At 36.0% G+C, this 144,179-nt stretch overlaps 7 protein-coding genes and 1 long non-coding RNA gene across 12 annotated transcripts; 4 read left to right on the plus strand and 4 right to left on the minus strand.

Moving 5' to 3' along the window:
- Positions 1 to 25,155: 25,155 nt before the first annotated feature.
- LOC145101637 (uncharacterized) lies at positions 25,156 to 29,561 on the plus strand. Its single transcript, XM_079038882.1, has 6 exons — positions 25,156 to 25,323; positions 26,956 to 27,488; positions 27,847 to 28,045; positions 28,170 to 28,234; positions 28,383 to 28,593; positions 28,960 to 29,561. Exons 1-6 carry the CDS (start codon positions 25,165 to 25,167, stop codon positions 29,320 to 29,322), a joined length of 1,530 nt encoding a protein of 509 aa, XP_078895008.1. The 5' UTR covers positions 25,156 to 25,164; the 3' UTR covers positions 29,323 to 29,561.
- A 134-nt stretch (positions 29,562 to 29,695) lies between these two features.
- LOC145100136 (LIM domain-containing protein PLIM2b-like) lies at positions 29,696 to 31,389 on the minus strand. The gene is made up of 4 exons (XM_079037523.1): positions 31,073 to 31,389; positions 30,693 to 30,792; positions 30,499 to 30,602; positions 29,696 to 30,299 (listed from the first exon to the last, which is right to left on the minus strand). The coding sequence occupies exons 1-4, from the start codon at positions 31,205 to 31,207 to the stop codon at positions 29,991 to 29,993; spliced, it is 648 nt and encodes a 215-aa protein (XP_078893649.1). The 5' UTR covers positions 31,208 to 31,389; the 3' UTR covers positions 29,696 to 29,990.
- Positions 31,390 to 32,248: 859 nt separating this feature from the next.
- Positions 32,249 to 35,197, plus strand: LOC145101638 (N-terminal nucleophile aminohydrolases (Ntn hydrolases) superfamily protein). The gene is made up of 11 exons (XM_079038883.1): positions 32,249 to 32,456; positions 32,993 to 33,043; positions 33,219 to 33,339; positions 33,478 to 33,562; positions 33,648 to 33,729; positions 33,850 to 33,973; positions 34,250 to 34,350; positions 34,429 to 34,568; positions 34,645 to 34,753; positions 34,821 to 34,925; positions 34,989 to 35,197. The coding sequence occupies exons 1-11, from the start codon at positions 32,310 to 32,312 to the stop codon at positions 35,085 to 35,087; spliced, it is 1,164 nt and encodes a 387-aa protein (XP_078895009.1). The 5' UTR covers positions 32,249 to 32,309; the 3' UTR covers positions 35,088 to 35,197.
- A 1,642-nt stretch (positions 35,198 to 36,839) lies between these two features.
- On the minus strand, positions 36,840 to 42,888 carry LOC145101639 (uncharacterized). 5 transcript variants are annotated; one of them, XR_013705730.1, is made up of 7 exons: positions 42,660 to 42,887; positions 41,709 to 42,084; positions 41,006 to 41,171; positions 40,788 to 40,915; positions 40,196 to 40,256; positions 37,764 to 38,405; positions 36,840 to 37,029 (listed from the first exon to the last, which is right to left on the minus strand). It is a non-coding gene; the product is annotated as an uncharacterized LOC145101639 (long non-coding RNA). The 5 variants fall into 5 exon arrangements; XR_013705728.1 differs by having other exon boundaries at positions 41,006 to 42,084; positions 42,660 to 42,888; XR_013705732.1 differs by lacking the exons at positions 36,840 to 37,029; positions 37,764 to 38,405 and adding exons at positions 39,189 to 39,591; positions 39,659 to 39,758 and having other exon boundaries at positions 41,006 to 42,084.
- A 16,668-nt stretch (positions 42,889 to 59,556) lies between these two features.
- On the minus strand, positions 59,557 to 61,766 carry LOC145101641 ((+)-neomenthol dehydrogenase-like). The gene is made up of 5 exons (XM_079038886.1): positions 61,614 to 61,766; positions 60,838 to 61,084; positions 60,695 to 60,760; positions 60,381 to 60,560; positions 59,557 to 60,304 (listed from the first exon to the last, which is right to left on the minus strand). The coding sequence occupies exons 1-5, from the start codon at positions 61,634 to 61,636 to the stop codon at positions 59,927 to 59,929; spliced, it is 894 nt and encodes a 297-aa protein (XP_078895012.1). The 5' UTR covers positions 61,637 to 61,766; the 3' UTR covers positions 59,557 to 59,926.
- Positions 61,767 to 73,089: 11,323 nt separating this feature from the next.
- Positions 73,090 to 73,716, plus strand: LOC145098395 (uncharacterized). The gene has a single exon (XM_079036027.1). The coding sequence runs from the start codon at positions 73,090 to 73,092 to the stop codon at positions 73,714 to 73,716; it is 627 nt and encodes a 208-aa protein (XP_078892153.1).
- Positions 73,717 to 92,077: 18,361 nt separating this feature from the next.
- On the minus strand, positions 92,078 to 93,941 carry LOC145101640 ((+)-neomenthol dehydrogenase-like). Its single transcript, XM_079038885.1, has 5 exons — positions 93,795 to 93,941; positions 93,358 to 93,610; positions 93,208 to 93,276; positions 92,844 to 93,020; positions 92,078 to 92,595 (listed from the first exon to the last, which is right to left on the minus strand). The coding sequence occupies exons 1-5, from the start codon at positions 93,836 to 93,838 to the stop codon at positions 92,218 to 92,220; spliced, it is 921 nt and encodes a 306-aa protein (XP_078895011.1). The 5' UTR covers positions 93,839 to 93,941; the 3' UTR covers positions 92,078 to 92,217.
- A 10,124-nt stretch (positions 93,942 to 104,065) lies between these two features.
- On the plus strand, positions 104,066 to 104,836 carry LOC145098396 (uncharacterized). The gene has a single exon (XM_079036028.1). It carries the CDS (start codon positions 104,066 to 104,068, stop codon positions 104,834 to 104,836), a length of 771 nt encoding a protein of 256 aa, XP_078892154.1.
- Positions 104,837 to 144,179: the final 39,343 nt, after the last annotated feature.

Raw genomic sequence — 144,179 nt, forward strand, 5'->3', positions numbered from 1 at the left:
GCTTGAAGTGGTTTTGGCGATGAAGGAGAAATTGAAAAACCGTTACATCAATCGTGACTAATTTATAGTTTTTTTTTCAAGTTTTTAATGGTTTCGTGTGTGTGTGTGTGTGTTTTTAAGTTGTAGGTTTTATGTTTCTGCTTTATTTTTCTAAATTTTTAGTTTTTTTTTTTTAAATTAACTAATGTATGGTATTTGTATTTTTAATTAATGAAATATTATGTTTTTAAAATTATGTTTTTTTTTTATTAAAAAAATAAGCTTTATTAAATTAAAATAATTAACAAAAAAACAAACAAAAAAAACTAAAACTAAAACTGTGGCACCACACCCTTGGTGTGGCAAGAAACCACACTTGAGTGGTAAAAAGTGACATGACGCTTATGTGGCGGATGAGAGAATGCGGTTTCGGTGACACCACTCCCTCCAGCCTAATATGCAACTTCGTATTTTTAATTCTAACATAATTACAAAATGCTTTTTTATCAACGATTAAATAAATGAAAATTGAACATATTATATCCAAATAATCCAAAAATTAGTTACTTACGGATTGAAAAGGTGGGCCATAAGACAACTTTTGAAAATCTCAACATTTGCAAAAACAAACTTTTATAAGAGTATTTATTGGAAACCTTGACGTATGAATTTAATTTTGACCATATTTTCTCTAGTTGTATACGTCTTTTGGTGAAGCATGGGAAAAGAGTCGTCAAAAACATATGTTGATAACCCTTTTTTATGTTCGACAACCGCCTTCATCGCAATCATCTTCATTGAAGATTTGATAAAGAAATATCAAAGAGATTGTTCGCCTTCATCACATCTTCGATCGTCGCTTTTGGTTCGCATTGTATACGATGATTATGGTTGTGGCGCAAAATGATGATGATGATGAACAGATTTTAATGGTGTTCAAAGATGGCTATGGCGTGAGATGATGGGGAGGATAAATGTCGGTTGATGTCCTCGAGCGCCACAAAATCCTAGGTATATACACTTCGATCTAGTGAGCTTATGAGACGTGAGATGATGAGGAGGATGTGGGGTTTTTCTTAGGTGAGAGAATAAGAAATTTTATTGATAAAACCTTAGGTATATACACTTCGATCTAGTGGGTTTATGTAGTTTTTTTTTTTTTTCTTAATTAAAACTTTTTTGTATACATCTTTTTTATTAGAATCTTTTTGTGGTGTTTAAGGACATCAATTGGTATTTCATCTAATAAGGTTTTTTGGTTCCATATGTATATCACCGGAAAAAGAATAAAGAATGTCTAACGTAGCATTTCTTGAGCTTTCATATATCTTATTAATTTTTTTAGTTTAACCAAATGAGTAATCGGTGCAACATGATATAATCACATATACTTTTATTAACATTTTTTTGTTTAGTTAATGGCAAAATATATTGAACATATCAGATTTATCCTTACATGTAAGTTATTTTGTTTGTCACTTAAACTAATTACGTGAGAATGACATGTGTTCATCATCATCGGGTTCTCATATAAAATTCTTTGGTTATGACCATGTAGTATGCATTATGTCAGATCACTAAAGTTTGTAAGATTATTTTATCATAGGATTTGATAATGTGTATTTTTTAGCAAAGACATGAGCATTGTGTATATCAGAAGATGAAGATAAATGTGTTCTCACGGAATGATATTCTTATAGAATGTAATTCTCATCTGATGTTATTCTCACAGAATGTCATTCTCGTAAGAATGACTGGAATCAAGTCGACTCTGGACCATTGAAGAAGATCAAACGTATTTGTTCAAGAATTGTATGTTTAAGCATGCAATGTTTTTTAAGAATTTATTTCATTTTTATGACATTCTGTTAGAATATGTATAGCGGTATTAAAATGTATAGGACTATTATTTTGTAAAAATATGTATGAATCTACATTCTGATGTCCATGAATATAGAATGATCTTTTTATTTTTCAACTAATGGCTCAAGAATGTCAGTTTTCTTCAAGAAATTCATTTAATCAAAATATGTATTCTATCATAAATATGTATCCTGACATTCTTATAAAATATCATGCTTCTAGAATATCATTATGAAAGAATAAAATCGGGTATAATTAAAATTTATGTTAGAATTAAAATTGAATTAATTAAAAAATCAGAATTTTTAAATCAAGAGAGTTAATTATCCCAAAAAATCTGCAATTTTCCTTTTTTAACTTTATCTCAATGGACTAAAATACCCTTATAGTGAAATTGTATGGTATGCTTTAATTATCTTTAATTCCATAATATTTATTAATTACTTTCTTAAAATAACTAAAATGATTGGTCCACAATCAAACCTGCACCCACACAATAGATAGTTAAATACTATATATATATATATATATATATATATATATATATATATATATATATATATATCCCTATTCTAATAAAAGAATAATTTTAATTTCCTTTTGACATGTGTCATCCTATTAAGCCTTCTAATTAATGCATATTTTATTCTACATTTGCCATGTGTCACCTATTAGTCTTCATCATTAATGCATGCCACTTATCAACCTATTAATTCTCAATTTTAAATTTTAAATTTTAAATTTCTCACTTTAATTACATTAATTTAATTACATTAGAATAAAAATTAAATTAAAATTAATACAAATTATAAAGTGATATAATTTCACATATTTATTTAAATTAATAATTATAATTTTATATAACTAAAAAAATATCTCTCAATTAATAATTTATTTGAAATAATTGATTGATAATTTTGAATTCTCACTATAATAGTTTAATTAGTTTTGTAACCGTGGTTCCCACGGGTTATAATCTAGTATATATATATATTTATTTATATCGACGTTAGCTAGCTTGAGGTTAAGAGAAATTGTCTAGGCAAGGTTTAATCGAGGACCATAAATTGCTTATTATTTGAATTTTAAAAAAATTAAATATAACTAATACCATAAAAAAGTTTGTAAATACCACTAATATCATAATATAAATGTTTAATATAATTAATACAACACTAATAATTCCTTACATAGTTTGTAGTGAGATGTAATTTTTTTTTCCAACTGTTAAATTTTTCATGTTTGCTACTGCTTTACTTACTGTGTAGATATGGATTAATCGCTAGACGTCTTCTAGTCAGTCGGGTTGTATATAGGGACTAATTAGAGATTAATCGGGATGTAGTCAGGATTTTTACTATATATATATATATATATATATATATATATATATATATATATATATATATATAATCGAGAACATTTGAGAACACATTTGACCACACAATCTTTTAAATTAAAATCATCAAATAATATTAATATAAATAAAAAAATAAGTAAAAGATAATTAAAAAACCAGTAACCAACACCACTCACCACCCAAACAACACCATCCACTACCACCGATCATCGCCATCCACCTCCACCACCCATCACCACCACCCCCACCTACCACCCACAGAAACCACCACCCGCCAACGCCAACTGTTGGAGCATAGAAATGCTCTACAAATTATGAGTGATAAGTTAGGTTATTTTATTTTTCCCTTAGTGTACTGTAAGTTATCTCTCTATAAATAGATATAGTGGTCATTTTATTTAAAGTGCACCAAAATGTAGTTCTCTAGTTAGAGAGAGTGTGGTGGGATCTCTCCCACCAAGTGTTCTTGATTGTCATTTTTATTACTCTTTCTTTCTATTAAAATTATCGAATTACTCATCTCATTATGTTCTTCATATTTTTATCGTTAAATCTCAAGATGTTCTTATTATTCTACACAAGCCGATCATCAAATTTAGCTCCTATAATTGATATCAGAGCTATACATTGAAGATGCGATTATTTCAATGGAACAACTCCTGATCGGTTATCTTATCTTGTTGATTTTTCAATTTTTCTACCAAGAATTTCTGGGTTCGCAACCGGATGTTCTTATGATGAGTTTTTCTGATTTTTGAGTGTTGATTCAAGCTATCTCGAAATAAAAATGTTGCTTTTGTTTGTTTATATTTTTTCTGCTGAAAATCCAGGTATTACAAGCTTTTATCTTGCTGTTGGAGAAGAAGAAGAAAAAGGAAGAAGATTTTTTGTTGTCTAAAATATTTGAAAATCTTGAAGAATTTGTTCTAGGAAGTTTTTATCTTCTGGAAATAGACACAAAAATCTTGGGCATTTTATGAAAAAAATGGTTCTTGAGGAAGATTTCAAATAATTTTCGAGTTCTTGTAGCTTGGAAATTGTTATCTTGCAAAAGTTTGGAGAAAATTTTCATTGAAGATGCTATCAACAACTTTTTGTTCATCTCAAGAGGTATGATGTTCTTTAAATTGAAGCTGGTAGATCTTTATAAAAGTCTATGGACGTAATAAATGTGTTTGAAAAAACATTTGTCCTTATTACTCTTTTTAGAAAGAGTACTCCACCATTAATTCTCCTTATATCCTTGTGACTTATTACCCACCTTTACCCCCTGCACAGTCAACCTTTTTCCTTTAATTTATACCTTGCCCCCTCATTTAAACCTTTCTCTATCCTACTTTGTAACATCCATAAAATTCGAGCCAATTTAAAACTTTTTAAATCATTTAAAACCATTCAGTTTGTAACACCGTAAATTTTCAAATAAAATTTTCATTTAAATCATTTAAATCATTTTCTCCATTACTCATGATTGACCCAACCCTAAAGTCAACAGAAGTCAAACTCGAGTCAACAGTCCATGTTTGACCCGACTCGCCGAGTGCACCTATGTGACTTGTCGAGTCCACTCGTTTCCTCAGAGGTCTCATGAAGGTCCAGCTCAACTCGTCGAGTTGACCCCTAACTCGCCGAGTTATCGCACGACCAAGCTCATCGGGACAAACCCTCACCGACTCGTTGAGTCAGGCCATGGACTCGGCGAGTCCCTTCGATCTGATTTCTCATTCAGACGATTCTAAGCGGATCTACAACCCCACACTCCAGATCTATCCTCCCAAGGCTCGAATAACACGTAAAGCTATAAGTTTTACGTTCATACATGGCATATAAGGCTCATAATGCCAGCACATGCACCAACAAGGGCTAGATGCACAAGAGCTTGCCTCCAGCTCAATAAAGCTCGAGTCTTTAGACTCACAAGGCCACTTATAGTCCAGATCTGAGGTTCCAACCTCAAGCCATGCACCAATCACTCTATGACACAAGATAGATGGAAGAAAACCCTAAAGATTCCCTAAACAAGATTTCATAAGGAAATGATCAAGCTAGCATCTTTTTACCTCTAACTGAAGCAAAACTACGAAGAACCTATGGATCCAAAAGCCTCCTCTTGATCTAAGCCTTGATTCTCTCAACTTCTTCCTCCAAAAGGTCACAACATGCCCAAAATTATGTCTCTTCTCTCTTTTAGCTGCCTCTAAGCGATTAGGGTTTCTCTCTAGAGGTAAGGAGGCTGATGAGGCGGCTTAAGGTCCTTTAAATAGGAGCCAACCTCGAGAAATTAGGGTTTCTCTGCCTAGCACATACTCGATGAGTCGACTCTCTGACTCATCGAGTCCATTCATTAATGTCACACAGACAACTCGACTCTACTCGACGAGTTGGACTCACAACTCGCCGAGTCACTCCACGAATCTCAAAGTTAAACACCTTAATGCACCTGAAAGTATGAATGTTACAATTCTCCCCCACTTGAATTAGATTTCGTCCTCGAAATCGCTCCTCAACAACACATAGATCGATCCCCATAATCCGAAAAGCACCACTAAAAGGATCTTATACCACGCAGATATCTTTCTCCATGTACACCTGAACCCAAATAGGAACTCTCAAAATCGGAATAAGACAGACCCTTCCGCCGCTACGATACCCCTTCTGACTCTCCAGAATCTGGAAACTCTAGTGGCCTTTCTCACTGCCAGACCAACCTTTCAAGATATCACCATGTTATTCGCTCTTTGAATAACAAACCCCGATAACTCACTGCCCCTCTGATTCTCTCGTTGCGACTGGATAGAAAAAGTCAAAGCCCAAAAATTGGCTACCGATCACTCATACTAGACATACAAAACGATCCATATCATACTCCAAGGAAAAAAAGGTTCACATTACACCAGAGACCCATTTAGTGTACTATAATTGAAACCCATATGAACAAAGAACTCTCAACACCCTATCCTCAAACACAAGAAAAATGATCATGCTTGCTCAGAAGTATCCTCTGACATCTAACAATCATAATCCTCTCAGATATCCCTCTCAACACTGAGCACCAGGTCAACCCCTGACCCCATAGGTGGACCTCCAAAGGTTACCCTTCGCATTTTGTCACACCCCCGAACCAGACGGCGAAAACGTCCGAGGGCTCGCATGACTTAAATTGAAATATCATCACAATGAATATACATGAAAAATAACATAACATCACCATGCATTAATACATTACAACTGACATTGTTCACATCAAGTACATTGTCTAAATATTACATATCCATAGCATAAATTGTTTGAGGGTTTTCAAAACATAACATCCTAACACACTTGGTATTGTTCTTCAGTTTATCTGTTACCTGAGAATACAAGTTATTTTGAAAACGTCAACATATGGAATGTTGGTGAGTTCATAAGCATGTTTGATATGAAAATGTTTTGTGTAGTTTATAAAACCCAGAAAATCCGATATTTTCTGAAACGACAATTGTTTATACAAAAAGTGTGAAGATCCATAGGTATGCACATGAATGATTTCAAAACGTGTATAAATGAGAAGTTTGCATTATAGTTATTGAAAGTACAAGTGAATAATGTTGATTTCCCCGAAAAACCCGATGTTTTCTGATAAAATAGTATGATCGTTTCATATTATTATATCGTCACAATGAATGAATATGATTTCCCTTGATTACTTAGATGGTATTGGATCTTTATGTGAGTCGTTATAAACATGCATGATAATGACTAGTTCGTCTGGCTTGGCATTCTAGTGAACGCCGAAATTGATCTTAAGATTTTGTTACCCTAGACTGGCCGAGTCTAACTGTAGCGAATAATTTAGGTGTGGTGGAGTCACCCCCGTATAGATCTATACACAAACTCTCGCTCTCCCTCCAGGAGACTTTGATTATAACTACAGACTACGATCGACACTTATTGGTGTCGCCCGTTATTACTCACTTAATCCAAATGAATTTGATTAACCTTGATTAACGACCTGATTTTTGTTTACTTGAATAGAAGGTAAGCCTAACAAACGAGGAGAAGAGGACCACGCGGTCCTACTAATCATGCATGATATTTAAGGCTGTCGAGTATACGAAGGACGCGTTGTCCTATTTCGCATATGATTTATTTGGACCTTACTAGCAATGCTAATGAGCCACTGAGGCCCAATAGCACGTAAAAGCTATTGAGGGTCCCTTAAGCATGTAATACAGGAGGCCCAATAAACATGTTTTATTTATGTTAGGCCCAAAATTCATGCTAATGGGTCACGAAGGCCCAATAAGCATGATTAGAATCTTTCAAGCCTAACAATTTGAATGTTTACTTGTTTTTTTTTGTATAGTATAAATGTCGGGAATTCTGTTTGAACAATTGTTGAATCGCAAAGACACGAAGTTTGTCGATTGTTATATAACGATATTTAAATTTATGAAAATATATGTATAATTTTCATTCTCAATTCATAAGTTATAATTTGGTATTTTTGACCCAATATCTTAATAATAAAATAATTGACTCAAAATATTGGTTTGACCTTTTCAGCCCTTCTTTAATAAAAATGACAATTTTAGTCCATTTTTTTATTAAAAAAAAGACATTTTAGGTCCTTAAACTATATTTCTTGACATTTTGGCCCAAAGAATTATTTAAATAATGTTTTCAGCCCATTGTTTTCTTTTTGGCTGTTTCAGCCCCTTTAGTAAAAAGATTTTCATTTATAACCCAAACTTTTCTCAACTTTTACAAATTTGACCCAAAATCCAAAAACTTTACATTTTTAATCCTTTTTGGCAAATAAGGTTATTTTAACCCCTGAAATAGATTTATTTTCCTTGATGCCCACTGTTTTGAGAAATTTACCATTTCAGCCCCTTAAAACCATATTTTTTCGCAAGTTTGGGCCTATGGGCCGAAAAGCCCAAAATTTTAGCCCAATAGGCTACAATTTACATTTTTAGTCCTTTGAAAACTTTTATATATGAATTTTGAATTGTATGTGCTAGATATAGGGTTATTGCTTTGGTGTTCATATTTGTATGTTCAATATAGAAAAACTTAGATCCAAAGCAATTTGGGTTGCATGATCACATAGAAATGTAGATATGCTCAAAACCCATCAATTTTCATGGAACTAGATTGTCATATTTCGAGTTTGGGCCCATTTGGGGCATGAAAAGCCACTAAGATGTCGACTTTATGGGTTAATAGGTTGTATTTGATTCAGATCTGTGTTTGGGACTCCTAGACTTAAGTGGTTAAGGACTTAATGGAGAAAAGGCTTAATGGGTGAGTACGTTGGGCGTACAAGCTCGTACGCCAAGTTGTTTGGGCCTCGGGTTGGGCCATTTTCTTGGACTTCGTTGCTTTGGGCCATAGCGGGCCATCTGAAATCAGGTTTGGACTATGGATGTGATTGGGATTTAGGGTAACGCCCATTAGAGGGGTTTGGGCCTAATTTGGAAAATTGGGCCATAATTGGGCCGCTAGTGGGCTTTGGAAGATTATTTAGTTTTGGGACTTAGTGGTTTGTGGTTTTGGGCCTTAGTTGTGGATCAAGCTAGGTCGGGGGTAAAATGGTCATTTTACCCCAAGTATGGATTATTAGTTATAGTTTGGAACCCAAGTATTAATTGGGTGTTATTATTCTCTGATAGCTCGAGGAGTCGTTAAGGCAACAACTAGGTATTTCTTTATGTGAGATTTAGCATTTGAGGTGAGTTTCCTCACTGGGCTTTAATGAGTATAAGGCACCAATATCGGCCCTTATTGGTTATGCTAGGATTCTAGGAGTCTGCGTGATCATTGCATGTGTTATGTGTTGCTATGTATACCAGGCGAGGATCGATGTCAGGCGAGGCATGAAGACTGGAACATATGCTAGAGTTATGATCATTATGTGTGTTATCATGATTATGTGGTATTGGTTGTCTGTGTATAGCGGGCAAGGCCCTAATACATGCGAGGCCTGAGTATAACAGATTTGTAAACCGAGCGGGGCTCTATGCCGGGCAAGGCCCGATGTCGGGCAGGGGCCCAATATGTGATTTATTATGTATGGTATGAGGTAGTTTGGGGAACTCACTAAGCTTTATGCTTATTGTTTTTAGTTTATGTTTCAGGTACTTCTAGTAGCAAAGGGAAGAGCTCGGGTTGACTGCATCGCACACACTATTGGGATTTCCGCATATGATATTTTACCCAGATTTATGACATTTGATACATTGGATATTTCGAAATGTATGGATGATATTTGGAAATACTATTTTATCGATTTAAAAAAATGAAATTTTTGGGACCATATTTTGGGATGTTACACGATTCCTAGTAAAGGAAACTTGTTCTTGATGGTGACTTGGTTCAGCTCTCGATAATCAATGCACATACGGTGGGACCCATCATTCTTACGAACAAAAAGACTTGAGCCTCATAGAGAACTGTTAGGAAGGATAAATCCCAAATCCAATAACTCCTGCAATTGAGTAGATAGCTCCTAACTTTCAGGAGACGCCAACCGATAAGGTGCCCTAGCAATTAGTGTTGCACCTGGAATAATACCAAAGTGGCCACTTGCTTCTACTGCAACGACAAATGGAATTGGAAATGAAGCTACCCAAAGTATCTGCAAGACATCAAAGACAACAAGGTGAAGCCGACTTCTACAGGTATATACACTATCTTATCTAAAAACTTATCTTGTTCTCGTTCTTGGGTCCTTGATATAGGATGTGGATTTCACATTTGTTCTGATTTGCAAGGGTTAAGAAGAAGTGGGGACGTGGAGCATGGTAGAATAAACTTGATCATGGGGAATAGGCGATCTTCACATGTCACCAAGATTGGAGTTTATAGTCTAGTGCTTAGTGATGGAGTCACTTTAGATTTATTGAATTGTTGCTACTCATAAAAAATGACACGAAACATTATTTCCTTTCATGCATTATTTAAACAAGGTTTTGGATATTCTTTTAATGATGACAATGGTTATATTTATGCTTATAAAAATGGTATTTTTATTTTGAAGCTTTACCTTGTGATGGTAAGTATGAAATTGTGATGTGTGTAGACAATTTAGGTAATAGTGTATTTCATATTGATTCGTCTAATGGTATAGACAAAGTGTGTTTGTGGCATTGTCGTCTTGGACACATTAACAAGAAATGCATCAGCCAACTCCAAAAGGATGGAGTGTTGGAATCATTTGACATAAGTTCGGATGATGAATGCGAATCTTATCTTTTAGGTAAGATGACAAAATCACATTTCACTGGCTCTTGTGAAAGAGGTGAATGTTTGTTGGATCTCATACACACAGACGTATGCACGACTTTCAGATCTACCACAAGAGATGTTAATCGATTCTATGTCTTTTACTGATGATTATAGCAGATATGGCTATATCTACTTAATCAAGAATAAGTTAGAAACCTTTGAAAAGTTCAAGGAATTTAAACAAGAAGTCGAGAATCAATTGGGAAGAAAGATAAAGATGCTTAGATCTGATAGAGGTGGTGAGTATCTTAGTATCGAGTTCCACGACTACCTCAAGGAATGTGGAATAGTTTCACAATTGAAACCTCCTAGGACACCAAAACATAATGGTGTGATTAAGAGGCGCAATCGAACCCTGTTGGACATGGTTCGTTACATGACGAGTCGAGCTTCTCTTCCAATTTCGTTCCGGGGGTATGCCTTAGAGATTGCTGCCCACATTGTTAATCTTGTGCCAACTAACAAGGTTGCCAAAACACCTCACGAGATGTGGACGGGGAAGGCTTCCTCGTTAGCACATATCAAGGTTTAGGGTTGTGAAGCTTCCGTTAGACGAGAGACTCACGACAAGCTCGAACCTCAAAGTGAGAGATTTATTTTCACCGGCTACCCATAGAAGTCCTTTGGATATTTATTCTACTGTAACATCCCGATTTCAGGAGTGCAAGTTCAGGGTTCAAAGTGAAAATATGGATGGTCAACTCGGCAAGTCCATGGGTAGACTCGGCGAGTAGGGCCGCGATTCTGGTCGCGTGTTAAGTGGACAACTCGGCGAGTCGGTGAGTAGCCCCGAATCAGGATTTGAGGATTTGCTATCACTGCCATGGGTAGACTCGACGATTAGCCTCGGTTCAAGATTTAAGGATTTGCTATCACTGCCATCAGGTTGGACACTTGAGGGTCAACTATCCACAGCTTGCTGCAGGACCGGTGCATGCTCCAGCACCGGCCACTTTGAGGATTACGGGTGGAGGTCAGGGTGGAGCGGATCCCCTGAGGGCTCAGGGTCGTGCTTTTCAGCTGACAGCAGAGGAGGTCAGGGCAGTGCCGGATGCAGCTGCAGGTATGTTTCCTTCTTGATATTTTGTTATCTTGTGATTATTATGGAGTATTGTATATCTGCTAGTCTCGTTGTGTGAGTTTTGGGTATTGTATTCGTTTGTTCCTTGAGGGTTATGGTATAGTTAAGGGTTTTGGTATTGGGAGTTTCGTTGGTTATCATCCATGGGGATTGTTAGTGGGAAATCAGGCTTTTGGTCTGAATGTCGGGTAGCATCTGCAGTCTGAGGAGTGGTTAGCTGAAGGTCGGGCTTCTTTCAAGTTTGAGATGATCAGTGTTGATATGTGATTTTGTGAAGGTTGCTCATTCTGGTGGGAATCAGTTCGCATGTAAGGGAATGTGTTGTGTAGGGTTGTTAAGGGAGGTCGGTTATGGCAACCGGTGGTTGATAGTCAGTGCTCTAAGTGGAGAGAATTGGAAAATTCTCTGGAAGATCGACAAGCATGAGAGGTTGATTAGCTGTTTGGGATTTAGCAGCGGTTCTGTCAGCCAAGAGCATAGGCTGGTATGAGCAAGTGACAGGCAAACGGGGCGGGATACAGACCAAGGGTTTCATAAAAAGGGCGATTGATTGTGGAAGGCCTAGGATCAGGCTGGGATTGAGTATGTAGGATGGAGTTAGAGTTCGGAACTCCTAGAGGGCTAGAACAGTATGCCTGGGAGAGTTTTCCAGGAGGGATAATTCGAGATGATGAATGCTAGTTGAGCGGTTCGGATATACTGAAGGCCGGTGGGCGTACCAGTCAGGCCGAAGGCTTGGAGGACGGTCCAGATAGGCTGAAGGTCCTGGAGGGCTGTCAAGACATGCTAAAGGTTCTAAGAGTGGTCCAGATTGGCTAAAGGCCTGGTAAGGCGGTCCGGTCATGCTGAAGACTTTGCATGTGTTGATAGATATGTATGAGGAGATGGAATGAGTATGTTGCGATGTGATAACATCAAAAGGTCTGTCCCCGGGTATTGATCATGATTAGTGGAAGGTAGTGCATGGACTCGAGAGTCCTTGCGAGAAGATTCAGAGCATGTGTGGTGCATGGGATATCGATTATACTATAAGGGAATGGTGTAGCGTTGGGCGAGCACCGTGGCACTTGTTGTAGTGACAAGGCGGCTAAGTAGATTTCCTTGGATAAGGAAAGGGAAAGGTATGTAGCTCCGAGAGGGAGTTTAAGTTCACGGAAGTGAAAGCCGTAGCGCGGAGGTATGATTGAGGTGTTCTAATTATGGTTATTGAGCAATGTGTTTGCATCGGTGGTATGGAATCACATCCGAGTTAGATGTCTGCTGAGGTCACGGTAGGAGTTCCGAGGGTGTAGAGCCGAAGAGGCTCGGAAGGGATGCAAGGATGGAGCCTTGGATTCCCAGTTTGGTGTGAAGAAGAAACTATGCATGTAGTGGTAAATCATCCTAGGGGATGTTTGGAGGTGTCGTCAGTGTATCGGGTTTTCCCAACCCAAGGATGCTAGAGCCAGTTCAGCATGTGTATGTGATTGCGGAGGAGAACTCATGGGAGTTGCTCTGAAGCTGAAGGATGTGTCATCCTGTCAGCATGGAAGGGATAGAGTTGGACTCAGAAAGGGAGCAGGTTAAGTCTCAGCAGTGAATTCGGTGAAGGATATGTCTGACGAGGAAAATGATAGCAGTGTGGTACCGGGTCGGGATCCCGGTGGTTCAGGGTTATATCTAGCTCGTAAGAGTCAAGTGATTGTTATGATCTGGAACGAGTGAAGTATCATGGAGTGGTACTCGGTTGATAAGTGTGGTTATCAGAGGATGAAGCCGGTGGCCGGCTTGAGGCGGTGGTCAGGACACCGCAGGGGAAGAATTGGGTTTTAGGTTTCGGTAGTAGTGTTTTGAGGAACCTGGTTTGGTTAATGACAGGTGGTGCATTGCGAGAGTAGTTTCTGGAGTTATGTTGCCGTAGGCTTCGAGGGCGAAGCCTAATTTAAGTGGGGGATAATTGTAACATCCCGAGTTCAGGAGTGCAAGTTCAGGGTTCAAAGTGAAAATGTGGATGGTCAACTCGGCGAGTCCATGGGTAGACTCGGCGAGTAGGGTTGCGATTCTGGTCGCATGTTAAGTGGCCAACTCAACGAGTCGGTGGCTAGACTCGACGAGTTGGTGCTGTGTGGAGAAAACCCTAATTCCGGGGGTTGAGCCCTATATAAAGGACATAATACCCTCTCCCCAGCCTCTTTACCCTCCCTTGAAGTCCAGAAACCCTAATATTCGTTTGTGAGAGAATTAGAGAGCATTTGGATCTTGAAGGAGTGTTGTTGAAGGGATCTTTGAAGATTAAGAGGCTTGGAGCAAGGGGATTTGCAAGGCTTTGGCTTATTCTTCTGTTGGAGTCTTCTCTTGAGGTAATGATTCGTTGTTTGAGCTGTTATCCATCTAGATCTATCATTTGTAAGATTTTTGGGAATATATCTAGTGCTATCTTGAGTTTGGAGGTTGGATCTGAGGTTGCTACCTCAGATCTAGTGTAATGATGATCCAAAAGAGCATAAAGTCCTTGTTCAAGAGTTGTTGATGAAGCCTTTTTGTCCTAAACCCTAGCCCTAGAGTGTATTATGCTTAGATCTCCTTGGATTCACGTAAATTTTGCCACTTTACATGATGGATGGCCTGTATAAGATTAGATCTATGGATTGGAGACTCTGCATGGCTTGGAAAGCCTCTGTATGGGTTTAGAGCTAGTGGTACTCGGCGAGTCACATGGGTGTACTCGGCGAGTTGCTTGAAGATAGGCAGCAACTCGGCGAGTTGGTTGAAGATAGCCTTGGACTCGGCGAGTCTGTTCTTGGACTCGGCGAGTTTGGTCGTAAGGTCCTAACCTTTCCTGGTTGAGCTGTGAATCGGTGAGTCAAGGGATGACTCAGTGAGTTGAGTGCGATTAGACTCAGAGTTGTGGGACTCGACGAGTCTTGGGGCGACTCGGCGAGTTGAGTTGTGTTATGGGAGTTTTAGAGCATAGGGACTCGACGAGTCAGTGGGGTGACTCAGTGAGTAGAGATAGTCTTGTGTTGACTAGTTGTCTTCCAGGGGTATTTTGGTATTTATTGAGTTCAGTGTTTTGGTTATTGATTAGTGGTGAAGTTCACGTCAGAGGTTGGAGCAGCGTGATCTTATCTCTTCAGTCGGCAGTTGCGAGGTAAGTTATCCTCACTATATCAACAGGGTCTAAGGCACCAAGGCCGGCCCTTTATTGGATTGTAATCCGGGTATCGTTGTTATGTTATCGCTTTGCTATGTTTGCATCCTGGTAGTTAAGATGGTATATGTTAGAGACCTGGTTAAGGTCGGTATCCTGGTATTTAGGATGATGTTATGCTAGTGACCGGTTAGGTCGGTATCCTGGTTAGGATGATGTTATGTTATGTGATCTTCTAGATCGGTTTGATTGGATGTGTACTGTTATATGATTTTATGTTTATGTGCACATGGTTGTTGGACTGGGGTTGGGTTGAGTCGGGTCCTGCTTTGTGTTGTAGGCCAACATACCTAGGGCAGACTGGTTATCCCGAAGGCTCAACGAGCGGTCCGGATAGGCTGAAGGCCCCACGAGGGCGGACCAGACGTGCCGAGGCTCGGAGAGTGGACCAGGCCGATTGAAGGCCCGGTGCGGGCGGACCAGTCATACTGTAGACTCAAAGAGTGGACCAGGTGGGTTGAAGGCCCAGTGCGGGCGGACCAACCACACTGCAGACTCGATGGATATGGCTAGACTCGGAGGGTGGACCAGGTGGACTGAAGGCCCGGTGCGGTGGACCAGTCACACAGTAGACCCGAAGTGTATGGCTGTTCTGTTCGGTTATGATATGTTATGTGTGGTATATGTGGTTGGTATTTTGGGGGTATCTCACTAAGCTTTCGGGCTTATAGTTGTGGTTTAAATGTTTCAGGTACTTCAGCAGACCGTGGCAAGGCAAAGCCGTGATCGTACCGCTCCTCATGATTATGTTTTATAATATGGTTCTGGGAAGACTCTGATAATAATTGTATTGAAAACCTTTTTGTAATAACTTAATGAAACTGGGTTGTTTTTGAAAAGTTTAAATTGGTTGGAATTTTTAGATCGTTGCATCTACATACCTAGTGAGAATGTGGTATTTGTAGCACGAAGGGGAGTCTTTCACGAGAGAGAGAGAGAGAGAGAGAGAGAAAGAGAGAGAGAGAGAGAGAGAGAGAGAGAGAGAGATCATATGCAAAGAGGACAATAGGAGTACCATTGATCTTGAATAGATTGAAGAATCAAACGATGAAGGAACCTCTGAAGACACTAGGGTTCAACCAGATGAAGAAATTCCAGTTGAACTAATTGACGAGTCATTACCTCTTAGGCTTTTCACTAGAGTTAGAATGCAACCCGATTTATTTGGTTTCCATATTAATGCAGAAGGTGATACGTTTATCAGTGATAGTATATTGGTAAATTTGGATGAACCAGCTAACTACAAGGAAGCAATGGCAGGCCTTGAGGCAGCCAAATGGCAAGAGGAAATGGAAAGTGAGATCAAGTCCTTGTATGACAACCAAGTTTGGAATTTGGTCGATAATGTACCAAGTCGTAAGACAGTTGGGTGTAAATGGATCTTTAAGAAGAATACCAACATGGATGGATAGTTGCACACTTTCAAGTCTCGACTGGTTGCGAATGGCTTTACTCAAACCCTAGGGGTTGACTATGATGGAACCTTCTTACCAGTGGCTAAGATAAAATGTACCAGGATAATGCTTTCCATAGCTGCATTTCATGACTATGAAATTTGGCAGATGGATGTCAAAACCGCTTTCCTTAATGGGAAGTTGGCTGAGGATGTTTACATGAGTCAGCCAGAGGGTTTTGTTCATGCAAAGTTTCCCAATAAAGTGTGTAAGCTTGAGAAATCAATCTATGGATTAAAACAAGCTTCTCGCAGATGGAATCTTTGCCTTGATGAGAAGGTCAAAGAGTTTGGCTTCTCTAAAAGTGAAGATGAATCTTGTGTATATGTCAAAGCTAGTGAGACTATAGTAACCTTCCTGGTGTTGTATGTTGATGACATACTTCTTATAGGAAACAACATTCCAACTTTTCAAGAGGTTAAGTCTTGGCTTGGAAAGTGTTTCGCTATGAAGGATCTGGGAGAGGCTGCTTGTATTCTAGGGATAAGAATTATGAGAGACAGGAGTAAAAGACTAATTAGACTTAGACAGGAGTAAAAGACTAATTAGACTTAGTCCGAGTACATACACGGAAAATGTGCTAAAACATTTTAGTATGGAAAATTCCAAGAAATGAGAACTGCCTATACAGAGTAATTCCAAACTAAGTAAGACTCAGAGTCCGAGTTCGACATTGGCTTTTGGAAGCTACAATTTGCTGATCGGTTTAGAAGTTATATTGAAAATTATAGTTATTAGAATTATACAAGTGGGAGACTGTTGGCTTAGGTGTCTAAGCCCATAACTATAATTGATATATATTTGAATTGATAGTAGCACAGTCCTTTTGGGTTGCCCTCAAACCAAGCAACTAGACATGATAATTTTGGAGAAAGAGAGGTTGATTTATTATTTGAGTAATAAATTGAAATAATTGATTTATTAATATATTATGAAAATAATATATTAATTAGCAATCATATTATTTAATTAAGACAAAACTGCAAAAATGGTCCCTATGGTATACATTTTTTTGGGGTTTTAGTCCAAACCACGACTTTTTTGGATTGGTGGTCCTTTTGAGCTAGTTCTGTTGCGTTTTTGGTCCCTCGGTAAACTGAAATGGCTTTAATACCCTTGGGTATTTATTTTCTATTTTTAAATTCATTTTTTTAAAATTTAATTATTATTTATTCATTTTAATTATTAAAAAATTAGAGTGCCTCTCTCTCTCTCTCTCTCTCTCTCTCTCTCTCTCTCTTTCTCGTCTCTTAACCTCTGGCCAAAGAAGAAGAAAAACCGGTGACCTTCACCAACGATGACAACCCTCCTCCCCTTCCCTTCAATTTCATCAACTCCGGCTACCAAATACATCCTGTCCGGCGTAACTACTGCTGCTCTGCTTCCCTGCGTTTGTGATTACCGAAGAAGAGAAAAAGGACCAACAAGGGTCATCGAAACAGGGCAATAATCTTCTGCCGGATAAGCCCTCCTCACAACTGATTAAACACCACCGCAATCACCCCGTATGATAGTTGCACCATCGAAGGTTGGAGTACCGAGAGAAGGAGCTCACCGGAAGAACCGAATGCTCTTCCTTCTTCCACCGATTGCAGTCACCCTCTCACTGTTTGTTGTCATTTTGTTCTGCTTCCCCTTAATTGGACCATCGATGACGAACAAATAGACCAAGGAGGAGCTTGTCGGAGCTCCTTATCCCTTTTCTCCTCTATTTGCTCACTATTTACTGTTGTCTCACTTTCTGAAAACCTAATTTTGACAATTAAGATGCACAGGGCTTGATATAAACATATCTGAGACTTGCTGAATCCATCGATTGTGAGTCTTACAGAGTTGATTTCTTCACCTAGGGCTTGAAATGAACATATCTGAGATGGGTTTCAGATGACGACAAAGATGGATATGTTTAATCAGATTCTTCGAAGACTTGATTTCATCATTGAAGAATGGCAAAACAAAAATTGACATCGAGAATCAGAGTGGGTTTTGGGGGTGAAGACACCATTGAAGCATTACCTGTTAGTGAGGTGAATTGTGGGGGATGGTGAGACGAAGGTGATGATTAAGAGAGAGAGAGAGAGAGAGAGAGAGAAAGAGAGACCCTTTTTATTTTTTTAATTATTAAAATAAATAAATCAGTATTAGATTTAAAATAAATGAAAGAAAAATGGAAAATAAATATACCAAGGGTATTAAAGTCATTTCACAATTCAGAGGGACCAAAACGCAACATAACTAGCTCAAAAGGACCACCAATCCAAAAAAGTCGTGGTTTAGACTAAAACCCCAAAAAAATGCATACCACAGGGACCATTTTTGAAATTTTGTCTTTAATTAATAATTAATCAGAAATTAATTGGAATCAATTTTGGGATTAATTGGATTAATTAAAAGTGCAGGGACTGCTTGGTAACTTATTGAAATTTGAGGAAAGAAGCCTAAGGACCTCATTGGCTGAGGTGGACGAAGATAACTTGGGCAAGCCCAAGGAGTTTTCGTCCAATCCCCTTGAATGAGGGGAATGGGCTGATTGGTCACCAAGCAAAGGGATTTAGGGTTTCCTCCTTAAACCCTAACTTTGGCACCAAGCTACCTCATCTATATAAAGCACCTATTCCTTCATTTTTTCGGCTAACACTCCTTCTCTTGAGAAGCTTTGGACGAAATCTTCTCCCTTCTCTTCTCATCCTCTTGCTTGTGTTAGGTGTGATTCCATTAGAGGCATGACAATTGTGGTGTTTGCTTCCAAAGGATCAATAAGAATGTGTTCTTTGTTATTTGCTACAATAACAACAAAGGTATGTTATCTTAAACCATTCTATAGGAAATTTCGATTATACCTTGTGTTAGTGCGTTTTGTTGCTCAATTGAATGTTACATCAATAGTGTTATGACATAGATCTTTAGGTTACATGCACCCTTAAGAGTTAAGGATTTATCTACGTCAATACATGTAAAACCCATCAGAAATGCCCACCCACGGACACTTGAGTCTTCAAGATCTTTATTCCCGCTATCAGTGATCCTCAGGTTGGTAAGAGTAAAAGCCATGACTCGCTAACCGGTCCAATTCAAAAATTATGACCTGATGTGCCCAAACTGGTTGCATCTGAAGCATAGCTTCGAGGGTCCCTTGTAATCCTTGCTGAAATGTGCAGGTTTCCCACACTTGTAACATACTGTTTGCCCAACCTTACACCTGCCAACATGACTCTTTCCACACTTGCTGCACTTTGGATAAGTCCTCTTATCACCCCTTTCCCCCTAAACATCTTGAACTTCTTCTATGGCTGGCTGGTCATTTGATTAGGGGTTGACCTCTTTAGCTTCGTATGCATCTCCAACTCAATCTCACGAAGACGAGCTACCCGAATCATCTCATAGTGAGTTTGGCACCTGGAAATGGACATACACTCTCGGATCTCATCCCTCAAAATAGAACAATACTTAGACATCTTCATGGCCTCAATAGCCACATAATCTAGATAGGAAACCGACTTCTCATAAAACGGTGTGGTGATCTCATTTGCAGATTTTGTAGTTTGTCTCACGACGATGAACTCCTCAGTGAGTTGTTAGACCCCCACAATTGGAACAAACTCCTCCACGAACAATGTCGAGAACTCATGCCAGATCATAACCACAATCTCAACAGGAAAATTAACGAGTGTTACCGATAACTTCACCCAATCCTTGGTCGTATCTCTCAGAAGGCTTGTAGCATAGCGAACCTTGGCCTCCTCAAGGAAGTAACTGGTATGGAAAGTAACCTCAATATCCGTAATCCACCTCATAATAGCAGCGAGATCCTTCTCTCCCTCAAACTTTTGTGGATGGCATGAAAAGAAGTCTCGATAGCTTTCTCCTCGAGATTGTCCTGCACTTGATCCCTGAGTAGCCGCAACAATCCTTTGTGTCACACTCTCCAACAATTCGGTCCTGATTTGAGTGAACAATCCATGGAGTAGTTGTTGAAGTTCCTCCCTGACCTCGCTAGCAATCGCATCCCTGAAGTCTGAAGCCTCATTCACTACAGGGTCCCCTGGTTTGCCTACCGACCTACCCCTAGTGGTAACCATAACTGAACACAAAAATGTATGATTAACATCAAGAAAGATCACATGCTAGTATATCAATTAAGATGGTATTCCATCCTATATCACATCCCACTAGTACTTTGGGCTCATTCACAATTCCTCTAGATCTAACTATCCATCTTGTGCTTCAGATGGTATGGTCCCATACCATCATTCATACCTATGAGTAATTGCCCCTAAAGATCACTCGAAGTTTCCCTACTTAACTAAGTGTTTGGTAATTATTACTTACATGCATATTCATAAACTATGCCACCCTTTCCCTACCGAAATCTACCATCCAACATGACAACATATAATTTGTAGACTAGATATGAATTCGAAAGATTGATTCTACCCTAAGTCTACAACCAAACATGGAACAAGAAGTAAAGCCAAATCAAGAGTTCTAAGCCTATATAATTCTAATCATGCGTAATCGTGACATACAAATCACTAATTATCTATATGGACAATTAGATCATAACATATAAGCATATATTGATTGCATATAATCATCACATAAGCAAGTAAGTCAATTTCATCATATATCGTATCACTGAAACATATTGACTAACCGTGGAGCTCGGATGATTGGACGATATGCACTCTTATTCGAGGCATATGGCATTTCCCTTCACTTATATTTTTAAAATTGGTCCGTTTACTTAATTTTACTTATAAAAACATTAATTTTGTGAAAATCCGTAGTGTTTCGAGTCTAAACACACTAGGAAGTATGTTTAATTCTCTCAAACCATTGCTTTGATACCAACTTGTAACATCCCAAAAACCCACTTTAAAAATTTTCAAACTCGAAGTATGACATTTCCAAAAATCAAGGTTCCATCCAAAACAACATAAATCATAGTATCAAAAAAGCATCGTCAAATGTGGAAGCTAGGTTCTTGTTTTGAAAACAAAACACAAAAGATAAACATAAATGGATGTCATTCCCCTGAGAGTGTCCAAATATCCTAAACAAGTCAGCTCCTTGCCCTTCAAATCTGAAGGATCTGCAGCTAAAACACAAAGTAGCAACTGTAAGCCTAGGGCTTAGTGAGTAATCATAACACTCAACCATATATAGATCATATACATTTCACATAAACATCAAATAGTAAACACATATAACTGCACACATACAATAACATGCTAGCATAACTAACCCCTACAGGCTAGATGCCTTCCAAGATGTATATCTCTAGTTGACCTAATATTGACCACTTCCCTCTTAGAGGTCTATCATGCTCGTACATCCTTCTAATAAAACACAATGTTTATATGATAAATAAGTTCATAAGGACTCACCCGAATGACTAAGACTCATCGGAGTGGTATGCGGTTCTAGACCGCGGCCGCGCCACGTGGGACAGAAACACCGCCCCTAGGGTGCGGTCTTGGGCGGTCGAGACCGCAGTGCGGCCCTTGAGGACCGCGTTCGCTGATTGGCTGCCACTTTTTTGACCGTTCAAGATTCTTGCGACCGGATTTTTTCTTTTTTTTTTTTTTTTTTTTTGTTTTTTTTTTATTAACCTTTTACTCCATCTATATATACATATCTTTACTTTTACATTTACACAACCTTTAAACACATATAAATACAACCATTTCCTCAAACCCTTTGAAAAATGTCATCTTTCAAACGACCTAACAAAGAAAAAACACCAGTCAGAAATACCAACACCCCAGTACCTTCGTTTGATCAACCGATATTCTCACCTCCGTATTACCACTACGGCGGTATGTATCCGTATTTTCCACAACGGCCAGGGCAACCACAACCACAAACACCACCATTACCACAACCCGACCCGGATTTTAATCCATTTGATTTTTTGTCCCAACCCGAGTTTGTGCAACAAACACAAACACAACCAGAAACGGTTGTTTCTGATTCTGAACCGGAATTCGTTACAGAAACTCAACCCACTCGAGCAGCGCCTAAAAGAAAAGAGAAGGCGGAGGCTAAATGTTGGGAACCTTTGGAAGCGTTGGTGTTGGCACAATCTTGGATCGATATTTCAGAAGACGCGACGGTTGGAAAAGACCAAAAGCATGACCGCTTTTGGATTCGAGTTTTACACAGGTTCCATAAAGGAATGAACCGTGGAGAATACCGTTCAAAACATCAAGTGTACTCCAAATGGGGGAAGATGAACAAGGAAGTCATGTTGTTTAATGACTTGTGGAACAACATGAAACGTCAATGGAAAAGTGGAGAAAGTGATGAAGTCATTTTGAAGAAAGCCTTGAAAGTGTATCAAAAAGAAAATCTGAAGACTTTCAAGTTTCTTGAAGTTTGGAATTTTTTGAAAGATAACAGGAAATGGCTGAGTAGCAAAACATCTGACCAACATATCGACAGTGGGTCAAAACGCAGCAGAACATCTGAGTCCGACCACACTACATCAGATGCTCGTGTTCAGTTTGATCTGAACGAAGATGAACCTGTTCCAGTTTCACCACCTTCCCGACCATTGGGAAGAGACAAATCAAAAAGCAAAGGCAAAGGCAAAGCGTCGGATTCAGATAATTTGAAAGAAATGGGAACCGACATGAAGGATATAAAAGAGAGAATGGACAAGATTTTGAAAATTGCTTCTGAAAGAGAGCTTCGGAAACAAAGGGAGAGCGACATGTGAATACTAGCAATGGACACGTCGAATATGACCGGGGCCGAGCTTGAAGTGGTTTTGGCGATGAAGGAGGAAGTGAAAAACCGTTACATGACTCGTGGCTAATTTCTAGTTTTTTTTTCAAGGTTTCTAGTGTGTTTTTTTTTTTAGTTGTTGGTTTTTTGTTTCTACGTTGTTTTTCTAAATTTTTAGGTTTTTTTTTTTTAAATTAAGTAATGTATGATATTTGTATTTTTAATTAATGAACTATTATGTTTTTAAAATTATGTTTTTTTTTATTAAAAAACAAGTTTTATTAAATTAAAATAGTTAACAAAAAAAAAAGAAAAAAAAAATAAAACTAAAACTGTGGCACCACACCCTTGGTGTGGCAAGAAACCACACTTAAGTGGTAAAATCCGACGTGGCGCTTACGTGGCGAGGGAGGGAGTGCGGTTTCGGTGGCACCACTCCCTCCAGCCTAATAAGGTAATCCACATGGTGAGTTAAGCGGTACCGATACTGCCTTGAACCACTACATAATATTTAACCCTAATTCAATAATTAAGGTATAATATCTAACTTTCCTCCCTAACGAGTCTTTCCCTTTCTAATCTTCTTCTTAGGGGGAAAAAGACCATTTTGCCCTTAATCAATGATCTAAACATACTTTTACTAACATTTGACAAAAAGTCAAACTGATCAAAAAGTTAACGGTTCATTGTGTGGTAGCAAACTCTTGTCCCCGCCGTGGTCTAGTCCCGAAAAAATAGTCTTCAGACTCCCTTTTCCACCGTGTCATGGTCAGCCCTTGACCGCGTCACGGTTTGTCTAGCAGAACAACTTTTTCTTTAAGTCCTTAATCCCTTAAGTCCAAGCCTGAAACTTTCTAGAAGGTTTCAAGGCTCACTAATGGATTTATAGGGTTTACACAATGCGTTAAGTCCAAGCTTGAAACTTTCTGAAATAGAAGGTTTTATGCACAATGAGGTGTTGTGTCGCAACCATTAAATGACCACCGAGTCGTGTACACGTGCAATACCATGCCATGGTATTCCAACCACCGTGTCGCGGGAAAGAAAAATTCTCAAAGTCCAAATTAAAACTTTAACCATACAAAACATTAACTCATACCTAAATTGAGTGTTACATCTAGATACACATAACAATAAAATAATCCAAATAAAGATAAGGACAAAAGACTATAGAAAGATAGCTAAATGGAAGAGGAGATAAATGCGTGCAGATAAATCAATATCAACAAATACTAAAACACAATCTACAATTTAAACCTAGATTTTGCAAGATATATTAAACTCGTAGAAATATCAATTTTGGGATGCTATCTTTGTATATAGTATACTAGTTTATAATCCGTGGAAACCACGGTTAGAAAATTAATTAAACTTTTTAAGTAAAAACTCAAAACTATTAATTAATAATTTTGAATAACTTATTAATTAAAAGATATCTTTTTAGTGATATATAAAATTATAATCGTTGATTCAAATAAATAAGTAAAATATATCATCTTATAATTTGTATAAATTTTATTTTATTATAATTGGTATAAATTTTATTTTATTTTTATTCTAATATTATTAATTTAATGTAATTAAAATGTTATTTAAATTTTGAAATTTTAAATTTGAAATGGATAATTAATAAATTGACAATTGTCATGATATTAATTACAAGTATCAATAGATTGACAAGTGTTATGATATTAATTACAATGTCTAACATGGTGACACATGACAAAAGAACTACTCTTTTATTAGTATAGGGAGATAACCTTAGCAAACCTAAACGAAAGACAGGGAACAAATTGCATCGTTTGCAATCATTTTCCAAGAAACTTTCTCTATAAAAAAACAATAGAAATAAGGGACATAGGCAAAAAAAAAAAAAAAAAAAAAAGTAATATTAGCTTTGCAATTTATCAAAAAGACAAATGAATATGATTTCTATGGTATTAGTTGGACTGCATGAGGTACAAGTGTAAGAAGGTCTCACGATATTTCAATGTCTTGGCCACGTTTTTTTATCCTTGTGGAAATCATTATAAACTTAATCTTTTTCCACATGATTAAACTTACTTAGATCACAAAGTCCTCACAATTAGATTCATGGCCAATGCGTGTTTTCACATGTAACTTCATGGTCTCAAACATGGATCATCTCCCACCCCGGCTCCACTGAAATGTAATATATTGTGCATACTCCATATAAGATAGAATGAGTGAAACCATTTTCAAGAACTTAAAAAATATGGAGAACTTGTATAAAGAGAAGTGTAAGAAGATATATTGGTTAAGGCCAGCATTCATTCATCACAACCATGTTAAAGCAACGCATAAACATTGGCTTATGGTCGTGGCATTTGCTTTTATTTTTGTCCTCTTCATAGCTGCATTTTGGTTGGACCTTGTAAGTATCCATTAAACTCGACTACCTTCAATAAGAAGATATATATTTGTATTTTTGCTTGTAAGATAATGAACATGCATACAATAGTTTTTTTTTTTTTTTTAAATAGAAGTTCATCCCAGGGTTGAATTAATCCAATTTTGGAATGTTTAAATCACTAATGATCATCATTAGACCGCCTTAATACTGGTTGTAGTTACCTTTTAGATATTTGGCAAGGAAAGGGTCAATAGAAATATATAGAAACAAAAATACTTTGAGATATCTATTTTTTTTTTAACTTTAGAAATATTAAAATCTCATATATATCTATATATTGGCTGAAAAAAATGATTTTTTTAAGGCTGAAAAAATGATTTTTTTTTTTAATTTTATTTTCAGTGAGTATATAGATATTTAAGTGATCTTTATGTTTCCAAATAAAAAAAAAGATATATCAACATTTATCGTTCGGTTGGTTTCCACTTTTACATTTCACATAGGGATGAGCATATGGACCGGGGAACCGGCCGGAACCGGAACCGGAACCCGATGGAACCGGTCAGGCCGGGACCGAGATGTTATTTATGTGGATTTTTGGAACCGGGAACCGGTAGGAACCGGAACCGATATAACCGGCAAAAACCGGTAGAACCGGCAAAAACCGGAACCGTATGATGCTATTTTTCAAGGACCGGTTCAAACATTTGAAGACACGACAAGAACCGGTAGAACCGTCGGGCCGGTTCGGTTCTTGATTTTGGCCGAAGCCGGTTCCCAGGCCGGTTCCGACCAGTTCGATCCTTTTGCTCATCCCTAGTTTCACATGCTTCTTCCTACATTGACGTGTATCTCACGTGATTTTTAAAATACTTTGTAAATATTAAAAACTAAACAATGTCTCGTGATATGTTTTGGTTACATTTTCATCCAAATTTTCACTTAATTATAATTATTGCTTATTTCCACATTTGACTCCATATGGCTACAAACATCCCCCCACCCCACACACACACACCCAAAAAAAAAAAGGAAAAAGAAAAACACTCTATCTAAAAACGTGATACATTGCGCATATATATATATATATATATATATATATATATATATATATATATATATATATATATATATATATATATATATATAGACAAATAACATATTCAACAACTTAATTAGCAATATGAAGAGCTTATATACAGGCTAAGACCAAAACCTGGTCGTTGTCGGAATCATGTTGTATCAGTTTGTATTTTGTGGCTCATTATTCTGACCTTTGTTTGCTTTATTATATACTTGTTGATTGTGTCGTGGTCACACATATAGGTCTCTTAATTAACTTTTTAATGAAAATAAAATTATTTTTAAACCTATATAGTAAAATTGACTGCTCTGTAAATGCAAAAGTAGTCATCATCCCCTACACTAAGATATATTAAATGGAAAATTAAACCATAGTTAAAATTTTGCCAGTCAACACAACGAACACATGGTAACAACCAAACTTTAAACCCCTTAAACATATCATTTATATAAGTCCTTTTTGGCAGCTAATTGTTGATCACATATCACATATAGTGATATCTTTTATGCAAATAATGTATTTGGACTTTGGTAGTTTAATGTGTTGATCTAACTTGTACATGTATATAGTCTATGTTTTCAGGTCGATCAATCCTGCAAACTAAAATAACGAAAGAAGAACATGACTTCCCTCTTGATTGTCGTACATGGAATCAAACACCAACATGTCCAAAAAACTATCCAACAACCCATAAAAATCTAGACCGTTCATCGAACAAGACATGTCCGGATTACTTTCGTTGGATCCACGAAGATCTACGACATTGGAGAGGGACAGGGATCACAAGAGACATGGTGGAGAGAGCAAAGTGGAATGCACATTTCAGAATAGTAATCCTTGATGGAAAAGCATATGTAGAAAGATTTAGAAAATCAATTCAAACTCGAGATTTGTTCACGCTATGGGGGTTTCAACAATTGTTAAGAAGGTACCCTGGCAGGGTTCCTGACCTTGAACTTATATTTGATTGTGATGATCGGCCGGTGTTTAATGCAAAACAATATTTTAGGAGGCCCAATCTTGGGCCTCCTCCATTGTTCAAGTATTGTTCTGATCCGTGGAGCTTGGATATCGTTTCACCCGATTGGTCCTTTTGGGGATGGTAATTATTCTCTCCATTAACTCGTCTCTCTTTTTTTGTTTTTTATTTGGATGATATTTTAACATGAAGGTGTTCATAGTTAAATCTCATATGATTTTAAGGTATATAATTATTATTTTTTTTCTTATATATAACAAAACCATCAAAATATATAAATTGTTTTCTCTATCTAATAAGTCATAACCACTCCTTCCATTTTGCCAACTTTAGTTGAAATGTTTACATTTTTCTCATCTTATAACAAAAAGAATTAAATCATCAATCTAAATGAAACAAACTAATGGATCTAATTCAAATTTTAAATCCAAAAAACAAATGAATAAATGAATAATTTGATTTTACATTTGTATTGTAATAGGCCTGAGACAAACCAAAAGCCATGGGAAATTACATTGAAGGACATTAAAGAAGGAAACAAGAGGGTCAAATGGAAGGAAAGGGTACCCTACGCGTATTGGAAGGGTAACCCTGGGGTGTCCCCTATTAGGAGTGATCTTGTCAAGTGCAATGTCAACCAAACTTCCCATGTTGACTGGAATACCCGTTTATTTTTTCAGGTACATTAACATTCAGTTTTGAACTTATAATATATTTTTAAATGTTAAGATGTGAGTAAGTTTTCCGATAACTCTTTGGATGATAAACTTATATAATTTTATTGGTGGTTTAACACTTGGATAGAATTGGACCAATGAATCTGCAAATGGATACAAGCAGTCGAATATTGAAGATCAATGTACTTACAGGTAGAGAATAATTGTGAATATAAGATAGGATTAAATGTAGAAAAACATAAAAATACATTTTCATTTAATTGTGTATTATAACATCATATTTTATTACACTCCCTTGAAATTATTGACAAAATATTATTCAACACGATTTCATGAATAGGTATAAGATATATGTTGAAGGATGGGCATGGTCGGTTAGCGAGAAATACATATTGGCGTGTGACTCGCCAACATTATACATAAACCCGCATTACTACACATTCTTTTCAAGAGGGATGACACCCCTAGAGCATTTTTGGCCTATTCGGGAAACTAATAAATGTAGATCTCTCAAATTTGGTGTCGAATGGGGCAACCATCACACTTCCAAGGTAAGTTCACATTTCACAAATATTTTTTTTATTGAAGTCTTGTTTGTTGTGTAGGACAACACATGACATGACCCTGACGTGACATGACAATCTTGTATTTGTATTGTGTTTCATTTGCATTGAACTAAAAATGAGAATAACATGAATACATCATCAATGAGATGAAAGTTACATTTGTCCCACACAAAATGGAGGAACAAGGACTAACTACTACTCTATTGTTTTTGCAAAAGACGTAAATATCATTTCATTCTTAACTTTGAAAGTAATCCAATTGAGCTTGTCCAATTTCGTTCAATCATATCCTATGTAACAAACATAACCTAAGGGTATGTGCTATGTGTTTTAATTGTACGACCCTGCTAGGCACAAGAGATAGGTAAGGCATCGAGCCAGTTCATTCAAGAGGATGTGAAGATGGAATATGTTTATGACTATATGTTACATTTATTGACGGAATACGCTAAGCTCTTGAAGTTCAAACCTATTATCCCTCCAAATGCAATGGAGCTATGTTCAGAATCGATGGCATGCTTTGCAGATGGAAAGTGGAGGGAGTTCATGGAAGAATCCCTCGTGCGCTACCCTTCAGATACAACTCCATGTACTATGCCTCCACCCTATGATCCCTCCACCATTAAATCTATCATTGACAACAACACAAGAGCAATAAAACAAGTTGAAATGTGGGAAGATGAATTTTGGAAGACTCACAACTTCAACAAATGACCAAACCTTGTTGTACTCGGTCGTAAAATTGCTTTAGGTTCTAGTAGTATCATTACTATACAAGTATTAAGCATGTAGAGACGATATTTGAATATGTAAGTAAAAATGAATTATATTATGTTGTGAAATAAGTAAAATTCAAAAAACAATTAACATAGAAGGGAGTCCAACAGGTCAAAAATGATCTAAAAGTCGTCCACAGTCTCCTACCTTCATGTTTACACATAAGTAAATTGTCTTATTTAAAAAGCTGGATCATTAGAAGAAATTTTTTTATAACACATTTATATATTATTAAATAATTTATGAAATAATAAAAATAGTTGAAAACATGCTAGACTGATTAACGTAATCCAACCCGCTACTCATTTTAACGTGTTGCTCAATGTGCCACTAACATATTTTATTACAGAAGATTTACGTAACAACTACTTATGACATACCCTCAAGAGAGTTACTTGATTTATATTTGAATTGTAAAAGGTTATACATTATAGTCACCAACTGAAAATAAAATATAGAGGATAATTTCAAAAGTCAAACCACTGAATATTCAATGGTCCAACAAAATGAAATAGAAAAAAGGGGTCTTCAAAAGATTACATTAACAAAGAAACCAAGATATGTATGTATGTATATATAAAGTATTTGAATATATATGTTTAGGATTAGTCCTCTTCCGGTGGTTTCTCCTCCTCAGCTGGTGGTTCCGCTTGGCCATCCTCATCATCCCCTCCTCCTCCTTCACCTTCCTCCTCCCCGGCTGGCTCAACTACATCCTCCGGCTTTGCATTGCTCCTTCTATTTGCAGCCTCGAGGACATGAGTGTAATTTCCTTTCTCCATGAAGAGTTGAGCAAAATGATGTTTGCAATAAAGAATACCATCAAGGGCAGCATATGATGAGTGTGTAAGAGGACACCCTCCATGAGCACATTTGAAGCATGATTTGTGGTATGGTTCTCCTTCCATTGTGATCTATAATGCTCGTAAAAAAATCGAATATGATTAGAAATAAGTGCATCCAATCTTGTGCTTAAACAAAAAAAGTATATTGTATTGCATCATGTCAGCTTTTGTAATTATCAATGTAATTACATACATTATTTTTCGAAAGTAGTTTCTACATCATATCAACAACTAATTTATAGTAATTTATAAGAAGCAGTGTACGAACCTTTTCGAGAGGATACACAGTCTTGCTACATTGTCTACATTTATCTTGCGTACCGGTGAATATAGACGAGACTTTGCTCGGAGGCGCTTTTTCTTTTTCTTTTGCTGTAGAATTTGGATACGAAATTGATAACAAAAATTCTCATAGTAAATGGGAAAACAATTAACACGAAATTATATTACATTAAATCTTACTTGCATGAAAATTCTTGCTGAAATTTCCAGATTCCTTGAAGAGTTGTTCGAAATGATGCCTGCAGTAAAGAACTCCATCCATTGAGGAGTAGTTGCTCATCTGCAATAAAATTTATATCAAAGATGATTGTAAATAATACTATATAAAACAACTTGATGAATTCTTGGAATATGTCTGTAATGATGAATTCTAACACTAAATTTTATCAGAAACCTACCAAAATCAAACGTTTCCTTGAGGTTAAAAAGAAAAACCAAAATAGTCAATCGTTTGTGCAATTAAATGGGCAAAAAACAAGCGATTCTTATCACATTGAGGCAAAGAAAAGCAACAAAACCAGAAAGAAAGAAAGAAAGAAAAGAAGATTTAGGAAACAAACCGAGAGAGTGCCTTTGCAATGGGTGCATCTAAAGCACGCTTTATGATAAGTAACTCCATCGGCAGTCAATAAATCAACAAAATAAACAGTCTTATCGCAAGTTTTGCATTTATCCAAAGTTCCTGTGAAAGACATCTTTTTTCCTTCTTATTTTCTTCTCAATTTTTTTCTGAAAAAAAATAAAAAAAATCCCAACAAGAGGAAAGGCACCCAACAAAATTGGGTTGTCAAATATTTAATTAATTGAAGATCAAAGGAAAAAGAATTCCTTGTTTGTATTTGACAATATATTTCATCTTAATTTTCTGTTTTTTGTGATGGATTAGAGGCCGAGTTAGGATTGATTTAGTGAAATAATGACACCTGAGTGGAGATCCTAATAATTTTGAGGCAATAATCCGATACTCATGGAGAGAAACAAGGTGGTTTTTTCTCAAGTTTTGACCTATTCCTTCAATAAAACGATAATCACATACTTTGTTTTGATGTATAAATATTTGTATGCATGTTGGAATGGTAGTCGACATATAATTAATGAACAAGGTGTATAATTAATTTTTCATTGGTAGAAAACAAAAACTAATTAAAGACAATTAACATCAGTGCAAAAAATAATCGAGATTTCATTTTTTTAACTTTACCTCACACCCCCTAGATTAAGGTTTAGATTAATACATACAATAATAAGATGCAAACAAAAACTAAGAAGATATAAATTTACGTATCACTAGTTTATAACCCGTGGCAACCACGGTTAAAAAATAGTTATATTTTTATAATAAAAATTTATAATTCTTAATCAATTAATTTAAATAAGTCATTTAATAAATTATTAATTAAAAGATATATCAAAATTTTAAAGTTATTATAACTTCAAATTTAAAATATAATTAGAAAATGTAAATTTAAATTTTGAAATGAGTTGCGTAATATATTTACATGACATATGACATAATATTAATGAAAAATTGTACTAGAGTGACATTTGATAAAAAAAAGATTAAAACTGTTGATTTATTAAAATAAGAATTGACAATTTACACAAGTTAAAAGTATAATCCTAAAAAAAATCGATAGTTATATTTGGGGGTAGGAATTAACAAAGTTGTAAACATTGAGGTGCAAAGTGAACACTTCTCATTCATGTAGTTTTGCACCACGGCTGACTACGGCCCACTAACCTCCTTTTCACAGTCCCATTTGACGTTAACGGACGTATTTCGAAACCGGTAAAGTGATGGCCGGCGAAGTTTCTGATCATATCAACCAGAGATTCTTCGTCGCCGTCCACGTCGGCGCTGGTTACCACTCACCGGTTAACGAAAAGGCTCTCCGATCTGCAATGAAAACTGCCTGTCTCGCCGCCGCATCTGTTCTACGAACGGTCTCTCCTCTGTCTCTATATACATATCTCGATAAACGTTTGTAGCTTTGCATATGTTTAATTTTGTTATTAGTATATCGGCTTTTGAGTTTTCAATGATGTTTATTCCCTCGTTCACGAATAGGAGCTTCAGAGTTTTGAATCTATAGTTACTTTTCACCTTTAAAGTTCATATGGTTTTAAAGTTTCCGAGAATGATTTTTCACTTTATTGAACTTTATGCATAGGCGAATAATATGTGTTAAATTACAACGAATTTGAATCCATTTGTTTCTCAAACGTATTAGGTTTCCATATCATTCAAAATCAACAGGAAGTCTAATTTCCATGGAAGGGAGGGAATGTATGTGATTATGAAGCTTGTTAACTTACTGTTACTGTTGATAATGTTGGCTACTAAATAGGAAAGAGAATTTGGCTTGATGATTTGAAGCTTAACTTAGAATCGTTGAAACAGCTGCAGATATCTATTTAAAAGATAATTCATTAGTTGATTGGTTTTTGTATAGTTTTCATGCTCATTTGCTTTGTTATAGGGCTCTGGAGGATGTGCAGATGCTGTGTCAGCAGCCATTGAGACCTTGGAGGTATGATTAGACTACTTTTGCTGTGTATACATATGATCAGCCTTCTCCTTTTCCAACTCTACTTTTGCTCATAGTATGATTAGACTCTCTGTCAGAGCATAAAATTCCTTTTGCTTTGTGTTACAACAATCTTAAAAAATTGTGTAAACCTCATTTCTTGAATGATGAAGTGCAGAATGATCCATGCACAAATGCTGGAAGAGGGTCAAATTTGACAGAAGATGGTGATGTTGAATGTGATGCAAGTATCATGGATGGTAGCTCTGGAGCATTTGGTGCTGTTGGAGCAGTGCCAGGTATATCCATATAATATATATTTCATTATCTCTAAAGACTTTCATTTCATCTATTTCTTGGGTTTGCTTATATTATTTGAGGCTTTTTATTCTAATATATTATATATTCTACCTTTCTTTGAAGCAAATGATTACCAGGTGTAAGAAATCCCATTAAGATTGCAGCTTTGCTGGTGAAGGAGCAAATCTTGGGTTCATCACTGTTGGGTCGAATTCCTCCCATGTAATCAAACTTCTTTTGCATCCAATTTATCACTGGAACTTTACATGTTACATAAAACCTTATTATTAATATTTAATTTACTCAGGTTTTTGGTTGGTGAGGGTGCCCGTGTTTGGGCAAATTCCAAGGGGATTAATATTTTTGAAACCATTGAAAAGGCCAATGAGGTAATATATTAAATTTTACTAGGATTAAGTTATTATCACAGTTTTTCCTAATTTAATACCTAAATATCATCGTGACCACATATTTTCTGCTTAACTGGCCTTTGTTATATCCTTTTATAGTGGCTTATAACAAGAAAGGCAAAAGAACAGTGGAAGAAATATAAAGCAATGCTTGATGATGCCAAAGCTGAAATTACTTTGGTGAAATCATCATCTAGTCATCAACAGATTGACAATTCATCGGGTATGACTGATAAACAATTTTTTTTTCCAAGAATATTAATTCATTTAAACTCGAGTGAACTAAGTAGTGTTTGGCAAGCAGTAATCAAAGAGGGAATGGAATGAAGCACTACAATAAAATGAAAAAATCATGAGCATTTTCTAATTATATCTAAAGTTTATCTTAATAAAAAAATATTTGTTTTAAAAACCACATTTGAATGACTCATTCCATTCCTTTGTTTACCATTCTATCAAATTCAAAAATTAATGAATTCTGTATTTATTCCACAATCAGATAAAGGAGAAGACAACATCATGGATACAGTAGGAGTTATATGTATTGATAAACAAGGAAACATAGCTTCCGGAGCTTCTAGTGGTGGCATTGCACTAAAAGTAATATTTATTTACATCTTCATTAATAACCATATTTTACCATTTTTTTTAATATTTAAAAAAAAAATTCAAAATTAGGTGAGTGGGCGTGTAGGATTAGCAGCGACATACGGTTGTGGCTGTTGGGCATCTTCAAATGTTGGTTGTTGTGTTAGTGGTGCTGGTGAATGCCTAATGAAACTTTTTGCTGCTCACCAATGCTGCATATCTCCATTACTGTATGATTTACTCATTTATATTTTTATATTTTTTAAAAAATATTAAAATAGTGATTATGTATATTATTTATTGAAGATCACATGCTGGACCAGTAGCCGCATGCTCAAAGGTTTTAGAGTCTGTAATTGAAGACAATAGGGATACAAGTGCTGGATTTTTGCTTGTGCAAGCTGAGGCTCCTTTGGTAGGGAGTATAAATTTGTTATTAATTTATTTATTAAATGTTGATAATTTTGAATTAATTTTGTTAGGGTCCTGGATCATCACGAGAGCTGAAAGCTGTTGAAATAGCTGCTGGGTTTACTAGTTTGTCTTTTGGAATAGGGTATTTTGGTAATTCCATGGACCACCCAAAGGTATGGAACTCTTTTGATGAAACTTTTAATAAAAAATCTTTAAAAAAAATGAAACTTTTGCAGGTTTCCATTTTGAGGAGTACAAAACAAGAGAATGCAAGAGATATATGCCAATTTGCAGCTTTAGTTAACCTCTCCTCTTCTCCCATTAGATATCATTGATTGGGTCTCAGGTATTTTGTGTACAATTTTATAAATCTTGCAAAAATTATTACCTAACCTCTTTTAGATTTAAATTACTCATATTTATATAAATTTTGGATGTTTGATTATTTAGAGTGTTTATTTGGTTATTAATTTCTTTTAAATAATTCTTTTTTATTTCCTTTTATGGATTAATTCTTTTTTATTGGATTATTATATATTAATAAATATTATTTATAAATATATAACATTTATATACTAATAAATATTACTTTATTGGATTATTAAATTTTTTTAGTTAAATTTTATAATTCATTTTTATTGGATTAATTCATTTTTTTTGGACAACACCATCAACCTAATATATTTTAAAAAATTCCATCCATCCAACCACTATCGGACAAACTGGGTCAAGAAACACATGTTGAGTTATAAAAAAAATGGCTAGAAAGAATAACAACGTAACATCAACTTGAAAAACAATAAACTAAAAACAACTTAATCAATATTCTATTTGAATTTTTAAATGATTATTGTGTAATTTTGATTTGGATGACAATTTGTATGTTTTTATAATTATTCAGCAACTTCATCCACCACAGTATAGAACAACAAGATAGTATTGTTATTTTTCATCATTTAGCACAGTCAATCAGATATACAATCAAACAACATAGTTTCTTTCCCAGTTAGAAAAGTTGACTCCATACAACACTTTCCCAGACAACACTTTTTCGAACAGAAACTATCAAACGAGACCTAAGTTGTGAGACACATTTTATAGATATAGCAAATGTAAACAATATATCATATGTAAAAAAAACCTTCTAAATATTTAATAAAAACTAGTTTATGACTTATTTAAGCTAGTTTTAGGATTGAAACTAGTTTAGTGAAGACTAATTTCGTATTACTTTTCTTCATCAGAATCAAAGTCCTTTTCTTTAACTTTTGTCGACACTTTTTCCAAACAAATCTGTTCTTCAGAAGGCATCATCTGAGACCGAATCAGACAAACCATCATAATCTTTAGAGGTGGGTATGTGGAGGTTTGGTTTTGTTATTGCTCAAAACCAAACCATAACCATTACACTTGGTTAATGTATTTCGATAGCCATTGAATAGTGGTTAATATAGGTTTTTGGTTAACAGTTTAGTCGATTAATGGTTATGGTTAATGTTAAATATCGGTTAACCATAATGATCCAAAATGAACAAAACATAAAATATTTTTCTATAAAATTTGAAAAACATAAAGTGCATTGCTATAAAAAGTGAATGATTATGTATATTAATTGTATTGATAGAATATTACTTATCATATCTAATTCCAAATAATTATCTATTAAAATTTCAATTCTTAATATAAATACATTCCATATATTTGATATTATATTATATTAAAAAACATTTATTAATATTATTGGTTCGGTTCAGTTTTATAAAAAAAAAACCATAAACAATCCATATGTATTCAGTTAATCAAAATTAAAAAATTGCATCACTATTTTAATGATAGTTTTGTTAAAATGGTTCGGTTATATCGGTTAATTTGGTTTTGGTTCGGTTTTTGAGTTTATATGGTAATATATTTCTGAATAAACTACTTCACAAGCATCATCTGTTATTTCTTCATCAACCTAGTCATTCAGATTTTTGGAATAACGATCAAGATATATAGCAATTCTATTACCATTTTCATAACCTTTCTTAATAGAAGACACATAATCTTCTTCAGAATTTAACATGAGTTAAAAGGTAACTTCGGTATTAAAAAAATAAACGTTTTTGCATTTACTAGGAGTCAACTTTCTAAGAATAACAAGAAATTCAGTAAACTCCATAGATGCAAAATCAATATCAGTTAGAGTTTTAATAACTCCAACACTATAGGTTAGGGGTTTGGCACAAACGCTCCATCATAGTTAATGTCAATTGTGAGGAACCCATTTGATACATTCTGCAAATTTTGAAAACAAAAACCTCATAAGAAACTAATAATATGAACCCAGTGACTAACATTAATGAAGAAAATTCCGAACTTTAAACGTGATCAATCCTAAAATAAGTGAAGAAAAATGAGCTCAAAACTTGATAAATTCTAAAATTAGTGAAGAAAATGAACTCAGAAACCCATCCAATTTTTCTCTTCAACGAAGTCAACAACCCTAAATTACATACATGTAAAATCTCACTTTGTACTACCAGAAATCACACCACTTGGAATCGCACCACTTGAAGGATGGCAGGAATTTATTTAGAAGGGCAATAATACATAGTAAGCCCCCAACATTTATTTAGAACAAGAATAATACATAATACACCCTTGAAAGTATATATGTCGGCAATATAGAAAGCCATCCTTTGGATTCCAACAATCCCTCTTTCAAATCATTCAGATACTCATTAAGCACTTCATCTATTTTCTCTTATGTTGGGTCCATAACCTCCCAGTTGGATTACCCTGACCCACAACCTCCCGGTTGGATTTCCCTAGGTTTGTTGACCGACCGCACAAAGCAGTACAGTCTTAACCCAACCACACTAATGCCGACATATAACATATAATCATATATTCAGCAAACAGATAATCATATAGCCAGTCATCAGACTAACATGCAGGTCGATATATCACTATCGCATAACAACATCCTATATACCATGATACATAAACTAGTGGGCCGACATTGGTACCTTCGACTCACGAGCATAGAACATCATGACGATCACGAAGAGCGATAGAGTCATCAAGAACGATGGAGGTCCAGCACATCAGAACATCGTAGCAAGAGCTGCTCATCTCCCAGTGGATGAAGTTCGATTGATGTTGCATAACATGTTGGACCAGCAAAGGCGCAAGTTTATAGATCTCCTAACTCAAGGGCTGGCAAATGCTAGAGGCGAAGCTCCAGTGATCAACGAACTAATAGTCATTGAACGAGTCAATAATGGACTAGTTCCCTCTCGTCCAACAACAGTTCATTAAGGGAACGATGACTCGAAAAGTCATCAAGGACCACTCCCTCCTCCGGAAGAATCAGATATTCGAAGGAATAATGAACCAAGAGGCTACTGCAAGTATAAGAACTTCATAACTTGTAATCCGTCATCATTTAGTGGGAAATAGGATCTAGTAGGAGTCATGGATTGGATTTCAAAAATGGAGTGGGCCTTCATAACCAGCAGTTACATGGGAAAACTGTAGACCACCAACGATGTAAGGCAATTCAAGGGTGCATCGATCCGTTGGTGGAATACGTTGGGAAAGACATTAAGTCCTAACAAGCCGCTACAACTCACATGGGAAGAATTCTTGATCCACTTAAAGCACATGTTCTGCTCAGCAAAAAATATGTTGGAGTTAGAGCATCAACCCTTAACATTAAAGAAGGGAAGCATGTCCGTTGATAAATATACCAAAGACTTGACCATCATATCATTGTGCTTTTTACATGCTAGTGCCATACCAAAATCAACAGCCCAAGACATACATGATATAATTTGTCTTAATACTAGAGTTTCTTGTATGTATGTAAACTTATATTCTCTTTACTTGATTATCATACACCTTTAGTTGTAAAATTTTGTTGTATTGTCGTATTTATCACTATTTGGCATGTTCACTAGTGTGGGTTTGTGATGTGTATCTACAGAAAATTCAGGTATTCAATGTCATTACCTTAAATTTTTTATTCTAGGAAAGACAATCTGTGGTTTCAAAAGTGATACATAAACTCAAGATGCGTACAAAAATGGCAAATCACATTAGAGATTTTCTTGAAAAACGTGAATTCATAGAGATAAAATAAAGCCGTTTTTTATTTTCTTTTTTCTCTATGGCTAATTATTATTTGCTACTGAAGTTTAAAATTCCGATGATTGAATTGATTACTACTGGGAATCTAAACAAACTTGTTGATGGTTAAGTGAAGTTGGTAAAAAACATTAGGACCAAGATTGATTTGAGAAATACTACATATGAATTTTAAATGGTTGATGCTGACTATGGTAAGTGCATGGAGATGATATACAACTGAAGAATTGTTAAGTAGTAAGTTATATATATATATATATATATATATATATATATATATATATATATATATATATATATTATTAGTACACAGATGATTTGTTATGTGTTTAGTCCAAAATAAACAGATATAGTCACAAACAAATTCAAGAATCAAAACTCAATAGGTTTCACCAAAACATGGTAAAAATCCATAAGAAACCTTGATTCAAGAATCAAAACTCAAATAAGTTTTAGTTTGGACTAAGCACATAATAAATCATCCTTGTACTAATAAAGATATATAACTTATCACTTAACAATTTTTCAGTCTATCTCCATAAAGTTACCATAGTCAGCATCAACCATATAAAATCCACAGGTAATATTTGTCCAATCAATTCCTTCGGTCGTAATCACTTTTACAAACTCAAATGCACACTTCACTCTACCATCAACAGGCTTCTTTAAATCCCCAACGGTTATCAACTCCATCATCGAAATTTCAAACTTCAATAACAAATAATAATTAGCCATAAAAAAGAAAAAAGAAAATAACAAAATGGTTTTACTTTACCTCCATGAAGTCATTTTTGTCAAGAAAATCTTTAATGTCATTTACCATTTTTGCACGCATCTTGAGTTTACGTATCGCTTCTGCAACCAGCTTGTCTTTCCTAGATTTTGGCATGGCAACAACTTGTAAAACACACAATAGACAATGACATGATGATGGTTAGTTAGGTCTTTGAGTGACTAACAATCATAATATCTGGATTTGGAGTTTGACTCACTAATGTGTTGATTACTTGATTAGTTATTATAGTACCGTAAAAGACCTATAGCTCCATTTTTTTAGGCAAACTACACCACCATCGATTAGTTCCAAAAGTAGAGTCTATTGGGGGTGTCTTTTCTTTTGGATGTTAGATCCAGGTGAGGATGAAATATCAAATGTGAAGTTGTTTGGCGTGAGACCGAGGATGATGATGATGTGGTGTCGAAGTCTATGAGGTTTAACGGTGAAATTCTTGGGGATCATAGATATTAATATTTAATATAAATTAGAGAATGAGTGTAAAGAGTAGTTTGAGAAGGGAAAAAGAGGAATTACCGCCAAATACCGGTTCAGTTCTTTGACAGAATGTAACGCAACAATCAGAACCCGAAACAACCTTAAAAAAAAATATAGTAAGGACATTTGATGAATTAGGCAAGAAATAGCAATGTACTTTCGTTTATTTGTTTATTATAGCATGATGTCATTTCTTTCTATTATGGCATTGTACTCTTATTTTTTTTTCTTATTAGAACATTACAATTCGGAAAAATCCACCCAACTATAACATTGTACTTATTTTTTCTTATTTTTACTAGGACAATTCAACTTCTAAAAATTCTACCCAACTATAACATTGTGGTTCGAAAAAATTTCTTATTGGGGCATTGTAATTCAAAAAATCAACCTATTTATAACATTGTACTTTTAGTTTTTTTTTCTTATTATGATATTATACTTTCAAAAATCTACCCAATTATAGCAACGATGACATTGCTATAATTAGGTAGATTTTTCTAAGTACAACGCTCTAATAGGAAGAAGTGAAAGTATGATCATCTAATAAAGAAATCAATGGAAGCACATTGTTATTCCTTGCAATAATGACTAAACCCTAATAAATATTTAGTATTCATAACGGGCTCACCTCTGGAAAATGTCCTATGGCCAACAAAGCCTAACGTCCACAATCAGACCTAGAAAGACAACAAAGCTCCCATAAACCCAAATACAAGTTCTTCAGAATGAGGTAGTCAGACGATCTATCACATTCAACTGAAGAAAAAAAAAATTAAAAAAAAAAGTGGAAAGAGAAAAAATAGTAATTAGGACATGTCAAGCAAAAAGAACACATTTTCAACTTACATATTATGCCAACCACTCTCAAATGTGTCTTCAAAACTACTTCAATTTCACGTGGACTACAAAAATAAAGCCTTTGGAGATGCATAACGAAGAGGAATTGACTCTTGTACCCTCGAAGCAGATCGCAAGAATAACCGTAGTTGAGAGCTCACAACAAACATTAACCCTGGTTAATAAACAAAATAAAGAGGTCATAACAGTGTGTAGAAGATGATAGAAGGAAGAAAACCTCTTTCCTGTATGGCAAAATAACTAAAATCTTGAAATATTACGATAAAAAACATTAATAAAAACATGCCTCAAGAAGAAAAAGGAAGTGTGAGTATATCCCAATTTAGAAACCAACAATTTGATGAACTAATTAGTAACTTTGTATGACAACAAACCATCTGTTTCACCAAGAACAAGCAATATTCAACTATTGGACTGAAATTAATTCATCAATTTCTGCAGAATCTATAACTCCAAGAAGCTTTGAGAAAATGTCACACAGTTGATTCATGCATACACCATTAACAAAGTTGAAGCAACTCTCTTTACAAGAACATAACAGAAGTGAACCACAGTAACTTGCTCTGAGAGAACAAAGTCAACTGGTCAAACTACAAAGACCTGATCAACATACTAACCAAGATTCTCCAGTTTATTACAAGTTGTCATCACCATTATCAAATCCAACTAACAAATAGAAAAAGGAAACAACCTGTGAGACTTTCAGAATTACTGAAAACGAGATAATGTGGTCTTAAAGTATCCACCACTTGTTTGAAAGTGACGAAATCGCCCTTGGACTCGAGAAAAGCATTCTATCTCTTGAAGTTGTCAGAAGGGTAGTAAATATAAATATATCAAGGAGATCTTTTCTGGCTTGACTAAAGTCAAAGCAACCAATCTACTCTCCAAATGTTGACTTGTAGATGCACATTGCAAGCCTTGAGTTGAATATGTTACTGCTGCAGACACTATTCAATGAATTGAAATCTCTAAAATCTTGAAAGATAGATTTAAAACTGCTTCATGTCAACTGATATATATCTGATGAAATAGGTTTGAAATTCAATGACTTCAGAAAATATAACCTGCAAAAAACATAACAACATATGATTGAAACTTTGATAAAACTCTATTTTAAAAAGAAAAAAAAATGTTGAATATATATATATATATATATATATATATATATATATATGAAGTTAGAAAAAAAACTACAGATTAAAAGACGAGTGACAAACATGTAAGATAACCCATGTCATTTTTTTTAAAATGAAAGGTGTCAACCTTGCGTTATGAAGGTCTAAAAGCAAAATAAAGCATTCCATTGATGTTCACTTGCTACATCAACCAACCAAAATCATGTGCAAATTCGATTTGACATAAAAAAACTGGGAAAATGACAAAACCTTTGAATAGAATAGGCAAGATTAAATGTCTGGAAATTATGGCTTTGCTAATTGTGATTCAACACGTAATTGTCCAATATAGATAGACAATCCAAACCATATCCAACAAAAAGTAGCCATATTCAAGTCACGTACACAGAAACATTCCTAAAAAACGAAATAGTTTTTACATTGTAATCCAAAGAAACCCAAAAAAAATTCTACTCGGTTTGTTATTCCTTCCCGATTGGAACCCCAAAAAACGCAAAACTTACACAATTAATGGAGGTCTGAGTTGTTCTTCGTCGGCTGTTCCACTCGTTCATGTCGATTCCTTTGATTTTGACGATTATTTCGATTATAGTCGTTCTCTCCGTCACTTCGCCTTTCCCGTAACGAAGAAAAAAAAAAGGGCACAAGGGTTTGAGTTTTTACCCTTTCCTACAGAAGTACAGAAGAACAGAAGAACGACTAATGTGTTACTCCTTTTTTAACAAGCCAATAGACAATCAGCATCCAATGTGCTCAAATTAAAGAGATAACGAAATTAATAAAAAATTGGACAAATTACACGAATGGTCACTATGGTTTGGTGTTTGTTACGCGCCTAGTCCCTAACTCCATTTTTTAACCTTGTCAATCCTTAATAGTTTGGTTTAGTGCACGCGTGGTCCCTCATCTAACCTTCCGTTTGATTTTGGAGTTAAAACCCCCACGTGTCTTGCACGTTGAGGGTTATTTCCGTCATTTTACTTATTCATCCCCCTTTTCTTCCTCTACGTTTGTTCTCTCATTTCATCTCTCGTTTCTTTAATGGACAAAAAATCAACAATGATGAAATGTAATTGTGGGCAACCAAGTGTTATACTGACATCATGGACCGACGACAACCCCAGAAGAAAGTTTTATGGCTGCACAAAGAAGGTAAGGTCGTTTTGATTCTAACTCAAGCTTTTGTGTGACAATGACCGCAAATCTGTTGGATTTGAACTTGACAGGGACCTAAATGTAAGTTTATTGGATGGGTTGATGAGGAAGGATGTGGATGATGTACTAGGATAATTCCAGGGCTGTTGAAGGCTAAGAACAAAGTTGAAGCTGAGAATCGGTTGCTGAAGATAATCATTATTTTAAGTTGGGTGTTCATAGGAATCATTATTTACAAGTTGTAGTGCTTAAGAAGATCCAACTAGTATGCTATGTATGATGTTTGTCTTTTTTGAACTTATTTTGACTTCTATGATCCATCTAGTTGGTTGTTGTATGTGAATTTGAAGTGTTTTGAAGTGTTTCTGGAATGTATTTTGATTAAGTGTTTGTGAATTTGATAATATTTTGGTTAAGTGTTTGATTAAGTGTTTTTGGAGCTTATTTTGACTTCTATGAGCCATGTATTTTCATCAAGTGTTTCTGGAACTTATTTGGAAAAGTAAACACTAACAATTGACAAAAACAACCAATAACATATGCTAACAATCAACATTAACAACCAATAGCACAAGTGGGATTTAATAAAGGGTAATTTAGTTTCCATACTTTCCATAACATAGTTTCATACATCAACAAAATGGTTAATAGTTTCATACATCAACAAAATGGTTAACCAAAAGAAACATAATTTACCCAAAAGTATTAACCATAAGGACACAGTTTTACCAAAAAGACACAGTTTAACCAAAAGAACTGATTAACCAACAAAACAAACTTTCACTAATAGATCAAGTCCCTTTCCCTCAACCAGCTTTTCCTTTTCCCTTACCAGAACCACCAGGACCACCAGGAGCACTAGCTTTTTGTCCTTACAACTCCTTGCATTATGACCAATGTTGTTGCACTTTGAACAAGTAACCGACTGAAGGATTCTTGATGCACTATTACCCTTCACCATGTCATCAATTTCATAAGCTGATTTTATGCGTTTCTTCTTTGGTCTACCTATTGTGACACGATGTTTAGGAGGAACCAAAGTTGTTGGACACACAGACTTTTCCCACATGCTTCTCCCATTAATGGGCTCAATTTTGAATGAGTACATCTGTTTCCAAGTTTTTAGCCAATATACCTCATGCACCCAAGTTTATGGTATTCCAACATCCTTACTATTCTTCCTCATCTCCCATATAGTAGCAACAACATGTTTGCATGGCATCCCAGTGAGTTCCCATTTCCTGCAGGAGCATGTTTGTTGAACCACATCCACCGCGCATTGGTCCATCCAAGGGCCACTTACCTGATACTTACCATTTCCACAAAATACAGATCTATAATCTTCTGCCTTTTTTATATATTTTCCAAAGTCTGCATAGCTGTAGGTGTCAAAGGACCGGTACATTTCCCAATGGCCTTTTCTACATTCACAATCTTCTTCATTAGATATTCCCTAATGAACTCTAGGCAAGTAATAATTGGTTTATCACGACCCTCATTCAATTTTCCATTGAATGTTTCACACAAGTTATTAAGAATCACATCAGAATGTGCTCTCCCTGTCCAATCACATCACTTAAAGTCAATTCTAAAAAACTACACAAACCAGGAAAACATAAAGAATGTTATTAGAGTGAAATGTTATACCAGTGAAATGGGACCTAGACCAGTGCTGAGGTGGTATCTTCTTAAGCCACTCATAACAATCCTTGTTTAATTTCTTTAGCTCTTCCATGCCTTTGTTAAACTGTTGTACATGTGTTGCAGTTGCACATGTCCATAAGAGGTATTCGAAAGGTTTACCCCTCCATTGCTTCCTCATGTTATCCCGAATGTGACGAACACAATAACGATTTTCAACACAAGGAAACAAGGTTGCAATTGCATTTAGAATACCCTAACAATCATACATAGATTTTGTTAGTAAACAATTTAGAAATAAAGTAAAAAATCTATGATTTTAGTACCTTTTGTCTGTCTGTTATAAAAGTGAAATTAGAATTAGTATTCAAGCCAAGATCCTCCCCAAGACAACTCAAAAACCAAGTCCATGAACTGATGTTCTCTGTTTCAACCACCGCATATGCCAATGGATATGTGCCATTATTACCATCTAGTCCCTGCATTTTATGATAAATAACAATCATGAATAGATTTTTACTTATTTTTATGTATAACAATAAGTAAAAGAACAATAACTAAAACTTACCACGGCTGAAAGAATTTGTCCTGGAAATGGACCCTTCATGAAAGCACCATCAAAGCCAAGAAAATCCCTCTTTCCAGCTGCGAAGCCTTTCTTTAAAGCTCCTAAGCATATGTAAATGTGTCTGAATGTCCTCGTTTCACTGTGTGGATTTCCTTCGCTTTCAACATCAACCCTAACAGTCGTATCTGGGTTACGAGTTTGCAACTCAACAATGTAATCTCTGAGTAAACTATACTGAGTAATGAAATCTCCTTGCACAAGGTTTAGAGCCTCAGATTTTGCCTTAAATGTTTTCATCCTAGAAAGATCTACCTTAAACCTCCGTTGTAGCTGTTCTTGCAAAGCCCTAATTGGAATAGTAGGGTTACTTTCAACCTGTTCAACAATGTTAGAAGAAAGGAATTTATACGTACATGCTTTTACTGTTCTAGTTTGAAGACATTTATGGACTTTGTTGTACGTTTTAACTGTCTAGTTGACATCTTTTTTCCATTTACTAGCTAATAAGACCCAAGGACATATTTCTTTTTCATCGTTGACTTCTACATTAGGCCCAAGCTTTGGTATTGTTCCCTTACAAACCCATCTCACTCTATTCTTGTCATTTTTTTCAAGGGCCAGCTCCCTTCTAGTCTCTATGGCATGGAGTTTTACCTTATCCTTAAAGTCCTTTGCTTAACCAAATTTTTGAAAAATATAGAAGGGTTCATTAACAAGTGCTTCATCATTCTCATGTGCCCTTTGAATTGCTCTTATTGACTTCTTTCTTTGACCATTAATCCCCTCATCTGATGATGAATCAGATGCTAAAAAGTCAGTGTTAATCACCTCTAAAGCTTCATCCTGTGTGCCTTCATCAACCACAATGTTAGACGACCCTCCAACCCATTCCACATCTTTGTCGATATTCATTTCAAAGTCTTGCATATCCACATTAATATCATCCAATACATTTTCAATGTCCACAAAAAAATCACTTTCATCATTGTCACTCTCTAACTCACCAAACTTACCAAAGTCATTAGCATCATTAACCAAGTCATTCTCCATATGATCAGTAAGAGTAGCATCATTACCCAAATCATTCTCCATATGATCAGTGAGAGTAGCATCATTACCCAAATCCTTCTCCAGATGACCAGTGGGTGTAGGATCGTTACCTGATTCTTTCTCCATGTGATCCATGTCATCCTCCAAGTCAACAGCAGGTGTGCCATGCCACTCCATGAATAGTCTCTTTGAACAAGATGGAGGTTCAGTAATCTCCGTTATACGAACTTTACTGTGGGTTGGGTACATTAAATAGGTGTGCAAAGTAGTTTTGTCATGCTCTATATATACCTCAATTAACTTATGCTTAGCCACAAAACTCCCCAAATAACGAACATCTTCATCACTAGCTAAAGCGAATAACCCAAAATCTAAATCGCCTAAAGGCCTTTGAAAGTGATAGTAAAGTGGTTTACCTATTGAAGCATACCTTAGGTCTTCCATCATCTCATCAATATCATGAACGGAAAAGGTATCAATGTCCAGTAAATCAACAAATGTTTGCTTCCCACGAATATACTTCCTTCCAGGAAAGCTTGTAAACTCACCTCCATGGTGCATTCTTATTGAAAACAATGTCGAATGTCCAGCTGTAGAGGAGAGAATCGTTTTTAGCTAACAAAATTAAACCTTTAACAGTCAATATCATTCAAACGAAAGTCAATCAAACATACCATAACTTTGATCAACGTCGATTTCAGCCATTTCACCACGAATGCGCCAAGAAACCATTGCAATTCTTCGTTCCTGCAGTCGTCGCTACTAGGGTTTTCACGTAAGGATTTTGCACATTGATGTGTGTTTTTTTTGGGTATACGATTGTGTTGTACAATGTAGAGTATGATCGTTTAATTGAACGCATCGATTTCTTAAACTGGCGGTATGAAGAATAAGTAAAATGACGGAAATAACCCTCAACGTGCAAGGCACGTGGGGGTTTTAACTCCAAAATCAAATGGAAGGTTAGATGAGGGACCAGACGTGCACTAAACCAAACTGTTAAGGATTGGCAGGGTTAAAAAATGGAGATAGGGACTAGGCGCGTAACAAACACCCAACCATAGGGACCATTCGTGTAATTTGTCCTAAAAAATTAGGATGGAATCTGAATGCGTCCGTGTGGTTGGTGTGGATTGAGGATGGATTATTTAAATTATAAGACATTATTGAAGACACGTGTCGTTTTTCATTGTGGAAGGAATTGTAACTATTTGCCATTATAATTATTAGTAATTTGTCTTTGTATGATTATTATTGTCGGTAAAATGATATAAAGTAGTGTCTAGGATATGAAATAAAATGTTTAACCCTCAATAGTCTAGGGGCTATATTGTAAATATGTATGTCGTATTGCAATCAAACTATTGCAACTCAATTATGTAACCGGCTCTCTTGAGCCTATAAATAGGTTCTTTGCTTGTATGAATAAACAAGTGAAGTTTGAGTGTCTAAGACTTGAGTTGATCTCAAAGTTATTCCTCTGTTGAAATAGTCGTTCTATTTCTAAATAGTAGAGCCCTATCCAAACATACCCAAGATTATTCATATAATCATTCTTATAATTTAAACAATTCATCGTCAATCCATCCCAACGCATCATTCAGGTATAATTTCATCCTAATTTTTTATTAATTTCGTCGTGTCTTTAATTTTGGTATCAGAGTTAAGTTTCGTTTTTATCATCTTTATTATAAATATGAGTATTCATCCGTTTCATTCAAAAGAAAAAAAAGAAAAATATGCATCATGCATCATTATAAATGTTATTATATTCATGCATATCATTTGTCATACTCGTCATAAAATTTAATAGACATATTAAACGCCACTATCACCATCATTTTTCAAACAAAAATAAATTTATGTTCTTATAGAATTATAATCATGAGTTTTTCAAATCTAAATACTAATAAACAAGAATTAAATTTTTTTCGTAAAACATTGAAGTAATCTAAAAAATTTCTTTTAAAATTAAAAATAGATTCTAACATATCAATAATTAATTGTATATCCAATATTGAAGCAATAAATATAATAAATAATAGTATAAATTGGAAACAAGAAAAAATAAAAAATCTAGAAGATAAAATTACAAAACTAATATGTTAAATATGTCACAAGAAATAGAAAATTCATCAATCATTATTAATAACGAAGAAAATGAATCTAGATACACTTTTGATGTTTTAATTAACAAAAATAATATTAATGAAGATGTTATAAAAAAAATCAAATTTTACACTATCAGAAAAACATAATTTTAGAAATAACCTATTAAAAAATTTCTTTTATAGAAAAAATATTATATATTATGGAAAAATTATAGGAGAAAAACCAATACCTATAGAATCAACTCAAGGAAATATTATTATACTCATAATAAATAAACAACAAATTAGAAATAGATTATCTAATATTAAAGAAGTAGATAGAATAAAAATTGTTTATATTCATCTATCAACTATTCAAGTAATTTTAAAAAGTACTTTTAGCGATTTAAATACACCAATAGAATTAGAAATCAGAGATGATCGTATAATTAATAATCAATAAAGTATTATTGCAAAAGGAAAAGGTAATTTAATTGGAAAAAAAATAATATTAATATTCAACTAGGATTAAGTCTTAAAGATAAAAATCTAAGTAATAGTATTATTGTACGATATAAATTATTAAGAAAAAATTTTATGTTAAAAGGTAATCATCCGTTTACTATTACATATCAAATAAATTATGCATTAACAAATTCTCATCATAATATTACATTTAAAACAGAAGATAGAATTTATATAGATAAATTATTTACCCCTTTATTATCACTTGAATCACCAAATATAACTAATAATAGAATATTTAATGAAACTAGTTTTCAACCAATAATAACTACTCTGTTAATAAAAAGAAATCCAATTATAGAACCTCCAATTTCAACTATACCAGATAGATTCTCCATCTCGGAATGTCAACCTACAACATCTACTGAAAATCAAAATGAAAAATTAGAAGATATTAAAGAAATGATTAGATCATTAAGTTTAAGAATATGATAGAATCATCTAGTAATTCTTTAAAATATTTTAAAACACTTGAAGGTTGATATCAAAATACAAAACCATGAATACCAGATAAAGAAATGATTATAGAAATACCACAAAATTTACCACAAGGAACAATATATAATATTGGTCTTAGTTCTAAAGAAGATAAATCAATAGGAGATAAATTAAATATAATTAGTCAAAAATTAAATAATATTATAGAAATAGAAAGTTTACTTGTATTAAAACAAATTCCTGAACTATTAAGTTAAACTCAACAGAAAATATTACTTGAAAAATATTTAAAAATAAAAACTATTAAAGAAGAACCACTTAAACAAAAATCACTCACTATTAAACCACCATTTACATGGTAAAAATAAATAATGAGCAATAAAACCCAAATATATTGTAATTTCGATAATAAATATAAAGTTAATTTACTTAAAAAATTATGGAAAGATTTAGAAAATTCCGCAAAACATTTAAAAGAAAAAGAATCTAAAGTACACAAACTAATTTCTAAAAGAAAGAATTATACTGCATATCAATTAATTAAAATTGGAAGATTAAGAACTCAAATTAATCATTTTAAAATAGTAATAAAAAACATTAACAATTCAATTAATTTTCTTTCAGACGCTTTAATAATTAGTTAAAATGAATTCAAAAGTACAAATTAATTCTTCAAAAGATAACATGCTTTGGACTAATATATTAAAAAACCATTGGAAAACAAATTTTAATATCTCTAATATCATTCAACATTTAGAAAATACTTTATCATATAAAGAAAACTATTTGTTAAGATTACAATCAGAAAATGAAGAATATAATAATGGGTTAATTCCATAAAAACCCTCATATTTTGAAGAAATGTTCGGTTATATCCAAAGTCTATTTTTATTTCCATAAAAACCGCACATTTGAGCAAACATTGTCATAATTGCCCTTTTTTCCGATTTTACCCTTATATGCCATTAGGGAATGTTTGGTTATAGATCGAAACATGTTAGGGGATGTCAAAACAAACTGTGATAAATCTCTTGGGTTGCATCAAACTGCGACCTTTAAGACCTGCAACTTCTAGCGACCCTTCATGGTCCTTCTATTTTCGTCGACGACTACCAATCGAGGGGCAAAAGAAGCAGCGATGGGGTAGATCGGGAAAGCACCTATGGTGATCGCCTGCTTCGAAGAAGAAAAGAGGAAGATGGTAGTTGGTGCCTGTCGTCGTTGATAAGGATGGTCAGAGGGGCTGCTCCGGCAGCTCCTTATTGCTTCTTCTATTGACATAAACAGTGCGACCATTCACATGAAACCCTAGCAACAAGATACAGAGAAAATTGGTGAAATTAGAAACCATGGAGACGACAATTTCTTCTTCAACCAACTACATACCCAAATACTTCGCTCCCGAACCCTAATCAAGGACATTATCAATGCCATTGACGTCTCTGAAGTATCAATCATTGACAATGTGTAACATCCCGAAATTCAAGGCCAAAAATTTCATTTTTTTAAATAAGTTATTACATAAAACCATCAGTATAAAAACATTCATTATAATATCTCGTGACAAACCAAGTGTCGGTAATCAAAACATATTATCATAAAACCATATCAGAGTGTAATCCCAAAGATCTCATGTACGGAAAACATAGTGTGATGCGCTGCGATCGAGCCGACTCCTTTCCTTGAAAACAAAATACCTGAAACCAAAACTGAAAATCGTAAGCACGAAGCTTAGTGAGTTCCCCAGATACCACATACCATACAAAGCAACTGATCCATACATGCCATACATAGCCAAGAGCCATACATAACCAACATATCCATAATCAAGTAAGGTGCTATGTGCCAAACATAGTCTTGCCAAACATAGCCTTGTGGTTATGCCATGGGTCGCACGTGGTCTTCCTGGTCAAGCCTGGGGCCACTCCCTGGGTGTTACAGACAAGTGCCAAGGGCCACCCCATGGTCTTTCATGCAAGTATCACAAAGACAACTATACATACTACTCTACTAGGCTACTCCGCATATAATGTTCTAGGAGCCACCTCCTGGTCTTCCATACACAATAGCATATAGTGCGTCAGGAGCCACCTCCTGGTCTTCCTTACATATTGTCTAGGGCTAACCCCCAGGTATTCCTATCATACATTATAACATATTGTGTGCCAGGAGCCACCTCCGGGTCTTTCATGCATAATGCCTAGGGCTAACCCCCGGGTCTTCCTATCATACAAAACTACATGGGCCGACATTATGGCCGTAGACCCATACAAACAGTGAGGAGACTCACCTCGCACTGCTTAACTTTGCTAATAAACCCCTGGCTGCTGTCCGACAACTCTCTGAACCGCTGCCCCACTAGCTCCTCAAGCTACTAATATCAATATAACACTTAGTTTCAAATTGAACTCTAGAAGTCAAACTAAGTCAACTATGGTCAAAGTCAAGCTTCTAGGTCAAACCTACTCGCCGAGTCTTCCTACTGACTCGCCGAGTTCATACGCTCAGAATCCTTTCATTCGCGACTCGACTCGCCGAGTCAGCCCCTGACTCGCCGAGTCTACCGATTTCCGAGTCCCGTCCTGTCCAACTCACTGAGTCCCCACTCAATTCACTGATCCGAGTCTTAATTCGAAGGGTTTGGGGTTTCACGACTTGACTCGCCGAGTCTAAGAACAGACTCACCGAGTACAAGGCAATCTTCAACAGACTCGCCGAGTTGTTCATCCAACTCGTCGAGTTCATCTCCATCTTCATACTACTCGCCGAGTCCACTCGAAGGACTCGCCGAGTCTATTCAGTCCTTCATATATTCAGAGGCTTTTGAGTCATGCATGGACTCCAAACTGTAGATCCACTCTTCTAAAGCCTATTCCTCATGTAAAGTGGCAAACTTTACGTGTAGCTAAGGAGATCTAGGAACAAAACACTATAAACTAGGGTTTAAGACAAAGAAGCTTAACAATCAACCTATAGACTGATGCTTTATGATTCTCTAGGCCAAGATACACTTAGATCTGAAGTAGCAACTTCAGATCTGGGCTTCTAACTCGAAATGGTTCTTAAACTTGCCCTAAAAGCCCCAAATCTCATGTTAAAGGTTGATCTATATGCAAAAGAGTGAAGGTAGCGACTCATTACCTTCAAATGCTCTGGAAAATCCCACAAACTCTGGATCTACTGCCAATACTTGAATCCCCAATGGTTCCCTTCTTCCTTCTTCCTTTAAATCACCCAAAATGGCAAGAAAGCTTGAATGTGCAACAATGGAGGCTTAGGGTTTCGTATTTTGGATAAGAAAGGCTATAAGGAACCCTAAGGGAGAGAATGAGATGCTTAAATAGTGCACAAAGTCCTGGATTTAGGGGTTCCCTATTCAGATCAGCCTCGCCGAGTCCTTTTTGCCGACTCGCCGAGTCGGTTACTTAATCGATCCCCCGGATCCCGCTCCGACTCGTCGAGTTCCTCCCTGGACTCGACGAGTTGCCCCTTTGACTTAGGGTTTTCTTTCCTTTCTTGGCCTTTCTGATTTTGGGTGTTACACAATGCCACCACTGTCGCAACCATTGTTCTCCAGCAGGTCAGATGGGCATTCACGGAAGGTCGTTTCCATAAAGGAGACACAATCGTCATGATCCATTGTGCTTTCCAAGCCATGAAGAAATCCATCGAGGCTTAAGTGACCTATGGGCAGATGGCTCCGTCATCGTGGTACATCTTCTTTTCCCTATTCAGTCCAATGAAGAAATAATCTTCGAGTTTAGAAAGGGTTTGGCAAGGGGTAAGGCCTATGACAGGAAAGTTAGGTTGGCCACTATTAATCACATAACCTCCATTCCCTCCCTCATAATTCCAGTTCGTGAGTTGGTAAAGATTTGCAAGGAAGAAGGAGTGATCTAGGTGTTTGTGGATGCTGCCCAAACACACTCTACTCATAGAACCAAACATCCCATAATGTCATAGAAGGGTAAAATCGGAAAATACGGCAATTATGACAATTTTTGTACAAATGTGCGGTTTTTGTGAACATAAAAATGGACTTAGGATATAACCGAACATTTCTTGAAAATTTGAGGGTTTTTATGGCATTAGCCCTATAATAATCAATTAAAAAAGATATCTCGATTACAAGAAGGAATTAAGAAATACAAAAAATCACAAAATCATAATTTAAAAACAATACGCAATGTTTCAACTATTTTAACAAACACAACTTGGTAATATGGAAACTTTGCACAAATATAAAAATTTATAAACTAACTCTAATGAGTAAAGAAAACAAATATTAATCCAAACAATACCTTTATTACAACTAAAATACAAGAACAATAACTAGTTTCATATATAGATACATGAGCTACTTTATGTTTCGGAAGAAGAAAGATATTAAAAATTTGGGAAAATATAGAAAAACCATTAAAATTACAATTGCTGATAAATCAATTCACAAAATTTGGTTCGTAGGAAGAGACATAGATATATTAATTGAAAAGGCACCATTTTAAACTCCAACTATATATCAACATGATTCAGGAATAGATTTAGTAATAGGAAATAATTTCCTTAAATTATATCAACCATTTATACAAATAAATGATCATATAAGTCTCAATCACCCAACAAAAGGTATTATAAAAACTGCAATTATCAAACATTTTGATCTTATTAAAATAATCAAACAAGAAGTTGGTTTTCAACTTCGTATATTATTAACGTTCGTTAAAGAAATTGCTGAAAAACAACTTGAAGAAGTATGTAGTGAAAACCCGCTAGATCATTTAAAAAATAGAAATAATCAAAAAATAATAATATTATTAAAAAATCCAAAAGATGAAGTTAATATTCCAAATAAAATTCCATATAGTATAAAAGATGTTTTTGAATTTAAACAAGAATGCACTGAACTACTAGAAAAAGGAATCATTCGACCTAGCACACGTCCCCATTCTGCACCTGCATTCTGTGTAGAAAATAATAATGAAATAAAACGGGGAAATGAAGAATGGTAGTTAATTATAAAAAAATGAACGATGCTACTATAGGAGGCTCATATAAATTACCACGAAAAGTATTTTAGAAAAAATAAAAGGAAATACACATTTTAGTACATTTGATGCAAAATCTAGATATTGACAATTACACTTTCATGAAAATACAAAACCACTAACCGCTTTTTCATGCCCTCCTCAGAAGCACTATGAATGGAATGTCCTTCCATTCGGTTTAAAACAGGCACCAACAATATATCAACGATTCATGGATGGAACTTTAAATGGTTTAGATCATATTTGTCTTGCATATATTGATGATATAACTGTTTTTACAAAAGGAAATGAACAAACACACATTGATGCATACATCAAGGTTTTACAAAGAATTAAAGAAAAGGGTTTAGTTTTATCAAAAAAGAAATCAAAACCTTTTCAATCTACGGTTGAATATCTCGGTTTAAAAATTAGAGAAAATGGTCAATTATCGTTAACAGACAATATACAAGAAATATTAAATATGTTTCCTGATAAACTTGAAAATAGAAACCAAATACAACGATTTCTTGGTTGTTTAAATTATATTGCACAAGGGTTTTGAAATACTTAGCAAAAGAAAGAAAATTTTTACGAAAGAAAATATCATAAAAAATGCCTTGGTCTTGGACCAATACAGATACTATTTTGGTACAAAGTATAAAACAAAAAATTCAAGTTCTCCCCACCTTATATAATGCAAAAATCGATGATTTTCTAATTGTAGAGATAGATGCATCACATGACACTTAGGCAGGATGCCTAAAAGCAATTATATGTGGAAAAGTATTATTGAGATTAGATAGTGAGGGAAACCTCATATCTAACTCATCAAAAGTATACAATGATAAAGCATACATTGGTATGAAAATACCATCCGAAGTAAACAATGATAAAGTATACAACGATATGAAAATATCACCAAAAGCATACACTGATACGGATGTATCATCTGAAGTATTAAAAACAAATAAATATGAGCAAAAACTATGCAAGTATATATTGGGAATATTTTCCCAAACGGAGCAAAATTATAGCATACATGAACGAGAAACACTAGCATGTCTCAGAACATTGAAAAAATGGAAAGTCGAGCTACTTCAAACCAGATTTGAATTACGCATAGATTCTAAGTATCTAATTGGCTTTTGACGATATTTTTTTTTGAAAGAGGACGATTGATTCTAAGTATCTACTTGGCACTTTTGACGATATAAATTACAAGAAGATTATTGTCGAGGACGATTGATTCGTTGGCAATTACAATTACATCAATTTCATCCATACCTCAAGTATATCAAAAGTGCCAACAATCATATAGCAGACACATTGACAAGAGAATGAAAGCCATCATAGCGCAACAACTAAAAACATCCTTACTCGAATATGGAATAAACACCGTTCATGGAAGACTAACGTCAGCAATGACCAAAGCACACATCATTCAAAAATATATGTCTTTTCGGTGGCGGGAGGAATGACGAAAGCAATGACGTATTGAAGAAATTATTGAAGACACACAACCTTTCATTGTGGAAGGAATTGTAATTATTTGTCATTATAATTATTTGTAATTTTTCTTTGTATGATTATTATTGTCGGTAGAAAATTTGATATAAAGTAGTGTCTAGGATATGAAATAAAGTGTGTAACCGTCAATAGTCTAGGGGCTATATTGTAAATATGTATGTCGTATTGCAATCAAACTATTGCAACTCAATTATGTAACCGACTCTCTTGAGCCTATAAATAGGGTCTTTGCTTGTATGAATAAACAAGTGAAGTTTGAGTGTCTAAGACTTGAGTTGATCTCAAAGTTCTTCCTCTGTTGAAATAGTCGTTCTATTTCTGAATAGCAGAGCTCTATCCAAACATACCCAAAATTATTCATATAATCATTCTTATAATATAAACAATCCATCGTCAATCCATCCCGACGCATCATTCATGTATAATTCCATCCTAATTTTTTATTATTCCGTTGTGTCTTTAATTTTGGTATCAGAGCTAAGTTTCGTTCTTATCATCTTTATTATAAATATGAGTATTCATCCGTTTCATTCAAAAAAAAATATTCATCATGCATCATTATAAATGTTATTATATTCATGCATATCATTTGCCATACTCATCATAAAATTTAATAGACATATTAAACGCCACTATCACCATCATTTCTCAAACAAAAATAAATTTCTGTTCTTATAGAATTATAATCATGAGTTTTTCAAATCTAAATACTAATAAACAAGAATTAAATTTTTTTCGTAAAATATTGAAACAATCTAAAAAATTTCTTTTAAAATTAAAAATAGATTCTAACATATCAATAATTAATTTTAATTATATATCCAATATTGAAGCAATACATATAATACGCCGTTTCTGTACCGAAGAAAAAAAAGCACTAGGGTTTGAGTTTTTACCCTTTCCTATGGAAGAACGACTAATGTTTTAGCCAATAGACAATCATCATCCAATGTGCTCTCAACCGGCATCGTAAATTGTAGGCGCTTTTTTTTTTGAAGAGGAAACATTATTGGGAAAATACCGCCAATAAGCATAAAATGGGGGTAAATTCAAAAATATAGACATGAAAAATATAAATTCCGGATATAGACATGTGTTCCGAGGAGGACCCTCCGCAAAACCATGAATCCTCCGCGGAGAGGGGTAGTTTTGTAATTTCACCCTCATGTTGTTGACAAATTCAATCCTCCTCTTTGGTCCCCCTCACTGGTCCCCGATTCCGCTTTGGCAAAAATGATCCTCCGCGTCGACTGTGAGTTATCGAGGATTCCGGAGACAATGACATCAGACGACGTCATTTGCCGGCGATTGTAGAATATTCGAGTTAAATTCCGGCACCGATGGAGGGCAATTTCCCCGATATTTTAGCTGATGGATTCGGCTCCCAGGTATTTCTCACATTCCCTTCTTTTGATTAATGTCATATGTGATTCAATTGTTACGAAAACCCAATTGATTACATGGAAATATATATACAAATTCAAATTTGGGATGTAAAGATTCACAGGTTCGATTTTGGGGAAGATCCCTTTCGCAGAGATATACGTCAGTCCGCAGAGGAGTCTCTGTGGAGTGATGTATTCCCTCCGCGGAATGATCTAAGTCAACAAAATTGGGTCTCCGCGGAGGCTAGAGGTCACTCCGCAGAGGGTGCTCCACGGAATGACCTAAAAATGCTTTTTCCAAAAAAAAAAAAAAAAATCTGCCCTTTTACATTCCTTTATATATATGAGGTATTTAGTTATATTTAAAAAATATGTTGCTATTTATTTTCAATTACTAACGTTTTATATAAAATTAAATGTTATGTTTTGTAGCACGATGATCTCAATCAAAAAGCGGATTTAACTTTAAAAGGCGTGGTGGGTACTATTATTAAAGACTATTTTCCGCGCTTAACACAATCACAACGACTATTATTCGAAGCTTCGCCGTTTGAAATATTCTTAGGAATGCATATCCCACATGGTGATCCCTTACTTGTGCATTTGATGATGTTGCACGAAGTAAGGTCTCAACAAATATTTGAAATGGGGAGGTTTCTTTTTGATATACAGGGGATGCAATTGGATTTTGGTGAAACTGAATATATTATCATTTGTGGTTTAAAAGTTAGTCCTTATGTGGGTTTACTCTACGACGAAAAAGGCCGGTCAAATTCAATCTTCGTGCTCGGTTGTTCCCAGACATTTCTGATGCACGTTTGTGGTGGAAAGATTTAGAAGACGACATTATGTCTCCGAATTATTTGTCACTTCAGGATGAAGATGTTGTAATGCTTATCTAGCTTGTTTTTATGTTGAAAGGTCTCCACGGACGGGACGTTAAAACGGGCATTCCCACGGTAATATACAAGCTTGCTGATAATATAGATGATTGGAATATAACTTGCAAATTAAATCATATTGCTATATATGATATCAATAGTTTAAATTCAAGATATTATTTTTCTATTTGATAATAGACAAAAAGAAAGAACAAAAGAAATAATAATAGTCGGCGTCTAAAAAAACTTGTTATAGTATTTTATATTGAATTCAAGTTCGTTTACTTGAATCAAAATAAATAAAAACACTAGAAAAACCATAAATAACTAAAACAGAAAACAAAAGGTAAAAAGGTAAAAAAAAATCAAATTGTTGAAAAATAAAGTTAAAAAATAAAAATAAATAAAGTATATATAAAAAAACGAAAATAAAAAATTTATATATAAAATTAAATAAAGAAATAAATAAAGTATACAAAAAACGAAAATATAAAATTTAAAACCATATGGTGTAATTTTTTGCAAACCTGAGAAACCAAATTTGAACTTTAAATCCAATTTTATGATTGATTTTGCAAAAAAGTTAACAAAGTTAACAATGAAACTCGTTAAGTGGACTAGAGTGTTAATTCTGTGAGAAAGTTATGACCATAACAATAATAAAAAAAATATTAGGGCTTTTTCCAATTACGTGTAATTTATTTTTTCAAATAGGTTCAAAAAACGTCTCCTAATAAAAAACATTAATATACATTTTCTCTGTATGACTTTTTATCTACAATATATTAAACAATAATACTACTTATTAGTAGTTTATAAATTTTAAATCACAACCAAACAATTTGTTTTTGCATCTTCTATAAAATTTGGTAATATTATAATTTTAAAATGCTTCGGTTTTTTAAAACCGATCCAACCGAATTCTAATTGGATGGGACTTGAATTTAGTTTGAACTATTCGGATCCATTTTTTGAAAACCAAAATCAATTTGGATCCACTTGAGTGGATCTGATTGAACCGATCCATCCAAACAAACAACCCTAATTGTAGTATATATACCCAAAAGAATAGATGCAAACAACCACTGTTCATCACTATCAAGCATCAAGCAATGGTAGAATAAGAATACAGTTTAATTCATGATATGTGTGGAGTACATTACATATGTGTGGAGTATACTACATATGTGGTCCCTGAGCATGGCCAATTGTTTCAGTTCTGATCCCATAAAGTTTACTATAACATTTTTGGTCCTATTCCACATAAAAACGACAATATTTCTGTGACCAAAAACAGTTATATTCAGGGACCACAAATAGTCATTTTGCTTGGAAAACACACACAAAAAAAAATTACAAACACTTGAAGCACCGACCAAAATTGCAAGTGAAAACCTTTTGGGACTAAAATTGCAAAAAACCAGCTATACCCAAGGACCAAAGTTGTAATTTACCCTTATGTATATCTAGGGTTACCTTTTCATTAGAAGGATGTGACACCATTTCTATCAAAGAAGCATCCAGAAGGACCATCATCCGGAAACAATGCAACCTTAACCGGGGTTTTAGCACCTTCTTCAGTACTTAATATGCCATTATTATAGTTAATATCTGTCTTAACATAACCTGGACACACACAATTGATGCAAAAACTTGTGTGTTTTTTGGCCAATATTCTCGTATAACCATTCATGGCTATTTTTGAAATCATATATGCTGACAATGTAGTAGGCCACCCTTTGGTTTCCAGCAATCCCTCTTTGAAATCATTCAGATACTGATTAAGCACTTCATCTATTTTCTCTTCTGTTAAGTTCTCAACATCACTCAGTATCCCTTTAGCCCATTCATTCTTCAAATCCTGAGACACACATGTTTTTCTTTTAAATTATGTTATTTAAGTACGCTATAAATTTAAGCTCCCAAAAAACTTTTACCTTTAACTTTCCCATGGAGGAGGAGACATTCACAATCCTTGGTGAATCTGATAATTCTAAAAGTGGAATGAAATGTTCAACCATTCTTTTTGCTCCATAGTAGTTTGTTTCCAGACATTCTACAGCCAACTCATTAGACTCGATGAGTGTCTTTATCAAATCAGTTTGACTTCCGGCTCCCTATATTCAAGAAAATATTTAATCATAAAAATATTCCAACTTACAGTTTTTTTTTTCTTTGATAAAACTATTATATTTACAGATGATAAAATGGTTTACACAAACTATGAAACAAAAGATGTTAAACCGCTTACCTTGGTACTTGAAGCTTTAAAAGCTTCTTCATCTCTCATAACTCCACCAATCCCAGAATTATTCACCTGTACATGATTTAATTCACATGAAAAGTAAAATCTTATTGCTTCTACATATTTGGTAATAGGGTTTTGAATAATACCAAGATATCAAGCTTTCCAAATTGGTTTTTCACAAATTGAGCTAAGGAAGCTACACTTGCAGGATCTGTAACATCAAGCTGATGAAATATAACAAGATCAGAAAGATGAGTTCCTTTGAATTTGTCAAGAGCATCGATCCCTCTTTTTTCATCTCTAGAAGTCAACACAACTTTCACTCCATTTGAAGCCAATTGCTTGCAAATTTCAAATCCTATCCCTTTGTTTGCCCCTGTTACCACTGCACATCTACATACACACCCACACCCACATTTACCATCAATTCTTTGCTAAATTGATTTTTTGATTAGGAAAGATTTAATAGTTAAACGAAATTACTATTGAACAAGTTTAACCTAAACGAAAACTGAGAGACTTAATAAATTTTATGATTTGAAACGAAAAGTAGGTTTAAACTTCGAAAATTCAGGATTCTAACTTCCGAGAACCTGAACTTCGTTAATTAGATATAAATTTGACGTTTTACTGTCAAATAGATCTTATCTACTACACAATAAAATAGTAACTAATTACTAGAAAAATTAATAAGAACATCAAATTAGGAAGAAAAAAATCTTGTGGGACAGCTGCAAAGCTAAAAAAACAGAAAAGTTTGACGACATATTTGATTTATAGAATATTAGCCGATTAGGTTTGAAGTTTGAAGATCAAGATTCTAATTATGAACAGTCAACAGATGGTACAAATGCTAATGATGGATTAGATCAAAATTAAGAACTACACTTGGTCGATAAACAATCACTGTAATAGCAGTTACCTGTTTCCCGCAGATTCTGCCATTTTTTGCTTGAATTTCTCGGCGGCTATCGTTTATGAACGAGAATGATGACCTTTCATATTTGTCCTTCGATTGATTTATCATGATGACCTTCAATTGATTTACAATTTTGGTCAATGAGAAGTCTCCGGAAAAGTTATTAAGAATAAAATAACAGAAATATTTATAAGATGATCGAAAGGGTGAATATATTTTTGATTTATACGTATTTAGTTATTATTTTTTTTTTTCTTTCATATTTGTCTTTTAACTTATTTAACTAGGGATGAGCAAAAGGACCGAACCGGCCCGAACCGGACCGGACCCGGTAACGGACTTCGGCCAAAATCAAGAACCGAACCGGCCCGGCGGTTCTACCGGTTATTGTCGTGTCTTCAAATGTTGGAACTCGTCCTTGAAAAATAACATCATACGGTTCTGGTTTTTGCCGGTTCTACCGGTTCCGATTCCTACTGGTTCCCGGTTCCAAAAATCCACAAAAACAACGTCCCGGTCCCGATCCGACCGGTTCCATCGGGTTCTAGTTCCGGTGTCGGTGCCGGTTCCGGTTCCGGCCGGTTCCCCGGTCCATATGCTCATCCCTATATTTAACTATACACGTTTAGTTATTATTTTTTTTCTTTCGTATTTGTCTTTTAATTTATTACTTCAGGTAAATCGAAAAAAATGACTTAATATGATAACATATTTATCACTTTGTATACATTTAATCATTAATATTTTTTTGTATATTTAGTCTTTAATATTTTTTTGTTGCAAAATAAATATTTGTTGTTATTATACACATTTAATACTTATGATTGATTTCTTTAGGTTTTTCTCACGACATCTTACGTGGGACAATCATTAATGATGTTTTTGAAGCTGTTCATACTTATGGTTGCCGCGACTCAGATTTTAACATGACTAATCTAAGCTGTTTGGTTGTTTAGGTTTTGTATTTTGGTTTAGGTTTTGTATTCTGAACGTTGTAACTTCTTCATACAATCTCGGATTTTAACGATCCTTATATCCACGTGTTTATATTTAAGTCTACTGCAACTTTTGTTTATATCGCTCCAGTTAAAAAGTAATATATTTTTACTTACGATCTTTATACACATGTGTTTTTTATGAATATATGTACGAACATTTTTTTTATAATATCGTAAGTAAAAATATATTAATTTTTAACGTGAGTAATTTAAAAGAAAATTGACGTAAACTCAAATATGAATGGATTGATATAAAAATCGTTAAAATCTAAGATCGTATGAAGAAATTCGATGTTCAAAACACAAGACCTAAGCACCAAGTACTCGAGGTCGCAGTTGCCCTAAACATGAACAACCCTGAACACTTGTCCTATGTAGGATGTCGTGAGAAAAACCTAAAGAAACCTTTCATAAGTATTGAATGCGTACAAAAACAAGGACTTATTTTGCAACAAGAAAAATATTAAGGACTGAATATGCAAAAAAAAATAAGGACTAAATGTGTACAAAGTGATAAATATATTACCCTATTAAGTCATTTTTTTCCGGCTTACTTGGAGTAACCGGACATAAGGACTAAATGTACAGTTAAAAAAGTTGAAGGGGCAAATGTGGACGAAAAAAAAACTCAATGATCAAATGTGTACAAATAAAAAAGTATATTACCCTTTTAAGTCTTTATCCCTTATTATAATTTCAACTAAAAGTTTTTGCAAAGGCTAATCTAAAATTTGACTTGACTACTCGTAATTCTATTTATATCCGACCATTGATGTCAAGACATCTAATACCGTTTGGCAAAAAGAGTCTTTTGATAAATATTTATAATTCCATCGAGCAAATATTATTTCTATCATCGAAACCGAAACCGTCGTTTCAGGTTTGGGTTTGAATTTTGTAAAACCGAAAAATTTGGTTTGTTATTCGGTTTGGTCCTTTGTAACCGGCTCGATATGTAAAACAAAGTTAACAAGCCACAAACCGACCCAAGGAATCGAAGCCGACTCATACATTATACTTTTTTAATACATTTAATATACTATTAATAATTGTTATATTACTTTGTTAGAATTAGAACTAGAAGATAAGTCAGGGATTAACCATTAGTTGGTACATTTAATATATTATTAATAGTTACTGTCTATCTACTTATTGACTTGAAACCGAATAACCCATAAGTTGAAACCCAAAAACCGAAACCCATGGTTAAAATCGAAAAACCGACCCAAGAAACCAAAACCTACACCTAATGGGTTCAAAAACAAAAAATCAAAATTTTTAATTTAGGTTCGGGTTTACCCCAAAACCTCCTAAACCAACCCATGTTCAAAATTAAAAACAACCATCAATTAATTTCATAGATGATATATGTACCATTGCAAAATGTTTGATGACCATTTTAGGTGCTACTACCAAATAAACAAAAAATATGATTTTTTTAGTACAATTACAATTAATTATATAATTTTTTACTTTCAATATCCCATCTTATTTCTAAATACAATTAACAACATTACTTCCAACTATCACCTTATTTGAATACTTTATAAAATGCTAATCCTAACATTCTAGTTAATCTAAAGTTAAAGTTGATATTTGACATTGTGAATAAAAAGATCGTTATATTTGTTACGATATAAATCCATTTGTCGATGACCCAAATAAAATGCTACCAACTAAAATGTCCGATTACATATTCAAAACGATGAGACTAGCCGAAGATGCCAACAAAAAGTACTTCGAAAAAAGTATGATACAAATGTGCAACTATTCTCTTATCAAATATGGAAGAAAATGAAGAATGGTCGATGCCATTAAAAAAACTAAAAAGATGCATACAAGTGGATTGGTGGTATGGATAAGGAGATTGACATGCTTATGTCAAAATATAATCATCTTGTAGATGTTACAAGAATTAAAAGATGTTTTATTAGTCGTAAAAAAGTAATGTATTAGTTATAATTTCATGATATTACGGATATAAAATTAAGTTTGTAATCAATATAATGTCATAGATTGCAATGTTATTTAATCGTTTTGATTTAAGTAGGGATGAGCAAAAGGACCGAACCGGACCGGACCCGGGAACCGGCTTCGGCCAAAATCAAGAACCAAACTGGCCCAGCGGTTCTACCGGTTCCAGGTTTTACAGGTTCTTATCGTGTCTTCAAATGTTGGAACCCATCCTTGAAAAATATCATCATACGGTTCCGGTTTTTGCCGGTTATATCGGTTCCGGTTCCTACCGGTTCTCGGTTCCAAAAATTCACAAAAATAACGTCTCGGTCCCGGTCCGACCAGTTCCATCGGGTTCCGGTTCCGACAGGTTCCCCGATCCATATGCTCATCCCTAAATTTAATTAATAAAAAAAATTAATGTCATTCTTGAGCATTACACACATATGTTATAAAAAGTAATTAACACAAATATATAGTACATATAAGTGTTACACACATCATTGTGAGACATGACAAGCTATCGTAATAAAATGGCATTTGCAAAAGATGTGTAATAAATACAAGCCATACTATGTCGAAAAGTCATAGCCGCTACTTGTGAATTGTGATGCAATCGGTATAAACAAAGGATTGCCAATCAATTACGTTTAATTTAATAAAAACTTATTTTGTAGTGTTCGCTTTTTCATTTACTAAATGATTTAAAAATCTTATCTTTATCCTTAATTTTAAAATTTTTATATGATTTTTGAGTTTAAAAAGGCGAATTTACATTAAATTTTGTAATGGATTTCAAATCTCCTAGTTATGTTTCTCATTCTCATTCAGTTAGAACTGATATGTATTGGTGAGTTCCTCATCGTCTATTCGATATGTTGATGAGAGTTGGACTTCCATTTACAAAGTCCAAAGTTCTTAAGGGATTGACGACTTTATAACTTGTTTTTACAAGTTCACCTAAGTTTCTTAGATCTCCACCGCCTATGCGACGAATATTGGTGGAAGTTGGTTTTCATCTCACGAAATTCAAATATAGCTTTTTACAAGTTACTTGATATGAATTGACGGGTTGCATCACCACTTGTCATCACAAATGTAACCCGAGTCCCATGGGTTCCCCTCCGCCTATTCAATGAGTTTGGTGGGAGTTGGTTTTCTTTTATGAAAATTAAAATATAAAATGATGTGTTTTCTAATTGAATTGGCGATTTTTATTTCAATTTACGGGTTCCCCACTGGTTTTGGTAGGAATTTGACTTCTTATTATGACATCTACAGTTTATAAGGAATTGACGGTGTGGTGGTATTCGTTTTATGAAGTCCAATTTACCTTTATAATGAATTGACAAATATGGTTCACATGCACTAGTTTGATCATTGGTGTTTTTCATGTTTGAAATGTACAAGTTTTGTTAAAGATGCGCTGAAGAGTTAAAATAATTTTTCATCAATTTCAAACAAAATTCAGTGAGTGTTTGTTTTAAATTGAAGATCAAATTGCAAGAGTTTACAAGTCCAACAACTAACTATGTTCAAGTTCATTTTGTAAGCCCATTTCAAGTCGATTTAATTTGGTCTTTCATGCTTTGAGAATGACAACAATATAGGAATCAGACAAGTATAAAAAATGTAAATTTGATCCTTGTGATTTGCAAAAATCTGTGGATAGGTTTCAAAAAGTTTCCGACTTGCATGAAAGGTCCAAAATCAAAAAAATTTCATGGTTTTGCTCCCAAAATTAAGAAATTCTCGTGGTCTTGATCCTTGGAAAACATGAAATGATGATTTTGCCATTTTAATTTATTTTTTGTATTTTTTTTTATATTTTCTTTAATAATTTATTAATTAAAAATGAAAACAAAAGAATAAGACTCACCCCTAATTTATCATAAAAGGTAAAAAATGGTAAAGGAACCATGTGTTGATTTCTCTCTAAATTTAATTTTTCTTCTTTGGTATGTAAAAAAGGAATTAATAAATCAATCGAATTCCAGAAGGCTTCATAAACTTCCATTTGTTTATATTTCGAGAAATAGTATCTCTTTGTTACAATTTTCATAACTGAATATTATGATCGCATTTCGAACATGCATGAATACATGATCTATAGGATAACTTCCCTCTTGAAAGGTATTTGGCGCTTTTATAAGATATTCACGATTCTTCTGTATTTGTTATCCAATAACCAATTCAATGGGTCCCGTCAAGCTAGCTATATGTTGTTATTATCGAGGATTCTCTACATAAGACGGTAAGATGATATCTTGAGCAGTTACATATCCAGGGCCCCTGACACAAATAGACGCCTCACAAGTTCCATAGAGATTATTTCTCAATATGACTTCTTTCACATTCATTAAAATTTCATGTACTGATTCTTGAATACTCATTATGCTAGAATAATTGTGTGATATTTCTCAGATTTTACAAGTGTGATACATGTTCCTTCGATTTCTCGAAGCCAAGCTCTTCGCATAGTAATGCCAATTTTTTCTGCTTGACCTTTCATAAGCAGAGACAGAATAAAGCGTCCATAAAGAATATGTTTACGGTCTGCTGCTGATTCTTTTTTCTCTATTTAAGGGTCTCATTGTTTGGGTAATCTGGTAGCAAAAAAGAGAAATAAATCGAGACCCACCTTTTCTTTTCTCAATCAATTAGCAGGCCAGGTATCAAAATTCTATAAAGAACAAAGGCGTATGGGATATACCATCAAGAAATTGACACCAAAGACTCATGTCTCTCTCCCTCTCTCTCTCTCTCTCTCTCTCTCTATATATATATATATATATATATATCTTCAAAATTTTGGGACCTGCAAATCATCTCCATAAAAATGGTTTTCACCATTGCTTCAGTCGTCTCAGGCTACGATTAAACATTGGAGCTCACAGCTTTCAACCAAACAAAACCTGATATTATTGGCTTCATAGATGCTAGAATCCCCCAAATCCCTCCCATCTTCTTAAATTTACCAAAAACCTCACAAATACATGCAACTCAAAGCACACAGACACACTCTTTGACCTTTGTTACCATGACATCCCTATTTTTACAGTCTGAAAAAATCGATTTTGTAAACGTCTCAAAAATTAAGACCAGAAATTTGAATTTTTGGTATAATAAAACCATCATTCAAAATGTGTTCATAAACCATAACATAATTAGAGTATGACCAAAACATCCAAATACATCATAGTCAAATAAAATGTGGAACAATATAGTGTATGTGATTCGATCACCCCAAGCTCTTCCCCTTGGATCCGGAAGTACCTGAAACACAAACTAAAAACTGTAAGCACAAAGCTTAGTGAGTTTCCCAAAACACCACATACCATACATATCTAACATACAACGAGCCATTGCCCAACACCCATCGGGCCATTACAAAAAATTGATTTTGTAAACGTCCCAAAAATTAAGACCAGAAATTTGAATTTTTGGTATAATAAAACCATCATTCAAAATGTGTTCATAAACCATAACAGAATTAGAGTATGACCAAAACATCCAAATACATCATAGTCAAATAAAATGTGGAACAATATAGTGTATGCGATTCTATCACCCCAAGCTTTTCCCCTTGTATCCGGAAGTACCTTAAACATAAACTAAAAACTGTAAGCACAAAGCTTAGCGAGTTCCCCAAAATGCCACATACCATACATATCTAACATACAACAGGCCATTGCCCAACACCCATCGGGCCCCGCCTAACATCGAGCCCTTAATATCATGTGATGGGCCCCGCCCGGTAACATATAGACACATAAAAACATGCAATAATCACTAAGACAAATAACATACAATACATTCATCAGGTCCCACCTGACATCGGGCCTCCCCCGGTATACATATCACATACAACACATGCAGGAGTCTCGCAAACAACTAGCATCCTATCCGTAACAAACCATGGGCTGGAATTGGTGCCTTCGAACCATTAAGCACAATGAGGAAACTCACCTCAAGCTGCCGAACATCACAAATAAAAGCTCGGACTACCGATCCAGAAAATCTGCGCGTTAACTAATAAAAAACCCAATTAGTAAGTTGGGCCATAAACCAAGATATGAATCTCATTTATCAGTCCAAAGTCCTGGGTAAAAGACCATTTTACCCCTTCCTCACTTGGCCCAATAGATAAGGCCTAACCTAATAGCTCCAAAAGCCTAAATTCCTAAATGACATTCAAAGCCCATTATTGCCCAATCCAAGAAGGCCCAAAGTCCAGAAATGATTCAAGGAAGTTAAGGGTCCAAGCCAAATCAAATCAAAGCCCAAATAAACCAAGCCCACAACTCCATCGACCCACTTATTAGCATACGCTCGGCGTACCAGGCGCATATGCCTTATATATCTGATTGATCCGGAGATAGGGCTCGCACCTAGTATGCTCAGCATACTTAGGAGTCTGCCTCGCGTATTGGCCTGATTCCAAATTATTGGGCAAAAGTCTTAACCACTTAAGATCTTAACATCCAACCCTCAAACTAACATCATATTAAGGTCCTAAACCATAAAGTCGAAGACTTTAAGCCTTTGCATGGCTAAAAACACCCCACAGTCCAATTCTAGCATGTTAACTCCATTAAGAAGAACATTAACCTTGCATGATTGAGATAAACCCTTCAAGTTATCATTTTTATATACAAGGGACCTCAGAAAATCCTAGATCTATCACCTTAAGTTGGTAGAGTAGCCCATACTCCCAAACAAGGCTTAAAGGACCCAAAAGTGCACAAATAAAGTCCTAAACTAGATCTAGCATAAGGAACCATCAAGTTAGGATCTTCATACCTCAAATAGCTTGCAAAGGTGATGAAGATCCTGGATCTTCAAGCTCCAAGTCCACCAAAGCCTCACCACCAAGCTTCATTTCCTTCAAGGGGTACAAAAACACCACAAAAATCACACAAAGGCTCACAATCACTCAATGAAGATTATAGTTTTGTTCTTAGGGTTTGGATAAGTGGAGGTTGACCATAAGATGCACCCAAGGCAACATAAGTTGCTTAAATAGGGAACAAACCCTAAAAATTAGTGTTTTCCCCTGCTTAGCGTACGCCCAACGTACTCCCATGTATGCCCAACGTACGTGGGTGCCTCTACATCCATACTTCGAGCCGGTATGCTCAACGTACTCGGATAGGGACCAATAATGAAAATAATTTACACATATGTATTAAAAGGAACATAACCCTAAATTGTGAATGTTACAATTATCCCCTACTTGAAATCAAACTTCGTCCTTGAAGTCCGCTACCACAAATAGATATGGGTAATGCTCCATCATCATATCCTTAGGCTCCCACGTTTATTCTGAACCCTTGTGGTGCTGCCACTGGACTTTCACCAACTCAATAACCTTGTTCCTCAAGGTTTTCATCTTCCCATCAAAGATCTCCACCGGTCTCTCGATATAATTTAGGCGATTATCCACTTAAATATCCTCCAGTGGAACTACCACAAAATTATCCACCAAACACTTCTGAAATCGAGATACGTGAAACGTGTTATGGATCTGACTAAGCTCCTCGGGAAGATCCAAGAAATAAGCTACCCAGCCCACCAGTGCTAAAATCCTGAAAGGACCGATGTACCTGGGGCCCAACTTGACCCTCTTCCTGAATTGGATGACACCTCTCCAAGGTGACACCTTTAGGAGGAACCATGTCCCCAACCTGGAACTCGAAATATGTTCGGTGCTTGTCAGTATAGCTCTTCTGCCGACTCTGAGTTGTCTGAAGTCTACCCTGAACCTGTTGAATCAACTTAGTAGTCTTGAGTACCACTTCAGTACTCCCTATGACTCGCTGACCGGCCTCGCCCCAGCATATCAGGGTCTGGTATTTCCTCTCACAGAGCATCTCAAAAGGAGGTCGATCGATGTTGGCGTCATAATTGGTGTTATACGAAAACTATGCCAAAAGGAGATACGTATCCCAACTCCCACTGAAATCCAATACACACGCCCATAGCATATCCTCTAAGATCTGGATAGTTCACTCACTTTGTCTGTCAGTCTGCAGGTGGAAAGTCGGGCTGAAGTGCAGACGAGTACCCAACTCCTCGTGAAACCTCTTCCAGACCTGGAAGTAAACCGAACGTCCCTGTTTGAAACCGGAACCCCATGTCGTGCCACAACCTCCTTGATGTATATGTCGGCCAACTTCTCTGCAGAGATACTCTCCTGAATTGGAATAAAATGTGCGCTCTTGGTTAATCCATCCACGATGACCCAAATCGAATCCACTCCATGTGCTGTCTGAGGTAACTTCGTAATGAAATCTATGGTAATCTCTTCTGATTTCCAAATGGGAATGTCTAATGGTTGCATCTTTCCGTGAGGTCGCTGATGTTCGGACTTGAGTTTCCTGGAAGTCAAGCACCTCTCCACATACCAAGCTACATCCCTCTTCATACACGACCACCAATAATCGGGATGGATATCTCTATACATCTTTGTCAACCCGGGATGATTAGAGAATCTCGATTTGAGCGCCTCCTCCATCAAAACCTTTCGCGCACCACCCCAGTAAGGAACCCACACCCTCAGATGGAGAGTCAATAACCCCTGACTATCATAATCGATGGAAGCCACCTGACCCACTATACACTCACTCTTCCGGTGCTCTTTCTTCATAGCCTCAACCTGAGCCTCTCGGGCTCTTGCCCTTAGATCCTAAAGTACCTGAAACAACCAACAAACTGTAAGCCCTAGACTATAGTTGTATTTTTAGGAAAAATACTTAGTTCTCTATAGTCTTTAGCTCTGATACCAATCTGTCACACCCCGACCGACGGCGGAAATGTCGGGGTTGCGACGTTTACAATTGGAACCACAGTCAACCACATATATTGAACATTCATAAATTATTATATTACGAACTTTGTTTTTGTAAACATTGTTACAATATAGTAATTATTCAAATACAAAACATTAAAATAGACCAAATTCATAATAATGAAAGGAACTACGATCTCCTTGAAATCGATGGTTCACCTCCAACTTCTTAGTTACATGAGAATACACATTTAAAATACGTCAACAAAATCTGTTGGTGAGTTCCACAGATTTTGACTTAGTGAATTTTATATAAAATATACAGATAAAATTTGGAGTATTTGCAAAAAGATGTTTAACCCAAAAATATTACTAGTGTAATTATCATGAAATTGTATAATTGTAAATCGGTCTAATTATTTATGTTAACTTACTTATAATACATAACTGATGACCAACATCTTTTCATGAGTTGCAATATAAAGTATTTATTTTATTTAAATAAACAAATCGTCGCTTTGTACTACATACAACCTTGCTGAAGTTTGTATTATTATTTATGTATCCAGGATGTTGTGGAGTAAATAATCGAGCTATGACTTGTTCAAGCCTCAATGAAGCACAAAAAGGTGCTTGTTGTCCCAACGACGCTTCATAGGCATCGTGATAAAATAATAAGGTAAAGAAAACAAGAAGTTATCGTCTGATTTGTCTCGTCATACGAAGGTTGTAGCTAGCAACCACACAAACGGGGGTGTCAACCCGTATAAATCTATACACAACGTTCTTCGCTCACAAAGGATTAACGGTTATAACAGAGGACTTTACTAAGTTGATTTTCTTAGTTTGATGAATAAGAGACTCCCTAAACAATCCCAAGTTTTGTTACCGTTCTAATATTTACGATATTTAGAAACATAATGTCGTATGTTTACCAACTTTAAAGGTAAGTTAATACCGTTTCCCTGACACTGTAATGACTTGATCATACGAAAGATAATGTAGATATTATTATTAACAAATAATACCCCCTTTTAAAATTCATTATCGGGTATAAACATAACCGTAAATTTAAAGTTATTTATATAGTTTTGCTAAAGCCTAGTTTATGTCGGGGCATAATTATAATTATATATAGTGATATGTTAATATATTCACTTTTATTTATAAAACACCCACGTGAATATATCAAGTCAATTTATAGTAACAACATATATATATATATATATATATATATATATATATATATATATATATATATATATATATATATATATATATATATATATATATAACTTCGTTTTACAAAGTGAATATTATAAATGTCTATTTTTTATAATAATACATGTATATCTTTATAAATCATTTCATGTAAATTCTAACATGAAATGAATTATGGTATGTCTTTGTGACATGTTTGAGAAAACAGTTTCAAATTTAATATTAGCATAAAATGGAATATAAACCCAAATATAACATAGATTGTAAATAAACTTAAATAAGTGTTAATGAGTTTAAACGACATAATTGGTCTGTTGGAATCGTTATCTTCTCAGTTGGAGTCACTATCTTCACAAATTAGATATATGTTTATCTTTGTTTCAAATTAATCGTTATCTTTAAATCATTATATAAACTATTGTAATTGGTTTTCTGGAAGTTATGAGAATATACAATACTTTCATAAATTTTGTTAATTCACATGGTATCAGAGCAGGTCTGGAAACCCTAAGCCATGACAGGCCCTGCTGATGCGTCTTCATCCAAGACGCCCATTGATATCACGTCTCCATTCTTCCTCACTCCTGCTGATCATCCAGGCCAAAAATTCGTTGGAGAAAATTTACTCCATGACGGAAATTACAGTGATTGGCAAAACGAGATGACAAATGCATTGTTTGCCAAAAACAAGATGGGTTTTGTTGATGGCACAATGCCAATGCCAAAAGAAGATTCTGACGAGTTGATGAATTGGAGGAGATGTAACGCAATGGTTCGAGGATGGCTGGTAAGCTCAATGGAAAAGGAGATTAAGATAAGTGTCAAGTATGCAGCCACTGCACGCGATATTTGGGTGGACCTTGGAGAATGCTTTGGAAAAGAAAATGCCCCCAGATCATATGAGCTGAGAAGAACCGTCACCACCATACGTCAAGGAGATATGTCTATATCTGCATACTACACAAAGCTTAGGAGTGTATGGGATGAAATACAATCTATAAGTCCCACACACTCCTGTGTTTGTAAAGGCTGCAAATGCGACGTCAACAAAGAGTTCATGAAGCTTCGAGAGAAAGAAAGATTATACGACTTCCTAATGGGAATAAATGATGAGTATAACGCTGTCAAGACACAATTTTGAGTTCCACTCCGTTACCAGCTCTTAGTATTGCCTACCATCTGGTAAGCCAAGATGAACAACAAAGAATTGTTGGGATGAATCGTCATGCTGGTGGTGATGCAGCAGCCTTCCAAACCTATGGAAAAATTGTTCCTTTTCTTGGTAGAGTTTTGCGAGATCTCCTTTCTTTTCGGACCAATCAGGTTGCAGAAAACAACAAAAAGACTTCTCCTACTGCCAACATGACAGGTAAAATCACTAAGGCTAATAATTCTTGGATTATAGATTATGGGGCTAGTGATCATGTTATACATCGGGAAAATTGGTTAGAAAATGTTAAAACCAAAAGTGATTATACGTCCGTGACTATCCCTAATGGTGAGACATTGGAGGTTAAAAGGGTGGGTGATATACACTTGTCTAAAGGTTTTAGTCTTAAGGATGTTTTAAGTGTGCCAGATTTTAACTGCAATTTATTGTCGGTCAGTAAGATCACACGAGATCTAAATTGCTCTTTAACCTTCCTTCCGGACAAATGTTTTGTACAGGACTTACCTTCGAAGAAACTGATTGGGATGGGTAAAGAATAGGATGGCCTATACTACCTTGAACCATTCAAACAAAACAAAGCGGTCATGGCAGTATGGACTAAAAGTGAAATATGGCATAAGAGATTAGGACATGCTTCTGATGCAGTCCTTAAGAAGATCCAACATTTAGAAAATATAAACACTAGTAGTCATTTTTGTGATTCATGTATTCGTGCAAAACAAAGTAGATTACCGTTTCCTATAAGCTTTGCTAAAACTTCTAGCTGTTTTGACTTAATTCATGTTGATATTTGGGGTCGTTATAGACATGCTTCTATTGATGGTGCACATTATTTCTTGTCTATTGTTGATGACTTCAGTCGTGGTGTTTGGGTATATCTTATGAAAACTAAAACAGAAGCAGCATATTTTTTAGTCATGTTTTATAATATGGTGGAAACCCAATTTGGAAAACGGGTCAAACGGATCCGAACAGATAATGGATCTGAGTTTAGATCTCAACACATGTTGGAATTCTACATGAAACATGGAATCTTGCTTGAAACATCATGCCCATATACACCACAGCAGAACGGAGTTGTCGAGAGAAAACATCGACATCTTCTTGAAATGGCTAGAGCTCTCCGGTTTCAAGCTTCTCTTCCAATCGAGTTTTGGGGTGAGTGTGTTTCCATGGCAGCATATGTCATAAATAAACTACCAACACCAGTTTTAAATAACAAAACTCCTCATGAAATACTGTTAGGAAAAGAACCTACTTACAGTCAATTTCGAGTTTTTGGGTGCTTAGCTTATGCCCATGACAGTGTTGGTAAAGCAGATAAGTTCTAAGAAAGAGGGAGAGCATGTATATTTCTTGGATATCCTAATGGAAAAAAGGGGTACAAGCTATATGAGTTGAAGAGTCATAGGATATATAACACACGAGATGTAACCTTCGTTGAAAACATTTTCCCTTTTGGAGAAAATTACAATAATAATGCAAGTACTAACGATAAAACTTTTGTTGATGCCATGACTGGTGCAAAAGTTTTTGTTGAAAATTTGGTTCCACAGGTTCAAACTCGTGAAGAAACAAGGGAGAATAACAATGAGACCAACAACAATCGCTCTCAATCAGAATAAACACAAGATGATAGGGGCGAAGCTGACAATACTCCACCAATAAATGAACCACCAACTGATCTTAACGAGGGATTACGACAAAGTACTCGTCACAGAACGATGTCAAAATAGTCTGATGGCTTTGTTACTGATTTACCTCCTTCTCTTGATCCTACAGCGAAGACACAGGTGGTTTCCAGAAAGCCCTTTCCTATCTCACAATACGTGAGCTATGAGAAGTTCTTCAAACCACACCATGCTTTTCTAACTTCCATATCAATGAACAACGAACCAAAGTATTTTTCACAGGCAATGAAGGATCCTAGATGGAGAGAAGCGATGAAGAAGGAAATTGAGGCCTTGGAAGCAAACAACACTTGGGTCTTAACACATCTTCCAAAAGAGAAGAATGCTATTGATTCAAAATGGGTTTATAAGATTAACTATAAACCCAATGGAGAAATAGAAAGATTTAAAGCTCGCCTTGTGGCAAAAGGGTATACCCAGATTGAAGGTATTGATTTTCACGAGACTTTCGCCCAGTGGCAAAACTTGTTACCATAAGATGTGCCTTAGCCATTGCAGCAAAGAAACAATGGAAAATTTACCAACTTGATGTCAACAACGCCTTTTCGCATGGTGACTTAGAAGAAGAAGTCTACATGAAGTTGCCACAGGGATTTTCTAAAAAGGAAGAAGATCGTGTTTGTATGTTACAAAAATCTGTTTATGGTTTGAAACAAGCCTCAAGGAATTGGTATCAAAAATTTACCAAGGCTCTTATCAGTGATGGTTTTCAACAATCAAAGGTTGATCATTCCATGTTTGTTTTTAGAAATGGAATGTTACGTGTCATTGCTCTCATATATGTTGATGATGTCCTTCTTATGGGGAATGATGCTCATAAGATTAATCAAGTGAAAATTAACTTGCAAAGTCAGTTCAGTATAAAAGATTTGGGCCCACTCAAGTATTTCTTGGGAATTGAGGTTGCTAGGTGTTCAAAGGGTTTTGTGATCAGCCAAAGAAAATACACTTTAGACATTCTTGAGGATTGTCACATTCAAGATTGTCGACCTAGTGATTTTCCCATGGAACAAAATCTTAGACTGATGAAAGAGGATGATACTCCAGAAGTTGACGAATCAAAGTATAGAAGGTTGGTTGGTCGTTTACTCTATCTTACGGTTACTAGGCCTGATATTGCTTTCAGTGTTAATCAACTGAGTCAGTATATAAGCAAACCTAGACAATCCCACATGGATGCTGCTTTTACAGTTCTTCGGTATTTGAAGACCACTGCAGGACAAGGGTTATTTCTTTCGTCAGAGGGAGACATGACTCTTACTGCCTATTGTGATGCTAGCTGGCTTAGTTGTCATTCCACTAGAAGGTCGTGACGGGTTATTTCATTGATATTGGGGGTTCTCCTGTCTCATGGAGAACAAAAAAGCAAAGTGTGGTAGCTAGGTCGTCCGCTGAAGCTGAGTACAGAGCCATGGTGAACATTGTTTGTGAGATTATATGGCTGCGTTGGCTCTTGGGTGATCTGGGTGCCAAGCAAAGTGATGCAACTATTTTGATGTGCGACAATAATGTTGCTCGACATATTGCAGCCAACCCAGTCTATCATGAACGTACGAAGCATGTTGAAATGGACTGCTATTTTTTTGGGAACGAGTTATGAGTGGAGAAATCAAGATCGTTGCGATAAAGACGGAAGAACAACCATCTGATACCTTTACCAAAGCTCTTGGAGCAAAACAATTTCGTTACTTACGTGGCAAGTTGGATGTTTGCAATCTGCACACTCCAACTTGAGAGGGAGTGTTGGAATCGCTATCTTCTCAGTTGGAGTCGCTATCTTCACAAATTAGATATATGTTTATCTTTGTTTCAAATTAATCGTTATCTTTAAATCATTATATAAACTATTGTAATTGGTTTTCTGGAAGTTATGAGAATATACGATACTTTCATAAATTTTGTTAATTCACATGGTCATGTGTATTCTCCCCCATAAATTATTTAAAAGGTAAAATGGGACCGTAGATACTCACCCTTGCTGCGTATCGTTCGCTGTTTTGAAGAAATCTAGTGAGGTTTCCGCTTTACCAAAGCTTGAGTTTTGAGTGTAATATTTAGGAGAGTTTTTGAAAGTAAAAAATATGAAGGAAGGGAGTGAGGGCGGGTGGTCCATATTTATAGAAGAGAGGAGGTGTAAAATGGTTACAATTATTTGGCAAGCTTTAATGAAATTTCGATGTACTTACCACTTGCAACTTAATGCCTTTAGTTAGTTAAAGGTAGAGTGGTAACTATTTAGTTGGGATAAATTTTATTTTAGTCTAGTGATCTAAAGAATGAGATGGAAGGTGATACTTTGCAAGTGGTATAGCTTATCTGATGTCATGTAGTCAAGTTGCCTACAAGTTTCTTTATTTGTTTATCTAGAATAGCATATATTTGATGAGAGATAGGGGTATAGGCTTTGAGTTTTTCCCAGTTGATAGAATAGTTAAATTCCTTATCTTCAATATATATTTTATATATATTTATTCATGTACTCGTGTTTTGGCATTTATTTACTAACACCACACTTAAAATTTTAACTATTCATAATATATATTGATATTATGTTATATATATATATATATATATATATATATATATATATATATATATATATATTAGGCTTAGGTTATTCTATTCAAAGTATTTATTGTGTTATTGTATGCATAAATGTAGGCCAATCAATTTTACTTATTTTAAGAAAATGAATAATACATATTATTAACCTAAACATAATTAGAAAATACAATCTAATTTCATTTTAAGGGTATTTTAGTCAATTAACATAAATTTAAAAAAGGAAAATTGCATATTTTAAGGGATAATAGATTCTATTAATTTTAAAAATCTGATTGTAGTGATGATAATTCTCGAATATTCTGCCAGAATATATTTATCAAAAATAAAAATATATTCTTGAACCATAAAATAATAAAAATATTTTTGAACCTATTTTTTGATCATAACTTTAAAAACTTCTTGGAGAATAACAAATTTTTGAACCATCAATTGAAGAATAAAAACAAACATTACATTAATTCTTATAGAATATGAGTTACATTTATTGTTAAAGAATAAAACTAAAAAAAACTTTCAAATTTGGAAAAACAACATCAAAATCTAACCGAGACACTAATACATTCTAAAAAAATAATGTTGATAAGAATCACTTTCAATTTCATGGTCCATTTTTCAAGCATCAGCTGCTTCTGTGGAAACAAATCCAATGCACAAATCAATGAGAAAATATCCATATTCCATTCCAACAGAATTGGAATTCGTGATTCCATTCTGATAGAATTGGAATTCAAGATTCAGTTACGGTATGCATTCTATTGGAAAAATATCCAAAGTAAAAAACAATTTAATGAGAATGATACTGTTAGACATTCCAAGATAGAAACTCGTTCATTTTCATCAGCAACATCTAACTCTCCAAGTTCAGAAATTAGTTGATTTCGGCTCTCAACCACCTGTACAAGTGAAATCCCAATTTAAGGTGTTGTTTGTTTTTTATACTAATGACGAAAATATCCCTACAACACAATATTCATAAATTTCATAGAATTCGCCCAAAGTGTTCACAACATCAACTAATCACGACCAAAGTGTTCACAACACTAAAGAGAGTACTTTAACATAGCCATTGTTTTGAAACCCAAATATTTCAGTAACCCAACTAAAAACTCAACTGTTGTGTTAACAAAACAAATTATGTTTACCTGTGGGCGAGTTTTCTTGATAGGATCTGGATACAAGAAACAAAAAGATTATAACTTTATCAATCAAGACTTTGAACAGTCAATATACATTGAAAAATAAAAGATTTCAAACAATAAGATAAAAGAATACAACTTTATCGATCTAAGATTCTGAACTCCAAAAAGTACAAACAGAAAACCACAGACCAACAAAAGTAAATCCCAAGGGAAATAGAGAAATCAGCATTTGTGAACTACAAGAATTCAAGCCAATTTAAAATTTTTGTGTTAACAAAACAAATTATGTTTACCTGTGGGTGGCGATGTGGGCAGCGACAGGAGATGGAGAAGTGCCGATGTCAGTTGTGGAGCAGTACCGATGGTGGTCGTGGAGTATCGTAGTAAGTGGATGAAGCATCGGTGGTCGACTGGTCAGGCGATGATCGATGAAGCAGGGATGGATCGATGATGGAGAGGAGGAGTGCCGGTAGAAGGTTCACCGCCACAGGTGGAGCAGCGACGGCGAAAGCTTGCCTCACCTGAGATGGAGCAGCATCGACGATGGAAGGAAGCAAGGGAATGGAGATGGATTTGAAGCAAAGAACGACCGCGAATAGGGTATCGAGGAAGACACGTTTATTTATTTAGGTTAAAAGTCAATACCATGATTATAGGGATTATTTTTGGAAGTTACTAAAAAAATTACTAAATTACCCTTATTTATTTAGTTAATTATTTAACTTTGATTGGTCCACATTTAAGCATACAATAACACAATAATTACTTTAAATACATGAACCTAGCGCTCTCTCTCTATCTCTCTCTCTCTCTCTCTATATATATATATATATATATATATATATATATATATATATATATATATATATATATATATATATATATATATATATATATATATATATATATATATATATATATATATATATATATATATATATATATATATATATATATATACTGGATTACTAACTTACTACATCATTATGCATGTTGTATAGTTATGTCGAGTTGATAGTTTCATAAGAATGTTAGTTATTCCCCGTTGTATTTGTTCATAAACGACTAGGTTTGATTAATTTCAAATTTTTTTTATTATTATTTTTTTATACAAGTTTGTAGATGGAAATTTAAATTACTCATCAACTGGAGTCGTGTCGAGACGGTAATTTAAATTTTGTGTTCAAATGACTTTAATTGGTAGATTTCGTGGACTGATTTTGTAAGTCGCAAATAACCCGTCATCAACGTAATTTAACATAAAACCAACAGGTTTTTTTACGACACATTTTCTAAACAAAACATGCTAAATCCTTATGCCGTTTTGAATAAAACACCTATATTGTTTACGACCAACATATAATATCGTACAAACATTCATATTTTTGCTAATTGTTACATGTTCCAACCCGATTTATCACCACATTTACCAAAATATATTTCTATATATTTTAAACCCTTTTGTAGCATGTCGAGCAAAAGAGTATTTTTCATAAATCTTTTACTAACGGTTTATACACACTATTATACTGCAAATGCTCCAGTTCATTACATGGTATACATTTAAAACTATAGTTGGTATAGTTTATGAACTACTATACTATTTTGCCAAGTTCACTAAACATTACAAGAACATACATTCAAACTATAATAGTTATAGTTTGGGAGACACTACACTATTTTACATGCTCAAAGAACACTATACAGAAACAAGTATATAAATTATAATAGGTATAGTTTATGGAACACTATTCTATTACACTAATTCAAGGATACATTACTAAATAATTATTTAAGTATAATTATTTACATTACAAGGTACCCTACTACGATGTAATACATACAGTTTCAAGTACAAGAGAACACTACTACACTACACGTGAACTAGTTAATACATGGTTGTGAGGCACTACTTCGGGGTACCCACCAGGGTACAGTTCTAAGTCCTATAAATTATAACCAAAGTCTCCTAGAGGGAGAGCGTGAATTTGTGTATAGATCTATATGGGACTGACAATACCGCACCTGAGTTGCTTGCAATAGCTAGGCCGGCAGGCCTGGGGTGACAAATGTCATACCATTCTGACGCCTGAAGAACGTCGTAGAGGTCACTAGTCATATCAAGCATGGTTATATGAAACTCACAATAGTATAAACTAAAACATTTGTTTATAGGATCAACATTACTTCAAATGGTTTTATTTTAAATAATGAAACTATAGTACACTACTTTACATTACAACATGTGGATTCCAGGCACTCATACAATAAGGTTTTCATACAAACACTACTACAAGCACTACTACATCACACTACTTTCTAGTACAGAGTACACTAGTACACTAGTTCAACATACAATTTCAAGAAACATTCATGACATAGTTTCATTTATTAATAAGACTACAATTTACTAATATGGATTACAGTTTACTATTAGAAAGTACATCTCACTATTTCAAAGCATAGTTCACTATTTCAGAATATAGTAACTACATACATTTTGGTCTTAAGATCTAAGACTACATTTTATTCACTAAAGAAAATATTGGATTTTCTAGAAGTACACTATAACATTTTCAAAGAACAAGAACAAGCTTTCCATCTAAAAAACATACTTATGAACTCACCAAATTAAATGTTGATACACTTTCAAAACCACTTGTATTCCCAGGGAACTGGTAGACAGGTACACCCACAGATTTTGAGAAGACGGAGATTATAGAGTCGCGTCTTTTATACTTTTGCTATACACTTTTGATGTCATACAAACTATATATTGTACAGATGTAAATACTATATCTTATCAGTGTAATGGTTGTGTTTGCTTTGATTACTATTATACAATTGTTGTGATACTGTACATGATGTCCTCCGCCCCAGAACGTTTCCGTCGTTCTGGTTTGGGGGTGTGACACCTACACTGATGCTCATTTTATAAATTCTTTTTCGGATGCAGACTGGGATGGTTGTCCTGATGACCGTCGATCCACGGGGGACATGTCATCAACCTTGAAAATAATCTCATTCCATGGTCAGCTAGAAAAAAAAACAGACTGTCTCTAGGTAATCAACTGAGTCTAAGTACAAGGATTTAGCAGACACCGTAGCTGAGCTCACATGGTTGGAAGCTCTTCTTCGAGAACTTAGAGTTTTCAAAACACCAATTCCTCTATGGTGTGACAATTTGAGTGCTACCAACTTATCAACAAATCATGTCTTTCATACGCGTAAAATGCATGTGGAGGTTGATTTTCACTTTAGAGCAAAGGTTGCTGAAGGAAAACCTAATGTTCAATTTATTTCTACACATGATCATATTGCAAACATTTTCACCAAGCCGTTACCGTCTCAAAGATTTACCGATTTATGTTCCAAGCTACAACTCGTTACCCGACCTTAGCTTGCAGGGGAATATTAGACAGTTTATTATATAGCCAGTAGTTAGAGGATACAAAGTGTAAATATGTAACATATATATATATATATATATATATATATATATGATGTAATCGTATTATTAACATATACAATACACAACTTTTACCAAGATTAACTCTTTTTTTGTTTTAGTTATTAAATTTCTTTGAAGTTACTCTTTGTTATTTGATTGAACACGCTAACTTCTAAAGACTTATTGTTGTTTAATTAATTGCTATGGAGTAATTTTATTTGTGGGTTTAGTTGACTATTGGAAAATAGTAATTCTATTGCCTTGAATTTAAATGGTACTATGTGTGGTAATTGTTTGATGTTTAAATATGTCTTTAATATAAAAATTACTTAATGAAATTAGGTTAATTTATAATATTTATTATATGCCTAGTAATAGATGTCAAAGATTAATTTGGATTTTATTTCGTAATTAATTGCAACTATTGAATTCGAGAGAAGCTTTGGTTGAGAAATCATTTAAATATAAGTGTGTAATCTCGTGATCTCACTTAAAATCAACATAGACGTTTGTTAGTGTGTTTTTAACAAAACCACTAAACTTTTTTTTTTTTTTTTTTTACATTCATTAACTGCATAGAGATATGAATGAGTAGATTTAAATTGAATCATAAAACCAAGGGGTAATTGATGACTTTAAATTGTGTTGGCAAATTTATTACCACTACATTTGTGTTAATTAAGTAATTGCATCTAATGAATCATGGACCCATAAATATCAACTAAACCCAAATTTTATCTTGTATGTGAAATCCCAAATTGTGCATTTACTTCTTCAGTCACTTTGATTTTAATATTAAGTTACTAACTTTTCTTTAGTTTGCTTTAGAAATACTAGTTGCTTGGTAATTATTTTATTTTAGCTTTTCAAAATTTAGTTTTCCCTAGTTTTATTAAACCAATTCACTTTTAACAATAATTACATGATTTATCTTCCTTTAAGATAGATAATCCATGTGGGTACGATATTTGGACTTACGACCAAATTATTTGCACGACCTCGTATGCTTACGAGTACCCGTTTTCGTCAACACCTATAAAAATAGTACTAACTTATTTGTTATCTCGTTCATTGTAGACATAAAAATGCATTGACCTCGATAAAAGGTTGATCGGTATAGAAGAGAAATCATCGATCGAGTCTAAATCAAAGAATGCCCCCTGCTAAGGTATTACGTGAAACGTGGAGAAACCGATATAATTCTTTATTCGATTCATCCAGCGATGCAATTCCTTTACAACATCAAGGTGTACGGATGACTGCAATGATCGTCCCCGTATTGGAACAACCATCAGTCGAGGTCCTAATATGCTTAAAGACGAGTGAATGAATTATGCTTCCACGTCTTTGTTCTTATACTTCCCCCGTCGTGTTATGGAAGACATCAAGGACTACACCAGGTAAACATCACCTACTTGAAAACATAGAAGTTGATCATAATAGGGTGACTCAAGCTCTGATTGAACTTATCTCATTCTCGTTCTTGGTTCATTCGACTCCTAAATTATTGTTATGGTTAGATATTTCACTTTATACACACACACACACAAAATAGTAACATTATTGCTAAACGTACCAAGGTTTAGTTAAGTACTCTACGTATATCGCTCCAGTCTATTCGCTCAAGTGGGTCCCAAGCTCGCATACATGATATCATTCTCCCTGAACGACTTTTAGCAAATCCTTGACGACGTTTAGAGAACATTTATCAAAACCATATCAAGAAAATTCGTAAATAAATAGATTATATATATATATACACACACACACACACACACCTCGTTGAATTGTTCCAAAGAAAACTTGTCTTATTTTTGTAAATATTTAACCCTCTTCCTTCCAACATATTAATCAAAATATTTGTAACATTCATATTTGTCCTTGTATCTTCCACCAAGACAATGTCATTAAAAGAATACACCATGACATCCCTTCTAAAATCTCATCCAAAAACAAAGAAAAAAAATATATGAGTTAAGTGTCACTCAATGATGGAGCATTATTTCCACCAAGAAAGACATCAATTTTCCTATTAGATCTTAGGCACATGTTGATGATCATCGATGCATATCACATATAGCCACAACCTAACCTACTAGTACCCTTGAACATACCAATCACCACCATTATAATTACCATTCAAAATCGTGGTGTAACATTAATCCTCCATGTTCTGGTCATGGAATAGATGAAATAAATCAAAAAATGTTATCTCACCATCCTCTAACATTTTTGGAGCCATTTACCGTCATTGATTCTTTCGTTCCTACTGTCAATGACTATATAAATGGATAAGGGAGAGGGACCATCCATAACATACCAACAAAAATGAAAATCACCATCACCAAGCCACCAAAGTCACTATCACTTTGTTTGTATATAAATTTTCCTAATGGTTTAAACATCATCAGATTACTAAAATTTTTCAAGGGCTATGGACAAATCATGGTTTCTTATCTAGCCACGAAAAGAATATACTTGGGAATAAGTTTTTATTTACACGGTTTTTAAAAATGAGTGACATCAAAGCACTTGAAAAAACTAAATCAAGTCGAATTCGAGGATACTGAGGTTCTTTGTCAATGTAGCTAAATTTGATTGTGGGAAACAAACCACCCCTGTGATGAATGATTGTGTCTAGGCCCTATCATCCCTACTTCCTTAGTGTATGAAAACACTTTAATCGCTTATCTCTAGGATGTCAGTTATATAGATTTTAGTTCCTAGTTATATGCGAGTGTTCTTTGAGGAGCTACATAGTTGTGAGAAAGCATCATATATGGCTCCATGTTTATAGCTTTGGCGACAAAGTTCTCTCATTGGTGAAATTCACTTCATTCAGAAACTGAATAACCTACATAAAGGTTGAGCATAGATGAAGCTAGTGATGTTTCGTTAAAGTATGTTATTGGATTAAAACATATAATAAACCTCCACATTAAAGACAAGAAAGATAGTTGGATGAGTTAGTGGGCTAGGGTGTGTCTTTTTTCTTTTCAGATGGGCCTCAACATCTAATTCTATAAGTAGATATTTTCAGATTCAGACCATAAATTAAGTAGTAAACAAACACGTTGAATCTTATAGATGTAGAGCCACATCTTATTAAGAGGTATTAAGGCACTCTTTGTTTGCCACTTAATACCTCTTAATAAGGGGTAGCTATGAATCTGTAAGATTTAGGGGGTGTTTGGATAAATAGTTTTTAGCTTATCAGCTTATTGCTTATTTGCTTATTGCGGTGGGAATAAACACTTTTTTAAAATGTGTTTGGATTAGCTTAGTGTGGTGAGAATAAGCAATAAACATTTTAAGTGTTTAGCAAACAAAACAACTTATATGAGTAAAATGACCAATAAGCAATAAGCAATAAGCAATAAACAATAAACATTCCCCTCTTTGCTTATTAAAATCAACTTATTTAGCTTATTCCTACTGCAATATGCTGATTTTTAAAGACTCCTATCCAAACACTTAAATTTGCGTATTGTGGTGGGATTAAGCAATAAGCACTAAGCAACCTATTTTTTCCGTATCCAAACACCCCCTTAGAGTGTTTGTTTACCACTTAATTTATGGTCTGAAAATGAAAATATCTACTTATCGAATTTGATGTTGAGGCCCATCTGAAAAGAAAAAAAGACACACCCTAGCCCTAACACATCCAACTATCTTTCTCGCATATGTTTCTCTCGCTCTCAACCTTCTCCACCAACAGTTAGAGAACAACTGGTGACACTTCTCCCCATCGTCATCTCCGACTGTCGCCACCTTCCCTATCACCACCACTATCGCTATCTTCGGTCGTCGCCACCCTCCCCATCACCATCTCCAACAAACTCCACTGCATGTATGTGTTTGTCTTGTATTTTTTTTCCTTTTTTGTTGATTTTGTTGATATACTAAAAACAATAAGTTGTGATTTTGCTGATATATTGAAACAAAAGAAGCATAATAAGGGCATCCACAATGCATTTAACTCTATAGAGTTCAATGGATTGCCACATCATCTTTCTACAATCCATACAACTCTATTATTTTTTTCTCTACAATGCATTGAACTCTACAAAGTTCAATAGAATGTTACAAAATGCAATTTATAGTAAATATTTAAGAATTAAAAACTTTCTTTTTTCCCATTGAAGAGCTCAATGGCCACCGTCTAAATTCATTGAATGCCAAGGTGGCATCTTACAATGGTAGAGTTTCATCCATTGAATGACACATGGACTTGCCATCTCATTCAACTCTCTCATTGAACTCACCATTGTGGATGTTCTAAGTTGAGATGGGAAGCCATATTGTTGTAATCTATAATCGATTTTGATTTGTTTTTTTTGTTGGTTTGTTGCGGTTTGTTCTCTTGGTTTTTGCTTAAATCTGTTGCTGATCTTGCTGATTTTTGGTTCATTTGATGAATTATGTTTATGTATTGCTAAAAATGTGTTCCTAGTTCTGATTTGGTATTTTTTTTTTTGTTAATTTCTAAACTTCATGTTTATGTATAGCTGAATTATGTGTTCATTTGCCGAATATGTTGCTGATCTTGTTGATTTTGTCTTAATTTGTTGAATTATATTTATATATCGCTAAAAATGTGTTCCTCATTCTGATTTGTTCTTTTTAGTGTCGAATTTTGATATGTGTTGAATTGTTGTTGCATTTATACTAGAAAAGGCACAAAAGAAACCTATTATTACTTGGAATGTAGAAGTTATAGAAAGAACTTTCTTAGAAATATGTTTGTATGAAATTATGGTCAATGGTCGGGAAGGGAGTAGCTTGAAAGCACTCTTTTGGTGGGTTGTAGCTGAAAGTTAGCAAATGAGCATAAATTTGTTGTGGACCAAAAACAAATGAAGAATCGTTACGACTACTTAAAGTAAAAGTTTTCAACTTGGTTGAAGTTAGAAAAATAAAACTTGGAATGTTTATAATCCCGTAACCAGCACCATTAATCTTTCAGAAGAAGAATAACAATCAAGATTTTTTTTAAAAATAAAAATTATTATTATGTTTTAATAATCTAATATAATTTTTTTTTCAAGTAGTTGAACAAACTTGTTGAATCTTTGAGAAGATCGCCACCACCCTTCCCTAATCTTTGCACTCAAATGTTTGATGGTGCGAATTCAACATGCATTGAGGGTTAGCGTCCAAGTTCTACAATTCCCCTTCCTTCTCATGATTCAACTCATTATAGTTTGAATGAATTTGAGGACATCGATTTCACTTAAAAGGAACTCGTGGGTGTTAGTGAGGAGTCCTCCGCTCAATAAAAAAATGAAAGACTACTGATACGACAAAGAGTAAAGAAAAGGGTAAAGATGCATCGAGTTCAAGACTTGTTTAAATTACGAAATATATTTCTCATGCTGCTAAGATCTTTGTGGATAAGCATGTTTCTTTGGATTTGGGTGCATTTATAGAAATTTGTAGAAGTTAGGATGATGAATATTTGATCCGAGATACATTACAACTCTTTGTATTTTTGGTGAAGGTGTGGATAAGAGGCAAATTTGGTTAATCATTGATCTAACTATTTGTGAGACTTGGGTCAGGAGCGCCAGAGCACGTTATGGAATGTTTGGTTAAAGATAATGAATGATTAGATGGTTTTTTTAACTAGATGTTCTGAATGGATTGAACTTGATGTTGTTTGAATTATATGAGTTGAATGACCAGATGTTTTCGATATAACTTGATATTGTTTTGAACCATATAATTTGAAGGGCTTGATGTTTTGAATGAGCTTTCACATGTTATATGTTTTTAAGATAATTATTATGTGTTTTCAAATTAATAGATTGCTTATGGATTTGGAGGAAGAAACTGTATTTCTCATTTTACTTTCTTGCTACGGGTTGAATCTAGCATCTAATAGTCCTGGAAGGGCAAATGATAATGATTGGGATTTGAGCAATAATGCATATACACAAAAATGTTACATGGAACTTCTACACAATGTCATGAGATGACGCGTCTTTCACGTGAATCGTATGTACTTTTATGCAAACTCTTTAAACGAAACAATTGGCTGCAAAATAGGCATATAAGCGTTGAAGAAAGCATGGTTATGTTCTTGACAACTATAGGACATAACAAATGGTTCAGGATGATCAAACAAAGATTTTAGCACTCCACATAAGCTATTCATAGATGCTTTCATGAGGTTCTAAAAGCAATGCCAACTCATTCTAATGCAACCGTAAATTCCTCAAAACGACATCGAAAGCTAAAAGAAATAATTCTTGGAGCAATATTTGCGTTAGATGGAAATTTTGTACATTCAGTTGTGCTTGTTGATCAATAGATCGCTATAGTAGAATAGGAAAATGTAAAGGCTTTCAAAATATATTAGGAATTTGTGATTTTGATATGATATTCAGATTCGTATAGGCCGATAATGAGGGCATAACACATGATTCACGGGTTTTAAAAGAAGTTGCATTTAACCCAACTTCCTGATTTCCGTTCCCTCCACCAAGATTGTAATCCTTTTTAAATTGATTATGAAATACGATTTAAATTTTCTATATATAATACTTATGTCACTCATGTGTATAGATAAATATTACCTTTGCGGTGCTGTATACACCAATACTTGTGGATTTAATACATTGTATTGGTTATCCGATTATCGACGACGACGTGCGTCAACTAAGGAAGAAAGATCCAATCATGTGTACATACAACTCATAAGTGTTATTGAGCTTGCTTATGGTGTTTTGAAGGCGAGATTCCTAATCCTTAAGCAAATGGCTCCACATTCTTTTTTAGTCCAAATAGACATAGTCGTTGCTGGTTTTGCAGTCCATAATTTCATAAGGAAATACAATATTCATAATGAATTATTTATGGCACCTGATGAGAACATTGGTCAAGCAGAAAGGAGAGAGTGATGGCATAAACGTACGCGACATGGAATGAAGTTCAGAAGGCAACAAATACATGGCTAATTTGCATGATCAGATTGCAATTCGATTATTTTCAGATGCTTCAACTTAAATTTGTAGGATTTTATTTGGATTTTAGTATGATTTAGTGGATTTGAAAATATTAATGTTTGATTTAGATTTATGTTTGTGTTTAAGTTTGATTTATGTTTAATCTGGATCTGATATGGTGTTTATATTGTTTTTTATAATTATTCAATAAGTTGATTCAGTTATTTTATAAACAAAAACATTAAATTCAACAAAATTAACATAGAAGGGTAAAATACTCATTTTAATCATTCAACACTGTAATTCAGAGATTCCAAGGAAACAATATTTAAAAATTGAGACACTTTTAATAATTTAGATCCTAACAACCGTAAACAAAACATGGTCTTACTCTAGTTTTATTTGGATTAAACATAAAGCCGAAAATCCTATTCTAGATTAGTTGTTGTGGTGTTAATCTCCTTATTTGGCTCTCCTTTTCCTTGACAATATTAAAATGTTTAGAGCATCGATTCAAGTAAAAATATCAATAAAAGTGTGGATTACAATCGATCTTCCTATAATGGTTCGGTCGATAGTCAATTGACAAATAGGTACATCAAGATTCAATTTTTAATACATTATAAAATAAAAATATACTATATTAACTTGATAAATAAAATAAAAAGTGTTAAAATCGAGATAGATAAGTTATTTGTTTGTAAAATGAAGTAAAAAGTTGAGTTGTGGAAAGCTTTTGTTATATATTAATGGTCATCCATAATACTCACCACTAATCACTATAATAGTGGGTGTCACCTCATCATTACACACAACCACTGGTTGATATATCCATCACTACATCCCTATTATTTTTTAATGAAAAGACATCATAAATGGTCCCTGTGGTTTCTCAAAATCTGAAGTTTAGTCCCCGCGGTTTACAAACGTCATAGATGGTCCATGTGCTTTCAAAACTTTTGACGATTGGTCCTTATTGCTAACTCCGTTAAGTTATGTCCGTTAGCTGAAGGGCATTTTTGTCATTTCACCACTACAGGGACCATTTATGATGTTTTCTTATATATTTTTTTTAAAAAGAAAAAATTAAATATGGAAAAGCTCTCTCTCTCTCTCTCTCTCTCTCTCTCTCGTCTTCTTAACAAATTTCCTCCCCTTTTCTTCAACCAAACAAGCAAAACCACCAACAACATTACTTTAATCTCATCCCCTCTTCTTCACTTCAACAAGGTTAGTTCAAGAAGCTTGGAAACTCGAAAGCTATAAAATACCATCTATGAACAGTTCAACAGTGAATAATGCTCTGTCTTTCTTTAAATCAGTATATAATTTACCCTTTTTTAGATCCTATCACTGCTTAATAAAGTCAACAATGAAAAGAAACCCCTGCAAACCTATTTCTTATTCACAATCTATGATCACTAAAACATCTAATTGCAGTCATACAACTCTTGCTGATGGTAAATTAAATTATAATTACAGATTACAGTAAACCCTAACATTAACCGAACCACGAAAATCAGTAGTGAAAGTAAAACCTTAACAATAAAACTGGTTAATCAGAACCAAACAAAGATATCAAAGAACCCAAACAAGCAATTGGTTTACCACTTCGGTATCTCATCATCTGCCGCCAACCAGCCATTGCAATCCCAAATACAGTACCTAATTGCTTGCTTGACTTGAAGAAACTGTGATGACTTTGAGAGAGAAAGAGAAAGAGAAGGAATTCATGTTGTAATTTGATTTTTGAAACACAAATCTCTAATTTGATTTTTGATCATTTTAGAAGATGAAGATGAAAAATGAGAAATCGGGGTTTTGTGTTTGTGTGCGTATGTTTGAGAGAGAGAGAGAGAGAGCTTTTATATGTGAAATAATTAATTTTAATTTTTTTATTTTTTAAGAAAAAAAGAGAAAACATCATAAATGGTCCCTGTGGCAGTGAAATGACGAAAATGCCCTTCAGTTAACGGACATAACTTAACGGAGTTAGCAATAAGGACCAATTGTCAAAAGTTTTGAAAGCACAGGGACCATCTATGACGTTTTTAAACCACGGGGACTAAACTTCAGATTTTTAGAAACCATAGGGACCATTTATGATGTTTTTTTCTTTTTTAATTATATATATATATATATATATATATATTATTGTAGAGAGAGATATAGAGAGAAAGAAGCCCATTGGATGTGGTGGTTCGTCCTTCCCACCACAACTGACCACAAAATCTTCAACCACTACCCAACACTAAACACCCGGGGTGGTGTTCACTATAGTGATTCTTCGTGGCAGGTCAACAACAAAAGTGTTAGTTGTAGGTATTGTGGATGCTCTTATATACACTAATTGATCTTTTATTTTTATTTGATTTTTATCTTTTACACTAAATTAACCTTTTATCTCTTTTTATTTGATGTTTGGAGATACGATCTGGAATCCTTGACCAACCTCAACCATTCCGGATCGGCCTACAAGAACCATAAAGCATCCAATCCGTTATGATGAAAGTGGATCGATGTTCAATCATCTTATAATTAGTCATCCTAGAAACATTTTCGATTATATGAACTAGAATCATGAATATCCAAAATAAAGATATAAGACTTAAGTTACATATATTACAAATGATAGAGACCTCAATAACTACAAAGTACAAGCCATCGTTTTCAACTAATTAAAATGACGATATGTCATCTCTATAAAAGAAAAGACCAGAATGCCCATCCATGGGCAGTAACACACGCCTCGTGATACTTTGTGCACCCTCTTCAACATTCAAGTATCCTGAAAAGTAATTTATACTTGTTTTCACATATCCTGGGCAAACAGAATTTATGATAATGCTTGGATGCTTCCTTGCCAACAATCTTGTGTATGCGTTGATGGCTGCTTTTGATATTGTGTACGCCGATAAGAATGTAGGCCACATCTTTGTTTCTAATGAATTCTCTTTTAAATCTTTAAGAAAAATTTCAAAAATCTTGTCGATTCGTTCTTCACTGAGAACTTTGATGTCGTTTAAGATGTTACTAGCCCACTCGTTGATTACAAACTGCAAAACAACAGATAATTTTAGTAGATTGATCAAAAATTATGTTACATGAATAAGTCTATATATCTTTTTTTAATTTTTTTTTACTATTAGCACTTTAGGAGTACTTATATGATCTTCATGCCTAATATTCAACCATCTTTTAGTATATTCATGGTAAAAACGTTATTTGACAAGTTTGTGTTATGAAATCAATGTTAAAGTTAAGATGCACCAAGGATAAATTATTAGATAATTTAGGTTTTCACCTTCAATTTTCCAGAACTAGATGAAACATTAACAATTCTTGGAGATTCAGACAACAAGAGAAGAGGCATGAAAGCTTCAAGCATCCTCTTTGCTCCATAATAATTTGTTTGAATGCATTCTTCTCCTAAATTATAAGGTTGTGTTGAAACTTCTTCCCATTTGATATGTCCTGGCTCCTGTAAAAATCGAATTATGAGGATATGTATAAACGACGATCACAACCCATGATGGAAATCAAGAATCATAAGGGGTGATGCCTTGATGGGAATCAACTTATTTCAATATACCGATTTGAAGAAATTCAAGAGATTAAAGTTTACTGTATCAATAAATAGTTAAATACTTTAACATCTAAAAACATACCTTGCCATTTATTGAGGCTTCTAATGCATGGGCGTCTACACTCACTCCTAAAACTGCGGCATTATTCACCTGTGATTTTTTTTTTTTAATTCTCTATAAAAGCACTTGATAACTACTCTATGTTAAAAAAGAACTAAAATTAAATCATACTAAAATATCAAGCTTCCCATATTTGGCTTTCATAAATTCAACAAGAGAAAAGATGCTAGTTGGATCCAACACATCAAGTTGATGAAAAACTATATTATCATTTTGAAAAGGAGCATGATCTTTAAGACTTTCCATTGCTTTTTTGCCTTTGTTTTCATCTCTAGCAGTTAGCACAACTCGAACCCCTTTGGAAGCCAGTTGCTTGCATACTTCTAAGCCTATTCCCTTGTTTGATCCTGTAACTATTGCATACCTTCAAAACTCAAGATAAAAGCAGAAAACCAAATGAAAAGGATTAACACCAAAATACAACACCATCAGATGTTCAATTATAAAACTTTATTTTAATTTTAGGACAATTAACGAACACATTCATCTAATCCTAATCCTAAATCTAAACCTTTTGAATAAATAGAGAATAAGCATGGCTCAAATACATTTCTGTGGCAAGAAAGTCTGAGTCTTTTTCTCCGGTTGACATTGTTGAAACTTGAGATTCCTATGGCCCTTGGGTGGGGTGAGGATAATTTGATTAAAGACAATGAGAATCACTTGTAGGAATTCCAAATGAAACATGACAAGAGATCTTTAAAATATATGTTTTATAAATGACTGTATCAACAACACAATACTTGGCTTGAGAATCAATATTAGTTTTGTTGATTTTAATAATAAACCACTATTGAAATCTAATGATTTTTAAAGTAACAAGATAAGTTGAAAGGAAAACTGATTCTTTAGACAAAAGGTACCTGATTTATATATATATATATATATATATATATATATATATATATATATATATATATATATATATATATATATATATATATATATAGAGAGAGAGAGAGAGAGAGAGAGAGAGAGAGAGAGAATCATTGTTACTCAAGAAACCAAAAAAACTAATCTAAAGCGTCAGAATTTAAAACAATCAACGGCAAAAGAAAGATCGTAAACTTTTACAATTGACGTACATATACCGGATTATAACAAAATTCACTTACTTTTTTTAGTTTAACTTTTCTAGGTCATGTTTTTTATCGAACAAAAACTCAAATATACGGTTGCTCATGATTTTTCGGAAAATATATAAATAGATAATTCAATAGTGAACAACCATAACTTTTGTAACGGAGTGAAACTCATTTTGGCTATAACATCCTAAGATATACAAAGTGTTTGTCTATACCATCAACAATAGTTTCTTCGCATCTAAGAAGCTTCTTCTAAACATCTAAACATCATTATGTACATGATTCTCAACGAAGTAAATATTGCATGAGATGATCATGTACAACTTCACAGATGGTTGGCCCAAGATCGAGGCAGCTTGCACGACCGCCTAACGCATCAAATGGCAGGGGCATAAATTTCTCATATGTTTCTCCTTAACAGCTAAGTTGAAGAAAAATAATCAAGATGAACTAGAGGAGCATAATCATACATAAACATTATGCCTAATATATTTTAGTGACAATCATACATATGTCACTACTACAGAAAGCTACGCATAGGACCCGCCACATAGGACCTGGTTTCTAAAAAAACCGGGTTATATTATGTAGAAACCGGGTTTTATGAAAGGAAGAGTAATATGACACGGTTTAAAGTGTGGAACCGGGTTAAATGATTAAAATAAACAAGTCGGTTCCAATGCTACAACCGGGTTTATTTCTCCTCAGAGTTATATGACCTGGGGAAATGAACCAAAAATGTGCCAAAGGGCTGGTCTTTCCGTATGATAATCGAATAATCCACTCACTTCCTTTTCGTGAAAATCACTTGAAGGTTTTAATAGACAAAATTGATGAAGATTTTAAAATGTTCATGTTCCTGTCAAGACACAAGAAGTTAATAAGCTACACCAGGTGGTCGGTACTGTAATTCAATGGCCACAGATTGCAATTATTCTCATCCATGTACATCTTCATTTTATTTACCTTTTAGCTATTATATACACATCAAGTATAATTGTGTGAGATAAATCAAATGGTTTATCAATATAGGAACAACGAACAAAGCAACAAAATGCGACCACAAGTTTGATACCAGCAACCGGCAGGGGGTGGTAAAAAGAACATGCTTGTCAAAACAACCAACAAAGCAAGACCGATTGAGTTTCTTCGTGATCATTTGAAGACCAACCCAGTGGTTAACATCGTAGCTGATTTTGGGATTTTTCAAGTTGGGACATATCATTTTTCGGTTACATGTGAAGATTATTTTCGCTTGTTGAGAAAACAAACAACAGATATTTCCATTATAACAACTTGGCAGATGTAAGTACCTCAAAAACTATTATGTGTTGCCATAATGATTAGGTAGCTTCAATGATTTTAGTTGACTGCAACACACTTTTTTGTAGGATTCTATATTTAATGGTTCGAACACGTATGAATAAATGTGCTTTCCTAAACCCATATAAGATACTAGGGAAGCTTGCCAAAAAAATCCTGAGGGTGTTGTCAATTATCTTGTTGATGCGATGCGTCTTCATAATGGAGAATTGTTTCTCATTGCACCATATTTGTAAAAGTACCATAAACTAATATCTTTATTTTATTTATTTGTTTATATATACTAACATTCTTAATAATTACTAGTAAGCACCGGGTTCTCTTGGTGACCTGTCCCAGCAATTGCATTGTGTACGTTTTGGATTCTTTTAAGAAGCGTGTAGAAAAGCATGTTGACTTGCTCAAAAAGCATGTGGATATGTAAGAAATTTATTAGTATAGTCGAAAAATTATTATTTTGTAAAAAATTTGAACACCACACTATTGATTTTTATTTTTTTGGGCTTCCACAAGATATGAAAAAGACATATCAACTCCCATTGGATGGATTCTCGCTGAGGTAGTTTATATCATTTACATCCAAACAAATTGATGTTGTTTTCTTTGTCAGGTTAATGTTTTCTTTCTATTACATTTTTAGTGCAACCAACAACTTGGTGTTGTAGAGAATGGACATTATTTAATGAGATGGATGTTTGACTTTGTCTTGACCAAACAATATAGATTCTCAAATAAAATAAGTACTTTTTAAATATATTTTCATTGGTTCTATTGTAAATTTGCAATAACTTTCTGTTTTGTTAATTGATAGTTTAATTTTTATTTATCATATAACTCAGTATTCTTTGGAAAGATGACACTTATTTTGAGGAAAAGATGTTGGTTTCGATCGTAGCTACGTGGGCCAGGGAATTTTTGAATCATTATATAAATGACATGGTCATCTAAAAAAGCATATATGGTTAGTTATTAATTTCACAACATTCTACTTTTGGTTTAATGATTGAATGTTGTTATTCTTTCTTTGCATCCACCAAGTTGGTAACACTCTTCTTATCTTTTGATAACAATATTGGCAGTGCTTCAAGACGGTATAAGGATGTAAAATACCATGTTCTTGAAGTTGGGTAAATTAATGTCTTGTAATTATAGGAAATCTCATTATTTATTGTGTTTGTTTTTTTTCAGAATATAGAGCTGGTACAGTTTGATGTCTGGGACAATCCCTCTACAACTGGATCATGGATGCTCTTTCTTTAGTTTTTTTATGGAAGTTTTATGTAGTAAAAAATTACCAAAATGATGGATTTTTATTCTCAGACATGTTTTTTCTTTAATGTAGTTTCTATCAAATTATAGTATTTTTCATTTATACCTACAGAGCATCTTGTTGAATGCAAAAAAAAAAAAAAAAAAAAATAGAATGTCATATTGTATTTTGATGTAACCTGTTTAGAGGGGGTCAACCTCCCAAGAAGTAAGAAAAAGAACACAGAACTTGGAGCAATTTTCAAAATGATCATTAAACAAAATTACAACTCTTAAATACTAACTAGAAAATCATGAAATGTGCAGCTAAACTTTAGGAACATGGAGAAGTGGGAACTGATAATGCGTGAAAAATAACAGGAAAAAGTAATCCTAAGATGGAGCTTGACTTGGTAAAAGTCATATGTTTTATTCTTGGAATCGAGTCGGTTTCTTAATAACTCTCTTGGGCCGAGTTGCTGCTTTTGGTTCTGTCCGTTGGGCTGTCATCTGGCTTGGGGAATGTTGGGCTGTATCAACTCCCTCCCTGTCGAAAAGTGACTCGTCCTCGAGTCCACTGTGGAATTCAGGGAAGCGTATTCTTATTTCTTCAGCATCTTCCCATGGGGCTGCAGAAGTATATTGGTTGGCCCATTTGATTAGTAGTTTGGAAGTGTTGTCAGATGTCAGCTTGTGTTTGAGAACAATTTATGGATAATAAGTTTGATTTGCTGCATCTGTGACCCAGTCGGCTGGAAAATCTTCTGAAACCGGTTGATCATGGCTTTGTTTTAGTAATGAGACGTGAAATACTGGGTGAACACGGGATGTGTTTGGCAACTATAATCAGTATGCGACAGGGCCAATGCGTTCCAAGATCTTGTAAGGACCAAAGAATCGTTTGCAAAATTTTTTGTTGTCACGGAAAACCACTGGATGCTAACGGTAGTTGCATAATTTTAGATAGACCAAATCACCTACTTCAAATTTCTTATCTTGGCGCTTCTTATCGGCTTGTTTAAGCATCCGTTCTCGAGCTTGAGTGAGTGATGATTTCAACAGTTCAATTAATCGTTGATGTTCCACTAGTGACTCGTCAATGGAAGCAGTTTGGTTTGAGCCTGGAGTGTATTCGTGAATGGCTGTGGCCTCTTTCATATACAGTGCTTTAAAGGGTGTCATTTTGATCGATGAATGGAAGCTAGTGTTGTACCAAAATTCAGCCAGGCACAAGTAGTGTTGCCAGGAACATGGTTTGTCACATACGAAGGCTCAAAGGTATGACTCGAGACACCTGTTAACTACTTCTGTTTGGCCATCGATTTCCGGGTGATAGGCACTGGAGTGTTTGAGTTTAGTGCCTAGTTGTTTGAAGAGTTGTGTCCAGAATTGACTGAGGAAGAGTGGGTCTCGATCGGATACGATGGATTTTGGGATCCCATGAAGACGACATATATCATAAAGGAAAGTAGTGGCGAGGGTGGTGGATGTGAACTTGGTTGGCAGGGGTATGAAGTGAGCAAATTTGGATAAGCAGTCGACAATGACCCATATGTTTGTCTTCCCGTTGGATGGAGGTAAGAGAGTGATGAAATCCATTGAGATAGCATCCCACGGTTGCATTGGAATTGGAAGAGGTTGGAGGAGATCGTATGGCTTATGTGTCGGGTATTTGGTGGTTTCGCAAGTGGGGCACCTCTGAATGAACTCTGTGACTTCCTGCTTGAGGTTTGTCCATGAGAAGGAGGTAGCTAGGCGACATATGGTGGCTTGTATTCCCGAGTCTCCGCCCAGTGTTGATGTGTGAAATTCCTGAAAAAGAAGAAATTAAAACAAACATGTAGAATATTAGGTATTAGTAAACGGCCTTGGAAGTAAACCAAGCTGTTTTGAGCTTTGTGATGTGGGAGTGATGATGGGTTTTGCTCCAGTTCAGTCATCGATCTCTTTCCTTTGGTGGTGTCGGTAAAATAGGATCGTAACTCGTTTAACCATGGTACTGTTGGGCCAGAGATAGCCAAGAATGTAGGTGCTTCCAGTCGACTAAGGGCATCAGCGACTTTGTTTTCTCTGCCTGGCTTGTAATGTAACTCAAAGTCGTAACCCATCAGTTTGGTCAACCATTTGTTTTGTTCTGGTGTTTGAATTATTTGTGTGAGGAGGTGCTTCAGGCTATGGTGATCAGTGTAAACCCGGAATCGGCGCCCTAGTAGGTACTACCTCCATTTTTTGACCGTATCTGTGATGATGTACAATTCTCGAACGTACGTGGAGTTTTGTTGCATCCGGTCACACAACTTTTTGCTAAAGAATGAGATGGGTTTATATTGTTGAGAAAGGACTGCGCCAATGGCGATGCCTGATGTGTCGGTGGTGATGTCAAAGGGTTCGCTGAAGTTTGGAAGGGCGAGGGTTAGGAGGTGTTGCATCACTTTTTTAAGGGAGGAGAATGCACCGGTGGCTTGTTAGGTCCAGAAAAAAGTGGGTTTCTTTAGGATGTCGGTTATTGGGCCAGCAATGTGGGCATAGGATTGAACAAATCGTCGGTAGTAGCCTGTTAGGCCGAGGAAAGCCCGTATGGTGGTAAAGGACGTGGGTGTGGGCCAAGATTGAATGGTTTCAAGCTTGTCTGGGTCTGCCTCTATTCCTTGAGCGGATACAACTTGACCTAAAAATGGAATTTTTTTGACAGCAAAAAGGCATTTGGCTGCTTTTGCATGGTATTGATTGGTTACCAGAGTATGAAAAACGAAACGAAGATGGTTGAGATGTTCCTCTAGTCTGGGGCTGTAAACAAGTATATCCTGGGGCTGTAAACAAGTATATCGTCGAAGAAAACCAAGACGAACTTACGGAGGACCGATCGAAAGAGGTCGTTCATGGCGGCTTGGAACATTGATGGGGCGTTGGTAAGCCCAAAAGGCATTACTTTGAATTCGAAGTGACTATCGATCGTGCGAAATGCTATTTTATGGATGTCTGTGGGAGAAACCTGATTTGGTGATAGCCAGTCCGTAAATCAATTTTAGAGAATATGGTTGCACCATGTAGTTCATCTAAAAGCTCATCAACTGTGGGAATGGGAAATCTATCTCGAACTGTGACTGCATTTAGACCGCGATAGTCAACATAAAATCTCCATGTGCCATCTTTTTTTTCGCACTAGTAGTACTGGAGAGGAGTAAGGACTTTAGCTTGGTTGTATCACCCCATCATTTAGCATATATATGATTAACTGGGTCATGATTTCCTTTTGGTAATGGGGGTAGCGGTAAGGTTTGATGTTGATTGGGTTGGTATTGGGTAGAAGTGGAATGTGGTGGTCATGTGGTCATGATGGTGGGAGGCCATGAGGTGGTTCGAAGAGGGTTTGAAATTCTTTAAGCAAATTGTCGATGACAGGGTTTGGGTGGAGGAAAGTGTGGAGTGAGCTGGGAGATATGGGGGCTGATATGGGTTCCCCACATTGGGTACAATTCTGGTTGTTCACGGTGAATGATATTTGTGGAATTGAGAAGTCAGCAATGATTGGGTCTAAGGTGCTAAGCCAAGCGACACCTAATATGATGTCAGCCCCTTCCACAGGAAGAATAAACAATGGTACTGTAAATGTTGTGTGGTTGAGTTCCAAGGAGACACCAGGAAAGAACCCATTACACTCGAGATGTTGTCCGTTTCCAACCATAACCGTAAAAGGTGTGATTTTGTTGGGTTCGGTGGTGATAAGCGAGGCGATCCTTGGTTAGATGATGTTATGAGTGCTGCCACAATCGATGAGGGTAGTGACAGGTTGACCATGAATATGGCCGGTTATGTGGAGTGTTTGGTGTGATTGCAACCCAAAAAATGCAGCATCGGATAGGGAGAGGAAGTGAGGTTGGGTGGTCGTGTCATCTGCGGATGGTTGGTCAAGGCATAGGATGTTGTCTGTGTGGTCATTGTTGGTGGTGGCAATGAATGTTTCTTCATTATCTGAAATAAGAAGAAACTGAGGTGGGTAACAAATATGATCAGGGTGAAACTTTTCAGGGCATTTAAAGCATAGTCCTTCAGCTCTTCATTTTTTGAGGGCTTCGGGTGACAGGTGGGTTAAGGGAAGAGTGGTTGCACCAATTGATGTAACCTGTTTAGAGGGGGTCAACCTCCTAAGAAGTAAGAGAAAGAACATAGAACTTGGAGCAATTTTCCGAATGATCATTAAACAAAATTACAACTCTTAAATACTAACTAGAAAATCATGAAATGTGCAACTAAACTTTAGGAACATGATGAAGTGGGAACTGATAATGCGTGCAAAATAACAGGAAGAAGTAATCCTAAGATGGGGCTTGACTTGGTAAAAGACATATGTTTTATTCTTGGAATCGAGCCGACTTCTTAATAACTCTCTTAGGCCGAGTTGCTGCTTTTGGTTCTGTCCGTTGGGCTGTCATCTAGCTCGGGTAATGTTGGGTTGTATCATATTTAGTAATGGGTCTATAGATTGAATAAAAGAAATATAAAAAAGCAGTTAAATGAGCCCGTTGCAATGAAACTGGGTTATATAAGGTTTGTGATATCCGTTTCAAAAAAATATAGCTGTATAATAGAACCCGGTTGCTTGTATATGAACCGGGCTTTATATTAGAAAAAAAACCGTAATGGGTTAGAAGAGAAACCCTGTTTTTTTGTGATGGAACCGGTTTTTATTATGGAAATATGACCCAGTTCTACAACCGGGCTCTATTAGGATTTTAACTTAGGACTCGCTTATAAGGAACCCGATTGAAAACCAGGTTATATTAAGCTTACAACCGGACCTTTTTAGGCTTTTTGTAGTAGTTCACTGAATTACTTGGTTTAAACCTTTTAAACTTTTTGCATACCCTTCTCAATGGCCACATAAAGAATCAATAGATTACTCACCCCCAGTGCCGGCTTTGACCATGTGCAACATGGGCATTCGAACAAGGCCCAAAATCTTAAGGGGCCCAATTTTTTTGGTAGTATAAGCAATGGGCCCATTAATCTAAATTAATCAATAGAACAAGGCAAGGGAGTAGTCACGAACAGAAGCCGCAATTTGCAGCACTTCATGATCAATCGACAAAGAAAAAAAGCAATCGACAATTTGCAGCACTATATTATTCGTTCGTTCAAAAAAAAGCAATCGGAAAAAAAAAGCAATTGGCAAAGACAACAACTTAGCGGCTCAGCGCCATTCACTCATTCAGCAAGGGTAGACGATCTTTTATGAGAAATTGAGGATTATCAAGGGTTAATTATCTGATTTTATCTCTGCTAATCAACCAATCAGGTAAGATTTATGAGAATTGAGGATTATCAAGTTTATAGTTGTCAATTGCATACTTGAATGATTCATACTTTCATAGATTATGAGTTTAATAGAATATTGAATCACTGAATGAATTTAATATTTGATTATCAGTTTATCTACTATAAAAATCAGTTTAATAGTCAATAGAATAGTGAATGAATAAATTAGTTTCTAAGATTCATAGAAACCAGTTTAGTAGTTTAAATTATGAGTTTATGTTTATTGTAAAATTGTTTATCAAATTATGTTTATTGTAATTGCTTGAATGTTGAAAGTTGAAACTTATGAACTTGTAGTAATGAAAACAACCATCCGGTTATCAAAAACATAAAAAGAGAAAACTAGATGAAGAAAAGAGAAAGGTTGATGTCGGTGCTCTAGATAAGTTTATCCACAGACAACCTGTTGAAGAGCACATTAAAGAGCATGTTGAAGAGTACATTGAAGAGCATGTTGAAGAGCACATTGAAAAGCATGTTGAAGAGCACATTGAAGAGCAAGAGCATGTAGAAGTAGAAGAAACAGAAGAGCATGAGCCTATTAAAGACCTTGTTGATATATATGATCCAAGAAGGTGGGTAAAACTTAATTCGGATGAGATTAAAATTTTGGTTGAGAAAGGTCCTAAAAGAGATAGTAGTATTATGTATGGTCCCTACGATAAATTTGGTAGATGATTTTCTGCAGCTTTGTATACAAGAACTTTATCAAATTTGGAGAAGTGTGATACAGAATGGCTAGTATATTCGAAAGAGCTAGACATGGTATTTTGTTTCTGTTGTAAAGTGTTTAGAAAAGGGATTTCAAAAGGTAAATTGGATGGTGAAGGTTATGCAGATTGGCACCATGTTACCACTAGGGTTAAAGAACACGAAATTTCATTGGATCATTTTACAAATAGGAATAAGTGGTTTGACATGCGTAAAAGATTGAACTTGAACGAAACAATTGATAAAGATCAACATGAGTAATTCAAGAAAGAAAGAGATTACTGGAAACAAGTGATTTTAAGAATTATTGCAGTAGTGAAGTTTCTTGCTAAACATAATTTAGCATTTCGTGGATCCAATGAAAAGTTGTATAAAAAAGATAACTATAAATTGTATTTTTTGCTCCAGTTCCACCAATTTTTTTTTTGTTAATTATGATGAATGATTCCACTTCTTATTTGTTAATTGTATTTAACAGGTAATGGAAATTTTTTGGGTCATCATATAATTATGTTACTATCGAGGAGTCCTTTTTAGGTTTTTTGAATGTTGATGATACCTCCGGAAAAGGATTATTTGATATTACACTTGAGGAGTTAAAGTCTCTTGGTCTTCAAATTGATGATATGTGTGGTCAAGGCTATGATAATGGGCCACACATTAAAGGAAAACACCAAGGAGTGCAAAAGAGATTTTTAGATATAAATCCTAGAGCGTTTTACACTCCTTGTGGTTGCCATTCTCTTAATCTAGCATTATGTGATATGGCTAACAAGTGTATTAAAGGAAAGAACTTTTTTGGATTCAACCAACGTATTTATACTATCTTTGCAAATTCTACTAAGAGGTGGGAAATTTTGAAAGATAATGTTAAAGCTTGGAGTCTCAAGTCATTGTGTCAAACTCGTTGGGAAAGTCGGGTTGAGAGTGTAAAGGCTATTAAACTGTAACTTGTGGATATACGTGAAGCTTTACTTCAAGTTGGAGAAAAAGATAATGATGCTGCAATTGCAAGTGAAGCAACTTCACTAGCATAAAAAGAACTTAGTGACTTTGAATTTTTGGTATCAACTGTTGTTTGGTATGAAGTACTAAACCATGTGAATATTGTGAGTAAGAAGTTACAATCAAAGGATATGCATCTTGATAATGCTATTACAGAAATAAACAAATTGATTGGGTACTTCAAGGATTATAGAGAAACTGGTTTTTCAAAAGCGATTGTTGAAGCTAAGGAGATTGCTATTGAAATGGGTATTGATCCAATATTTCCACAAAAGCGTTTGATTGAAAGGAAAAAAAGGTTTGATGAGAATTCAAGTAGCGAAGAAGTTTCATTTACACCTGAAGAGAATTTCAGAGTCAATTATTTCTTATACATTGTTGATCAAGCTATTTCTTTTCTTGAGACAAGATTTGAACAATTCAAAGAGTATGATAAAGTATTTGGTTTTTTATTTCCACAAAGTTTGAGGGGAATTGAAGATAAAGATCTTAATTTATATTGTCATCGTCTTGAAAAAGCACTCAAGTTTGAAGAAAGATCAGATATTGATGCTGAGGAACTTTATACGGAGTTGAAATTATTTGAGACATTGGAAACCAATGAATTTAGCAACCCTATAGATGTTTTGAAGTTTTTGAAAGAACTTGATTATTTCCCAAATACAAGCATTGCATATAGAATATTGTTGACTATTCCAGTAACGGTCACATCTGCAGAAAGGAGTTTTTCCAAATTGAAATTTGTGAAATCTTACCTACGCTCCCCAATGACCCAAGAAAGACTTAGCGGTTTGGCGATGATATCTATCGAGAATGAAATATCAGAGAGTATAGACTACGAAGAGTTGATCAACCAATTTGCAATCAAGAATGCTAGGAGAGCTTCAAGGATCGTCGGTTAGCTGTTAGGATATTTTATTAGTCATTAAAATACTTTGATTTTGCTATGTTTATTGCTATAAGGTTTATCGTCATTTTAATAAAAAATTAGTTTATGTAACTTAATTCGTTAAAATGTTACACGTTAAGGCCTAAGAGCCTTTTTTCTCCGTTTCATCCTGGACATTTGATTCCTTCTGCTCACCCCTCGTAAACTTGCTATTACATGGTGACAACAAAACAAATAAAAATCCTTATGAGGGCACAAACAAAAAAATCACATAAATATAAAAAGGATATGAAGCTTCCTTTATGAATCAAACAATGATCTGTAATAGAAGAAATTCAACATACAACATGTAATAGGCTTCTGCAATAAAACGTTTACTTACCTTTAATGTTGAATGACAAAAATACCCCTTTCCAAAAAGAAAAATCTAGTGAATACCCGAATACATATGGGTTTTTAAGTAGAAAAAGGAAACTTGTATAAAAATTAATAATGTATAAAACTTGTACAAAAGTTCACAATGTATAAAAGTTAACCTACATACATAATCATACATACACATACATTTGAATTACACAAACTCTTTTACATATTACATGCACAAGCATACATGGTCTGGTAAACGGAAGCAAGGGATTTGTTTATATTAATGGGAAGACTATTAAGAAAGTTACATACTTTTGAGAAATGAGAATCACACTTATGTGTAGAAATAAATATTCGAGTGACAAATTAAAAACCTATAAAATGAAAATCACCTAATCGGTTTATACCGAGTGCAAAAAAGTAATCAAAATCTTAAAATTACAAAAAATGGAAATAAAATTTTGGTTTTTAATTTAGTGTTGACCGTTTCTCCAAATCCGCAACCTATTGAAAAAGTTCAGAGTGTGTGAATGCAATCTTACGTTTGTGCATCATGATACATGACATTGATTTAACATCATCAGACTAAAATATATGTACTCACGACATTAGTACTCACGACTAAAATATATGTACTCACGACATTAGTCGTTCATTTTGCTGCAGTTAATTTCTCATCATTGTATAAAAATAATAAAAAAAATTCAATATTCCATATTCCATACATAAAACACAAAATTTTGAGAAGATAGGATTGGATATGATGGGTTTATGACTTCATATGGCATTTCTATACTTGTAACTTGTATGGGTGATCATGTTGTGGAATCGGAGCCCACAAATAAAAACAATTTGGGCTGTTTACCCATTAAATTGTTGCATACAGATACACTGATACGGTCATTAAGACACCACCCATAGCCCAATCGTCATGTCGGTGTTACTTTATTTTCACAAATATTTGTATTCCCTTAATTATCAAACCAACAAACGATAAATGGTTGGGGTGTAAAATATTGCTACTAAATATACTATGAGGTAGCATATTAGAAATGAGGTGGAATCCGCAATGACACAATTGATATGTCAAATGTTTTTTTTATTCATAGGCACACAAACTATGGTTAGGGTCAAAATGACTAGTAAGAGGTGGGTATTTTTGTAATTGTACTCAAATCAAAAGCAGTGACATGCAATATAAAATAAATAAACGAATTATTTTTTTTGTTGGGTTTTTCCTTTTTGGATCCGGTCACCCTCTCTTCCTTTTCACTGGTTCATACATAGATGTTCCATCACCAACGATATATGCTAATCGCATATTGTTCTACATGGCCGAAGATGCAAATTTCATAAATCACTTGCGATTTTCCCCCAAAATTTTTAAGACCTATTTTCGATTTTTAAAGGTGTGGTCATAACGTTGTCTGGCAACCAAATGCAGGCTTTGATTCTTTATTTTTTAATTTATTATTATAATTCATAACACCAAAAAATTTGTTAGATAACATTATCAAATAGTATTGTAAAAAATTAATTATTATTCTGAAATTGTATTACTTGAATTCTTATAAAATAACATATGTTTTACCCTTATATATCAAATAAAATAAAATGCATCATATTTGTGGCAATTAGTTTTATATCTTAATAAACAAAAGAGGATTAGTAAAAGTCATTTTGTTAAAACTTACTGAATTATCTAATATTCAGAATTTATACTAGCTAATTACAATATATAAGTTAAAAAATCATATTATTTTGTAAAGTTTTTGCATAACGTCGAACCCTTTCATATAAACAAAACATATTACTATAATATTTACAAATAAAAAATATAGATATGTAATTAAGTTAAAACTAAATGGAAGTCTTATAACTTATACAAAAAGTAACATATGTTTAACCTACCGGTGTTCAAATCACTCAATGATAGAGTGAATTGTTCATACATCTAAATATTCAAAGTTTGCTAGATCCAAGTGAAATCCAGAAATGTTTCAGGTTCGCCTCTTTTTTGCCTTGACTATTTTCTTTATACGTTTCTATAAAACGGTAAAATAAAAAAATAAACTATTTAAGTCTAACACTCATCATTACTCAATACATTAGATCTAGCCATTTTATAGGGAATAAAAAAAGATAACAAACAATATTCAGAAAATATGTTATCATGTTACATCACTATTACAACTCATATATTCTAGAAGAATTAGAAAAATAGACAATGCACAAAATGAACATCATAATTGTGTCAATGATATAATAATAATACGAATGACTACTATAAAAAGGGTTACAAAACCTGGTTAAAATAACTTATAGAACCCGGTTTTGCAACCGGGTTATATGAAGGCGAGTCCTATGTGAAAATCTAAAAGAGACTGGTTTTGGAACCGATCCTATTATCCAAATAGATTCCGGTTTTTTTTTATTAAGCAATCGGGTCTAATGATTTCAATAAAAGTCAATTTTCATTAATCAGTCAGTTATGATGATGATGTCATTTTTCAAATAATTAAATATAAAAATTACAATCTCAATAGCAATAAACAAACCAACATTGCCATTATAAATATAATGTCATTAAAAATCAAGATATTTCATTGTAACATCAAGTGTAACGTTTTATTATTTTAACATTCTAGCCACTACTACAAATTTACAAAATACACAAAGCTTCATTACATACTTTAAACAGTTTATTCCTAAAGTTCCCACAACCATGTGATATGGTATGCCATATTTACCAATAGTATCTACCATGGCAAATTTTATTATGAAGTCCATATATGCATTGAAGCAGAACCAACATTTTCTTAGCCGAGTATGGTTTATAGTAACAAAAGTGATCATTGTTTACTTAGACTAGCAAAAGTACTTTGTATAATATTCTTCACTCTGGTCTTTTCATCTTGCACGGAAACATCACTACTTGTGGTCCCCTACGATTTAGTAATCTTTTAAAGTCCAACACCTTAATAAGAAAAAATAAGAGTAAATGTGAGTGAAAAAAATGAAATCAGGAAATATAGTACACAAATAAATGAAAGTATTATCTTATTTCTCACATCGAACCTTATTTGATCACTAGGTAGAAATATAGGAAAACAATTACCCAACTTGATAAAATCATAGATGTGTCATATATTGTAAAAATATGGAATGCAAATATGAGATAAATAGATTAAAATAATGGTTACATACCTGATGCTTATGGTCTGCAGGTTGCCACAACCAGAGCCATAAAAATGGCACTTGATATTCATTCATAGCTGAATGGGAAGGTTCTAAACCATAACCATAAACAAAAGCCTGCATTGGTCACAATTCCGCAAGTTCTTAGGCTCTTAGTTTAACAAGTAAAATATAAAATATGAGACCTTTGAATATGATACATTAAACAAGATGTACGATTACTTGTCCTATGCAATGTTAATGGTTTACTAAACTATAGTTCTTAAATACTTCTCCAATGCAATTTTCTCAAACTAAGGTTCTTTTTTAAAATTACTTCCCCAATGGAAGATTAGATAAAATCAAAAGAGATTAGATCACACAGTCTCCACTTATATTAGAAGTAGTTTGGTAATGCAAATCCTTTCCTAAAAGAAACAATATCATTAGAAGTTGAACTAAACAAAAGTATCATACAATACTAATCCACCAAGAGATTTACTAAGAGTAACCAAATGATACAAAAAGGATTGAGCTTAATAGCTATGTACATGCAACAATTTTAGTAAGTATATTGTTATCCTACAACAAAATGACATATTACTAAAATAAACAAGTTGTAACCAAATCATTTTTAGCAACAAACCGCCTTTGAATCTTTAATAGATTGTAGTGGGCCACAACTCTTTTTCTTGACTTGTATTATTATAAACTAGAAAACACTTTAGGTTCTTCAAACTCGCCTTCTCTATTTATGAAAAATTGCATAAACAAATAAGATGATATACAAAATTGATATAACAATTGATGGTGAAATCAACTAGAAAACTTACTTGTTCAACCATTATTAAAGAGCGATTGCAAGTGCTAGGAAACTGAATCTAGAAAGACATTGACCACATTATTAGAAGGAAAGGGACATTTTATAAATGGTGTATTATTTTACATCGTTAATTGTAGCATCTAGTTTCAGGATGTTTCTTATTTCAGGATTGTGGACCATAATTCGATCTTGTAAAGGACTTGGCTTCAAGAAAATAAAGTTTAGACACTAATGGATGCTGATAATGTTAGTTAAGTGATTAAATCCCTCGAATTTTGCTTTGAAGCAAAAGGGTAAAATCGTAAAAATAGTATTTCAGACTCATTTCATAGATTATAGTTTTATTTCGACAAGTATAAATTCAAAAGTAATTAGATAGGGTTGTAGGGCTTATCAATGTCTTTGTGTGTATATAAAGTGAAGAGGCCTTTAGATCAATCAATATATCAAACAATGACAGTAAATAAGAACAAGAGGAATTCACGAAGAAAAACTTTCACTAAGAAGATAATCTCACAAAGAGATTATCGTGTGCACAAAGCAGCAATTAGGGTTTGTGAAAGGCGTGACCATTCACAAACCTATACAAAAGATTATATACTGCTATTCTAGACAATCCCTACAAATCAGGGATATGCCAGCTAACTAATTAGGCTAACTATGGAAACAAGATAAATACAAAATCTGTTACAATGCACTGAATAAACTAAACATGCTGAGCTGCTTAAACGCTGATGCTGATACTGAGATATGCGCTGATGCTGAGGTCTGTTTTAAACATTATCATATTTCAAGGTTTGACCTTACAATCTCCCCCAATATGATGATGTTCAAAACAAACTAAATTAAAACACCTCTGGACAGGAACTCTTCATACTCAGCTTCAGCTTTTATTTTTACTGGCCAGTAAGGACTGTCCAACAACTCCTGTCTTCTGTTCAGCAGCTCCATGGCAATAAGGATGGGAAACTCTCCGGAGAGATCTTGATGACTCATGCACATTTGCCTTAAGCCAACGAGATGAGTGGTTGGAGCCTTTGGAATCTCAGCAGTTCGCTGAAAACACATCTTTCTGTTTTTATCAAGATAGAACATCCCGTGTTCAGGAGCTGAGATAAACTTATGCTGAACCGGATCAACACTGATAGGAAGAGAATTGTTTATTCCACCAGCACCAAAGTCCAGAACCAATACATCTTCACCATCAACTTGAAACTTGGTTCTTCGAGTTTTAGGAACAGATAGCCTTTGGCTTTGATGCTGAGGTCGTTCTTTAGGAACAAGATCCAAACGCTGAACTTTCTTGATCAACAGATGAAGAGCACAAGTCAGTTCCGAAGAGTGAGCTGAGGTTTGCTTGGATGCTAGTTTGAGTAGTTCCATCCATTCAGAATATCCATACTTGATCAGCTCATCCCTCTTGACAACTTCAGTGTATGAATGCTGAGGACCTTGACGAGTGATCAGCAACGTAAGAATTTTCTCATTTCGTGGTTTGGAAGCTTTAACTTTGATGATCTTATCACCACACATTCGTCGATTAAGAACGTCTTCAAACCTCTTTCGATCGATCCTGTCAAGAACACTGTCAGTCTTAGGTTTACTACCGCTAGGAGAAGGTTGAGAAGATTGAGATTTGGACTGAAACTCCAGGAATTTCTGCATCTGAGCTTCAAAAGATCTTTTGGCCTGAAGTTTGTGCTGAATAAGAGATTCATCAGCTTGAGCAATGTTCTTTAGAAGCTGTGCTTGATTAGCTTCATCAAGAATTTGCTTAACTTGATCAGGAGACATGTTCCATTCAGCCGCAAGATTTGAAATACTGACTATGGACTTGGGTTTCTTCCCAGGCAGAGAAGTATCAGTTTGAGAATGAGCCAAGTCAGTATCTGCTACCTTACGCTTTCGAGATAGTGGATGAGAGTCTTCACTGGCAACGTACGAATCTTCTCCTTGGACCGGAATAATGGGATCAGCAACAGGATCGACTGATTTCATGTCTGGACTTTGAGATTCATTATCAGGATCATCTGAACTTTCTTCTTGAACTGGAATAAAAGGATCAATGAAGTTCATATCCAGTATTTGACATTCATCATCTGGTTCATCATGCTCACTATCTTCAACCAGCTTTTCAGTAGCTGCTGGACTATTATGCCCCGCAGAGTCATACTCATGCATTGGCTTTGGTGATTCAGGCTCAACAATGGTGTTGTCAACAGGTTCGGTGTCTCTCTCATTCGGTTCATCATCAGCATTATCATCAGCATCAACATCATCAGCATCAGCATCATCATCAGTATCTCCCCCTTTTTGAGCATCATCAGATTGGGGACTAGAGGGAGGAGTATGCAGGAGAACCTCCTTTAGCTGATGAACATCAGCCTCAATGCGAAGAAGACGCTGACTCATGTCCCGAGTCAGTGTTAGAAGTTCAGTAAATGCTGAGGTCGGAATTTGAACAACTGAAGTAGCTGGAGCTGCTGGAGAGCTAGGAGGCATTACCGGAGAATATTGGTCCCCTTGGGGTGGATTCTCCCCCTGAGAGGGATGCTCCCCCTGGAATGGTTGCTCCTGAAATTGTTGCTTCCCCTGACTCAGTGAATCATTTTGAGCTGAGGGAACATCAGCAACCGAGACGATATGATGAGAAAGTTGAGGAGAGAAATGACCATCATCATGTGGTTCATCCTCTTGAACGGCTTGATCTACATGATTACCATCAGCGCCTCCTTCATCAGTGTCAGCGGTGAGAGAAGGAACAGTGTATGGATTTGCAATCCATTCCCTCATCCTATCAGAGATTCCGATGTCAGTATCCAGGGGATCATCTTGATACATGCGAACAGACATGCGAGGGCATTGGATGGGATTTCCAGAATGCGAGAAGTAGTCTGCAGTGAAAAATTTGTCGAGCACAAGAGCAATCCAGCGTGGAAAAGGAACATGATCAGCGCGTACATTTGCACGAAGAAGCTGAACAAGTTGATCAAAGAATAGGGCCTCATAATCAAGTCTTTTGTTGAGAAGAAGTGAACAGACGACTTGTTGCTCATAATTGCTCAATTGATCACCACTTCGAGACTTGTGACCCACACACTTGCACAGAGCACCAATGAAGAATTTCCATCCTGGGGTCATACATTGACGCAAAATAAGAGCCGATCGAGCACCAGCCTTTGAGTGATCATATCCCAGTTGATCAAACAAACGTCTACACCGTTCAATAGAAGGAGGTTCAGAGAAAGATTCAAAAATAGGTAACCTTAGTGCAGCACTGAGAAGTTCTGCGGTGATAAAGACAGAATGTCTTCCACGGCCAATGGTCCCGGTAATGGCATTGTTGTCGTCATTGACAGTTGCAGTGTAGTAGAACTCACAAACTTGTTCAGGGAAGAACTCTGATGGAACGTCACTGATTGGGTATCGAAGGCGGAAAGAGGCTAAGAAATTAGCAAAATCATCGAGTCCAAGACCTCGATGAACCTCGGGAATCTCAGGGTTGAAAACAACGTTGGTGGCTTTGATGTATATTGGGAGAGGAGGAGAGTTTGGGGCAGGGATTACTCTTCGTGAAGTAGAAGAGAAGGTGAACAATGAGGCAGCCATTAGAGAGTTTTTAGGGTTTTAGGGTTTTTGAGTATAGGTGAAAGAAGGTTAGATTGTGGAAGGAAAGTTTGAAGTAGGGAGAGAAGAGGTTTAAATATGGAATTAAATGGTGCTTTTAAAAAGGTAATGATTATCTTCTAAATAAAACGGCGTATCGTAACAACCTGTCAGATAAAAAGTAGCCGTTGGGTAAAAGAGCCGTTGACTGAAGATGAAACGTCAATCAGTGTTTGCGGAAGCGCTGAGATCAGTGTCACCAAAATTACATGCTGAAAGTATATCTTCGTCAATTCAAGGTACAACTTGCTCAATTGAGGCTAGCAAGGAGATTGGTGCGTGTGATAGATACTAGTTGCATTATCTAACCATCGGCACAGAGCGTTGTGACTTTATCAGTGAGTGGTTTATCTTACTGAATCATTAGACACTGAATGAGAAGGTAAAGAAAGGATTGTTGCATGTGATAAACCTTGGTGTTTTGGTCTAACCATCGGCAAAGATTTTTAGACTCTCATCAGAGTGTGTTTTGGCACACTGAATCACAGAATCAGTATAAGATGTGTAAGATGGGATAGTTGCGTGTGATAGATCTTGGTGTTTTGATCTAACCATCGGCAAAGAGTTTCAAGTTGTTATCAGTGTATGGTTTAGTACAGTGAATCATTCAACTTTAGTTTAGAAGACTTGAAGAAGAGAGAAAGATATGAGATCAAACCAAGTACTCAGTATGCAAATATCACCAGCATGTCATCATCAGCACAAAGTACATCAGCTTATAAGACAATACCAAACATTAGCACAATTTAAACAGCAAAATTAATTACAAGGTAATCATTCCAAGTTCTCCAATAATGTAAGCAGTTGTTTGAGAATCCAGTGCCTTAGTGAAGATATCAGCAAGTTGCTCTGAAGTCTTGACATGTTCAAGAACAACATTTCCTTTTTCAACATTATCTCTGATGAAATGATGTCTGATTTCGATATGCTTCGTCTTTGAGTGCTGAACAGGGTTTTGTGTGATTTGAATGGCACTGGTGTTATCACAATATATGGGAGTCTTTGAGAACTTGATCCCATAGTCGAGAAGCTAATTTTGAATCCATAAGAGCTGAGCACAACATCTCCCAGCTGCAACATACTCAGCTTCTGCAGTTGAGATGGCTATTGATGTTTGCTTCTTGCTAGACCAGCTGATGAGACGATTTCCAAGGAAGTGACATCCACCAGACGTACTCTTTTTGTCTAAATTGCATCCTGCATAGTCTGAGTCAGTGTATCCAAAAAGTTCAAATGCTGAGTCGCGAGGATACCACAGTGCTAGGTTTTGAGTCCCTTTCAAGTATTGAAAGATACGTTTGACGGCCATGAGATGGGATTCCTTGGGATTAGCTTGGAATCGAGCACAGAGTATGGTTCCAAACATGATAGCAGGACGACTTGCCGTGAGATATAAAAGAGATCCAATCATTCCTCGATACAGAGAGTGATTTACATCAGTTCCAGTTGGATCAGCGTGTATCTTGTCAGTCTTGGACACTGGAGTAGAGGCTGGTTTGCAGTCACTGAGAGAATACTTAACAAGCAAGTCAGAAATATATTTACTTTGGCAAATAGAAATACCTGACTTTTGTTGCTGAACTTCAAGACCTAAGAAAAAGGTCATCTTCCCCATCATGCTCATTCCGAACCTTTGAGACATGATCTCTGCAAATTCCTTGCTTAGTTTCTCATTTGGAGAGCCAAAAATGATGTCATCGACATAAATTTGAACAAGAACCAAATCCGAGCCTTTGTTTTTGATGAAGAGAGTATTGTCGATTGCTCCTCGTCTGTATCCATTTTCAAGAAGATACGATGTCAGCGTCTCATACCAAGCCCTGGGTGCTTGCTTCAGTCCATAAATAGCTTTGTCTAATCGGTACACATAATCAGGGTGATCTTTGTCAACAAAGCCTGGGGGCTGATTGAGAAAAACTTCTTCTTCTAACACACCATGAAGAAAGGCTGTTTTCACATCCATTTGATAGACAATGAAATTCATGTAGGATGGGTATGCGAGAAACAGTCTGATTGCTTCAATGCGAGCAACTGATGCAAAAGTTTCCCCGTAGTCGATGGATTCAATTTGAGTAAATCCTTGAGCGACAAGCCTTGCCTTGTTGCGAGTAATGATTCCATCTTTATCAACCTTGTTGCGATAGACCCAACGAGTTCCGGTGATAGTCTTTCCTGATGGTCTTGGGACAAGAGTCCAAACTTTGTGCCTTTCAAACTCATTCAGTTCTTCTTGCATGGCTTTGATCCAATCAGCATCTTGAAGAGCTGTGTGTATCTTGTCAGGTAAGATCATTGAAACGAAATTAACATACATGCAAATGTTGTTAGATACACGGGATCTGGTATGGACACCATCATGAATATTCCCTATAATTTGATCAACAGGATGATATCGATGTTCAGAGACTGATGCTGATTCCGGAGAATTTGACACTGACAAGTTATCAGTTGCAGGAGAGTCTTCAACTTCAAGAATTTCATCAGCACCTAATGAGTTATCTGCTGATCTGGCTGCAGTATCTTGATTCAAGGAACATGGAACTGGAACGATAGAGTCAGAAGAATCAGCTTCATCTCCAGCAGGAGGGACTTCGTCAAATGGACAAGAGAGAAGCTCTTGAAAAATAGAAGAGGAATGAGTGACTTTTTCATCAGTGTATGATTCCTCATCAAACTTCACATGAATGGATTCTTCAATGCATTGCCTGTTCACATGAAAAACACGAAAAGCCTTTGAAATAGATGAGTACCCAACGAAAATACCTTTATCAGCCTTAGGTTCAAACTTGGATCTTGGGTCACGCTGATTTAGAATATAACAAATACATCCGAATACGTGAAAAAAGGATACATCTGGCTTTCGATCTTTCAGCATTTCATATGGTGTCTTCTTATGAATCCTGTGAATTAGAGATCGATTCTGAGTAAAGCACGCTGTATTGACAGCTTCAGCCCAAAACGACATAGGAAGACCAACATGGATCATCAAGGTCCTTCCTGCCTCAATCAGTGTTCTATTTCTTCGTTCAGCAACTCCATTTTGTTGAGGAGTACGAGGAGCTGAGAAGTTTTGCCCAATTCCTTTATGATCACAAAATTCTTCAAGAGTTGAATTTCGGAACTCAGTGCCATGATCACTTCTTAGCTGCTTAACTTTGAGACCTGTCAGTGTCTCATTTTTACGAATCAGTGAAATAATTTCCTGTGCAGCATGACTTTTCTTCTTCAGGAAAACCACACATGTAAATTGAGTGAACTCATCCACAACCACTAGAGTATACTTATTTCCACCTAGAGAACGGACAGGAATAGGTCCAAACAAGTCCATGTGGAGTAAATGAAGAGGGACTGATATACTGGAACATGACTTGGGTTTGAAAGAGGACTTGGTTTGTTTTCCTTGTTCACAAGCTGAGCACATCTTGTCTTTCACAACGCTGAATTTTGGGAGCCCTCTAACTAGATATTGATTGGATATTTTGGATAGGTTCTTGAAGTTCAGATGAGAGAACCTTTTGTGCCAAATCCAGCTAAGATTCGTCTGAGACTTTGTAAAGAAGCATTGCATCAGTGCCTTGTCACTCGAGAACATGTCAAGAACATATATATCATCTTTTCTACTTGCTGAAAGTACGATGTTCTTGTCAGTGTTGACAACTCTGCCTTCCTTCTTTGTAAAGTGAACTTCATAGTCAGCATCACACAATTGACTGATGGAGATAAGGTTGTGTTTGAGACCCTTTACATATGAAACATTTTGAAAAACCACGTTATTGCATTTGATATTTCCATATCCTTTAGTGAACCCCTTTCCATTGTCTCCATAAGTAACTGCAGGACCAGTTTTCTTGACATAATCTTCCAGGAGAGACTTTGATCATGTCATATGCGTTGAGCAACCACTATCTAAGTACCAAAGATGCTCCTGACCCTGCAGTGCTGAGAAACTAGTTAGAACACACTGACCCATTCGAGGATGGGTCATTCACAAAGTTATTTGATAATAGATTATAACACTCCTTAGGAAGACAGTTTAAAGAATTTGACTTAAGAGTCCATTTTTCATTTCTAACTTTAATATTATCAGCTCTTGAGGATGATTTATCAAATGAACATTCACTGATCTTGTGAGAGGTATCACCACATCTGTAACAAACTCTAGTACCAAAGTTCTTCTTGGTGAGCAAATTTTTGGATTTAACACATTTCGACTTGTAAGATTCACCAAGAGAGCTTTGAATCCTTTTGTTTATCATTAAGTCAGAACTAAATTCAGTGTCAGAAAGAATTTGATCAGTGTTAGATGACGAGCTATTAGTGTCTGATTTGGACTTATTCACTGATGAATTGCAATCAGGAAAGTGCTTAAGTTGTTCATGAACAGCATGAAACACTCCATTTGAGATAGGAAAGGCAATAATATTCTCAGTGAGTGGAGTTGGTCTTACAAGATGTGCAGGGTAAGAGGTTGGATCAATTCCGGTAATTTCAACATTACACTCAGTAATACCATCAGAATTAGTAATATAGTATTCATCAATTAAACTCTGATTAATAAAAGAGTTACTGACAAACTTATTTTTGAAGTTTTTTTTCATCTCATTCATTGAATAAAACTCAGATTCCTTTTCTTGTGATTTAAAAACTTTTTCAGCTTCTGCAAAATTACCTCCAAGAATTTTTTCACATGAATGTGGAATTTGAGCAGAAATAATATAATTTGCATTCTTATGAGATTTTGCCCAAGTATGAAGCACAGTTTGTTCTTTGATCAAAAGATTTTTAACATTGTCAATTTCAGCAAACAAAGATGAATTTGACAAACTAGTGATTCTAAGATTTTCTTGAGTGGACTCAATAATGTTATTTTTCATGGATATATCAGTTTCAAGAAGATCAATTTGATTTTGCAAATCTCTTATTGTTTGATTCTTCTTAGAATTAATGACGCCCAAATACTCAAACATTTTGATTTTTTCATTCATTGAATAGGAAACAAAGTTTTTAACCTGGTACATTGAAGAAGAGTCAGTGTTGTGCTTCCTGGAATTTTCAACAGCATCAGACATATCAGCATCAAATGTACTTTTGCCTTCTTCAGAAACATCCGTGTCTTCTATCTTTACCATTAGACACTTGACTTCATCATCTGATGACTCCTCATCAGTCTTCCATTTTTCTTCTTCAGCAACAAGAACTTTATGTTCCAAGTTCTCTGCTTTCAGCTTCTCAATCAGCTTCTTGTACTTCTGCTTCCAGTATTCATCCGAGCCTTGTTTCTTTTGTTTACACTCCTTTGCAAAATGATCAGTGCTCCCACAGTTAAAGCACTGAGCCTTCTCTTTCTTATCAGTACCATGCTTTTTATCAGCTTCTGATCTTTTTGAAAACTTTCCACCCATCTTCTTCTGAAACTTTGAGAAGTTTTGGCCGGATTTCTCAAAGGTCTTTACAATCAAAGCTGCACTAGCCACAACCTTTTCAAGATCATTAGTGTCAGTTTTAGAGGAATCAGTATCTGAATTACTTTCAGTGTCTGAATCTGACACTAGCTTTTTTGTTTGAGAACAAAGCTACAGATGATTCACGCTGAGAATCTTTCATCAGTTCCTTTCTTTGAAGCTTAGATTCTTCATAGTATCGAAGATTTCCATAGAGACTTTGTAAGTCCATAGAAGTGATCTTCTCACTATTTTTCAGCACATCAACATGGTTCTCCCAACCTGCACCCAGAGAATCCAAACTTCTGCACTAGAACAGTTCTATGCTTCAACTGATCTAATCTCCGAAGATCATTAACAAGAGTATTAAATCTGTTAAAGGTTTGAGTCAAGGTTTCACCTTTCTTAGCAAAAAAATGTTCATACCTTCGGTTAAGATCATTTATTTGAGTAGCCCTGACTTCTTCAGTGCCTTCAAAAGATACAGTCAGAGTATCCATCATCTCTTTTGCTGAGATGCAATTTTGAACTAGCCCAAAAATGTTGTATGGCAGAGCGTAGCTGATTGCGGCACGAGCACGAACATCTTGACCATTTTTTCTTTTGTCATCAGCCGTCTAGTTTTCTCTAGGTGTTTTCTTCATGGCACCATCAGGAACGTTGTTTTTCAGAGGCTGATACATTGGGACATATGGACCCTTTTTGACAATGTCGAACATGTCTTCATCTACTGACTCTAAAGCATATAGAGCCTTTATTTTCCACATAGCAAAGTTTGTTTCATCAAAAGGAGGAATTTTAGCGGAAGGATGATTTGATGAGTTCGACGAAGAAGAAGATGAAGCCATTTGTTTGATAAGAGAAACCTGCTCTGATACCAATTGAAGAGGCCTTTAGATCAATCAATATATCAAACAATTGAAGTAAATAAGAACAAGAGGAATTCACGAAGAAAATTTTTCACTAAGAAGATAATCTCACAAAGAGATTATCGTGTGCACAAAGCAGCGATTAGGGTTTGTGAAAGGCGTGACCATTCACAAACCTATACAAAAGATTATATACTGCTATTCTAGACAATCCCTACAAATTAGGGATATGCCAGCTAACTAATTAGGCTAACTATGGAAACAAGATAAATACAAAATCTGTTACAATGCATTGAATAAACTAAACATGCTGAGCTGCTTAAACGCTGATGCTGATATTGAGATATGCGCTGATGCTGAGGTCTGTTTTAAACATTATCATATTTCAAGGTTTGACCTTACATAAAGATCACCGAAAATGAAGTTAAAACGAAGAAGTTATGATAGTTTGAAGTTGGAGAGGAATTAGGTGAAAACCCGTCGTCGTGAGGTGACAAGCATGTTTTCACAAGGTGAGAGCTGTCATGAGGTGACAAGAATGTTGTCACGGTGTTAGAGCTATCACAAGGTGATAAACAGGTTGTCATGAGGTGACTGTTGTGTAGCCTAAGCTCATGATTTTTAGGGTTTTCAACGTATTTAAAGGTAAGGATTGATGTTTCATGGTGTTTTCTTAGCCTCCATCACATCTAGAACTCCTTGAGAGCAACCCTAGGCTCCTTTTTCAATATTTGAGCTCCTCTACTCCCCTATCTCCTCTTTTGGATACTTTTAGTGTTATTTTGATGAAGCGTGAAGATCAAGAATGTTCTTTTGGCTTCAAGGAATGTTGTTTCAAGTTTGGATGCATCAAAGTCACCCTATTTCCTGACTATTGTGACTATAAAGTTCATAGGGTAAATTACACCATTCATCCCTCGTGCATATGCCTAAATACACGTTTAGTCCATATATTTAATAATTAACTCGAACCGTCCCTGAGTTTGCTTTTTCTTGCATGCTTAGTCTCTATTGACATGAAATGACAATTTTACCCTTACTAATTTCTTTTTTTATTTTTCTATTAATTAATTATCAATCTTTAGATTAAAAAAACCAAAATATTAATATCCCACCCCTTTCCCCATCCCCCTTTCCCTTGTTTCCTGCTTCCTTTCTCTCATTTACACTCACAACCAAAAACTACCCAACTTCGGCGCTCTTCCTCCTTTCTCTGGCGAGACAAATCTTTCTCTTTCTCTGTTTTTTTATCGCCACCCACTGCAAGTGCTGACAATTACGAATGGTGGTTCTCTGACGCATTTTCCCAAAGTCCAATCTTCCTCCACCAATTCTAACTAAGTCCTTCATCCACCTTCTACCTACACGCCATCCTCTATACCTTCAACTTTGTCCTCTATTCCTCTTCCCACACTCTCCTCTCTTTACTTGAAAAGGAGGATTTCTTTGTAAATTCGATGAAGTTCAAGATATTTTATCACGTTTGATGATCAAGAAGGTTTAACGATCTGAGACGAAACCCTAGGTGGCGACATCGATTGGAGATGGTGAAGGTTCGAAGAGGGAGTATTTAGATCGAAAAAGGAAGGGGAGAGACAAAGAGGGGAGTTGTGGTTCGTCCAACTCCATATTAGTAAGACACAGGTGAGGCAAAGACGATGGCTTGGAGGAGATGGTGACGATTACTTACAGTGGATGAGATCGATGGTTTGAAGGGAAAGACGCTGGTGGTTTGAAGGGGACGATGAGTACCTCCGGCGGCCGAATTTTGACTTCCTCCGATCGCCATATTTTGTCCTCAGGGGAGGTTTTCAGATAAATATAGAGACACAAGAAGGGGGATTTTAGGTATCTAGCTAAATGGGGGTAGGGTAGTTAAGGGTGAGGGTCCACTTCATTTTCTATGTATTGTAATTAATAAAAAATAAACAATCAAAAAGAAAATAAACAAGGACAATATAGTCTTTTCAAGTCTCGCAAAGGATGATACGTGCAGATTTAAACTAATGAGGGATGAAACGTGCAACTTTTAATCAAAGAAGGAACGGTCCGAGTTAATTTTCGAAAATAAGGACTAAACATGCATTTTGACATATGCACGAGGGACGAATGATGTAATTTACCAAAGTTCATATCTTGCTCCTTAGTTCTTTAGATCTCTTCATTTGTGGTTTTTGGCACTTTGGTCCATTTTATGAGTGATCTTGGTGTTGAGTGGATGCCAACACCTTTTGATTAGTTTGTAATGCTTCTTGGACGTCGTGGACTAGGAAAGTTATGATCTTTTCCTTCCATTTTAGCCATGCAAGTTATCTTGATCCTTTAGATCATTTTGGTATATTAAAGTTTAGATCTTGAAAGTTCGAGACATTATTATGGATAAAGTTGGAAGTTTTATCCATCTAAACATCATGTTGATTCAGATCTAAAGGTTGGAGACTTAGACTTAATGGGTTAAGTTGAGAAAGATGCATTATTGGTCCTTTTGAGATTTAAAGAGTAGATCTTAGTTATTTGAACATTCCTAATGGATAAAATTGGAAACTTTATCCATTAGGAAGCTATTAGGAACCAAATCTGATGATATAAGTTTTGGGTCCTTAAGGATTAAGCTCTTAATGAAGAAAAAACTTTCTAACCAAATCCATGGTGTAGCCAAGGAAGGTCCATGACATGGTGGCGTGCTGTAATGCGTTTATTTTTTTTGGACATAACCATGATGTGGCAGAGGAATTGCCACGACAAGGGGATCATCTGAGTTGATGTTGACCATTGACTTTTTGACCAGTTTGAGTATTTATCAAACTTTGGGATAATTGAGTATTTGGCTAAGGACTCATCTTGGTTTGGTTTTAGGAAGCTTAGGTTGACTGTATGTTGCGGATGTAGTTGTTGAGCTTCTATTGAGTAGTTCAGGTGAGTCTTCTCACTATACTGTGTAGGATGATAGTTGTCTTTGTGATTCTTGCATTATGTGTTGGGTGGAGACCGTTTGTATGTTAGACGGACCTACTTGTTATTCTGGGTGGGGCCTATTATGTTGGGAGGGGCCTGTTATGCTATGTGGGACCCGATACATTGGGCGGGTGCCGTTATAATTGGATGAGTCGGGGCCTTATATATTGTGCGGCGGGGCCAGTATGGTTATGTGCCATTTTGGGGAACTCACTAAGCCTTGTGCTTACGGTTTATAGTTTAAATGTTTTCAGTTTTCTTATATTAATGGTGGGGCACGGCTCGATTGCATCACATACATTGGAGATTTCCACTTATAATAACTTTTGACGATAGTCTGATAAATATTTTTTTAATCAAATGGTTTTATCTAGATATTTGAAGTTGTAATTTGAATAAATACTTTTATTGTTAAATGAAATTTTTTTGTTTGAAATTTGGGACGTTACATTAATAATATTATACTAAAAAGGATACTTCCAAAACTTTGATATATGAACGTTTCTAACTTTTACCAAGAAAAGCAGCAATAACACAGCTCTGCCTCAAGCCCACTCTAAACTGACCTATATTTAGTTTTGTTTTGTTTCAGATGAATTGCTACTTGCTCATTATTAAAAGATGGATACATTGAAACATGCTAGTCAGACGTAGAATCAGTTACCAAATCTGATACCGATGTTGGATTCCACACTTTTTATGAATTCTGCATATATGAGTTTCTACGTCCTAACCAATCATATATTCTGCAACATTTTTTAAGTTAACAAGCATCAATGAATAATAATATGAACAAACCAAGTATGGAATTGAAAAATATACCTTATAAAAATGGAAGTTTCTCTCTACTCACTAGTGTAAATATATTGGAACTCTTCCAAAATGTATCAAGCATCAACGAAAGCGGATCTAATTCTATATTCTGTGACAACTGTTAATTCTGGATCAAACAAAGTTAACAAGTCAATTCGACTAGTATTAGGAATTTAGGATAAACGCTATGTTTCCTAATGTTCCTAATGTACAACTTACGAGTATTAATACAAAGTACCGCTCTTTTTACCAAATATTGAATAAAAAGCTTATTCCCGGGATTTACAGTAAAATTCGATAATTCAAGTATATATTATTTTGGCAAAAATAATATTCATAAAACAATGTGCTAATATCGTATATGATATTGAGGTTTTTATAATAATTTGAACTTTTATGCCTCAAATTAAGTTGTTACACACCATTATACCACACTTTTTATAAAAATTAACACTGTTTTTATAAAAAATGCCAACATCTTTATATAATATAAAGAGTTGACTTTTTGTGTTGGTAAAAGCCGATGACTAGACCTAGATGTCACCCATTTTCCCAACACCATCCTTACCCAACATGTATCCAAGTTTTACACAACATGCATCCATGCAACACCCCATCCCACCCCACCCTCCCCACCCACCTTCTCCTCCTCCCCCCCCCATAAAAAGTTGCGGCCGAGAGGCCCCCAAACCCCCACCATCGGTATCATTCTTCATTTTTCTCTCAAGAACAAGCTCAAATCCTCCAAAGATTAATTCCTTCAAGTTGGTCCTTAGATTTTTGGTAAGCATTTCCTTGTTAATCTAGTGATTTCACACAAATACATGTTAGTTTTGATACATTTACACACATTAACATGTGATCAAATCCATAGGATAATATCGTCTTCAAATGTTCTTCAACCATCTTCAAGTGTTCTGAGCTTGAGGATCTTCATCTTCATCTCTTTATCCACTAATAAATCCACTCAAGGTGAGTTCATACCCCATATTTTTGAGATTTTCACGTTTTAAGGGGGACTACAAGTAAAATGGTATACTAACACAAGTTATTATGCATGATATATCTCCATGTTGTATATAAAGTATTATTTGCTTGAAATGAGTTTATTACTAGTTACTTGAACATTTATATATGGTATGTTAGTTTGAAATACCAAACTAAGAAAAACAAACTTAAACATGCTATATGTTTCTTAAGAATAAGTTATAACCACAAAAACTATGAAGACTAGGGTTTTATGAACAAAGTATGGTTTTTCTAGAAAAAATGGTTATAACCTAGTTATTTCACCATTTTTGTGTGAAACAAACCAAAATATGTTATTTGGGACATATGTCTTGAAACTAGTAAAAAATATCAAAGATTTAGTTTTACAAAAAGAAAACTCAAAAAACTATCATTTTATGTAAAAAATGGGTTTTCTAGCAAAAATGGTCATGACTAGGTTATGATACCATTTTTGTGAGATTTGACCTAAAATATGTTGTTTTAAACGTATAAGGTTAGTTTGACTTGATCTCCACAAAAAGGTAAAAATAAGTTATACATAGTTATATTTTACTAGTCACCGACAAATGTCGTTAAAAAGGGCCAAAAACTAGAAAATTCTCTTTATCATACTAAATGTTCTTATACCTATGCTAGATGTAAATTATATAATATAATCTTTTAAAACATCTAAACATGTTAACTTATATATATATATATATATATATATATATATATATATATATATATATATATATATATATATATATATATATATATATATATATATGGACAAAACAAAACATTTATGATAAACTATAATGAGTGTAGTTTATGGGTTACTACCACTATTTCACCATTTTGGGGCGAACAAATAATTATTTTACACTATGTAATCACTATGGAAAGGTAATATTTCCACTTACAAAAGCGTTTTCATTACACTATACGTAAACCTGTTGATAAAATTTTATGAGTCATTGTTTTCACGTACCTACTAGAGTACCTACAAAACTTTTATTATAAACATAATATCCCATGAGAGAGCGTGATACTTGTCTATAGATCTATACAGGACTGAAAATCTCGTACCTAAGCTGCTAGCTATAGCTAGACTGGCAGGTCTGGGGTGACAAATGTCTAACATTCTAACGACTGAAGAACGTCGTAGTAGGCCATCTATGTCTTTTAGCATGGTTATAATAACTCACATGGGGTATTAACAATACATTTGGTATACGGGGCTAACATACATTCAAATGGTTTTATATAATAATAAAACTACATGATACTATTTTCCAGTACAACCTACTTGCATTTTGGTCTTAGTGTTTAAGACTTACAACTCGTTTTTAAAGAAAATATTGGATTTTCTGAAAGCGCACTCTATCATTTTACAAGGAAAAGTTACAGATTTTTCCTATACAAAACTCTTATGAACTCACCAACTTAATTGTTGACACTTTTTTTTTTCAAAAATACTTGTATTCTTAGGAAATCAGTAACAGGTAATCAAAAGGTTTTGAGGATAGGGTGTTACAGCATCACGTTAATTACTTTTGTCATATGTATTTGGTATCGAATCAAGCAATGTTTTGGATACAATGTAATATTCTTAATTATAAATATGATGGTTGTATGGCTTTGATCACTATTATTCATTTTGTTATGATATTGTACATGAAGTCAACCACCCTCAGACATTTCCGCCATTCTGGTTTGGGGGTGTGACAGATTTGTATCAGATCTAGGGCATGGGTCGATGTGTTCGACGGGGACATCGAAACCTATAATGGGGGGGTGAAGGCGGGTAGGTTAGCTGCACTTGATCCCACATCAACTAGGAAGGAGAACTAAGCATTCCTTAAAAGGGGTGTGGATACCATCTCTATCACAACGCGTTTTAAAGTCGTGAGGGCAATATATCCCATAAGAAATCTGAAGTTAAGCGTGCCTAGGTGAGGGCAATCCAGGCATGGGTGACCCCTTGGGAAGTTTTCGAACCAAGAGCCCAAAGTGGACAATATTGTTATACATGCCATATGGGGATGTTACAAATGGTATCAGAGCATTATATATAGTGAACTAAGTATACTAAACCATGTAAGATATACACCTATAAATACAATGAGGTTAAAACACTCTGACTAAAACATTTTTCATAAGTATACTTTTAAAATATAATGATATTTTAGTAAAGTATAAGCACATAGCTACATACTAGAACAGTGTCATAACAAGAACATCACAAAAGTAATAAGATAGGTTGAACACTACGAGTAGGCCTAGGTGGTATGTAATTAGATCTTGGATAAATATGGCCTGATCAACTATATTTATCCGCGATGTGATTAACATGTGCTTGGGAATAGTCGTGGTGAACAACAAGTCTAAGACTTACCAACACCTCATACAAAGAAAATCTAGAATCAAACATAACGTTTAAAATACTATAGGAGTATTTTATGATACTATAGTACCATACACCTAGATTCTTTATGTGTCTCTTATACCTTAATTCTTCAATAGACGATATGATCAGATTTCACCATGAAGACCCCTACTACCCTGCCATGGAAGCCAACGGATGGATCGATGAGGAGCCAAAAGAGGTTCATGAGGAGGATCTAGAAGAGGATCCTGAAGAGTACCAAGAGATGGATTACGACGAGGATGATTCTGATGTGGGATCAGACTAGGAGGAAGGCGCTGGGGAGATCGTTAATGAACCTATTAGGAGCATGCATGACCCCATTCCACTTCCCTCCTTCCAGGTATATAGAGACCCCAATGGGGGTCCTCTTTGGATGAACATTCCTTGTAAGAGAATATTGCCCATTCAAAGGCAAACTTCGTTGCTGATATCTGCCTCTGTCCAGGATGCCCCCCCCCACAATGGGCAACCCAGTTGCATGCATGGGCTAGAGAAGACGGCTGATGATCCACATTCGGCATGCACCCACTACACCATGCTCTGGGCCCTGACACCCCTATATATTGAGCACTACCACTGATTGTACCACGAGTGGCCCGCTTGGATACTTGAGTTCAGGCTCTCCATCACGAGGTAATGGAGATCGGTGGCGCAGTCCGGAACACGACGGTGCGAATTCGACGCATCCACGAGGAACAAGAATGCCATATAGATGCCATGATAAACCTACAAGCAGAGCAGGAGAACATTATAGACCGCCTAGACTCCTTAGAGGAGGAGATGGCCGCCATGAAACAACAAATCGTTACAGCTAAAGCTAGGGCAGTCGCATCGGAACAGAGAGCAGAGGAAGCTACTTGCGAGATGTGTGAGATGGAGGGGCACATTGTGCGTCATTTTTGTATATGATAAACTAGTATAGCCTAGTGAGTTTTTAACACCCCATTTTGAAAAGTACTTCGGTTGTGGTTTCGGAGGCCCATGGCATAAGCGATTCTGTCTTTTATGGGTCTCGGGTTTTATTCGAAAGGTTTTAAGGCTTGGGTGGGTAATTAGGAGCGTAGGGCTTCTCTCCACCTTTTCATGGGTATAAAGTTCATCGGAAACGGACTTATAATGAAGGAGTTATAGCACTTTGAAGTTATTGACAATATTGGTCCTTAATGGAGAAAGATGGCAAGAAAGGACCATGCATGCAAGGTGGCCACCGTAAGAGTACGCCCAACATAAGCCGGGGTACGCCCAACGTAGAAAGGTTAAGTGATTGCAAGTGTTGGAGACGTACGCCCATCGTACGAGATGTACGCCCAACGTACGCTCAGAGACCTTAAACCTTAAATTTTAGAGCCAAGCACTATATAAGGAACATTAGGACTCAAAATCTAGCCCCTTATCAGCCTCCCCAACCTTAGAAAAACCCTGGAACGTCTCATCCCTTCATTCTTGTGTGATTTTGATCTTGAGAAGCCCATCTTGGTGGTTTTAAGCTTGGAAGAAGAAATAAGAAGTTGGCAAATAAGGAATTGGGTAGCTTGAGCTCATAGATCCGGGATAGCATCATCATTTTGGACTCTTTGGAGGTATAAAGTTCATAACTTTCCTCAAGTATGCTTAGATCTAGTGTAGTGTGGTTTTGAAGTCATTTTGGTCCCAAGTATAGAACTTTATGGTTCAAATCCGATTTCTAGACTTAGACTTGCCACTCTCGGTTCTTAATGAGTCCCTAAGGCATAAAGTTGCCATCTTGAACGTCTTATTGGGGTCATGCATGATTTAAGATCATTTTTATGAGAATGGAATGCTATTTTGGAGTTTGGGCTCATTAGGGCCATGGAAAGTCACCAAGTCAGTGACTTTATGGATTAAGACGTTGAAGAGGACTTGGATATGTGATTGTAGCTTTTAGATTAGAGTATTAAGCACTTAATGGGAAAGTGACTTAACAGGGGAGTACGCTGAGCGTACATGCAGGTACGCCCAGCGTACGCACCATTTAGCTTGTACGCTTAGCGTACATAGGAGTACACCCAACGTACTCATCAGATATGGGCTTGGCTTGTTTTGGGCCTTAGGTTGGGCCATGCAGGGGATTTTGGTTCTTTGGGCCTTAGTGGGCCATCAGAAGTCAAACAATATGGGCCAAGAAGATGTTTGGGCTTAGGGTAAGGCTTATTAGAGGAATTGGGCCCAATTTAGCGAATTGGGCCATTAGTGGGTTTGGGAAGCCTACCTAGTGTTGGGCCATTTTAGAGCATGGTTTTGGCCTTAGATATGGACCAAGTTGGACTAGGGGGTAAAATGGTCATTTTACCCTAAGAAGGATTTTTGGACTAAGTGATATTTTGGTATTGGTAGCTCGGGGAGCCGAAGGATCAGTAGTTCGGGGAATTGCTAGATAGCAGCCAGAGGGATATCAGTAGGACTTCAGCAGTGCAATGTGAGTTTCCTCATTGTGTGCATGGTTCTAAGGCCTCAATTCCAACCCATGATGTTTGTGTTTAGTAGAAATACCCAGGGGTTAGCCCTAGGCATTGTATGTTATATGTTCTGGATCACGATCCGATGAACGGGCGAGGCCCGAGGAATGTTAGTACGCTAAAGGTCTTTGTGATTCTTGCATGTGTCGGTACGATAGGTTCCGGACCTAGGTCCGATGTCGGGGCAACCCCGAAGTATGTTTATATGGTAGTATGTTCCGAACTAGGGTCCGATGTCGGGGCAAGCCCGATGAAGATTTATATGTGCATGTTAGATTATACTTGTTGTCTTTGTGATACTGGTATGTGCCTGGTAGGGAGGTGAGTGTGGGCGGGGGCCCGTATCTTACTAACAACAGGAGTGTGGACGGGGTTCCGCAGCTCATCAGTAGCAGACCAGGGGCGGGGCCCAAGTTAGGCGAGGCCTTAGTACTGGAGTACAGTAGAGTGTGTTTTATTTATGTGTTAGTATGTTATATGTTTGTATGTGTATAGCGGGCGGGGCTTAGAGACAGGCGGATCCTAAGAGAGACAAATCTGTATACCGAGCAGGGCTCGATGCCAGGCAGGGGTTGATGCCGGGCGGGGCCCGATTGTAACGACCCGTCTCTGGTATGTTGCTTCCATGGTATTTATTTTGAAGTTTTCAAGAGGGACTCAACGCGTCTATAGCCCGACTCGTCGAGTAGGGACGGGATTTCGAGCACGTGTAAGTCGGCGACTCGGCGAGTCCGCCTGCTAGGAAGAAACCTTAAATCCCCGGGTTTGCTCACTATTTAAGCAATGTTATGTGCCCCCAAACTCGCCTCCTTCACCCTCAGAGAGCTTGTGAGAAACCCTAAACCATCCCTTGTATGATCTAAGTGTTTTTGTGTGGATTCTTGAAGGATTGAAGAAGAAAAAGAAGAAAGAACCAAAAAGAGGAAGTGTAGAGCAAAGATCCAAGGCCAAAGTCAGAGGTCATTGAGGTATGTCTCGGAATTATCCTGTTTTGTGCTTAAAACCTCCATTAGAACACCTCTAAGGCTAGTTTAATGTGTTTTCCAAGCTTTATAGTTGTATGGATGCCTTGTTGGGTCGAGATATCCCTAGATCTGTTCATTTAGGAGTGTTAGAGCCCTGATCTAGTGCCTTTTCGAAGTTTCTTTGCTTGAGAACCCTAGATCTAGCCTTTATTATGCTTTTGAGCCTCTTAATCTTCATGGGTGCATATGGGCACGTAAAGATAGAATCTTTACGGGTTAATCGAGCTTAGGCAGCCCAGATTTATAAGTTTTATGCGCTGGATTCAAGCAGAATCGAGTTTAGAGTAGCTGCATGCATGCGACTCGGCGAGTCGGAAGAACGACTCGGCGAGTCGAATCACGAGTCCCCGATTTTTGTGACAACCCTATATTTTTCCAAAAGCAGTGTAACGCTCAAATGTTAAATACAACGAAAACTATTTGGAATCAACTAAATTAACTTCAAAAATAAAGTGTTCAAATATCTAAGTTGGGATGCATCAAATATTACATATCATGCCAAGGTTTCCAAAAACATAAAGAACGTTCAAAACCGGGTTATATTGAAGAAATTATAACCACTCGTATATTTACGAGACACCGTTAAAACGCTATTTAACGTAAAAAGTGAAATTTCAATAAAATGCATTTTTGCCTTAAGTATCTAAACAAAAGATGTAGAGTTCGTTGAACTGTAAACGTACATAAAAAGATCGCCCAATTTGGACCTCGTATGAAGAAGTTACGAATTTCCAAAGTTTCGTAACAGTAGTAGAGGGCTAAAAACTCAAATTGAAGATCGAGTGTTATTTAGCTAACGCAACCTAAATGAGAGTTGAAGATCTCCACAATAGGAGTAAAATGATAAAAAGACAAATGAAAACCGACGTCGAATAAAGAAACTATGAATTTTTAACGGACTTTAGGAGTCCCGGCCTATTAAAAATATATCATTAAAAATAAAGTCAAAACTAGCCGACGGAGTCTAAATGAAAGTTGTAGAGCATAATCTCCTTTACGCGTGGATATAAAGAACGCGAAAAACGGAGCTCGTACGCGAAAGTTACAGCATTTAGAAGATGACAGACTGGATTACGCCCCGCGTAATCCAATAGTACGCCCCGCGTAATAGGCCCAGTGTCGAGTCCCATCGGCTCGAGTGCTCTACACTAGCTAGGCTGGAGTCATAAGCCATGATGCATTCTTACGCCCAGCGTAACGAGGTACGCGCAACGTATGCGAGTACGCCCCGCGTACTCTAGGATTACGCCCCGCGTACTCACCTCTCCAGCACTATAAATAGATGGCATAAGCTACGAGTTTTAGGCACACCTTCTCAAACTTCCATTTACTCCCACACACTTCCAAGTACCAGAAGCTGTCCCGACGACCTCGATTTCCGCACCCGAACCTCCGACGAAGTTGCTACGTTGCCGAGAGTCACGAGGAGCTTGAAAACGCAACTTTACGCGGTCGAACTTCTGCTCAACTCTAGCCTATCTCTCTTCAAACCAAACGAGTGAGTTCATACCCCTACTTTTCAATTCTTTTCATGTTTTAGGGGGGGGGGAGGGGGGGGGGAATACAAGTACATTACAAGTCAAAGTATCGTTTTATAAACATAAGTATAATATCTATCTTATAGAGTATTGATACAAACGTCTTTATGTTTAAAGGGCTATTATATTACCAAGTTATTCTTACTAAATAGAAACATACTTTTTGAGAAATTATAATGAGTATAGTTAACAAGTTATGCATACATTTTACATATACATCTTGACAAATGAAATACTTTCAAATGAAGTAAAGTCTTTCTTATCGTAAATCTGTTTATACCAAGTAATGTGAGATATTCAAACTTCAATGTACTCGTATGTATGCATTTCAAGTCCTGTATTATATACCATAATCTCTTGGAGGGAGAGCGTGATACTCGTGTATAGATCTATACGGGATTGACAACCCCGCACCTAAACTATTAGCTATAGTTAGACCGGTAGGTCTGGGGTGACAAATGTCATAACACTACAACACCTGAAGAATGTTGTTACAGGCCGTCAGTGTCAATAGTATGGTTATAAAACTCACATACAAGTATAAAAACAAGTTTGATTTACGAGATTCCTATATGCATTCAGTTTTTCCACATCATTTTTAGCTCAAAGTTTATCATTATTATTCAAGCATGGAACATACTAACGCACACCAACTCTGGAAACCTTTCAAACCATTTATAGAAAATATTGGATTTTCTGAAAACCTCGTTCATCGATTTACTACTAAAAGGACATACTTTTCAATACGAAACACTTATGAACTCACCAACTTAATTGTTGACACTTTTTCGAAACCACTTGTATTTCTCAGGGAATCAGTAATACAGGTAACCACCAGCTTTTGAAGAAGGAACACTAAGGACGTTTATCATTAAAATATTTTTATCCTCAGATTGTAATATTCTTTTGCAAATATGTATAACGCAACAATATATGTTTTTATTATATATATGATGATTGTGTTACTTTCTTTACAATATTCAATTGCCGTGATACTACGTGAAGTCATCCACCCCCGAATGTTTCCGCCATTCTGGTTTGGGGGGTGTGACAGATTGGTATCAAAGCATTGTTTATAGTGAACTTAGTATATCGAACCACATAAGATATACAAACTATAAATGCAAAGGGGACCAAAAAAAAAACCCTCTGACAAAACGTTTTCACGAACAATATACTTCCTTTTAAAAATATACATTTTTACTCGCATGCATTAATCTCATATCATGACAAGTTTTCTAAAGAGTATTAAGGCAAGTTGCGACACTACGATTGAGCCTCGGGGTATGTAATCAGGTCGAGAATAAATATAGCCTGATCAACTATATTTATCCTAGATTTGACCAACGTACGTCAAGAATGGTCATAGTGGACAACAAGCCGAAAACTTACCAAATGCAAATTATTTTAGATTCGCCAAATACTATAGGAGTATTGTTAAAAATCATCGTACAATAAAATATTTTGCGCTCCGTAAGGATATAGTTAAACATAGGGAGTCGTTAAATAGAAATTTCTTTTTCTTATAAAATTCTCATACCTCTATCCTAGTACAGACAAATGGCCGGATTCCATTTACCAGGAGATCCCTACTACCCAAACCAAGGCAATGGCGGCTGGATAGAAGAAGACCCAGAGGCAATCGAAGAGGAGGTCGAGGAAAAACCCGAAGGGGGAATCGAAGAAGAATTCGAAGTCGAAGTCGGAGAGGAATTCGAAGTCGACGAAGAGGTCGAGGAAATTTCTAGTGGAACGGACTCCGAGCCAGAAGTAATCGACCCTCCCATCCCTCATCCTCCCGAAATCATACCGTATCAACCGGGACCCATTCCCATGTGGGGAAGCCACCTCTACTACTGGAGCCGCCAGCAAGGTGTACGCCCTCCCTTCGGTATGTGCCGAGATTTTTACAATGTCAGTGGGGGAGGCTCAGCTGATCGAGCACTTCCTGTCATTGTGAACGCCATAGCTACCCAGAACTACTAGACGGACAAGCAAGCAGCCAAAGTTTGCGAGATCAATGCTGCTACTCAGGGTAACGCCGCAGACATCCGTCGTCTGGAAGGACTACATGAGAATACCCAAATCTACACAGGGACGCTTCAGAATCAAATGATAACGGCACTAGTAGAAATAAGAGAGATGAAGGAACAACAAGCAGATCTCGAGAGGCGCTTAATGGGGGTCAAGCAGTCGGATGCCGAATCTAGCTCCAAACGTGTAACACGCCGCAAGTAGAGCTTGTTCAAACCCCAACAATTTTGTTATAAAATAGGATTTTGGATAAAAGTTTCTTCCCTTATTTCCTTTTGTATCTGTAATCGGAGACCTCTAGGTAGGTCAAATTTTCCAAACAAGAAGCGTAATGTAACACACCTCAGGTGTGACCTATATATATGAATATGAAGTACTTCTTTGTATACCTCTCGGAATTTATGGGTTTTAACTAAAATTATTATGCCTACCTTGAAACCATAAACTAAAGTCAAAACAAATTACAAGATACAACTAACACACGATTATCAAAACATTAGAAACTTATAGTATTCATTCTTAATTTTTCTCTACCAGAACATGCCTCCTCGTAGATCAACACGCAGAAACTCAACTTCAACACCACCTCCACCACCTCCTCCAATTCTGGATGCCGTTATGTTCCAGACTGCTGTAACCGCAGCAATGGCTCAAATGAGCAACAACGGATCGGGGGGAGGAACAAACAGCTTTACAAATGGCCAAGGTCAAGGCCGTTCAGGGGTATGCACTTACAAAGACTTCACCAACGGAAAACCTATTCCCTTTTATGGGACTGGGGGAGTATTGGCTCTATCTCAATGGATAGAGAAAACGGAAGCTGTATTCGAAATCTGCGCATGCCCTGAAGAAAGCAAAGTAAAGTTTGTTGCTTTTACTTTTTCTGAACGCGCCTTGACATGGTGGAACGGCCACGTCAAGACACTAACCCTAGTGGTGGCGAATTCCATGGGTTGGGAATACTTGAAACGAATGCTCCTTCGAGAATACTGCCCAAGAGGCGAGATTCAGAAGCTTGAACATGAATTGTGGAGCCTTTCGATGGTGGGCTCGGACATAGCAGGTTACACCAACAGGTTCAACGATTTAATAACACTTTGCCCAGGAATGTTAATCCTAGAAAGCCAAAAGGTCGAGAGATACATCTGGGGACTATCACCCCAACTTCGAGGAAGTGTGTTAGCTTCCAAACCCATGACCTTCGACAGCGCTAAGGAACTGGCGCAATCTCTCGTTGATCATGGTGTCTGTTAAGGAGTCACGGCTATCATGGCTGAACCAACCAAAGGGAACAATAACAACGAGATCAATGCCAACAACAACAACAACAAGAAATTCTGGAACAAGAGAAAGGGGCAAACTTCGCAAGAACCTTCAAAGAAACAAATGGTTGCGGTTCATGCTGCTACTACTCCCACCACAACTCCTGCTACCCCTGCGCCAACAAAACCATATGCGGGGAATCTGCCCAAGTGCAGCAAGTGCAACTACCATCACCACGGTATTTGCCGCGAGATGCACTGTAAGAACTGCGACAAGAAAGGGCACACAGCCCGTTTCTGTAAGGCACCAGCACGACCAGTCATGCAAGTTCCTGGTACTGGGATAAGCCAGGCATGTTATGGGTGTGGAGAAACTGGGCACTTCGAAAGGGACTGCCCCAAGACAAGGAACGTTGGCGGTGTTGGGAGAGTGTTGGCAATAGGCCAAAATGAAGCAATAGTCGACCCAACGGTGGTTACAGGTACGTTTCTCCTCAACAACATTTATGCATGCATACTCTTTGACTGCGGTGCAGAGAGAAGTTTTGTGAGTCATAAATTCAAACACTTACTTAATCAAAGACCCCAACCACTCAATAAAATATTCACTGTAGAAATGGCTAATGGTAAAACGGAAAGCACAAGCGATATGTACGTAGGGTGCACATTAAATTTAAACGAACACTTATTTCAAATTGACCTAATGCCCATTTCGATAAGAAGTTTCGATGTCATCATCGGTATGGACTGGTTAAGCCTTCACCATGCCGATATACTTTGTCACGAAAGGGCCGCTCGCCTCAATCTGCCAAACGGCGAAACCCTTGTCATTTATGGTGACAAACCTAGTTCAAATTTACAAATCATCTCCTTAGTTAAGGCACAAAAATATCTTCGTAAGGAATACCATGCCTTTCTAGCCCACGTAGTAGACCAGAAACAAGAACCAAAGAACATTAAAGACATTCCAGAAGTCTGCAACTTCCCAGATATTTTCCCAGAAGATCTTCCAGGAATTCCACCAGAATGCCAAGTTGAGTTCAGAATCGACTTGATCCCCGGAGCTACCCCAGTAGCAAAATCGCCTTACCGTTTAGCCCCAGTCGAGATGCAGGAACTGTCCAGTCAATTAAACGAGCTGCTGAGCAAAGGATTCATCAGACCGAGCTTCTCACCATGGGGAGCACCAGTCCTATTCGTGAAAAAGAAGGACGGATCCTTTCGCATGTGCATCGATTAGGAGTTGAACAAACTCACGATCAAGAACCGATATCCCCTACCGCGCATAGACGATCTGTTCGACCAACTACAGGGAGCAAGCTTCTTCTCAAAGTTCGATCTAAGATCTGGTTATCACCAACTGCGAGTGCTGGAAGGAGACATCCCCAAAACGGCTTTCCGAACACGTTATGGTCACTACGAGTTTGTAGTAATGCCCTTCGGATTGACAAATGCTCCAGCGGTGTTCATGGACTTGATGAACTGAGTATGTCGTCCCTTCCTGGATAAATTCGTGATCGTGTTCATAGATGATATACTCATCTATTCTAGAAGCCAAGAAGAACACTGCCAACACCTCCGCCAAGTTTTGGAAACGTTAAGGGCAGAGAAGCTTGATGCAAATTTTCCAAGTGTGAATTTTGGATTCGGAAAGTGGATTTCCTAGGACATGTAGTAAGCAAGGAGGAGATACACGTGGATCCTTCTAAGATCAAGGCAATAGAAAGTTGGACGACACCAAGGACCCCTACAGAAATCCGACAATTTTTGGGACTTGCCGGGTATTACCGAAGGTTCATACAGAACTTTTCGAAGATTGCCAAACCACTTACCACCCTAACTCAGAAGAGTGTGACCTTCGACTGGGGAGAAAAACAAGACGCCTTGTTTCAAACGCTAAAGCGAGCCTTATGTAGTGCGCCCATCCTAACCTTACCCGAAGGGACGGAGGACTTCGTGGTCTATTGTGATGCATCAAACCAAGGACTTGGGTGTGTCCTGATGCAACGAGGGAATGTCATCGCCTACGCCTCAAGGCAACTAAAGACGCACGAAGTAAACTACACAACGCACGATCTTGAGCTAGGAGCAGTCATCTTCGCTCTGAAGATATGGAGACACTATCTCTACGACACGAAATGTACGATCTTCACCGACCATAAAAGCCTCCAACATATCCTCAACCAGAAAGAACTCAACATGAGACAAAGACGGTGGGTAGAACTACTAAATGATTATGAATGCGAGATTCGATATCATCCTGGAAAGGCTAACGTGGTGGCCGATGCACTCAGCCGGAAGGAATACTCGGGCCGCAGAGTGAAGTCTTTAACCATGCCAATCCATTCGCACCTGTCCACACAAATCAAGGAAGCCTAGATAGAAGCCTTAACATCAGTAAATGTGGCAGGGGAAGCCTTAAGGGGAATGGATAAGTAGTTTGAGGTCAAGAATGATGGAGTTCATTACTTCATGGATCGGATCTGGACGCCGAAGTTTGGCGGATTTAGAGAAGTCGTCATGAACGAAGCCCATAAAACACGATACTCCATACACCCCGGCTCCGATAAGATGTATCTCGACCTCAAGAAGTTGTATTGGTGGCCGAACATGAAGGTTGAAATTGCTACTTACATGAGTAAATGTCTGACGTGCGCCAAGGTCAAGATAGAATACCAAAAGCCCTCAGGATTGTTGCAACAACCAGAAATACCAGAATGGAAGTGGGAATGTATAAACATGGATTTCATAACCGAACTACCCAGAACGGCAAACGGACTCGACACTATCTGGGTGATTGTCGACAGGTTAACTAAATCAGCGCACTTCCTACCGATCAAAGAGACGGATAAATTAGAGAAGCTAACTAGGACATACCTCAGAGAAATTGTACGACTACATGGTGTGCCCATATCCATTATCTCGGACTGAGATAGTAGGTTCACCTCAAGGTTCTGGCAGTCGCTACAAAAAGCTTTGGGGACAAGGCCAGACATGAGTACCGCTTATCACCCACAAACCGACGGCCAGAGTGAGAGAACCATACAAACCCTAGAAGATATGTTGAGGTCTTGCGTAATTGATTTTGGTAAGGCATGGGACATGCATCTACCTTTGGTCGAGTTCTCGTACAACAATAGCTACCACACAAGCATCAAGGCTACCCCGTTCGAAGCCCTCTATGGCCGCAAATGCAGATCGCCTTTGTGCTGGGCCGAAGTGGGGGACACACAACTAGCAAAAGGACAAGCAACAGACAACACGCTCACTGGACCAAAAATCATAAGGGAAACTACGGAGAAGATTGTTCAGATTCGGGAACGTCTAAAAGCATCAAGGGACAGACAAAAGAGTTACGCAGATAAAAGACGGAAGCCCTTGGAATTCCAGGTTGGAGATCGAGTCCTACTAAAGGTCTCGCCCTGGAAGGGATTAATACGCTTCGGGAAGCGCGGGAAACTGAACCCAAGATACATCGGACCATTCGAGATCCTTGCCAGGATCGGTCCAGTGGCTTACAAACTTAGATTACCTCAGGAGCTCCACAACGTACACCCTACCTTTCACGTATCAAACCTAAAGAAGTGCTTGTCCGATGAGACCCTTGTCATCCCTCTAGATGAACTTGCAATAAATGAGAATCTCCAATTTGTAGAGGAACCAGTAGAGATCATGGATCGGGAAGTAAAAAGAACTAAACAAAGCTGCATACCTATTGTAAAGGTCCGCTGGAACGCCAAGCGAGGACCTGAATACACCTGGGAACGCGAGGATCATATGAAACAAAAGTACCTGCATCTTTTTCCTAACCTGTAAACTCTATCTTAGATTAAATTTCGGAATGAAATTCCCTTAACAGGGGGATGATGTGACAACCCTATATTTTCCAAAAGCAGTGTAACGCTCAAATGTCAAATACAACGAAAACTATTTGGAATAAACTAAATTAACCTAAAAAATAAAGTGTTCAAATATCTGAGTTGGGATGCATCAAATATTAGATATCATGCCAAGGTTTCCAAAAACATAAAGAACGTTCAAAATCGGGTTATATTGAAGAAATTATAACCACTCGTATATTTACGACACACCGTTAAAACATTATCTAACGTAAAAAGTGAAATTTCAATAAAATGCATTTTTGCCTTAAGTATCTAAACAAAAGATGTAGAGTTCGTTGAACTGTAAACGTACATAAAAAGATCGCCCAATTTGGACCTCGTATGAAGAAGTTACGAATTTCCAAAGTTTCGTAACAGTAGTAGAGGGCTAAAAACTCAAATTGAAGATCGAGTGTTATTTAGCTAACGCAACCTAAATGAGAGTTGAAGATCTCCACAATAGGAGTAAAATGATAAAAAGACAAACGAAAACCGACGTCGAATAAAGAAACTATGAATTTTTAACGGACTTTAGGAGTCCCGGCCTATTAAAAATATATCATTAAAAATAAAGTCAAAACTAGCCGACGGAGTCTAAATGAAAGTTGTAGAGCATAATCTTCCCTATGCATGGATATAAAGAACGCGAAAAACGGAGCTCGTACGCGAAAGTTACGGAATTTAGAAGATGACAGACTGGATTACGCCCCGCGTAATAGGCCCAGTGTCGAGTCCCATCGGCTCGAGTGCTCTACACTAGCTAGGCTGGAGTCATAAGCCATGACGCATTCTTACGCCCAACGTAACGAGGTACGCGCAGCGTACGCGAGTACGCCCCGCGTACTCCAGGATTACGCCCCGCGTGCTCACCTCTCCAGCACTATAAATAGATGGCATAAGTTGTGAGTTTTAGGCACAACTTCTCAAACTTCCATTTACTCCCACACACTTCCAAGAACCAGAAGCTGTCCCGACGACCTCGATTTCCGCACCCGAACCTCCGACGAAGTTGCTACGTTGCCGAGAGTCACGAGGAGCTTGAAAACGCAACTTTACGCGGTCGAACTTCTGCTCAACTCTAGCCTCTCTCTCTTCAAACCAAACGAGTGAGTTCATACCCCTACTTTTCAATTCTTTTCATTTTTTAGGGGGGGGGGGGGGGGAATACAAGTACATTACAAGTCAAAGTATCGTTTTATAAACATAAGTATAATATCTATCTTATAGAGTATTGATACAAACGTCTTTATGTTTAAAGGGCTATTATATTACCAAGTTATTCTTACTAAATGGAAACATACTTTTTGAGAAATTATAATGAGTATAGTTAACAAGTTATGCATACATTTTACATATACATCTTGACAAATGAAATACTTTCAAATGAAGTAAAGTCTTTCTTATCGTAAATCTGTTTATACCAAGTAATGTGAGATATTCAAACTTCAATGTACTCGTATGTATGCATTTCAAGTCCTGTATTATATACCATAATCTCTTGGAGGGAGAGCGTGATACTCGTGTATAGATCTATACGGGATTGACAACCCCGCACCTAAACTATTAGCTATAGTTAGACCGGTAGGTCTGGGGTGACAAATGTCATAACACTACAACACCTGAAGAATGTTGTTACAGGCCGTCAGTGTCAATAGTATGGTTATAAAACTCACATACAAGTATAAAAACAAGTTTGATTTACGAGATTCCTATATGCATTCAGTTTTTCCACATCATTTTTAGCTCAAAGTTTATCATTATTATTCAAGCATGGAACATACTAACGCACACCAACTCTGGAAACCTTTCAAACCATTTATAGAAAATATTGGATTTTCTGAAAACCTCGTTCATCGATTTACTACTAAAAGGACATACTTTTCAATACGAAACACTTATGAACTCACCAACTTAATTGTTGACACTTTTTCGAAACCACTTGTATTTCTCAGGGAATCAGTAATACAGGTAACCACCAGCTTTTGAAGAAGGAACACTAAGGACGTTTATCATTAAAATATTTTTATCCTCAGATTGTAATATTCTTTTGCAAATATGTATAACGCAACAATATATGTTTTTATTAAATATATGATGGTTGTGTTACTTTCTTTACAATATTCAATTGTCGTGATACTACGTGAAGTCATCCACCCCCGAATGTTTCCGCCATTCTGGTTTGGGGGTGTGACAATTTTTCCCCTTTTGAGTGATGTCGAGTGGGGACCAGTGAGTAGTAGAGTGGACTCAGTGAGTTGGAGGTCAGACTCAGTAATGGAGGGACTCGACGAGTTGTTCATACAACTCGGCGAGTCCAAGGCAATCTTCTTAGCTTAAGAACAACTCGTCGAGTTGTTCATACGACTCGGCAAGTCGGATGCAGATAGCCTGAGTTCTAGAATCGAAAGGGAACTCGTAGAGTTGATGCCATACTCGACGAGTAGCCGCGAGTAGGGTTGAGAAGTGACAATAGAGACTCGGCGAGTTGGCGGCCCAACTCGGCGAGTCAGGTCAACTATAGGTTGACTTTGACCGAGAGAGTTGACTTTGACCAGGGGTAAAAGAGTCATTTTACCCCAATTCAGTTATTAGTATTTGATTTAGTGTGTTTATGGAATTGTAGCCGGGGAGATACCGGAGCAGCAGCAGATAGCTTCCAGAGCCATACACTCAGCAGCCAGTTCACGAGGTGAGTTTCCTTCCAGTAGGAACGGGTCTACGGCCACAATGCCGGCCCGTTTAGTTAGTAGTAGTTTGGGACTTCAGTCCGATGCAGTAGTTAGAGTGCTTGATGTCTTTGTGATTCAATCATGTTTTGTGTTATGCGTTCCGGACATCAGTCCGATGCAGTATATGTGTTATGTTAGCAGATATGTGTTTATGTTATGCTACGTTCAGACAGTTCCGGATTTCGGTCCGATGCAACTAGTTCCAGACTTCGGTCCGATGCATGGGACACGGTCCCAGTCAGTTCCGGACTTCGGTCCGATGCAGCTAGTTCCGGACTTCGGTCCGATGCAGTGGGCAAGGCCTAGTATGTGCTTTATTTGTTATTGTGTGGTATGTGGTAGTTTAGGGGAGCTCACTAAGCTTCGTGCTTACGGTTTCAGTTTTGGTTTCAGGTACTTCCGCAAGTAAAGGGAAGAGCTCGGGATGATGGCATCGCACACACCACAACTTCAATTTTTGTCCTGGGAGTTGATTCAGTTTCTTAGATATGTTTTGATACAGTTGTGACACAGTTTTTCTCACAGTATTTTAGTATGGTTTGAGAGACGCAACATATGGTTTTATTATATGATACTCGGTTTTATGATTTTTGTTATATTAAAAATGAAATTTTCGGGTCGTATTTTTGGGATGTTTCACCGATGTCGGGCAAGTCTCGATGCAGCGGCGGGGGCCTAGTATGTGTATGTATGGTATGTGGTAGTATGCGTAACTCACTAAGCTTCATGCTTACATCTTTTTGATTTAGTTTCATGTAACATCACGAAATTCAGGTATATCTTGTTGATCCTTTTCTTTCCTCAAGTTGTCAAAATTAGTCCTTGTATTAAAAGTTTGGCTTTTGAGTACGCTGGGTGTAAGGGAGAGTACGCTGCGCGTACTCATGAGCGTATTATGGATGCGGTGATTACCCAGTACGTTGGGCGTACTTGGTTCAAATTGAAACCCTAATTGTGGGGGTGAGCCCTATATAAGGAACACTATGGCCTCACTTTTAGCCACCATTTCTAGAGAGCAAAACCCTAAGTGTGCCCTAACTCTCGTTCTAGAGCTTGTGTGAGTGTGGTTGAGCTTGAAAGTGTTCTTGTGTGCTTTTGAAGAGAAGGAGGTGCCATTGAAGGAGCTAGAGTTGGAGGGCAAGCTTTGGATCTGAACTTTCTGAGGTTGGGGCATCATTTGGAGGTAAAAAGCTTGGAGCTTTCTCAATCTTTTTGATTTGTGCATTATGGACCATTTCTAGGGTTTTTGTCCCAAAGGTGGAGACTTTATAAGTAAAGGAGCTCCATAGACCTTGATCTGTCCATATTCAGTGTATAAAGTGTTATGGATCCATAAAAATCCAATCTTGGACATTAGGAGTGAGCCATGCATGAGATATGAGCTCCTTAGTGAAGGAAGTGGTGTGTTTTGGATGATGATAACCTTTACAACCATGCAAAGGCGTAAAGTCTTCGACTTTATGGATTAGGAGGCTGTAGGGGGTCAAGATATGTATTTTGAGCCAAGGTCTTAACTGATTAAGACCATAAGTGAGATAATAGTGAAACCAGGACGTACGCTGAGCGTAAATCCCAGTACGCAGGGCGTAGGGTTCAAACAACCCGATATCAGTGTGGCGGTTGAGTACGCCCAGCGCAGGGATCTGGTACGCGCCGCGTACTCCTTAGGGTTGACTTTTGTGACTTTTAGGGTTTAGTCAACAAATGGACCTTTAGACCATTGGAGGGGCAGAATGGTCTTTTAACCTTCTAAGAGAGCATAGGAGGGGATTAGTCTAGCCTTTGTGAGCCTTTATTAAGTAGAGATATTTTCTATATGTGATTAGGCAGAGGCTAGATCAATGTTTCGAGATTATTCGAGTTACCCGAGGTGAGTCTTCTCACTATACATTACCTAGGGTGGTATCTATGTGTCGACCGGAAGGTCATACCTGTTTGCTTGAGATTATGTGTTTTGTGATTATGTATGCTATGTGCTATTCTGACCAGACCGGAGGGTCCAACGAACTAGACCAGGCCAAAGGGTCCAACGAGCTACGGGACTGGAGGGTCCCGCTGAGACACTTTGACTAGACGGTCATACAAACTATAGCGTCGAGTGGCGAATTGTTGTATGTGGTATTTTGGGGAACTCACTAAGCATTCATGCTTACTGTGTTATGTGTTTCAGGTATTTCTAAGGATCGTGGGAAGGCACCGGCGTGATTATACTTACACTCTTGATGTTGAGCTGTGGTTGTGGATCCTGGATTTGAATAATTGTGTTGAAAACTTGTTGGTTGTTTTTGAGAATTAATTATGTGACATTTGTTTATGAATTTAAATTTAAAAAAAATTGTTTGAAAAATCATGTTGTTACAAGTTGGTATCAGAGCCTTGGTTTGAGGGATTTGGATACACCTTTGGGCATATCTGAACTCAAAATGATGATTTGAGAAAAGTTTTCAAAAATAAACAATTTTTCTAAAAAGAGTAAAAGATTCCAAAAGAGCGGAAAAGAGCAGTGTGTACAATCAGCCAGTGCCCGAACGGTGGTTTCCCAAAATACCTTATGAGATGTGTTATGATATATTATGAGATGTGTTATGATATATTATGAGATGTGATATGCATGCTAGAGTAGGCTAGGTATTCATATTTAGGACTAGAGTGGCCTGATTTGTGATGCCTTAGCCTAGGAGTTACTGCTACTGTGAATTACTTAGAGTGTGAGTAGGTAGTAGAGAGGAGCTTATGAGAGATCTACTAGGTGGTAGCCTGTGCTCAGTGAGATATAGAGTACTTTTGATCTAGAATCCTAGGAGGGGAGGACTTGGGGTGAATACGGATGTGGTGTGGAAGGTAGTATAGGGCCCGTACTACTGGAAACACTAAAC

This window comes from Lactuca serriola, chromosome 4 (assembly GCF_051521515.1).
Source record: "Lactuca serriola cultivar US96UC23 chromosome 4, Lser_US96UC23_V15, whole genome shotgun sequence".
NCBI lineage: Eukaryota > Viridiplantae > Streptophyta > Magnoliopsida > Asterales > Asteraceae > Lactuca > Lactuca serriola.

Excerpts from the sequence above, each read along its gene's own strand:
- LOC145101637 (XM_079038882.1), top strand. The coding sequence starts at position 25,165 with ATGGAGAACTTGTATAAAGAGAAGTGTAAGAAGATATATTGGTTAAGG. Across the intron at positions 27,489-27,846 it reads GATTGGTCCTTTTGGGGATG|GCCTGAGACAAACCAAAAGC; the intron begins GTAATTATTCTC and ends GTATTGTAATAG. Across the intron at positions 28,046-28,169 it reads ATACCCGTTTATTTTTTCAG|AATTGGACCAATGAATCTGC; the intron begins GTACATTAACAT and ends ACACTTGGATAG.
- LOC145100136 (XM_079037523.1), bottom strand. The coding sequence starts at position 31,207 with ATGTCTTTCACAGGAACTTTGGATAAATGCAAAACTTGCGATAAGACT. Across the intron at positions 30,793-31,072 it reads ATTGCAAAGGCACTCTCTCG|ATGAGCAACTACTCCTCAAT; the intron begins GTTTGTTTCCTA and ends ATTTTATTGCAG. Across the intron at positions 30,603-30,692 it reads CAGCAAGAATTTTCATGCAA|CAAAAGAAAAAGAAAAAGCG; the intron begins GTAAGATTTAAT and ends CAAATTCTACAG.
- LOC145101638 (XM_079038883.1), top strand. The coding sequence starts at position 32,310 with ATGGCCGGCGAAGTTTCTGATCATATCAACCAGAGATTCTTCGTCGCC. Across the intron at positions 33,563-33,647 it reads TTGGGTCGAATTCCTCCCAT|GTTTTTGGTTGGTGAGGGTG; the intron begins GTAATCAAACTT and ends TAATTTACTCAG. Across the intron at positions 33,974-34,249 it reads ACAGATTGACAATTCATCGG|ATAAAGGAGAAGACAACATC; the intron begins GTATGACTGATA and ends TTCCACAATCAG.
- LOC145101641 (XM_079038886.1), bottom strand. The coding sequence starts at position 61,636 with ATGGCAGAATCTGCGGGAAACAG. Across the intron at positions 60,561-60,694 it reads TTAAAGCTTCAAGTACCAAG|GGAGCCGGAAGTCAAACTGA; the intron begins GTAAGCGGTTTA and ends TCTTGAATATAG. Across the intron at positions 60,305-60,380 it reads CCTCCATGGGAAAGTTAAAG|GATTTGAAGAATGAATGGGC; the intron begins GTAAAAGTTTTT and ends TGTGTGTCTCAG.
- LOC145098395 (XM_079036027.1), top strand. The coding sequence starts at position 73,090 with ATGACAGGCCCTGCTGATGCGTCTTCATCCAAGACGCCCATTGATATC.
- LOC145101640 (XM_079038885.1), bottom strand. The coding sequence starts at position 93,838 with ATGTCAACCGGAGAAAAAGACTCAGACTTTCTTGCCACAGAAAT. Across the intron at positions 93,277-93,357 it reads ATGGGAAGCTTGATATTTTA|GTGAATAATGCCGCAGTTTT; the intron begins GTATGATTTAAT and ends AAAAAATCACAG. Across the intron at positions 92,596-92,843 it reads CTAGTTCTGGAAAATTGAAG|TTTGTAATCAACGAGTGGGC; the intron begins GTGAAAACCTAA and ends GTTGTTTTGCAG.
- LOC145098396 (XM_079036028.1), top strand. The coding sequence starts at position 104,066 with ATGCATCTTGATAATGCTATTACAGAAATAAACAAATTGATTGGGTAC.